The sequence below is a fragment of the Rhinoraja longicauda genome, chromosome 25, assembly GCF_053455715.1.
Source record: "Rhinoraja longicauda isolate Sanriku21f chromosome 25, sRhiLon1.1, whole genome shotgun sequence".
Taxonomy (NCBI): Eukaryota; Metazoa; Chordata; class Chondrichthyes; order Rajiformes; family Arhynchobatidae; genus Rhinoraja; species Rhinoraja longicauda.
Genome location: NC_135977.1, coordinates 11660195 through 11804373, shown reverse-complemented (window position 1 = coordinate 11804373; position 144179 = coordinate 11660195). Strand labels below are relative to the sequence as shown.

Below are 144179 nucleotides of genomic sequence, written 5' to 3'. Positions count from 1 at the left end.
AAAGTACCGTTGAACCAGTGAACGTTTCTCAATCGAATTTGTCTTGAAATATTATCATTATTGCACTTTCACCGAGGTCGCTCATAAAGTGCTCCTCTTCCCAGGTGCGGAGAGTTGAAGCTGTGAATTTCTATCCCAGGGTTTAGACCTGCGGCAGGGAGGCCGAACTAATTCAGTTTAGCTGTTTTTCAGTTTACATATGGTCTTCTGAGTTTATCGACCGGGGATAGTGACGAACCTGCCCTAGTTAGGGTGTTGTGGGGTGGAGTCAACAATGCACCTTGCAGGCAATATTGGCTGGGAGGTTATTTTAAGTTATCTTTCCAGTGGGTGTTGACTGCCGTGTGCATTTTTCTCTCCCTGAAAAGCTAAAGAAAAGTACATTTATATAGCTGCAGTGACCGAGAGTATCTGACAGTTGTCTTTGCACTTCCTTTCGTCTCATTCCTGTCACATGACTGCATACATGTCTTTCTATGTATGTTTCTGTTCGCATTCAGTTCTCGCACTTCTTCACAAGACGTTCTTCCTGGCCCCTTAACCCTTTCCACAATTGTTAATTATTCATTTTCCTAACCCTTGCGTTGACTTACAAAGGGTCAGACCAAACTGGGAGTTCAAAACGTGGGCAATGCAAAGCACCAGGGAGCGAGCAAGATACCTTGATACTTTATCCAGGAGACAGTCGCACCTCTTAGCCTAAATACAGTAGAACTGGTCAGTCGCGGTGGACAGAATAGTGTGAGTACCAGAGAGGCCAGAATAGGGATACAGAACGTAGCGATGGAAGAACCTCAACACGTATGAGGTTGTTGTAGCCTGAGGGATGAGTCGAGGAGGATGAGCAAACGGATTGCACAGAGCGCATTCAATTAGAAGGGAGTAAAAATGGCCGTGATTGTAATAGGGGCATTGACATCGCCATCCATCCCCTCTGGAGCTACCATTCAACGCAGCTGTGAGACCCAAATATTGTGTGAAAGGGGAAAGCTCAATTTTCATGGTCCGTGTGGCACTGATAAAACAGAAAAGCAGATTGATTTATTCACAAAATCCTGGAGTAACTCAGCAGGTCAGGCAGCATCTCGGGAGAGAAGGAATGGGTGACATTTCGGGTTGAGACCCTTCTTGAGAACGATGTTCGGGGAGAGGGAGATACATAGGTAAGGAAGTGTAATGTGTGAAAACAGGACAAACGGAATCGAGATCAAGGAAAATGTAGAATGGGTTGTTGTTAGCTGGGAGATAGTAACAACAAAGCAGAGATAAACTGTAGTCGGAGGCAATAGGACTGGTCGGAGAACTGGGGGGGGGGGGGGTGGAGAGAGAGGGAAAGCAAGGGTTACTTGAAGTTAGAGAAGTTAATGTTCATACCTCTGAGATGTAAGCTGCCCAAGCGAAATATGAGGTGCTCTTCCTCCAACTTACGATGGGCCTCACTCACTCTGACAATGGAGGTGGCCCAGGACAGAAGGATCAGTGTGGGAATGGGAGGGGGAGATATAGTGTTTAGCAACCGGGAGATCGGGTAGGTTTAGGCGGACTGAGCATGGTGTTCAGCGAAACGATCGCCGAGCCTGCGCTTGGTCTCGACAACTCCGTCCAAGCGGCCCCGACACTGGGCGAGGCAGAGGCAGAGATTCACTTGCACCGCAGTAGATGCAACACCGTCTCTATACCTCCCTCAACTCCGTCCAAGGAACCCGACAGTGTTTTCAGGTGAGGCGGAGGTTCACTTGCACCTTCTCCAACCTCATCTACTGTATCCGCTGTTCCAGATGTGGACTCCTATACATCGGCGAGACCCAAGACTTTTTTTCCTTTCAGAAGATGCTGCTTGAGTTGCTGAATGCTTTCAGCATTTTCTATCCAGAATCGCGGAAAGCTTGTTGATGGTTTTTTCAATTAAGGGGCTTTATAGAAAAGTTATTATTGTAAGATTTTTAATAATGTACAAATATTGTTCGCGATTTTATTTCCATTTGAAACCGGTAGTTTATATCTGTAAAAATAAACCACGAAGGCATGCGGTGCAATCGCATTAAAGAAGGATACAGCATGAATACATGTTCCGAAATTTCACGGGGCTGTGGTAGTGTTGCAGTGCAGTGCTGAGCCCCGGGATACCTCCTGCCCGGTGTGGTAAGTGTGGCCATTGCTGAGGAATGCCAGCACATGCTTTGTGTTGACAACCCACCTGGGTCCTCTGGTCTCACTCTCCATTTCCTCTTGGATACGATGGAATCTGCTGCCTGCCCTTTCTTTGTTTGCCTATCCAGCTCTCCATGTAATTAGAGCTTTGGTGTTGGGTTTCTTTGGCCTGGCAGACCAACAATCTTAAAATCGTCCAAATCCGTGGCAGGATGAACAGTCCAGTTTTAATCATTTTTAATATTTTAAGGGAAGATGTTGCCGATATCTCTGTAATACTCAATAGGTCATAGTTCGTTTCTGCCAGGTGGACCACGGGACAATATTGGGGCTTGAGGTTTCGATCTCCAAACCTTGTTTCGTCAGACGGTTAAAAGTCGCAATATTTTAAGCAATGGTAACTTTCATCGTCCATGTGAGGTGACTCCCCAGAAGTGGAGGGTAGTTGGCGTTTTCCAGGGTCTTTCTGCTGCGTTTCATTGTCAGATGTGGGGATGCAGAGATGGCGGGTTGGGTAGGATGGTAGAGGACCTGTTTTGACAACGTTTAATTCGAGGTTCATTTCCTCAAAAAGGGGCCCTAGTGATGGTGTAAGACGTGCCTCTGATGTGCACGTCTGTCTTCCTGGTATTGTCAGAATAAACTAACTCGCTGGGTTAATAAAGATAGACACAGTGGGTCGGACAGCATCTCTGGAGAATAGGAATAGGTGAAGATTCGGGTCGAGACCCTTCTTCGCTGAGTAAATGCATCTGCCGCTGGAGCCATTTCTCCGTGATCTAGTTAATTTTAACTCCACTGAATAACATTCACCCATCGCGTTTATGCCGCGTAGACTGAAATTTAGAATACTCTTTCCTGTTTACAAACCCATGCCTTCCCTCCCTATCCTGCTCTCTCCAATTTCCAGAAGCACCTGAATTATCTACTGGTCTAACCTCTTGATAATCCCGAATCTAATCTCGTCGCCATTGGCAGGACAGCCTTCAATCCCATCTGTTATAAACTCTGGAATTCGTTCCTGAAACCTCTTTGTGCTTTAAATTCAGCCTCTTCCCCCAAACGTTGTCCTTCTGCCCCAACGTCGATCTCCAGCGGCGCGGGAATTTGAATTAGATAGATCACGAAGAAATCAACCCGATCAACGCCCTTCCCAACCCAACCCGTGAGTTTCTATGTGGCTTCCCAGGAGTTCTCAGAGAGTACTGCAGTAGTAGATTGGTCGGTACTGCTTTGAAGTTCTGGGTTACAAACCCCGCGCATGTAGCTTGACCCTACAACTGGCATCTCCCCGAGCAGACATTTTAGGAAGTGGGGACCGAGCACGAATTGGCAATATGAGTGCGTGGGTATAAAATGGAGATTACTCAGCCTGGTAGATAAAACAGGGCAAGATTTCATCGGTGAGGTGGAAAACGCTCGTGGTTTTGTGGTAAGGGAAACGAATTCCTATCGTCTTCTCTCATAGAAACCAAGGGGAAGAAAGGTTATTTGCAGGTTGAACACTTCATGAACAGAAATAACTGAGGTCGAGCAAATTAATTAACAGAGCACATAATCCCTTCGCCGAGCCTCCGTTGGAAGATTAATAAGCAGAGTGGGGGCAGGAAATCTCTCGACGTGCCTGTTTCAAAATCACTTTACATCTCAACCAATCCGCATGCCTTGGCAGCTGCTAGGCGACGGCTCGATTAACAGCGCTCAGCAAATTAAACAGAGAGGCTAAGAAATCGTTTTGTTTTAATATAGATAAATGTGAGATGATACACGGTAGCATCGAAAACATTGAACCTGCACACAATCAGTTTCCATTAGCAAAAATGCAGGGGGGTGTGATTATTAACCGTTTACTACAATTATCCAGTCAGGCTTCTTAACTTTGGGGTTAGTTAAGCGCTGCGATACATCTCACGCGACCTGTACAATGTTGGAGCCCTGCCTTCAACGCGACAACATGGATGAAGGGCATTCTTTGGTTGGGGTGATGGGGTGGGAAAGGTGTTTGCAGCTGGCTCCCCAAACTGGTTACGAAAATGTACAAGCACAGATACTTGTTGAACCTGCTGCCCGGTGCGGCTCGCTGTTATATCTCCCGATTTGGAAAATACACGGTTAGGGATTGGGCCAGGGATCCTGAAAAAGCGACATCTTGTAAATTGAGATGGCAAAGTCTGAAACACGTACTCTAACAGACGCCAATGTCCTGGCCAGGATTACGCCTTTGGAATAATAGCCGGGAGCTTTGCTCGATTGTTATTGCGAACTGTGGGTGATTTTCCTATTGAATTCTTGTTTTTATTTCGCCTACCGTCGCGTACTGCAGCTCCCTCGGGAAATTAAACGAAATGGCGCAAAGAACGCCATGCCCCGAGGGAATTGATTACGCCGATGGTCTTTTGGAGTCTAAACTAGGCTGCGCTACTCAGTGTTCAAATGTCCCTTAAAAGGCAGTTTTGTTTAATTTGACAATGATAGACAATGCAAAACCGTAACACAGCGTAGGAACGTTTATCAGGCCCTATTGCGGCAGTGAACGGTTTAGTTTAAATAATGCCCTGGGGTATATTGTTGCAACGATTATTCCGTGCAGCTAAGGTTATGGTATTTGGACAGATAGCGTTCAGAGATTGTGAAGGAATGAACAGCAGATGCTGGTTTAACCCGAAATAGACACAAAAAGCTGGAGTAACTCAGCGGGACAGGCACCTGGAGAGATGGAATGGGTGACGTTTCGGGCCTGACTTTGAGTGGGAGATGAGGCCTCGGAGCAAATCAGCCATGGTCACATTGAAAGGCAGGGCAGGGCATGTTTGAAGGAGCAAGTGGCCGATCCCTGCTCTTATTTTCTTGCGCTCTGCAAGTTGCAAGGTGGGTTGGAGCGGTAAGCTGGGATAAGTAGCGCCATGGGGAAATCGCGCTGTTGCTGAGATGGGTTATTTTAACGATGAGCGGTAAACGTTGCCGCTGCGGCAAACGTTGCCTGCCTGCGTTCAGTTCCAGCGCGGCAACCGGCTGCTGATTATAAATAATGGGCGGCTAATGCGACCCCCCCCCCCCCCCCCCCCCCCATTGCCACAAGCTGCCACCACCCCACTGTCGAGTGGACATTGGAATTTCTTCTGGCTGCAACATTGCTTTCCTTTCACTGGCAGATGTGTGGTTTAGTCATTGTCAAATCCTTGTGCGCTGCGGGGCTGAGCTGCCGGGGCTGTGCTGCCGGGGTTTCTGACAGGACACGTGAGGCTTGGCTTCTGGGCAACGAAGGGATCAGACTGGAAGGGGGCCAACGGATAATGGCTCTTTTTCCCCCTGGCTACCACCAGCATCTCCGGTAACCAGGGCGACGGGACGTCCTCTCACCAGCAATCCTGCGCAAGCCTCCCCCTCGCAGAGCCACGTGACCGCTCACATTGTACATTTAATACTTTCACATTCAAAGATAAAAGACCAAATGCCGGGGGGGGGGGGGGGGAGGGGGAGCCGCGTCATGGGAACGGTTTCTTGGCGAGAGTTCTCACCATCAACTCACATAATTGATTCCAATGCCTCTCCACCGCTTCGCAGCACAAGTTTAAGAGGCAGCCACACGACTTTGGGAAATCAATGTAGAAAAAAACACATCTGCCTAGATCACGAAGCAGTCGGTACTCAAACCATTGCCAACACTGTCCCAGAATGATACAACACCGTCTCCGCTACATTCATCCACCCCACACATTGAAATCATAAAATACCAGGAAATATCTGCAATTCAGGCAGCATCTGTGGGAAGAGAAGCCGTTAACGTTTCGGGTCTACAGCACTTTTTAATTTCCATGGTCACTAACCCTACTTTCACCGCTCCAGTAACGCACACACTCTACAAATGCAATACTGCGCGCTGAATTGTGCCTCCGCGCCCTCCAAATAATATTGCCTGCATTACTACTTCCTGCGTTAATATTATCTGCACTAATACTGTTTGCTTTAATACTGCCCCGGTCGTTACTAATACTCGCGGCATCACTGTCCTGCCCCGTGCACACCCAGGTATCAATATCCATAATTAATCTCACTATCTCCTGAGAATTGCCTACTGCAGGCGCTAGATTTTTAACGGGACGAGAGGTGTCCGCGTTTCTGAACCATTGTTAGCAAATGGGAGGGAGTGGATCGGCGCTCTGAAAATGGACCGCCCTTCTCTTCGACGCGAGAGAAGCCTATTTAGGAAGAGTGCGATCTCAAATCAGTTTGATGGGTTACGGAAAGTCTTGTCGCCCACTGAATTCGCCCATAAAGCACTTTAATCAGAACGTAGGTGACAATAAACAGCCAAAACAAAGCGAATCCACTCTCTGCCGGGCTCCAAATCTCATGCATAAAGCCAACTGCGCCAAAAGAACTAAGTTTAGTTTCATTAAATTGTGAACACGAGGGCGGAGCTAATGAATAGTTATGCACCATTAACGTCTGTGATAATCTACATTTATAATCAATCTGAAAAGAGTATTGGCTAAAGCGGCGAGTGAGCGTTGTGTTACTTCTGGCTGGTAACATGGAGCAAAAGCACTGACTGTTCTGCCCATCAAATTTTCTAGTGAATCAAAAATTTCTAATTAATTCTACAAGGCTTAGTCTACACTGACCACATAACAATGACCGGCGGGGTACTACAGAGGAAGTCTGGACGTGAGACCTAGATAGGGGAGAGTGCCCCCGCACTTTCACTACGCTCGCAGAAATGCCCATCGCAAACGCCATCGACCAATGTCCGAATGTTTGTTCAAACGTTCCTCAACAATCGCTTGTGAAGTCACTTTCGGAGCGCGCTTCCAGTTCTCGACCGGTCTACTCAAAGCTGTCAAACAGCTTTAGATATACAATGAGCATCTCCTGTTTTCGTTTACAATACAAATCCATTAAATAAAAAAAAGGATTGCTTCGAATAAGCAGAATAGAAAGCTGGTGGGTTCTACGATTTTCTCGCTCCCCCGTGTCCAATTCTGGTCTGTTCCGATAAACGGGGGAAACCCGTTCACACGTAATTCCTCTTGTCGTAGTCCCCGTTGGCCGAAGCTCTCCTCGGGGCCGTGTACTTGACGGCGAAGGACGACTGGTCTTGCTTCGGGGGGCAAGAGCAGCAGAGCAGGGCTCCCCCGATGAAGAGGAGAGCGCTGGCCGTCCAGCCGACGTACAGAGCCGCGCCCATCTCTCGCTTCTTGGAGACCGGAACCATGGGGTTGTAGAAGTCGCGGACGATGCTGTTTGCCGTCCAGCACACGGGGATGAGGGCGAGCAAACCGGCCAGGATGAAGATGACACCTCCGCTGATGACGATCCGGGCTTTGGTGGTCACACCCTCCGTGCAGTTGGTGCACTGGGCTCCCAGGATGGTCACCAGAAGCCCAATGAGTCCCATGATGGAGGCGATGACTGTCAGCGCCCGGGCTGCCTGTTCATCGTGTCCCAGCGATAGCAGGGAATTGTAGACTTTGCATTGCATCTGCCCCGTGCTCTGCACCACGCAGTTCATCCACAGTCCTTCCCAGAGCGTCTGCGCCACCACGATGTTACTCTCGATGAAAGCCGTTACTTTCCACATCGGCAGCCCGCAAGTCAGCATGACTCCAAGCCAGCCGAGGACACACAGCCCCAGTCCCACGATCTCCAGACCCGCCGACGGCATCCCTCAAGAGTTCAGTTTCTGTCTTCGGGCGAGCTTGATCAGCGAAAGCGTCGGACGGCAGCTCGGATGCTCCTCTTGCTAACGTTGTGCATAGCTTCTGCTCTCTCAGCCCGTTCCGTTCAAATTGAGAAACGAAGGCAGCAGACAAGCGGACAATAAAAGCCAGCGACGGGCCGGCTGTCCAATCGCAATTTACCCCGGCCGAAGCTGATTGCACGCAACTGATCTCAGGGCGAGCCAATGAGAACAGAAACATACGGTCCTCACATCAAAGAGTGTGGGTGGAGGGCATTGCACAAGGCTGTTGCCTCCCACTCAGCCGGACAAAGCATCGACTTCTGTGCAGTCCAACTGTGGCAGACAGTTGGAATACCCCCCCCCCCCCCCCCATCTGCCGCGCCTCGTCCAATATATATACTTAGAACGAAATAACTAACTTACTTGCACAATAAGAACTCGAAACATGGGGGAAAACGTACTCCACTATTTTAATGCTCATCCCGACTCATGGGGTGATCGTCAACAGGAATGCAGCTGGAACCTAATTTAAACTATTTTCTCATATATGTCACGATTTTCGAGATATGTCCGATCTGCTGTTATATGGGGCGGCTGGAAAGCCAGCGCCGGCAAACATGAGGATGGTGCAGCAGGCGGCAACGGACAGGTTACATTTGTACAAAGCGCCAGTGGTGGGAACAATCCCGTGGCTCCCTGTGCAATCGCTCACAAATGGAGTTAAAGAGTGTTATTCGGAGAGGGGTAGTTGACAGTTTTTGCTCATCGAATCTGACCCTTCTTTCATCATTATCTCTGATTGCCTATCACCTGGCCAAATAACTACCTGAAGGAAGACCAAACGCTGGGAGAACCGGCCATGCGGCGAGTCGGGGGTCGGAACTCTGACTCCCCCCACTCTCCCTCCCTCCCCCTCCCCGTCCCCCCGTCCACTGCCACCCCCGCCTCACAGACTCTTGCAAAACAACCTATTCAAGCGATTCAATGGTGTTTCTTTGTCACTCGGGCCGGGCCAATGAAAGCCTTAAAGCTGCGGCAACGAAGAATGAAGGACGGGGATCTGAAAATCCAATGTAAAACAAAATGTGCCGCCGCGAGGGCGTGGCATAAGTTCTTTGAAAAATGGTTACGTTTCAGGATTGTACGATCAGAAACAGCGGCGTATGAAAGGACAATTAGTGGCGAGAATGTAGACACAAACAGGCACACGATGAACAAGGGGGCTTGCGTTTAAACAGCAAAACCTCCTAGAATTCTGACCAAAAAAACATTGCTGGAGGAACTCTGTGGGTCAGGCAGCATTGTGAAGGGAATGAACAGGGGATGTTTAAGACCCTTTGAGGGTACTAACCCGAAACGTCGCCCATCCATGCCCTCCACAGATACAGTTCCACCAACCCATTTTATTTTGCTCCCAGATTGTTCTACTTTTTTGGTCCAACAAAGCGATAATAACCAACCTGTCGCACAGATGCAGACCGTGTGATGTGTTTGTTCGTTAGAGCACTGGAAACAGCTCTCCTGTGAACACTCCCCCTCTCAGTTTGAGACTGACGGTCTTTAATGCCCTTCTCAGAAGTGGACCCGGTTTAACGTTTCACCCAAAAAGACGGCGCAGAAATCTCCCAATAAGTCGGTGGAAAATAATCCCAGACCTTTTGAATTCATGTCCCGTTATTGAAAGGGAGAAGCAATTGTAAGAGCTCACACTTGTTGATTTGCACAGCGAGAACGTGCATGAAGCCACAGGGTGGAGAGGGATGGACACGTGTAGCGTTTTGGACGGGAGTTAATGACAATCATATATGTACACACACCGGGGTGGGTGGAAGCGGCGAGGCGGAGGTGCAGTCGCGAATATTATAAGAGAACTATGTTAAAATAGGAATTTTATCCATTTTAAAAGATCTACACGCGGATTATAAATCCCACCTGTGCGCTGTCTTCAGCACTTCAGCGGGGTCGCTTAAATTCCTATCTTAACCCAAATCCTGTGCACCTACATAGAAGAGATAATGTAACGCACAGGGCGACGTGCGGCATCTGTAGCGCCTATTTTTAAGACATCGGCTATCAATGGTTAAAACATGCTGTTGGGAGTCGTTTGCGCCAACCTCTTTCCGTTTAGAAACTGTCTGTTGGTGAGAGAGGAGGGAGGGAGGGGGAGAGAGGGGGATAGAGGGGGTGGGAGAGAGAGAGAGAGAGGGGGAGAGGGAGAGGGGGAGGGGGAGGGGGAGGGGGAGAGGGAGAGGGAGAGGGAGAGGGAGAGGGAGAGGGAGAGGGAGAGGGAGAGAGAGAGGAAACTAACAATCCCTTTTCCTGGGGAACGAAGCCCAGAACAGAAGCTGAAAACGCATCTGAACTTCCGGAGCAATTGAATGCAACTGAAGGAAATCGGGCGGCAGGGAAAATAGAAACAGTCAGGAAACATATAGCGAGAGTGAAGGGAATATCCCCTCTTTGTCTGCCTCTCGGCTGCGGGTCCTTCATTCTGGTTCTGCGGTCACCTGCACCAAGGCCAGGCAGAATGGAGAATGCATCCAGACTCCTATTTATATTTCCTGCAAAAGGTCCAGTGGTTTGAATGCCCTTGAAGGTGTGAGGAGGCCAAATCTCAACCTGTATGAAACTGAATACAAACATACCATCTTGGAACAAACGGCCTCTCGGCCATTGAAGCCTGTTCCACCGTTGCTGATCTGATTGTGTCCTCACCTCGATTTCGCCCACCCCGCTTCACCCCCTTGCTTGTCATGTGTGTACCCAAAACATCCGCGACAACCACTACTTGCGATAGGGAATTCCAAAGACACATCACCTTCTGAGAGAAAACAGAACATTTCACCTCACTCTTAAGTAGACAAGTCTTTTCTTATTTAAAAAAAACCCTCGTTCTAGCTTCTCCCACGTGAGGAAACATTGTCTCCACAAGTAGCTTCTCAAGACACTGAAAGATGTTGAAGGTAGACACAAAGTGGAGGAACAGCGGGCCAGCCAGCATCTCTTGAAAAAAAGGATGGGTGAGCACTGAAGGATGTTCTCCTGTTCCGTCTATGCACCTCCTGACCTGCTGAATGGCGCTTGTTCCACCAGTTCCTGAATTTTAAATTCTTATCTTGCTGTTCAAACTTCCCCACTGCTTTATCTCGCCCCGTTTCCACCCCTCCACTCCGTCCCCCCTGCACCCCTGATCCAGTCCCAGAGCTCCCCAGGATTCCGGGATTTTGTTCCTTAAGCTCTTGTCTCCTGAACTAACCCTGTCCCCGTCCTAAGCATTGGAATTCCTTGAGGAAAACAGTGTCTCATTTACTGCTTTAAAAGGGTATCCTGGTATTTTCTCCGACAAAACATTTATTTCTCTGGGAAAACATTTCTTTATCTGCCCCATTGGCATCCCGTTAATTAACGCCTGTTTGCATTCTTGTGAAGACCTTGAAAAGCTAAATTAGCCATGTTCATTGTGGCTGCTCACTGTGTAGGTTCGTCCTCTTCAAATGGTGGAACATTTCATAATATTAGGAAATGGCATTAAATTTGACATTATCGGTCAATTTTATTGATGCTGTAATCACGAGGCAACAAAATGAAGGATCAATACCTAGTAGTGCTCAGACGTGGTGGTCCTGGCGAGCTCAGACCTGGAATATCTAACATAGAGGTGCTGTTCCCCTACTACCTGCAGCAAGGATTCACCTCAGCTATCTTTATAGCAGCCTATTTCCCTCCCCACACTGATGTCAAGCATGCCCTGAAGGAACTGTGCTCTGCTGCCAATAGCCTTGAGCCAAAACATTCCATAGCCCTGGTCATTCTAACCTGGAACTTCAATCAAGCCAATCTCAATAGCATACTACCAAAATGCTATCAGCATGTCTCTTTTCGCATCAGGGGCCAGAACACCCTCGACCACTGCTGCACATCCATAAAAAGCACCCACCACTCCATTCCACGGCCACATTTTGGGAAATCTAATCATCTAGCTGTGCTTCTACTTCTTGCCTACAAACAAAAACTGAAGTAGGAAGATCCGGTAGAAAGTTGTTCAGTGCTGATCTGCAAAAATGGATGGCATCCTAAGGAACTGCTGTGCGTCAGTGGACTGGTCAGTCTAAACTAAACAATAATTAAAGATGCATCAAATAACCCCAGAAACTGCAAGATATGTTCAGAAGGTCAGTCAGCAACTGCGGAAGAGAAGCAGAGTCAACACTTCAGATTGAAGATTTATTTGTTAGAACTGAGAAAACAAGTTAGTTTAGAGCTGCAGAGAGGGTGACGGAGAGACCCGTAGAACAAAGGGAAAATCTCAGGTAAGGCCAGAGTTGCTGTTGTGATCCTGATATTTATACAGTTATGTGGTTGACAGATTAATGAGAGCAGTTGGAGGGAGAGAAAACAAACAGGAATGTGTAAAAACAGTTTTGAAGTGTTCCAGTGATCTGAAACCAACATGAGAATGGTGGCTAGTGCTTATGCGAGGGAAAGAACAATCTAAAATTGGAAATTGCAGATTGCACCTTGCATAGAATTGGGTGGTGGAGAGAGAGAGGTGTTGATGAGAATGTGTGAGGATAAGAACGATTAGTGTTGATTGGCACATGGTGGCTGGTGTGGACATGTTGGACCGATGGGCTTGTGCCGATGATGTACGACTAATTCAGTTTTGCCCCAATTGTAGAATATACCCAGATCGAAGATGAGGTGCTACTCCTCAAGCTCTCATTGGGGCTCCTTGGAACTGTCTAGGATTCAGATAAATCAGAGTGGGAGTGGGATGGAGAATTAAAATGACATTAATTCAGTCTCTCCATAGCCACTGCATGCTGAGCTAGGGATTTCCAACTTTCTCGTTTGTTTTCAGGTCTTAGCAACATCTGAGCCAGAGACCATGGAAAGATTATATAACCACCAACAAACAAGGAAGATCAGCATGCACAGCACAACAAGGTTGGAATAAGTTAGAAAACACACAGCAGAGACTTGCAAGGTCACCACTTTCTGAAGGAGTTTGGTCTGACAATTCAATTGTCAAAGATATAAACAAATTGCTGGAATAACTCAGCAGGTCAAGCAGCATCTCTAGAGAAAATGGATAGGTGACATTTTGGCTCGGGATCCCTTCTTCAGGCTGATTGTAGTAGGGAGGGTGGGTGAAAAAAACTGGAAATGAAAAAAAGGACAAATCAGCACATGTGAACCTCAGTCTCACCTGGAGGGATTGCAGAGGTCTTTGGACGGAGTTGAGGGAGGAGGTACAAGGACAAGTGTTACATCCCCTGCAGTTGCAGGGAAAAGTACAGGGAGGGGGTGGTTTGGTGGGAAGGGATGAGTGAACCAGGGAGTTGCGGATGGAGCGCTCTCTGTAATATTACTATTACTATACTATTCATCTTGTAAAAGAGCAAATATTTTAAATTTGGTACAATCAGCCTCCAGGACGCGCAAGGGGTATCAAACAGATTATTTTCAATTGCTGAAAACCCCAATCACAGTTCACTTCAGTTTACCTAAGGAACTGTTGCTGGTGTCATTTTGCTGGTTGTCATTTTCTGGTGATACGCTTTTGCAATAAAACTCTTTTCACATAACTGATCTTCAGAAGTGAGTAACATTCCCTACAATAAAAGTACACTTCACTCCCACTGCCCTTGTCATTCCTCAGCTGCCCAATTTTATTTAGACTTTCTTTGCAGTGACATATCTCATTTTAGACGCATGCTAACCAAAACCACTGTATTTTGTTGATAATTCTAATATCCTTTGAATTATGACTTGCACAGATGAATGTGCGGCACTCTAACTGGGATAAATGAATGTCCCAAGGCACGCAGAAACCAGGGAACTGTCCTGGAAGAAGTCACCCTCAAAAATCTGAAGGGCAACCTAAGATGTTTGAGGTTCAGGGTTTCTGTTGCTGTTTGTTTGAAGTAGTTTCAAAGGCTGGCTTGTTCTTTTTCCATGGTTGGCTCCAAATCAGCTGAACTTTAAAAAGTTTGTTTTGTTTTGGTGACAGCAGTACAGCCACTACACCAAGCAATACTTGTATTGCATTTTAAAAAGCATCCAAGATGGCTTCCTTGTTTGATGTTGTTGCCAGCATGCAGAATAGATTATGTGAGAAGGAAAGTAGGCTCCTTTCATTGTGTTAATGTATGTGCCTCATGAAGCCCAGAGAAAGTAGATAGATTCATGAAGTGAAAATTTACCTGCTGAATTTTGGAAGATATAGTAAATGCAGGAAATGGCTCCAGCTCTCCTCCACTTGAAATGCGTGGAGGTTTTATCCAAATGAATTATTGGGGGAGTGGAATGGAGGGAGATATGTTGAGGGATTGAAGGAACCTACCAGGAAATGTGCTTTGAATGTGGGAGCATGACATGCTTGACTCATAGTCACACAGCACAGAAAGAAGCCCGTCAGCCCACAATGCCCATGCAGTCCATGAAGTACCCAGAGCCATTAATTTTGCTGGAGTGTTCGAGGCTGAGGGGAAACCGAACAGATGTATGTACATTTTCAGGAGCCATAGATAGGGTAGGCAGTCAGAATCTTTTCGCAGAGTGGAAATATCAAAAACTAGAGGGCATGGCTTACAGAGAAAAAGGTAAAGTTTAAAGGAGGTGTGTGTGGCAAGTTTTTTATGCTAAGATTGCTGGGCAACTGGCACACGCTGCCAGAGGCGGATATAATGGTAGCCTTTCAGAGGCTTTTGGATAGGCACTTGGATCTGTAGGGAATCAAGGGATAGGCATCTCACGCAGGCAGAGATTAGATTAATTTGGAATCACACTGTTCCTGTGCTATTTTCTATCTACCTATCTGTGTGAATCATATTTTCCAGCACTTGGTCCACAGCTTCAATGCCTTGGTGATTTGTGCTCATCCTGATACTTTTTAAAACATTGTGAGAGTCTCAGCATCCATCACCCACAAAGGCAGAGAATTTCAGATTCTACGCACCTTTTGGGTAAAATATTTAATCCTCAGATCAGCTCTAAATCAAGTACCCTGACTAGATCCACTCCTTCTGAATTTAGACGCTTCTACTATGACGAAAAATGTTCTCCTATTTATCCTATCCAGGCCCCTCATTACAGATTCCACAGTCCAGACACACTGCATGTCTGGCATTGAGAGCTGTATCTTAAAATGGCTGATTAGCAATGTTATCTTGTAAATGTTAAGGAAAAGAAAGGCAATTTAAAAGATCTTTTGATTTAAGAACCAAAGAATTCAGGTTAATGTAAACATATATATGACTTGTTCTCGTAAATACATGATATTGGGAATTTTGAATAAATGTGCTTATTTAAGTATATTTGTTCATTTAAAGAGTTTATAAGACAGTGGTTTGCAAATCAGCAAATGTCATCTGAACCTTCAAAAAGACAGCTACAAAAGAAAACATTGAAAATAAAATAACTGCCAGAAATTATTCATATTCTTATTGTTTTACTGTTCTGTAATAAGTGTGCTTGGGGGGGGAGGGGTCAGGGGAGCTACCTTGAGATGGAGCAGGGGAGGCTCATTCCTTGAACTGCCATAAGTTTCCTACATCTGTGTAGTTTGCTAAACTACCTCAGGTGGGATTGTCACATCAAAGACAGTAAGTTCTCTTCCCCAAAGGATAAGTGTGGAACAAAATGGGCTTTACAACAGTCTCATTTAGTTTTGGATTATTCTGTTTAAATTAAATTCAGACTCCAGAACTGCCAATTTGATGATTACATCTCTGGACTTCTGCTCCAGTAACATAACCATTATGATTACATCTCTGGATTTCTATTTCAATAACATAACCATTATGCAACCTATGAAAATTCTGTTGCTTCTGCAACTTGGGATCATTTGCAATTTTAGATCAAATTAGATCCTTCATGGTCTGTATTTCTACACCGATGCTTGTCTTATATGTTTATTATAAAACTTGCACTTTGCAGACAATGCCATAGTTTATTGCCAGTCCATGATTTCCCCTCAATTGAGGAGACAGTCAAACACATTGGAAGATAGACATAAAATGCAGGACTAACTCAGTGGGACAGGCAGCATCTCTTGAGAGAAGGAATGGGTGACGTTTCGGGTCGAGACCCTTCTTCAGACCGATAATCTGAAGAAGGGTCTCGACCCAAAACATCACCCATTCCTTCTCTCCAGAGATTCCATTTCTTGATGGATATGGATATTAGCAAAAGCAATAGCTAATTGGTTTCATGGTTCCTGTTAGAGATGAGCTTTAAAAAAAACCCAGATTTATTTAATTACTTGAATTTAAATAGGTAGAATTCAAATTCATGCGTTTGATCAGTTGCCTAGTAATGTAACCACTACAGCGTAGATTTATAAATTGAGACATTGAGTATGCTATGCTTTATTCTTTGCCTATTTTTTAAAGAGTCTGTGTTCAATTAACATTTAAACAAACATGTTTGGAAAGAAAATAAAAAATAATAGTTAATAATCATATTCCTGACAATAAAGTAATGTTAGGGTGTGGTACGAATTTAATTCTTTGAATTATATCTCTGTATTAACTGGTCATGTGCTTCCATAAATAAGGTTCATCTAATGTTCTTATCACTATCTTTTGCAAAATACATGGGTGAAAAGTGAAGGTCAGTGCAATAAGGGAGGTGCCTTTTGATGCTTCAGCAAATTCATAGCGTGTATGGGTGGTCCCAGCTTTGTTTCTGTTTGTGATAAGTTAGCTAACAAGATATGAATGTGCCACAGGGAAGACAGCAGAACTAGGCTCAGCATCTGAGGGTGAAAGAGGATAAACTGGGAATAGTTAACTGCCTGAAGGTTCTGCAAAAATGTTCTAGGTTTTCTGTTACAAGCTTGGCAGAAATCCTGGAGATAAACTTTTGTTAAGCTGTATCTCCAGAATTTAGCAATGAACACCAAACAAAATTATAGCAGCAGCTTGGGAGAATTCCTGCAGAATTTCAAGGCCATAGAATCAGTATCTCACAACCAAGACTGAACATTTCTATTGGGATGCTGGTGAGAGCTGGTATAATTTTATTTATGTTATCTCCTAGGTTACATAATCTGGTGTTAACTGAATATTTGTCACTTTAAGAATATCTGGAAGATCCTTACATCTGCTGACCATATCTCAAAAGGGCTCTGGTCAACTGGAAATGGGTATATGGGTTATGAACCAAATGTGTGTAATTATAAATAAGTACAATGATTGTCATGGACATGATACACAACATGACCTGTTTCTGACATTATGATATTTAGGTAGAAACAATTATATAGAAATCACAACAGAATTATGATGGAGATCCAGTGCCCTGTCAAATCAATTTCCTCAACATATAAAGCCTCCATCTCTATCTTCTGTTCCTCTCCAATTCTAGACAGGTTGCCCTGCCCAAATCCATACCCAACTTTCCTCAATTTCCTGTTTGGTCCCATCCAAATGGGGTTCCATTCTGACACAAGACTGAAATGGCCCAGTAACATCCTCTGTGACCGTAAATGTGATGAACTATGCTTCCTTATATTTCTTAAATCTGGCACACTATTAACTTCACAAATCCTGCTGAAACATTTACCTATACCCTTTTTCCATATTTCCTGGTTGGTTTCATCTTCAATCCTCCACAGGTTTGAGCAAAGCATGCTTGTCCATTTCCTCACAAACACCAAACCATACTCACCCTTCTCACTGCACTTGCTTATTTATATTGGCCTGCTCCAATTGTGATTCAGATGTAAGATTCTTATCCCCCAAAAGCCATATTTCCTAATTTACTACCTTCCCCATCCCTCTTATCTTTGAATTGTTTTCTGCTAATCCGGATTTTACTTTTCCAGCCATTCTTGACTGCATCTAGACCCCAAGGTCTGGAATTTCCAATTCTAAATAAATAATACTCCTTAAAACCTAATTATTTGACCATTCAGTTGGTTATATCAAGAATTGTGCACTACAATCCTGCACTCTTCTGCTGTTTTGCCCTCATTGTTGTATTCATTACTATATATCCCTACTGTATGTATACTCTTGACCTTCACGTGAACAAGACATTCATTGCACCCTGGTGTATATAAGTTTATCTAATTTAATAGAAAGCACAGTATATCACAGAAACAAGCCCTTCAGCCCACAATGTCACATGATGGGAACTAGGCTCCCTAACTAGTCTGAAGAAGGGGTTTGACCCGAAACATCACCCATTCCTTCTCTCCTGTCCCGTTGAGTTACTCCAGATATTTGTGTCTATCTTTGGTTTAAATCAGCATCTGCAGTTCCTTCCTACACATGATGGGAACTAATCTCTGTCTGTATGTGATCAATACCTTTTCATTCCCTTCATATCCATATGCCTATCCAAAAGCTTCTGAAAGGCTAATATCATATCTGCATCCACCGCCGCCTCTGACAGTGCATTCTAGGCACCCACTAATGTGCATACCATTGGTTTGGAAGCACCTCTTGCCGAATACGAGGCGCTGCTTGCCTCACTCTGGCAATGGTGGAGGCCCAGGACAGTAAGGATAGTATAGGAATGGGAAGGGGAGTTGAAGTGGTTAGCAAACGGGAGATCCAACAGGCCTTAGTGGACACAAAAGAGAGAAGGAATGGGTGATGTTTCGGGTCGAGACCCTTCTTCAGACCTTAGTGGACCTAGGTGATGTTTCACTTGGGTAGCAAGGTATGAACATTGAATTCTCTAATTTTAAGTAAATAATCTATAAGCACCTTGCTTACATTTTTTGTGCCCCCCCTTCCTTTTCTCCCCCTCTTCCCTGTGCCCCACCTGGATACGCACCCATTTCACCCTTTCCTCCCTGTCCTCTTCCACCCTTATTCCTTCCTCTGGCTTCACATTCCATGCATTTTCCAGCCTTATCTCCTTGCTTCACACTTTTTGTCTTTTCATCTCTGTCCTTTGTCTAACCACCTGCTAATCAACCCCTTTCCCCTTCACCAGTATCCACAAGTCACTTGCCAGGCTTTGTTGCACCCCACCTCTCTCCAGCTTTCTCTCCTCTACTAAAATGTCTGAAGAAGACTCCTGGCCCGAACGTCACCTATTCCTTTTCTCCAGACATGCTGTCTGACCGCTGAGTTACTCCAGCTTTTTGTGTCTATCTTCGGTTTAAACCAGCATCTGTTCCTTCCTACACATTACTAACCAACCCATGTAGATTTACATCCAAGTCATGAAAATATACATATATATCCACTGCCTACCCTCAATAATCACCTGCTCAAAAAAACTTAATTACTTACTTGGTACTTAGAGATACAGCATTGAAACAGGCCCTTTGGCCCACCGAGTCCACGCCATTCACATTAGTTCTACGATTTCCCACTTTTCCCATGTCTGTTTCCACACATCTTTGGGATGTAGGTGGAAACCAGAGCAGGCAGAAGAAACACGCGGTCATAGGAAGAACATGTAAACTCCACACTGACAACACCCAAGGTCAGGATTGAACTCGACTCTCTGACGATGTGAGCCAGCAGCTCTACCAGTGTGGTGTTAGAAAGTCTTAACAGAAATTTATCAGTGAATGTGCAAATTGTTGTTAACAAAGCAAAGCAGAAAGCGATTAAAAATATCATTTAAGTCTTGTACAATCAGTGGATTGCATGGAGAAATGAGCAATGGGGAGGTAAAGAATTCCAATGTTATTGGGAAAAAGTGAGTCAACTATGATGTGATATGACTTGGTTTTATTACAAATGTGATACTAAGTATCCCAGATTTCATGGACATTTCAGTTTCACCATGTGAAATATGATGATCTTCTTTCTGTGCAATGATGAAAATCTCCTCTTCTCCCACTTGTTCTTGTTTGAAATATTTGGTGTTGAAATAATTTTCAAAATAGCTTCAGATTCCAAAATGTCCCCTAGAAGTTAGAGTAATTCACAATGGCTTTAACAAGGGTTGGAAACAAATTCAGCAGGAGGTGGTAGAGAAGGGTTTGAAGCCCTTCAATTTGGAGGGATGGGTTCATGGTAAGTTGTTCAATGTTACTAGAAACGGTACAATTTGAAATTCTAATATTAAGGAGTGAGCAAAGTACACAGTGCAAATTGTAGTTTGAAAATAAGTTGCTCATTACTTTGTTTCCTTTTTCTTAATCTCCTTTACAGCGTGTTACTTTTCATATTCTCCTTATCACTATTTCTTAACATTACTATTTTGCTTCCTGACTAAGACATGGAGTCTCAGTTTGCTACTTACTTTCATTTGATTGTTTTCTTGATTCTTATTTTGCTTCTTGCACAGTCTGGCTTATGGAAATGTTCTATTTATCTCCTCCTTTGGTATCTTGTTGATCCCAAACTCTCCACTTAAGGGTTAAATTTGATGCTGACTGCTACTCACCAAAAAAAGACATTCAATGCACCTTTTCATAACAAAATGGATTCTCATTGTTCGACTTGCAGCACTTCACTTTTTCTCCAATTGCAGGAAGTCTGCCAGGATCTATTTTAAGTGCTAATTTTCATGCACAAGGCTAGGAAGGAAATGTTGCCAGGTTTGAGGGAAGGGAGAGAAGGATCATAACAGCTGAGATCGATCTTACTCAACATGTCAGGCAGCATCTGTGGAAAGAGGAAAAGAGTTATCCATTTCACATCGGAGACATTTTATCTGTACTGGAAAAGAAAAAAACAGGTTAGTTTTAAGATGCAGAGAGTTTGGTGGGAGGATGGAGAGGTGAAAAGGAATATTTGAGGCCACGGTTGCAAAGGCGATAAGCTAACAATGTAAGCAACTTGCTAAGGCCTTGCAGGCGCTTTCTGATGATAGGTCATCGTCTTTAATGCTTGTTCTGGATACCCAAATGGACGGCAACCAGTTTGTGGCCACAACGTAAATGTAAGCCATTTGCCAACTACCAACTGAGCACGGTGGGCTAGGTTTCTGCAGAGTCTGCACCACAAGGGTCATCAGGAGTGCAGGAGAGTTGCTTACATGGCAAGTAATCACATCTCATACACATTCATTATGTGTAATGTCAGTCCTTTCAGGTATTTGTCAGAGAAAACCTTGGAGTTTGTTTTGTCAGTTGTGTCCTATTTTTGGTATGGGGAGGAGCCTCATTTCCAATGACAGATCATCAGGTTCCCCATTTCAATCGCCTGAGAGAAATTATATATAAAAACATATTAAAAAATATATAAATTACTTTGCGGTCAATTTTAGCTGTATTTAAAATGCATCAATATCATACCAAGCTTCTCCTGGACTGCAACCTTGACATGGTGGAGAGGCTTCCGTACTCCAGTGACCCTGTGAGCTATGCCGGATGGGGTTTTATATCCCTGGCAGGTTCAACCAAACCGGACAGGTCAAGGGTGAGGAGGCAGACGAAGCAGTCCCTGGCCCTCCAAGTTGGGGGTTGGGTGTGGGGTTAAATACCCCACCCTGAAAAAAAGTGTGAGTTACAGAAACATTGACGAATGAAAACTAAATTACACACTTGGTTGAAGAAGGTGCCCCAGCGACGGGGAACATGACGATTCCCAGCCAAACCCGCAAGGGCGCTGGGAAGCTGACACCTTCTGACGCCAAGGAAATCCATCCTTGTGGGGACATGGAACATCCAAAGCATGTTCCAGGCTGGCAAGGCTGCCACTGTTGCCAACAAAATGGTGCGCTACAATCTCAGTCCTGGGCTTGGCAGAAACAAGATGGACACAGTCAGGGGAGATCAAATTGGGCAGTCCATTATCTACTCCAGAAAGGAAGATGAGAGAGCGCGAAAGAGAAAATGGGGTTAGATTGGACACACCCTCAGAAAACCTGCCACAAACATCACCCCGGCAAGCCCTGAAATGGAACCCCCAAGAAAAAAGGAAAAGAGGTCGCCCCAGGAACAGCTGGAGAAGAGGTGTCCAGGCAGAAATGTCTGGGAGTGGGCTCAACTGGAGAGATCTCGAAAGAACCGCCAACAACCGAGTGAGGTGGAGGACATTTGTCAATGGCCTATGCTCCCTAGAGGAGCCAAGGGCTTAAGAAGAAGAAGAAGTAAGAAGAAGAAGAATATCGTACCAAGGAATGTGTATTCCTTTCCCAATCCCAACTCACCTTGAACTTCCTACGGACACATTTACCTTTGCAGAGTGCCTTCTATTTCTGCCCCATGCCTCAGAGTAAGCAAGGGACTCACAATACTTTCCAGGATCTCAGTCAGAGGCTTCTCACTGACCAATCATCTAGTGGAAGAAAAAATGTCAACACAGTCTAGGTCACTAATGGGGAAGTTTACTCACTGAAGATCAGGCCAGGAGATTAAGTTCCCAGTGAATGAGGCAAAGGATTCTTTACACTGGCTGGCCAATCTGAAGGTGAACCTAACGTCTGTCCTCAACCGCTCGCTCTAAAACTCATCATGTCAGGCAGCACCTGCGGTGAGAAGTAGTCTCATGCTGCTGACCTGCGGATCATTTCCATGTGAGGAGAATGTTCCAAGGAATCTTTAACCAGATATCAGTCTCCAAATGAGGACCAGGTCTTTCCTTTTTAGTTCTGCTAAATACTGTCATCTCATGAAATTGATCTTACTTTGAATTATAACCTTTACTGCTACTTTACCTGTATCCTTTTCCATATTTTGCGTTGAGAAACTTAATTGCCATAAATATGCTTCCCATTGATACTCCTTGAACGTTCTTGCTTTGTTCTTAATACTGAATCCACAATTGCATCCTGCACTCCACCCTGACACACACTTGTTGGACTTGCTACATTTTGGGCATTAAACATTCCCCCAAATGTACTTTAAGAATTATTTGCCTCAAATATCTTTTACACTGACTATAAAATAGTTAATATTATCATATCATATCATATATATACAGCCGGAAACAGGCCTTTTCGGCCCACCAAGTCCGTGCCGCCCAGCGATCCCCGTACATTAACACTATCCTACACCCACTAGGGACAATTGTTACATTTTTTTTTATTTTTTTACATTTACCCAGCCAATTAACCTACATACCTGTACGTCTTTGGAGTGTGGGAGGAAACCGAAGATCTCGGAGAAAACCCACGCAGGTCACGGGGAGAACGTACAAACTCCTTACAGTGCAGCACCCGTAGTCAGGATCGAACCTGAGTCTCCGGCGCTGCATTCGCTGTAAAGCAGCAACTCTACCGCTGCGCTACCATGCCGCCCTATTAAGGTAATTGGAATCCCTCACTACAATTGTCTATAAGTTTATTATTTTATCTTCTGCAGGCAGTTTGGAAATCTATAATACATTCTCCTGGAAACACAAGGACTGCGGATGCTGGAATCTTGCAAAACACAAATTCCTGGAGCAATTAAGCTGTTCAGGCAGCATCTGTGGAGGAATAGATAGGAGAAAGCTTTTTTCCACTACTCCTCTCAGTCTCAAGAAAGATCCCAACCCAAAATGCGACTGCCTAGTCCCTCCCCAGATGCTGCCTGACAGCTGAGTAGTGTGATTAACTCTTTTCAGACAATCCTTTGAACATATTATCCCTTCTTGCAGCTAAGTTGTTGCTTTAACCCACATTCACAAACCCTACTCAACTACATTGATGCAATAGTCAAGAAAGCTCTCCAATATCTCTACATCCTCAGGAGACTGAGGAAATTCAGCATGTCTCCAATGACTCTTACAAACTGTTACAGATGCACATTAGAAAACATACTGCTGGGTGGCATCACAATTGATTAGGGAACAGCTCTACCCAGGACTCCAAGAAATTGCAGAGTTGTAGATGTAGCCCAGTTCATCACACAGACTGTAAGCCCCACAACTGACTCCATCTACACTTCATATTGCCTTTGGAAAGCAGCCAACATAAGCAAAGACTTGTCACTCTCTGGTCATTCGTTCTTCTCCCTGCTCCTGTCTGGCAGAAGGTACAGAAACTTGAAAGTGTGCACCATCAAACTCAGGAACAGCTTCTTCCCCTTTGTTATCAGGTTTCTGAATGGACCTTCAATAAACTAGGGTCCTGTCCAATTCACCTCTACCCCGCTGTGGACTTTGGACTTAGTCTATGAAAATGATGAGTTACAATACTGAGAACTATATTCTACACTCTGTCTTTCCCTATGCTGTTTATATTGTACTTGAGTTTGACTTGATTGTATTAATGCATAGTATTATTTGATCTGTTTGTAAAACAAAGCGTTTCATTATACTTTGATACACATGACAATAATAAATCTAAACAAAACCTTTTTAATCTCCCTTTCTATCTTGTTAGAAAACCGTTCAATCAGGAAAATTAAGTGGCAAGTCTTGTGCAGCTTTGGTAACATATACCATTTGTCTATCAATGCATTCATCTCACCTGCCCTATTCCTTGTATTTAGAGATTAATCAAGTTCATGTTCTTTAAAAAAAATCTTGTTTGCTCTGTCTTTCACACTTGGTAGTTCTCTGCTTTCCATTTTGGTCTGCTTTTCTTCCTCCTGAATCTGTATTCAACTTTATATTTGCCTGCCATCTGGTTAAAACCCTCCCTGGCTGCATGAGCAAAACTTCCTTTGAGGATATTTATCTTGGCCCTCTGGTGGTGCAACTCATCTAATCTGTGCCAGCATCACTTGCCCCAGAATTATTCCTAATACCCCAGGAGTTTAAAGCCCTGCCTCCTCCTCTCCAGCCACATATTCAAGAGCTTCTCTCTATACTCATGTGAGACACTGTGAGTACTCTTGGAATTCCTTCCCAAAGTCTGCCTGTAGACGTTAACCTATGTTTTCTAATGTTGTTGGTACCATTATGGACCAGAACCTCCAGCCATTCACCCTTACCCTCCAAAAAGCTCCACAAGTAGGTTCTGCAGATGTGTTTAAAAATTCACGTCTGAATTACATTGTCTTGAAGTATGATCTACTCAAAAAGAATGTTCTTCATCTCACAGCCCTCAGTTTATAAGGAATTCCTATCATGTAGGGAAACTTTTGATCCATATCTGAACTATAACCTGGTCACAAAGTTCAGCTTTTCAGCAGTGATCTCCATACCTGAAAATGCAATATCTCTCCAGTGGCTATAGAAAAGAGTCATCTCTCCTCTGCAAAGCAGAGCCATTTGTCCAGATGAACAATTGCATGATGTAAAAATTGTATGTAAACTTTCGGCCATTTTAGCTTGAGGAAGAAAGGATATGTGGCTTTTTTTTCTGTAAAATATTTGTAGAATTTATCTTCAGATCATCTTATCTTGGAGATATTTAACTGTTCAAATTTTTCCCAGTAGCCTTTGCTTGCTTTAAAACAGACCAGTCAAGAATATCCCCCTTTTACTGCATACCTTTTAAAGCTTATCTTTGTGCTTTATTTTAGTACTCATGAAGAGAAAGCAATTACCCAGCTAACCAACAGTTCATAACAGATTTATGATTAGGGTCATACCTTATGATCTTGTAACTGACTCTTACGCAATATTTGGCTTAAATTGTTAATGCCAGAAGAAACCTCTGTGGTAGGGTGAAGTCTCTTATTCAGAGCAAGAGTGTGAACCATCTTGTCTTGTCTTCACTGTGCCAGGTTTCTCTTATAGTGATGCAGAAATCTGTATTCAAAAGGTTGTTTAGTAGTGTGGCTAATATCATGTTTAGACAGAATTTTGACTGTAGGTGACTGGTAGAATTTGTGGGTAGTTGATGAGAAAGTGGAGGGAATACAATGGGATTGGTGTAAATGTGTGCTGATGATTGACATGGACTTGGTGGGACAAAGGGCCTGTTTCTATGCTGCTGACAATCGGACTATACAAAATGTCATGCCAGGTTCTCTGGATGGAGAATCCCAGAATGACATGCTGCATTCTATAGCAAATTCTGTTGACTACTGTACATGATTCTACCCAAGCCATCTTTTTCATTTTCACCATATCATTGCTAAGCTCTGAGTCCTCATTAAAAGAGTGCAATGGTTTTCAAAATTATATACTTTATTTTTAAAGCATTTAGACTTTATTTTAGACATACATTGTGGAAACAGATGCTGTGGTCCATCGAGTCTGGGCCGACCAGCAATCACCCTGTACACTAGCATTATCCTGTACACTAGGGACAATTCACAATTTATACAAGCCAACTAATCTCCAAACCTGTACATCTCGAGTGTGGGAGGAAACTAGAGCACCCAGAGAAAATCCATGCAGTCACCGGGAGAACATACAGACTCCGTACAGGGCTAAGCTGCCTTTGTGATTCCATTGTACCTGCCATAACAAGAGATATGCCTGAAGAATGAGTCCCGATCTGAAATGTCACTTATCCATGCTGCCTGACCTGCTGAGTTACTCCAGTACTTTGTCTTTCTTGCAAATCAGCATCTGCACTTCCTTGTATCTCAAGAGTTAGGATATGTTGTTCATCAACACATATATTGCTACACATAAACACAAAGTGGCAATGGCATCTGCTGCACTCCATCCATTTTTACATTCTTACCCACCTTCATCGAAGAGTTGTGTAAAAAGGAACTGCAGATGCTGGTTTAAACCGAAGATAGAGACTGGGTCTCGACCCTAAATGTCTCTCTCCAGAGATGCTGCTTCTCCTGCTGAGTTACTCCAGTTTTTTGTGTCTATCTTCATCCAAGGATTGTTCTTTGTCACCCAGAGCATGAACACTTTGGGAAATGTGACAAGAGTAGCAGAGCTCATGGTAGGAAATCAAACTCATCCTGTGGGGGCCAAACCAATCACAGTTGGTGGGTAGAGGCATTTGCAGTGGAGGTCAGGTAGCACCCAACCTTCCCACAAAATGTCATTGTAGGCAACACAAGTATTCATCCAGAGCATTAAGGACATGTAAACGCGACAAATTTAAATTGCTGTGCAGGGCTCTAATGATGAGTGGCCAACATGGGTGACATCTGAAGACAAATGCAAATATTGTCAGGGGAAGCCATCTATACACTAAAACTCTCGTTTGTTTGTTTGTTCCTGAACTACAACCAAAACGGTACACGATAGCACAACAATTTTAGGCCCACCTTACTCACCCTTTGGTGCTAATGGAAGAAGTTTCATTGAAATCAGTGTTATATTTTTTAAGTTATTCACAATTTAAAGTTTAAATCTATCTCTTAGGGAGGGAGGGAGGGGGGTGGAGGGAGGGAGGATGTGGGGGGTTGAAGGGGATGGAGTGGGGGGAGGGGGCGGAGGGGGGGGGGGACTTCGGCTCCCCAACGGGTCCACTTGGTCTAGTTTGGGATAATTCCAGCCGAGGGCTGGGTGGGCCGAGAGAGCCTCCAAGCAGAATGTCAGTTTCTGGATGGTTTCTCACCAGAACCAGAAGAAATTGGTTACCTCTTTCTTCAGGAATAAAATGTAATACAGAATGGTTCCCTAAAATTCACAATGTCACTCAGCCAGTCAAAGAACGTGTCACCTTCTCTGTTTTATTAAAGAATAATACAGCGTGCTGAAAACAATATACAGAAACACATTTTAAATATTCTATTCCTCTCACCTTCCTGACAACTCTAAGATATTTGACACACGCTGTAGGGAACCGGTAGCACAGTGATCCTTTGGGAAGGACAGGAACAACTCTTAGATTTCACTCCTGCAGTAGAAACCTTCTTATTGTCAATGAAACTGACGAAGGGCAGCGATTCAGCTCAAATGTCGAACTAATAATGCAACCAATGCGGAAAATACAATCTATAACCTGCAACGTGACGTAAATATACCTCAAGAAGCCACACGGGCTGCCGGGATACTGGATGAATCCTGCCGCGGTGGTTGGCGGGATATCGGAGGAGCTACAGGCGCGCTGCCTTATGGGATAGTGTTAGTTGTCTCCAGGCGAGCGGCAACGATTAATTCGTGTGAGGCCTGAGGGAACGGGTTATGCAGAGGGAGAGAGTTGGAGATACAAGATAGCTTTGGGTAAGTAGTATGGAGTAGCGGCTCCAGAGTAGCTGTTGGAAGCGGGGTTACCGAGTATCTGTCATTCGGGCTGCCGAAGACAGAGATAAAATGAAAATCCGCTTGAGAGGGGGATTGGAGGGGTGTGGGGTGGGGTGGAGAGACACTGGTGGAGTGTCCGATTGAAAGGAGAAATCAAACCAAGGAAAGGAATAAAAACAAACATAACAGGAAAAAAAAAGGAAATTCCATTGAATATTCTTTATCACTGCACGGTTATGTCATTAGCACAACTATCTGGTTACAGGCTTATCTGGTCCAAAGGGTCATTGGATCGTTTCTATCAATTTATTGTATTCTAAAGAATCATCGGTGTGGTGTTCCGTTCCAGTGTTCTCTTCCTGGGTCACCATAATTGCTGTGCTACTGTCTGATGGTTGGACATAACTTCCTGAAGCTCGCAGTCCACCTGAACACATCAGATATCATTAACTGATCTGGTACCAAGCACTCTTCACGTTCAGTACTGATTCAAATATTCCTCAATTAAAATATTCCTCAATTGAAATGAGTTCTGCATGATGAAAATGCCTTTAAACATGAAAAGAGCTTCATACCATTCAATAACTGCATTCAAGCTGGTGCTCATCACACACTTTTAACATCACTGATCTCCAATGTGTTTCATATAAAGTGTAGTAGTTTGAAAGTGCAAGATTTATTTTGTAGGTAGAAAGATTGCCTGGAGGTGAAAGTACACAATCAGATACTCGGGTCCCCCACCTCAAGAATAATCTCATTTCACACTTTTTGTACTTCAAGGAACATTTTCTCCCTTGAAACATTCTCTGGCAACTTTCTAAATTAAGGTTATACAATTTAAACCCTAATTAATGCACAGATTACACATGATCGTGTGGACCTCCATTGTTCTTGATTCTCTATCTAATTTCAGAGTCAATATGCTTTGCTATAAATAAATTCAGTCCTATTTCTTCCATCCCCCATTTCTATACTTAAGAACAAGGAAGATTACAACACAAGAACAGGACGTTCAGACCACAATGACTGTGCTGAGTATGATGCAGTTTAATGTGAATAAGTGTGAGGTTATCCACTTTGGTGGTAAGAATAAGAAGGCAGATTATTATCTGAATGGTGTCAAGTTAGGACAAGGGGACGTACAACGAGATCTGGGTGTCCTAGTGCATCAGTCACTGAAAGGAAGCATGGAGGTACAGCAAGCAGTGAAGAAAGCCAATGGAATGTTGGCCTTCATAACAAGAGGAGATGAGTATAGGAGCAAAGAGGTCGTTCTGCAGTTGTATAGGGCCCTAGTGAGACCGCACCTGGAGTACTGTGTGCAGTTTTGGTCTCCAAATTTGAGGAAGGATATTCTTGCTATTGAGGGCGTGCAGCGTAGGTTTACTAGGTGAATTCCCAGAATGGCGGGACTGTTGTATGTTGAAAGACTGGAGCAGCTAGGCTTGTATACACTGGAATTTAGAAGGATGAGAGGGGATCTTATCGAAACATATAAGATCATTAAGGGGTTGGACGCGTTAGAGGCAGGAAACATGTTCCCAATGTTGGGGGAGTCCAGAACCAGGGACCACAGTTTAAGAATAAGGGGTGGGCCATTTAGAACGGAGATGAGGAAAAACTTTTTCAGCCAGAGTTGTAAATCTGTGGAATTCACTGCCTCAGAAAGCAGTGGAGGCCAATTCTCTGAATACATTCAAAAGAGAGCTAGATAGAGCTCTTAAGGATAGCGGAGTCAGGGGGTATGGGGAGAAGGCAGGAACGGGGTACTGATTGAGAATGATCAGCCATAATCACATTGAATGGTGGTGCTGGCTCGAAGGGCCGAATGGCCTACTCTTGCACCTATTGTCTATTGTTTATTGATGCTTACTAAAACCAACCCCATCTATCTGCATGTACTCCATATCCCTCCATTCCATGTGTATTTATGTGCTTATCTAAAAGCCTTTGAAAGATCAAAAGATGAAATGCACCCCATTGGCAGTGCATTTCAGGCACCCACTACTCTCTGTGTTTAACAATGTTAATCTTGTAGCTGTGCCCTCTGGTATTTGACATTTCCACCCTGCAATAAAAAACTTCTGCTGTCTACCCTCTATGCTTCTCATAATTCTATAAACTTCTATCAGGTCTCCGCTCAGCCTTTCCCAGTGGACACAAGTTTGTCCAATCTCTCATTATTAATCTTTCTGCGCATCCACCCCCTCCCCCTCCCCAATTGGTCTGTAGGAGGATCTGGACCTGAAATGTCACATATCCACGTCCCCCCGGAGATACTGCCTGACCTGATGAGTTACTCCAGCACTTTGTGTCTTTTTCTGACTAATCCAGTCAGCTTCCAAGTTAATCTCTTGTGCACTCTCTCCAAATCCTCCACATCTTTCCTGCAATGGCACATCCTATCATTTTTGGTCAATTATACATTTCCCTTCCAAGGAGAGGTGAAATCGGGGGCCAACCAAGCCTTGCCTTTTGATACTATCTCTGTCAAGTTCAAACACGTTATCTCATCGACCTTTGAGCTGAATGCACCTGACATTCACTCCAGTCCAATAAATTAATTTGAGTTTTGTGAAATGAAATAATCTGTTTGAATGTTATTTGATGATCTACGGAGAGATACAGTAGTAGTATGGAGAAACAATTGCATATAACCTTAAAATATAATAATAGTGTATTTGTTCCTGTCTTTCAGTAGATTAAATTGTGTGATACTAAATGGCTATTAGATATAATCAATCAAATATTAATCATTTTTGCCAAATATTCATTGGGCAAGAAATAAAATATGTTATCATCAGTAGTTTTTACTGGATAGGTAATGTAAACATTTAAATGCCTCAGAATGGTTCAGATGTGACTGGTTTCATGTTTTTATTCTGTGGTTTCTCATATTAGAAATTGAAATATTTTTTTACAAACAGTTCGTAGAAATCAATACCCGTAATTCTCTATTCACTTAATTCTCTTTATTTGCTGGATGAATGACGTGAAACCTTGTTGTTTTCTGATCAAGATAAAGAACTAACAAAAAAGGACTACCATCTCATGAAAGATATGCAATTAATGCAGGACAATAACCATTTGTGTCCTCCTTTTTCTCTAAATTGCATTCTTTATGTGTAATTTAATTTTATTTATATTGCATTATTGTTTTCAAAGCGTTGTCTGGATGGGACAAAAGCGGGATATAGTTGTATTAAGTGGATAATGGTATCTTTTGCAGCAATTTGATCACAGCAGAGTTTTGTTTATTGTCAATTTCTTGTAATGTCGTTGTAGTTTTAGCTCGGTGACTAGCTCTCCAGAACCCTGCCTCGGGTGATTCTAGTTGGTGCATATTGTTCCATGGTGGATGGCAAACATGCACTTGTAGATAATAATTAATATAATTCTTATTTTACCTTTCTCTTGGTCCATCGAGTGAACAGATACCAACATCCAACCTGTCCTGTAATCAATCCTGATGCCAAGTGTACACTCATGAGATGGTGGTTAGTCGAAGCATCCTAGGTTTACTTTTCAATCCAGTGTCAATGGCATTTGAGTTGATGTAAGCATTATTTCTAGCATATTATTTTTGCAGAGGAATGTGTTGTTCTTGTACTTGTTAGATCTCTCCAGAATCTGATCCCATTAGTTTGGTGAATCCAGATTTGTACAATGCATATTCAAGTGATTATTAGTTCATCTTGAATTATTTTTGTACTTTAAAAAAAACGTGCCTTTGTATGATTTGTGTTCACTTGCATTCTGTACAAAGACTAATAGTTTAGGCCTGTTCAAATTGTGAACATGTTGTTGGGAATTTGCTGGAGCAGGAATTTCTGTTGTCTTCCAATCTCATTACTTAGAAGCATTCCATAGAAGGCAAGTAGGATTCACAAATACCAGACTTGTTCAACTCTGGTGTAAGGCTTAAAGTTGTAAATAGGGGACAGAAAACCCAATTAGGAAGCATAATTTTATACTTTGACTAGAATTACCATATATGGACCTGTTAATGGGACTTCCATGTTGAAATGTTTGCTATATATAAACCAATTTGAAATCAAAGCATAGTGCGCAAGGACCCCCAATTGATGGGAGGATTGAGTGAATAAAATGCAACATCAGCTGGATCTTTATGAAGTGCCTGTTCTGTTTCAATTGTAAGGATGGGAAGGGGTGGGGGGTGGTGGGGTGGGGTGGGGTAGTACTGATGTCTGAGAGTTCTTCAGTCTGAAGAAGGGTCTCAACCTGAAACGTCACCCATTCCTTCTCCAAGATGCTGCCTGACCTGCTGAGTTACTCCAGCATTTTGTGATACCTTTGATCTGAGAATATAACTGTCCATTCCCATCATTATGTTTCTTCTATATATGGTATTGTCCAACTTTATTTCCTACTCCATTTTAAGCGTGCCTGTCCCTAACCTTTTTGCATTCTCTGACATGCCATGATAAATCCAGTCTCTCTGATTTGTTACTTCTGCTCCATGCTTAATCTGCATTCCACAGCAGAGCTGAGAATGTGACCTTCCTTTCATTTGTGCAGAACGTTTGAAGTACTGAACCTTTCTTTTTAACAAAGCAAAACCACATTTGTTTAGTTCTTATAACTGCTGTCCCTTTTCAGTTTTAAAGATATCCTGATAGAACAAATGTATCCATACCATTAATTATTTATTTATAAATTATTATTCCATTAAAATGGGAAAATATATCAACAGCACAATATTAAAAAAGAACACTTTTAGAAATAACAACTGTGCTGGAAAATGTTGCTGCTGTGAAAAGAAAAAGGTAACCTTAGAAATAAATATTTAGTCTTACCTCCGAAGTTCTCACCATAGACATAAATTAGGAAACGTGTAAAATATTGTGTAGTAATTGGGTACTAATGATAAGGATTTGTTATGTGCAAGTCAAGAGTGAAATGCGTTTAATAATCATATGCCCTCGGAATGGAGCAATGAAATTCTTATGTTACTGCAGCTTTACTGGCCCACTAACGCAATAACAAAAAATATACAATCAATAACACAATAAATTATCAGTAATACTAGGCAACCAGACCATAATAGAATCAGGGGACACTCCTAGGATCAAAGGTCATAGCCTCAGAATAAAAGGATGTACCTTTACAAAGGAGATAAGGAGGAATATCTTTTGTCAGAAGGTGGTGAATCTGGAATTCATTGCCACAGATGCTTGTGGAGACCAAGTCCTTGGGTATTTTTAAAGTGGGGAATGACAGGTTCTTGATTAGTAAGGGTGTGAAAATTTATGGGAAGAAGGCAGGAGAATGAGGTTCAGAGGGAACGATAGATCAGCCTTGATTGAATGGCAGAGTAGACTTGATGGGCCAAATGGCCTAATTCTGCTCCTATGCCGACCTTATGAATACATGGTCTGACACATACTTATTAGCGGGTGATGTTCATGGAAAGGAAAGTCATAGAGGGATATGTGCAAAACGCGGGAAATTGGGATTAACTGGGCGAGTTTACCTGAAAGACCTATTTCCATGCTGTGAAACTCTGACTGGCTAACTCTGAACCATCGACACCTATCATCAAGCCAATTGTGTTTTCATTGGCTACTCACTCTGGATCCCATATGTCAATGTAGACAACATCTGCAGCATGTCAATCCTCTTGGTCATTTTAAAACACCCGTTCAAATTTGTGAGACATAATTTCTCAAGCACAAAGCGATGCTAACCCCAAACAATCCTTGGATTTGAATATTTAGTAATCATCAGCAAAAGTAATTTCTTCTTATAATGACGGAAGATATTGATGAAGCAATAGAAGGTAGCTGGGCCCATGATCTTCCCTCAGAAACCTTTTGCAGTGATTGACTTCTACCGTTTAAGTTATATATATATATGTCCCAGATGTATGTACGTTTTCCATCAATGCTCATGAATTTCAATTTGATGAGGATTCCTGATGCCACCCCTGGTCACATTCAACGGTAGTCACTTTTATGTCACATCTAGAATTTGGCTCTTGTGTCCATGCTTGGGTTAATATTGTATATGGGTTTGGAGCCTTTATGTCCCATATTACACAGTTCTTGTCCTTTAGCTTGATAATAATTTGTGAAGGACCACAGCCCCTCATAATTGTCATATTTTGGGTTGATGGAGCTTTTCCAAATCTGGCCTATTATGGCACAAAGTGAGAACCATACACTTTCAGCCAACACATTATGACCACCTGCCTAATATGATGTTGGACCTCCGTGTGCCGCCAAAACAGTGCCGACCCGCCGAGGCATGGACTCTATAAGACCCCTGAAGGTGTCCTGTGGTATCTGTCACCAAAACATTAGCAGCAGATCCTTCAAGTCCTGTAAGTTGTGAGGTGGAGCCGCCGTGGATCGGACTTGTCGATCTTCCCACAGATGCTCACTCGGATTGAGATCTGGAAAATTTGGAGGCCAGGGCAACACTGTGAACACTTCATCATGTTCCTCAAACCATTCCCCAACAATGTGTGCAGTGTGGCAGGGCACATTATCCTGCTGAAAGAGGCCACTGCCATCAGGGAATACCATTGCCATGAAGGGGTGTACCTGGTCTGCAACGATGTTTAGGTAGGTAACACGTGTCAAATTGATGTCCACATGAATGGCCGGACCCAGGTTTTCCTAGTAGATCATTGCCCAGAGCATCACACTCCCTCCACCGGCTTGTCATCTTCCCACAGTTGGTTCAGTCTGGACGGGATAGCCTTCGTTGTCCTTGCGCATCGATGAGCCTTGGGCACCAAAACACCCTGTCGCTGGTTGTGGTTTGTCCCTCCTCGGACCACTGTCAGTAGGTACCACTGCTGACCGGGAGCACCCCACAAGCCTTGCCATTTCAGAGATGCTCTGACCCAGTCGTCTGGCCATAACAATTTGGCCCTTGTCAAAGCCGCTCAGGTCTTTCCTCCTGCCCATTTCTCCTGCATCCAACACATCAACTTCAAGAACTGACTGTTCACTTGCTGCCTAATATATTCCACCCCTTAACAGGTGCCATTGTAACAAGATAACCAATGTTATTCACTTCACCTGTCAGTGGTCATAATGTTTTGGCTGATCGGTGTATAACAGAATGTACACAATCCTCAAAGTGAAGGTAGTCACCCTTAAGATTGTGGACATTCTTACCACTATTGTCACTGACATTCTCACTAATAACAGGTGGAAAGTTTGGATATATCAGGTAGGTTAATTATGCTGTTAAGTATTTTCATGATGGTGATCAATCGATTTTTGGGTGTTAAAGTGATTGAGCCAAACGGAATTAATGTAGGAAAGTGGGATGGAAGTAAAAGATCAACTGTGATCTTATTGAATGGCAGAATGGGTACGAGGGGCTGAATAGCCTACTCCTAATTCATGTGTTCTATTTATGTTAGGTTTGCGAGGCAGACTTTGAAAGGGTGATTGAGGTGGAAGCAACGTTGCCATATTAGGATATGGTGTTTTGTTGTGGAGGAACTTGAAATCTTGTCTCCAGATAATCAGTTCAGGCTTTGAGTGATTAAGCCAACGGCTGGGTGAGGTTCAATGGGCCGCAACATCTGTTGGTAAAGATATTAAGCACTGGCAACGTTTGTTTTGCTAAGCCAAATTAAGTGATCCAAATTACTATTTGAATGAGAATATGTGAATTTTGTCAGTGTCTTGACCAACCTTTGTCTCTTAATTAATGACACCAATTCCCATTATCTGGTTATTAACACAGCGAGGAAAATCAGTTGGATTAAATCGTATTTGTTTAGTGCTAGAGGTCTGACAGGTAAGACCGTCAAACTCAGAGTGTGGATAGGTTGTGCGACTGGGACATTATTCTCATTATGGAAACCTGGCTAAGGGTGAGGCAGGACTGGTAACATTGTTTCAGGTTTGAGATGATCCAGGTAGGGGAGCATAGGTGGGTGGGGTGGAGGAGGAATTACTGAAGAAGGGAATAGTCTGAAGAAGGGTCTCGACCCGAAACGTCACCTATTCCTTATCTCCAGAGATGCTGTCTGACCCGCTGAGTTACTCCAGCACTTTGTGTCTATCTTTCGGAGGAATCGCTTTATTGATTAAGCAGAACCTTTTGGCAGTAGTCCAAGATGACATTAATGAACTATCATTCAGTAATGCTCTTTCGGTGGAACTGAGAAATAATTTGTTGGGATTGTACTATAAGCCTCCAAATCATTAACAGGAATTTGAAGAACAGATATGCCAGGATATTGCAGACAGCTGAAAAACCAATAGGGTTGTCATAGTAGGAGATTTTAAATTTCTCAATGTAGACTGGGACAGTCATAGTGCCAAGAGTTTAGAGCGGGGTAGAATTTGTCAAATGTGTTTAGGAAAGATTCCTTGGGCAACGTGTAAAGCTCCCTACAAAGTTTGGGCTACCTTTAAGGAAAAATACAAAGTGATGGAGTAACTCAGTGGGGCAGAATCTCTGGAGGGAATGGATAGGTGATTTTTCCAGTTGGAACTCTTCAGACTGATTGTAGTAGCGGAGAGAAAGCTGAAAAAAGAGCAGAGGACAGGACAAGGTCTGACAAGTAATTAGAGACAATTATGGGAGGTTTTCGATTTGCAGACAGGTGGACGAGAGATGAAAAGGGTGTCAACAGGAAGAAGATGAGTGAAATGTAAAAGCAGAGGGAGGGAGGTGTGGAGGGAGAGTAGGAGAAATGGGTGTGCACCAGGTGGGGTGAGGGTGCACAGAAAACAGTGGGGAGGGAGAAAAAGAGGGTGTGATACTCAAAATTGATAGTTCAATGTTCATTCAGTTGGATGGTAAGCTTCCCAAGCAGAATATGAGGTGCTGTTCCTCCAGTATGCGTGTGGCCTCATTCTGATAATGGAGGAGGTCCAGGACAGAAAGGTTGGTATGGCATTGGAAAGGGGAGATAAAATGGTTGGCAACCGGGAGATCCAGCAGGCCTTGGTGGACCGAGAGCAAGTGTTTTGTGAAACGGTCGCATAGTCTAGGCTTGGTTTCGCTGATGTAACGGTGGCTATTCTGAGTGTGGTGGACTAATCAGGAGGTGCACATGAATCTCTTTCTGACCTGGAAGGGTGCCTAGGGTCCCTGGAAGACCATAGAGGTTTAGCGAGACAATCCAGTTTTCATTAGCCATGGTAGTGCAGTGATGTTACTCAAGTGATGTGACTCAAGTTTAGGAGGATTACATGTGGTAACGTGGAAGAGCTTACAACTGAATGAAGGCTGTGTGAGTAATCATGCTCTCCCTCCATTTGGCAGTGGAGTGCCACCAATTAATGTTCTGCTATAAAAGTTCTGCCTTTGAAATCTCTACAGTCAAAGAGTTACATAGAAAAATAATTTGTCAATTAAATATGGTTATGCTATAAGTACATATTTTTGGGGATAATTTCGCTGTTGTAATGATATACTGGTCAAGTCCTGTAACTGTTATTATCTTCATTCATAAGGAAATTGAACTGAGTAGGTAGGTACTGCCAGAGTAAGGTACTTTGATATATTTTATTTTGATCTCATGCATACATTTATAAGGATCGTGGAATCTTACCCCCTAGAAACCTTTTTTTTGTGCAGCTACCATCTAATTTCATCAAACTGCTTTTTTTAGGCTTAGAGCTGTGATAGTATTTTCTTTCTGATAAGTTTCATTAGTCTGGCAAGAAATTCAGAATCCAGATACTGTAGAGTTTTATCTTTTTGCACTGATTATATGAGTGAGCCAGCGGGATTCAGATCAACTGAGCAGCTGTGTCAGGAATGAAGGAATCTTTAAGTGTCTGAAACATGGGAATACTTGGATGTTTGTATCATTGAGCCAGTCTTGAAATAGCTTTGTACAGGTCAGTAGTTCTGAAAACTCCAGAATCCTCTGTGCATTATTAATCTTGGATATGCCACAGGTGTCTCCTGATGCAGCCGATTGCTCAGTGTAATAAAGAATATCTGAAAACTTTCTGGTGCACCAGAAGATATATTCACTAAATTTAAAGTTAAATTAATCAATTTCAGTATCTTGAGTTTGTGTTAATTTTCCCCATAATTCAGCTTAAAGTGGGCCTGGCTGCAAAGAATGGAAGGAAACACTACCTTATTATCTCACTAAAATGCTAAATGATCTAGAATGAATAAATCGGCAAAAATTTGGTAATTTAGGTACATGATAAATGTAGAACATTAGTGTCTTACGAACGAAAGGTATAGGAGCAAGTACAGACTTGTAGTAAAAGAAGGGAGGGCAATGAGCAAAAAGACAAGGTGACTGACTTGTATTGTACAGAGGCACGCATGATGTTAACTGAAATGACGTTTTGATTAAGATTAATTAATAAAAGATGGTAAACCTTTAGAAAAAGAGTTGCTAAAGACTTTCTAGTTATGAAAAAAAAATCTGATTGTTTCTGGCATTGAAGAACGAACCTTATTGTCATCACTTGTTGTGTTCCTGAATTTCTTGAATGTGAGAACTGATTTTTCAACCTCTCTTGATAGAAGTGCTTATTACCTTTTACAAAGGGTGTGTACTTGGGAATTCAGGGTCAGGATAATCTCTTGTTCTGATTCTGATCACTCAATTTGGGTAGGAGAGAATGTTCTATTTTCCTCACGCTTTTGATCTTTTATATCCATCATATCATTGTTTCAGAGATGATGAGAATGAATGTGAAGTGTTACATAAAATATTGCATTTGAGTGGTCAGACTGAATTTTATTATCAGTAGTCTTTGATCTGTTTGAAGATTTAACAGTTAAATACCTGAACTACCAACAAGTTGTCTGGAAGCATTTGTGCAATGTGTATTTAGTGAATGTAGTTAAGTCACAAAGCCAAGTTTGAACTCTGCTGCTAAATCTTTAGTGAGGAAAATGGCTTTCTTATTACCTATTCTGGTACAGCGATGATATAACTTCTCCCAGATTTTGCACCATAATTTTGTTCTTGCTCCCAGAATATATACTAATACTTTTTGAGGAAAGTTTATTTATCTTTTCCAAAATTAACATGTGATGACAATGTGGTTCTATTTGTGACTCTAATTAGTTTTGCCTTGGGAATGCATTTGCCTGAAGAACAACAGCTTCTGGTGAATTGGATGGCTTACATGACCATTTCTTTGAGTGTTCTGTGCTAATAATGTTGAGGTTGCTGAGCTGTATTGTTAATGGCATGGATGTATTTTTTTTCTTTAGGTTGTGAGCTGTGAAGTCAAACATCAGTATGTCAACAGAAAAGGCAAAGGTGAGTAACTTAATTGGGTGGCCATATGATAGCATTCGATTACTGGAATAGTCTAGTAGTGGCGTCTAACATTACTTGAAATTATTCTGTTTATTTAAAATAACTTTTGATATGGACATTCCTGAAAGATATTGCTGTATGATGGTTGCAGATTTATACTGTGTGTGTGTGTGTGTGTGTGTGTGTGTGTGTGTTTTGTGTGTGTGTTTATTGCAAGTTCTGAGCTTTATGTGTTCATAATTATTCATAGGTGTTAGCTTGTATGAATGGTGAGGCATTAAATAACCATTGTTCAGACTCAGTAATCATTGCACATAAACAGAAGAAAGGATGTGCACTTTTTCTCATGGTTGAGGAATATATTTGTTGGAGATGAGTGAGGAAGGGGAGATGGGTGATCCGATCATTGAACATTTGCTTTGAGGAGATAGGAATTTGTGTACCAATTCTAACTTACATGGAAAGTTACTGGTAGTTAGAGTAATTAATTCAATAGCAATTAACTTGGCAGGATCTGATGAATATTGAACTCTCAATTTCAGATCTGTATGTATTTTCCATTTGATTTACCTTCCAGTCAACTGGTACATATAAATGATGTGAATAACTTGGATCACCTCATAATTCCAGATGTAAATGAAATTCCTTACCAGGGAAGGGATTGTTACAACTATTAAGTATTTGAGTTAGCTCGCTGGAACTGATCTAGTATTTGCAACTAGTTATTTAGTAGTATGAGACCAGTTCATTGAGTGCAGTGATTGCTCAAACTTGAATCCAGATTTCCTGTATATTTTCAATTTTATATATATTCTTTGTTATCTATGCCCTACTTGGCAAAAAAATAGTTGTAAAACAGTGGTGAATTTGGGCTTACCAAACTATTAAAAGTAAAATATGTGAAGATAACAATGAGATAAGGTTTGCCAAAACCAAAAATTGAAGCAGTACTTGGAGGAAGGGGGGGGGGGGGGGGTGGGGGGCGGTGGGGCATGGTTCAAAAAATCTGGTATTTAGTGATGTACATTTGGTATGTTGTGGCAACTTTTGTTCCTTGTATTGTGCATGCAAGCATTACAATGGACTGTGCCTTTTCTTTCACCAGAATGCTGATGCAAACTTTTTCTAACTCCCTGGAGATACAAATACATTTGTATGGAATTTGTGTGGAAGTTGGGTTCAGCTTTAACAGTGCAATGTGAGACTAGAGAAGCAATTTAGCGGGTAAAACTTTCTGTGCAGTGGTAGCATTCTGCTTGAAGAGCAGATCATACCAGCACATGAAGTATGCACTGTAATGAAAATTGAAAGTGTATGGTTTCGTGTATTGCATAGGGTAATGAAAAAAATTCCTGCTGTTGCCAAAAGTGTGTTATGACTCAATTACACAGGAGGATATAGTTGTAAGTCATGTTTTCCATTTTTCTCGCAAGGAGGAGGCCACTATTAGAGCATTCGCATCAATCGCATTCCTCCATTTATTTCCAATAAATTAATCCCTCCCACATGGTCAACAACTTCCTTCCTGATTCCCATTGTTTGCCCAATTAACAGCAGTGAACGAGCCTACCTTCCAGCACTTTTCTGGAATGGGGAAACTGGATACAGAATCGGTTTACTGATAGGAAAGGGTGGTGGTAAAAGTTTGCTTTTCGAGGTGTGTGACTTCTGGTGTACCTTGGGTTTTTGCTGGGCCTATTGCTGTTTGTTATCTATACCAAAAATTTGCATGGGAACATACAAGGCATAATTAGTAAGTTTGCAGATTACACTAAAATAGGTAGTATTGTAAACAGTGAGGATGGTTATGAAGAATTACAGCGGCATCTTGATCAGCTGGGCAAGTGGGCTGAGGAATGCCAAATGGAGTTTAAATCGGGTAAATGGGAGGTATTGCATGTTGGGAATGCAAACCAGGACAGGGCATTCACAGTGAATGGTAGGGCCTTGGGGAATGTGGTAGAGCAGAAGGATCTTAGAGTACAAATACATTGTTGCCTGAAAATGGCATCTCGGGTAGTAAGGTGGTGAAGAAGGCTTTTGGCACACTTGTCATCATCAGTCAAGGGATTGGTATAGAAGTTGGGATGTTATGTTACAGTTGCCCAAACCTTTGGTGAAATCAAAATTGTGTTCAATTTTGATCACCTTGCCATACGAAAGATGGCATTAAAACGTAAACAATACAGTGAAGGTTTGCAAGGTACCAGGTAGGATGAATGCACAGTCTTTTTCCAAGGGTAGGGGAATCAGTCAGGGAATTGGTATAGAAGTTGGGATGTTATGTTGCAGTTGTACAAACCTTTGGTGAAGTCACACAGGGTATTGTGTTCAATTTTGATTACCTTGCTATACGAACAAAGGCATTAAGATGGAAACAAGACAGAGAAAGTTTACAAGGTAACAGGTAGGATGAATGAACAATCTTTTTCCCAGGATAGGGGAATCAAGAACTAGGTTTAAAGGGGGAAAGGATTTAATGGGAACCTGAGGGGCAACTTATTCACAGAGAGTGTGGTGGACATGTGGAATGAGCTGCCAAAGGAAGTAGTTGAGGCAGTAACACTAATGGTGGCATTTAAAAATCATTTGCATATGAGACTTTAGAATGATATGGCCCAAACAAAGGGGACTAGCTTAGACGGGACATCTTGGTCAGCATAAGCAATTGGGCTGAAGTGTCTAATTATTGCTTTGACACTATAATTGGATACAGTAGTCCAGCTGGGTCCAAATTGACTTTTTTCTGCATAAATTTAATTTGATTTGTGTTCTTTCATAAGTGGCAAGAAACCTTGAATTCCATGAATTCTTTGTTGGTGGCAGGATGATTTAAGACAGATTTTTACAAAAACATTCTGTGTCTTTCTTGCACTCCTTGAAGTATATGACTGGTGTCTTCATTGTTTTAACGCACTTCCAGGTTTTGTGTTATCGTGTTAATATATTGTGCAGAGGACACCCGTGTAAGTCATAAACATCAACGAATCCTGGGAACAGGACTGTTTGCCATCCTTCAGACTGAAAAGCACCATTCTTTCACAATGTATTTCCTATCCATGGCAATATTTGTCCATCTTTATCCCTGGGTTTTAGTTTTAACAAATTTAATATATGATAATTTCATTTCAAAACATCAATAAACACATTCAAATCCATGCTGCTTCTTTAATAGATTGTGCTGGTTAAAATGTTTGTCAGTTTATTCTCCGGGAACCTTTCCAATTACCAACGATGATTTATCTATAATTACTAGGTTTTTTCTTTTCTCCTTTTTATAGACAAAAGGGTATTATGTTTCCAATCCTTCAGTTATCCTGTGTCTCACTCAGTCATACCCTTAACAATGGCAATTCTGTAAACAAGTTCTGAATCATTTTGAATCTGTCAATAATGGTAAAAGTGAAGGATTATGAATAATATTTTAATTTAAAAAACTCAAGCAAATCCCAGCATACAACATCTTAGCTGGTGACACTATTTCATATGACTTGGCCAATAACCTGTAAAAATTATTGGAAAAAGATTTACAGATTAAAGGCATTAATTCCTCAATACAAAATAACAAAAAAATCTTTAGTGGTGACACAAGAAACTGTAGATGCTGAAATCTTGAGCAAAAAACCGAAGTGCAGGAGGCACTCAGTGGGTCAGGCAGTGACTGCGAAGAAATTGGACCATCTACATACTAAAACTCGTTTGTTTGTTTGTTCCTGAACTACAGCCAAAACGGTACACAATAGCATGACAATTTTAGGCCCACCTTACTCACCGTCATCCCTTTGGTGCTAATGGAAGAAGTTTCATTGAAATTGGTGTTATATTTTTTGTTATTCACATCTAAAATTTTAAATCTATCTCCGAGGGAGGGAGGTGGGAGGAGGGAGGACAAGGGGGGTTGAGGGGGATGGAGTGGGTGGGGAGGGGAAGTGGGGGAGGGGGCAGGGGGAGGGGAGGAGTAGAGGAGGGGGAGGGGTAGAGGCGTGGAGGGAGAGGGGGTGGAGGGAGAGGGGGTGGAGGGGGAGGGGGAGAGGAGAGGAGGAGGAGGAGGGAGGAGGAGGGGGGAGGAGAGGGTGCTGCACCAATGCAGGAGAGGTTTGGGCCCAACGGGTCCACTTGGTCTAGTAGGGGAATAAAAATTATTTGAATAGATTTGTATAGCAAGGAAATAACTTTGGCTCTTTGGCCCACTGCATTTCAGCTGGCTATTGTGCCTACCTATACTGATCCAATTTGCCTGCATAATTCCTTGCTTATTCAAATACCTGTCCAGTTAAAATAACTATGTGTAAGAAGGAACTGCAGATGCTGGTTTAAACCGAAGATAAACACAAAAAGCTGGAGTAACTCAGCGGGACGGGTGGCATCTCTGGAGAGAAAGAATGGGCGACGTTTTGGGTCGAGACCCACTTTTTGTGTCTATCTTAAAATAACTATTAATTTGAGAACACATAATTTAGTAATACTGTGTATAGTGGTTGACAAATTTGTACAGCAGTAAAACTTTAATCTTCTAAATGCTCTGAAGTACAAATGGCTTGGCATCTAGATCAATGGGTCCCCATTTCCCGCGCATGCCTTGAACTCATGAAGTTTTGTTTCTTGTATTATCTTTAAATCAATTCTGAAATACTGTAAAACTACTGTTCAGATACAATATCCAATAGTGTGGAATCACCAAAGTCCTGAAGTTGTGATGGCAGACTTTTACTGGCATACGGTGAACAGGAAACCAGCCTGACCAAACCAGATGGATTTCTGCAAGAGGTTGTGGCACTCTGTTTGTTTGTACCTCATACCTTAACAATCTAAAGTTGTTAAAGTAAAAAAATGTGTCATATAAATGGCAGCAGTGTTTAAATGTTGCAGTTTCATGGTAAACTATTATAAACGTAGGTACTATGCATGTTTACTGTAGTTTATAGTGGCTTGAGTGGAGGAATTTGGGTCATGACCTAAACTGATGATTATCTCCTGTGTCCAGAAAGAATTATTCAAAGGTTGTGGGGATGGTGGTTTGGTGGAGTGGGAAGAATGGGTCCAGTGAATTTATGATACTGGGACTACTTTTCTTCATGTACAGCCCTTCTATAGTTTCCTATAGTATGCCTTCACCACCTAGATTTGTATTTTCTTTATATTTATGACTTAGCAAAATGATTAAATGAAGATCATTATTTCACTGATGGTTATGCCACCTTCTCTTTCCCATTGACTGCCCTGGTTGAGTTGATGAATATGTTGCTTTGTTATCTAGCGTGTTATTTTAATCTAGGTGTGAGATTTATGATTTGACAAATTAGTCTGGTTAGTTTCAAACTACAGGGTTTACCAATTAGACTTCGATGCATCAGTATAGCTTATTTACAAATGGTCAAATTATCAATGGTCAAATTGTTCGATATGGGATTCATACTTGCCAGGCATTGTGAAGTTATTTATGGAGCTGCCTGCTTATTTTACATTTTTTTCTGGGGGAAATGGAATAAAGTGAAATATAGTCATTTTGGTTTTTTTGCCAAACATTTCTTACAAGCTATTTGACACAATTTTCATCATATATTTGTTCAGTATCTAAGATCTTTATCTGTGGAATATTTGAGTACAGGCACTCCCCAACATACATAATGGATGCCTTGCGTACACTCGCACTTATATAAACAGTTTTTTTTAGCCCACAGACGCCCACGTGATCTCTGCATTGCAGCTCCCCCGCGGCGTTGACAGACGGCGTTTCGGGTTGGTACTGTCCCTAAGACTGATGTAGCGGGATGGGAATTCTGTGTGGATTAGGAAAGCCTAGCAAGTGAGAGCGAATACTTGGTAAGGGGGTGTGATTAGCAGAATTATTTAGTTGGTGACAGGCTAGAGGTAAAAAGAAGATAAAATGGTGTCAGATAAGGAAAGAAGGGGAGGTGTGAAATATAAAGCCGGATGGAGGGATATGGATGGAAGGGGACAAGGTGGAGAGCAACGAGATGAGAATAAAAAGCAAATATGGGATTTGGACATGGGAAATGAGTATACAGAGGAGAGGGAAGAAGCAGGATCACTGGGTGGGAAATGGTGAGAGCGTGTGCACCAAGGGGGCAGGAAAAAGTGAAGTGAGGTTGGGGATGGTCGTATAACTTGAAATTGGAAAATTTATTGTTCATACTTTTGGGTTGTAAGCTACCCTAGCTGAAGGCTTGGGAAACTTTCAACATAACCCAATGGTTCAGTTTGAAGAAGGGTCTTGACCCGAAACGTCACCCATTCCTTCTCTCCAGAGATGCTGCCTGACCTGCTGAGTTGCTCCAACATTTTGTGCCTACCTTCGATTTAAACCAGCATCTGCAGTTCTTTCCTACACATAACCCAATGGTGGGTTGAAATTCTTAAATGTCAAGGAAAAAAGCTTTTCACTCACCATCTTGCACCAACCTAGTCACCCTGCTCTTTTCCCCTTCTCCGTGTGCTCATCTCCCATCCCCATATTAAGATAATGCACTAGCACCATAGAGAAGGCAGCTGAATTATTGCAATTTCTTTACCCCTCCTACAAACTGACATTGAATAAGTGCTACCATCGAGCAGTTTGATATTTCTTATTGGGATTATGATTAGCTGATAATGAAATATATATTTGTTTGTTTCAAATGCCACGAATGGAAATCTTTTGCAGTTTTGTGCAGTTGATGGTGTCCAATATGATGAGTGGAAAATGGCTCATTCGCCAACACAATCGGTTGCAATGGCAGTAGGTCGGCATTGGTCATCTTAAAAACAGTGAAGGCACAAGGAACACCAGATACTGGAATCTTGAGCAAAATACAAAGTGCTGGAGTATCTTGGTGGGTCAGGCAGTATCTGTGGAGAGAATATCAATCACCTCTCCCATTCCTTCCACAGATGCTGCCTGACCTGCTGAGTTACTCCCCCATTTTATTTTAAAAACAATAATGGGTAATCTAATTCGGGGAGAATGAATGTTTTTGGTGGCTTGCCAGTGGTATACATGTGTCTATGTGTGTGAGTGAGAAATGAAGGAGGGTGCATGGATGGAGAAATGCTTGCGATGTAGTCCATCTTTCACAGATTTCCATTAAATTTTCTTCAGTAATCGCATGCCCTGGAATCCTTTCCTCTCTTGACAGTTTCCAGATGTTGCTGGTTATGTGGGATTTGCAAATCTGCCCAACCAGGTCCATAGGAAGTCCGTGAAGAAAGGATTTGAATTCACGTTGATGGTAGTTGGTAGGTTTTCTTGCCTTTTAGGTTACATATATGGATGTGAGCTATTATAAAGCCTGTTAACTAAATTTCATTCTGTGATACTCAGTTCAACAAATTTTAAGGTAGACATTGGAAATTAAATCTATAAATGATCATTTATTAGGAGAGGAGACTTGTTATGTCTTTCAAATTGTTTATAACTATCATTCCAGTCATTCTTAATCCTCTTCATGTTCACACCATAAGAAACTAGGTCCTCTATTAGTGGGCTCCTGAATGGATGCCATCTACATGCTATTAAACCAATTTCACTTCTCCAGCTCTCTTCAGATTTTGTAATTTGTGCAGTCACCGTTTTTTCCCCCGGAATGAATTTTATTCATATCTTCCATGACACAATTGCATTGCAATAGAATGTCAGTTCATATCATTAGGAGACTGAGTGAATTTGTGAATAATCTTCCAAATTATGTCACACTCTTACATGTATAATTGAACAACAATCTGATCATGAGTAGCACACTGTTTATCAATTCTTATAAAACTTTATTTAAAATTGATTTTTGCATCTAATGCTAGTTAGCTTAAAAGACTAAATTAATGATTGTTTTAGTAGCTGTTGGGCTGCTCTCTTCCAACTGTCTAGCAATTTTTGCTTGTAGCTTGTTCTGAGTACAAATTGAAAATCACTCGTAGACCTTTGAATAAATGGCATAGTGTAATTTGACAATTTTTCAAAACGTTTGTCAGGGTGATGTCATTTATTCCTGGCAGTGTTGTACATTCAGGGTTAAATAAAACATATCTATCACGATAACATTTCCTGTTAATTGAAATTTCACAAAACAAAACAAGTGAATCATGAAGATTGGTTTTTTAGTTGTTTCCATGTACATCCATTTATTTTTAGTTTGTGCACACTTCTTTAGCCACACATCGCATTACTCTTATGATTTTATTTTCCTCCATTCCTCATTCCACAGGTGAGTCTGGCCTTGGAAAGTCTACATTGATCAACAGCCTGTTCCTGACTGACCTCTACCCTGAACGCTATGTACCTGGGGCTGCAGGTGAATGAAATATGGGACATTTCTGAAAATATGAACTATCAGTAATGTACACATGACATCACAACCGCAATAACGGTTATAGTATTTACAAATGTGCAATGCTTAATTGCTGACCTGCTGAATTTGTTTATCTATGCTGGGGTAAAGGTTTAGATAACTTAATTGGCCTTGTGGAATAGCAAAGAAAGAAACATATAAATATGCATTTTGAAATGTGTTTGCTACAGATATAAGGCAGGCAGCATGGTGGCGTAGCAGTAGAGTTGCTGCCTTACAGCGCTTGCAGTGCCGGAGACCCGGGTTCGATCCTGACTACGGGTGGTTGTCTGTACGGAGTTTGTTCGTTCTCCCCTTGACCGCGTGGTTTTCTCTGAGATCTTTGGTTTCCTCCCACACTCCAAAGACGTACAGGTTTGGAGGTTAATTGGCTTGGTACGTGTAAATTGTCCCGAGTGTGTGTAGGATAGTGTTAATGCATGAGGATCGCTGGTTAGTGCAGACTTTGTGGGCCGAAGGGCCTGTTTTCACGCTGTATCTCTAAACTAAAAGGCTTAGTGTGTGGGTCAAAAGTGGCTGAATAATCAATGGAACTCCCAATTTATGTTCAAATGAAAAAAAAGTTTTTAAGTGACTTTGAGCCCTAACAAAATTGCATCCAGTAATAGTTAACTGCTTTAGGGAAAGGAAAGTAGCAAAGTGTACATTGAGGGGGACTAAAAATTAAAAACTGCAGCTGCAGCTACAGTACATTCAAAGCTGGTGTTTATAGTTGTTCTGAAAATGTCGTCCTCTGTTTGTGTTTTGAGGTCAAGGCTCATGAGCTGTCTATCATACTGAAATCCTTTTGTTGAGTGTAATGTGATAGCTATAGTACTGGTTATCAAAACTACTCCATGTGTTTGGCGTTAATGTGCTTTTTCCAAAATATCATTGTTTTTCTCAGATAATTTGATAACATCCCACAGCTGAGGCATAGCAAGGTCCTATCAAGTTTAACTAAATATTTATGTTTGACTCCTTTTCTTTGCATCTCTTTTAAAATCTAACTCCCTTCTCCAAAAAGGAACACAAATCTCTAATAGATAATAAATCGTTGGAGTTAGATGAGAATAATATGTGATGATTCATGGAAAAATGATTGCTATGTGTATCGAATTGTATAAAAATTCTGCCTCAATTCTGATAAATTATGGCTCTAAGCTCATTTTCTAATGACCTCCATTTATTTCGATGTTGTCCAGTTGCAGTTCCTTAAACAGTCAAACAAAGGTACTTTCAGGTCATAAAGTTTTATATTTTGCAAGCATTGTACTGGAAGTGGCATGTCCAGTGATCAATACGCCTATCACAAGAGAGTAAAGGGCTTCTCTCATTCATCTCATATAAAATTAACCATAAGATTGAGGAGGGAGTGACTTTTCAGGATGGAGCGACTAATCTTGTTCAACCAATTCTTTGTTGAACAGTAAACTGATCGCTTGTCCACATAGGTAGATTTGTGAAAATGGTCCGAGTTCATGATTGGAGGCCATATGTCTGTGCAGATTGTAATAGAAAAGAATCAATTCAAGACAGTGGACTTCAAGTGTTAATAGTTCTGTTTATTTACAAAAAAAATCAGTATCTGAAAGCTAGTTGCGAGTGAGAATAAATGTCTTCCTCTAGAATATGAGGAAACATGAGAAAAAAACAGAAGACCAAGAATCGATACATAGGTCAAAAATGTTGCTGGTTACAAAGAGAAAATGGGTTGGATTAATAACTCTTTATGAATATGGATGTAGTCAAAATGTGGGTTTAAAAATTTGACCGTTTTATAGGGATTATCTCGCAGTTCCTGGGAACTTGGCTGACACAGTGATCACCAACTGATATAACTGTATACAACTGTTTGCAACTTGTGCACCTCAAATATCAATGTATATTTTTCTATTAAAATCGTAAGTTTCAACCCGAATCCGAAATAAACCATTGGCTGTTTTGAAGATTGTCCAATAATATATTTGGAATTGGAAGAGGTTGTAAACAAATTGGTAAACTTAGTGTGAACTATTCTTTTCACAGAAAAGATTGAAAGAACTGTCCAAATTGAAGCCTCAACGGTTGAAATTGAGGAGCGGGGAATCAAGCTACGCTTAACAGTTGTGGACACCCCAGGATATGGTGATGCTATTAACAGTCAGGATTGGTAGGTTTCTAATTTCTTACGTAAAGCAGTGTCTGTGAACTATTTTCTTGCAGTTGCTCAAATGTGGAGGCTTCACTCAATTGATTTTAATTAGTGCTGGAGTTGGTGCCAGCTGCTGTGCACAGGAATTACATTATGGAATTCTTAGCCAACGGCTACATTGTGGTTTAATTAAATTGTGTTGTGAATTAACTAGATAAGGATGTTGTTATTTCAGTTTGTGTGTGTTTTTGTTTGTTTTGAAACTGGGCATCGTGAGAATTAGACGGCGAACAGTTTAAGATTGAATGTTTAATTTGCTAATAAAAATCTTACTGGAGAGTAATTTGAAATCAATGTTATGATGGTGTAAAATGTTATTTTTTCACATTTTATTGTAGAACTTTCTAAAACTAGAATAGTGCCATTGCAGAGATGAAATCTAACAAAGGAAATTGGTGAAGGTCCAGATAAATGTAAATTTAATCTTTGTACAGTTTCCTCTGGAAAAATTAGCCAATAAGAAAGTGTTGTTGCAATCCAATGCTTACAATCAATGCATTTCTTCTCAAGGAGTTGCCTGTTTTTCTTTCATTGGGTTGAGTCGAGATTTTCTGCCTTTAGTGTATTAATCGGTGGCTCTTTGGTTGCTCAGGAAATCCTAAGCTCATTACGGAAAAGTTAAAGATGAGGGCATTTTAAATCTCCTTGTTCTAATTTTGTTTCCTTGTGATTTTTTCCCCCAATCTTCCTTCGAAAAGAAAATTACATTTGTTGTGTTTTCATTTGTATTTTGTTTTCTCCCCCTATTGCATCACATAATCAAATGGAATGATTTGGCAAAACTTTGAATGCATCGTATCTGTCTACTGACTTGAATACTTGAATGCTGCATCAGGAAATCCACTGCAATTTTGAAAAAGAAGGGGACTTGTCATTTATGAACTGTGATGTTGGCCAATTTTGTAGGTGGAGATTTGTTCAGACAAAAAGTTGATTGCTGGACATAAACTGGGGGGGATGGGGGGATGGGGGGAGAGATGAAGAGGTATGTTTTAATAGCACCATTACCTAACATTATTGATTTTTTAGTTGTTTTTTCCAGTATTGGCTTTGTAACTGGGTGTAAATATGTTGAACCATTAGAATTATCAAATTCATATTTCGGTACATTGCAAATAGAACAAGCTTATAATTGGTTTCTGCAGGCTAAACATGTCTCCGAAACGTCACTGGAAGTCCTTGCAAGCTGACAGTTTATCTATTGAGTACACTAAGTCACTTTGAACCCCTGCTGCATTAAGTGCTTTTGCCCCTTGCCAAGCAGATTTCCATCCTGGCCGACTGAGGGTGTTGGCCCCTGTCACTCACACAGTTAACCTGCTCTATGGAGGATCCTACATCCTTGATAGTCATAGAACCTGAGTGGACACAAAGTGCTGGAGTAACCCAGCAGGTGAGGCAACATCTTCCTGAGCTGTAGAGATAGGTTGAGCAGGCTAGCACTTTTAACCTTGGAGCTCAGGAGGATGTTGGGGGTGGGGGGGGGGGAGGAGGGGGTGATCGTATAGAGCAGTATAAGATCATGAGTGGGGTAGGGTAAATGCACAGTATGTTACCCAGTTACCCAAAATAAGGGAATCAAGAACCAGGGGACATAAGCTTAAGGTGAGAGGGGAAAGATTTAATAGGAACTTGAGGGACAACTTTTTCCTCACAGAGGGTGGTGGGTATAAGGAACAAGCTCCCAGTCGAGGTATTTGAGGCAGGTACTATTACAGCAGTTACAATGCATTTGGACATATACATGGGAATGAAAGGTTTAGAGGGATATGGGCAAAACGCAGGCAAGTAGGACTAGTGTGGATGGAGCATCTTGGTCTGCATGGAAAGGTTGGGTCAAAGGGCCTGTTTCCATACTGTATGACTATGACTCTAATCCAAATATTTCAATAATTCAGGATAACAGAAAATGACTTCAGTGACTTTTACCAGTGAATTCAGTTTAATATGACTTAAATGATCACTTCATGAATTTTCACTGAAGGCAAGGCATATTTCCAGCAAAGTATGTTTCAGTCATTGGCCTGAAACATAAACTCTTTCTGTCTCCATAGATGCTGTCTGACCTACAGAGGCTAGAATTTTCTGAATTATATCAGAAAGGCAGCACTTTAAGTCTTTTCCTTTGGAATGAAAATTAATTATTGATTTAAATGTATTAAAAAATGCAAGTCCTTTACTTATCAATACCTGCGATGACTGATACATTCCATGGATAAAAGTCGATAGCAACTTTCACACAACAAAGATTTGTGAATTGTAAATTATATTACTTTCCAGTTAATCTTACTTTGGTGGTTTTTGTTGGGGTACTTTGATATTGGGTTGAGTACCTTGCTTGATGTCTCAACACCAACATCTTGAAACTCCCTTAAGATTGCACTTGGCTGTCAGTGTGGATTATTTATTTTAAAATAAATGTGCAGTTTTGCACTTTGGTCACACAGTTGATTTAATAGCAGTGAGTTGAGGAAAAAATGTAAAAATAATGATAGCCTTGTCGGTTTCACTGCTGAACAATACAGTTGATCTGTTGAAGAGGCAAACTAATGCAGAGATAGTGACAGATAATAAAGTGCGTGTGGCCAGCAGTAGTGTCATTAATTCAAACAATTCCAGTTTCGCTTTTAGAGACCGTGCGGATTTAATTGCTGAACATCTGCAGAAACATTATATTAATTGGCCTTTGAATAATGAATCTGTATTACCTGCTTGTGCAAAATAATTGTTCAAAGTAAATTACAGTCTTGTTTTCACTCTTTTATAATTAAGGATTAGTACAGGTGTCAGAGGTTATCGGGAGAAGGCAGGAAAATGGGGTTGGGAGGGAGAGATAGACCAACTATGATTGAATGGCGGAGTAGACTTGATGGGCCGTAAGGCCTAATTCTACTATTCCTTATGATACAGTGCAATAGGTGTTTGTTCAGAACATTTACTCTGTGAAATTTGATGAGTATTTATAACATTCAAAGTCTGAACAAAGGTCCCGTTTGGGTCCATTCCCACCACAGATGCTGCCTGGCATGCTGACTTCCTCTACTACTGTTTTTTAAACTCTAAAAGTTAGTGTGTAAAAGGTTAGATATTGCCCTTCAAGCTTGAACTTCTCTGGGAATACCATTTTGAGCTGGGGAACACCTGCAGGAAATAGTGGTTAGAGAACAATTATTATTCAGTTATTATGGGAGCATTTTGAGGAAATGAATTGAGGGATTTTACAAATACATTCCTTTGTCCACCTGCTGTCACTGCATCAAAATCATGCAACCCCCTACCACATAGCATCGTTGGAAAACCTACAATGTAGCAGCTCAAGAAGGCAGTTTACCAATACCTTCTCAAGAGACGTAACGATGTAGTGGTTCCTCTTATCAATGGACAATTAAGGACTGCAGAGTTCTGTATAAATAAGGTGTAGATTGGATTTATTTGTCAATTGTATTCAATTCATTCATTTATAACATGTAAGATATGCTGACTTTGAGATTAATTGTAAAACAGTCTGCCTTGTAATTGGGAAGAATGCATGTTGAAGTGACTGGTATTACAGAATCCAGTGCACAAGGACTTTAATTGTCGTGACACTTGGCTTACATTCACACGTGTCGGTATTGGACAGTGGAGGATTATTAAAAATATTGTGACTTTAGTAAGAGAGGTGGAGACAAAGAATTCAGTGTATATAAGGGAATTGGAATGTACACCTGCCACATAATTATTTCCAATTTAAAAAATGCTGCCACTTTCAAATAATAACGTATCACCTATATCTCTGTACATTTTTTCAGTGCTGTCTTTATTTATATATATTTTTTCTGCAGTTGTTTTCTTGCTGGTTGTTATTCCCTAGATATGTTTTATTTTCTCTACACATTAATTTCCTAGTGTCTTTCTTTTCTTTTCCCAGTTGTCATGAAAAGTTGGAGGGAACAAAGTGCAGAGTAGTGATGTATTTTCCTTTCCGCTGTATTCATATTAATAAAACACTGATTTGCTAGAAATAAGTTTTTGAAATTTGCTCTTCCATCAGAGATCAGTGAATTGGATCTTAATCCAGAGCAGCTGCAGTGACATTGCTTCTTCCACCCAGTTCACAGAGGAGGTTTAATCTAGGATCATCCAAAGCATCAGTCTCGAGCTGTCTGTCTTGCAATTCTCCTAACACTGAAGCTGCACAGCTAGTAATGTGTTTTGGGATTGGGTGTGTTTGAATTGGCTCCCAGAATGTTTTAAAAATGTGACCTCCCTCCCACAAAAATGATCAAAGGTGCCTCAGGATGCAGGTGGCTCCTCCCCTTGGTGTTTTTAGTGGCATTAGTCCAGTGCAGCTCAAAGTGGTGGGTCAGTTAGCTCAGCAAATTTAATTTTAATTTTTAAATAGATTGTCCCTCTAGTCCATTCTTTCCTTAAAGCATTGATTCTTGTTGAGATGTACTTTCACAAATGCTGGAAATTCTCCAGAACATTCCCTCAGAGGCCAACATTTACGGGTGAACCTTGGCAGAACATGTGATCTGGTTGATAGATGGAAGAAGGTTCACAGTTGAACTTAATCAAGCTGTTGTGCAAAATGCACTTACGTTACACTCCAAGTATGGGTCATGGAATGGTGAGATTATTTGATGTCATCCACATTTCATGATACATAGTACATGTTTCTCAATGAATATAAAAAAACTAACACACCACGCGAGAAATGATCCATCCATTTGATTGAAAAAGTATAAAAATATTGGGTTGGAAGAACAAGCTTATAAATGAATAGTGGTAAGCATGAGGATTGGTAGAGAAACCAGCAAAGATTGACTTGAAAAGATAGGAGAAAATAGAACGAGAAAGCTAAGATCTATAAATATATAATAAGAAAGAGAGTGGCACAAGTAAAAGTCCCTTAAAAGCTGTGATGGTAGAATTAGTAATAGGGAATCAAGAAAAGGAGAAATGTTGGAAAATATTTTGTATAGTACAATATATGAGAAACATTCTAAATAACCAAGGAATGAATGAGTGAGGATGAAGACAATTAATGACACCAGAGAAAAAAGTACCATCATCTGGGACTAACAACTGACATTTCCTTTGGAGCTGAAAGTCTTTCTGCACCGTTTCTAAAAAAAAGTGGATGCAGGAATAGCAGGTGGTTGTCATCTTCCAAAATTTCCTTGAGTCTGGAAAGATCTCAGCAAATTGGAAAACAGCAAATGTAACAAATTCATTAAAGAAATGAGGAAAACAAAAAGGAGGGAGCTGCAGGCGACGAGCCGAGCAGCAATAATGCAAAAAGATAGAATCCATTATTAAACATGTATTAACAGTGGTTAGAGCACATTGTAAGTAGGCAGCATAACTTTATGAAAGGAAATTTTTATTTTACCAATTTGTAAGGATCTTTGAGGACTTAACTAGTGAAACAGATAAAAGGCAACCAACGGAGACAAGGAACTGTAGATGCTGGATCTATATAGAATACAAAATACTGACGTAACTCAGAGGGTCAGGCGGCATATCTGGAGAACATGGGTAGGCGATGTTTCTGGTCAGGGACCCTTCTTCGGACTAGGGGCAACTAACAACTGTTGTCTACTTTGGATTTCCAAAAAGTCATTTGAAATAAATGCTACACAAAAGGTTCCACACAAGGTTTTGGGAGTTAAATGAATTATATTAGTATGGATAGAGGACTGTTTAGCGGTCAGAATACAGGGCAAGGATAAAAGGATCATATTAAAGTTGGCAAATTCTAACTAGTGGAACGCATTAGATCAATACTGTCTTAGCTATTTACAGTCTCTTTAGATGAAAGGATAGAGTGATATGTACAAGTTTGCTAATGAAACAAAGGTACATTTTAAGATAGTTTGTGAAGAGGCTACTTAGTTTGCAAACGGATGCAGAACAATCGAGTGAGAGTGCAAAAAGTTGGTCTGTGGAGTATAATGTTGGGAAATACTTTGCTCAGAGTAGAACATATTTTAATTATGTGAGCTTATTACATTTTGGCGTTTGGAGAAATCTGGAGGTTCTTGTATGAGAAAAATAAAGTTAGAATGCATGTGCTATGAATAATTAGAAAGGGCAATTAAATGTTCATATTTTAGGAATGGAGATCAAGGATAGGGAGGTCTTGTGATGATTGTACAAGGTTTTCATGAGACCACTCATGGAATACTGCATATATCATTGGCCTTGTTTAAGGAAATATATATTTAGCTTTTGGGGTAGTACAGTGAATGATTGCCAGTTTGATTTCAGGGATAAGAATGCGATACGATAGAACTTTATTTATCCCAGGAGGGAAATGAATTTGTTAACAAACTTTATTTTCATGTTTCATGTATTTTGTGTTTTTGACGTCCCTGGCCAGGACCTGCCCCGAAAGCAGTGGATAACCCTCAATCGCTTGAGGAGAAGTGTCGGACGCTACGGAGTAGCGATGAAGAGGTGGGGTATCGTGGACAGTGCCTCCTGCTAGTGTGGGGACCCAACACAGACAGTGGAGCACATAGTCACCAGTTGCCCCAAATACCGACCACCGAATGGTGAACGAGGTCTGATTGACCTGGACGATGACACGTTGGCCTGGCTCGCCTCAACGGAGCTGCAGGTCTAAAAGACGTACGACAGAAGAAGAAGGGGATGTGCAAAGATTGAGGAGGGGGGGGTGGGGGTCAGTCTCAGTCTACCCCACGACAGAAGGGGGAGGAGTTGTAAATTTGATAGCCACAGGGAAGAAGGATCTCCTGTGGTACACACCCAGGTATTTGAGGCTCCCAGAACATTGAAGCTTATACTGCCTGGAGTTTTTAGGGGAAGGAAGAGTGATCTCATTGAAACAAAAGATTTTGACAGGGCTTTATGGTGGATATTTTTTGTTTTCCCACCAGGGGAAATATTTTTTTTGGAATTGACCACCGTGTACAGCATATGAGTCATTAAGCATGTTTGAGGCTGAGCTGAATAGATGTTTGGATTGCAGGGTTAAGTGGATTGCACAGGAAAATGGTGCTACGGCTAAAGGTAAGATTGGCAATGATTATTATTGGCAGAGCAGGAGTCATAAGGCTTACTCCTACTCAATACAGACTGGGGATTCTTTGTTGTTGTGGAATTGAAAAAGTTGAGTGATGACCAAATAGCTGTCCAAAATGTACAATTATGAAGAGATTTGTTTGGATAGACACAAGGAATTTGTGAGGAATGCAGAGCCAAATGTTGTGAATGCAAGTCATTAACAGGTATAGTAAGGAGTTCATGAGAACCTTTATTACCCACAGCATGGTTAGAATGGGGAATTTGCTAACATCATATCATATCATATCATATCATATATATACAGCCGGAAACAGGCCTTTTCGGCCCACCAAGTCCATGCCGCCCAGCGATCCCCGTACATTAACACTATCCTACACCCACTAGGGACAATTTTTACATTTACCCAGCCAATTAACCTACATACCTGTACGTCTTTGGATTGTATGGTTTTTGAGGCAATTGATACATAGACACTTCAGGATAAGCTGGCTAAGAACAAGGGATAAAGCGACGAGTTTTGCTGAAATGCGGTTTGTGAAAATTCATGATGAACATAAATGTAGGACCAGTAACACTGAATAAATCTGTGCACAATAAAATCTCTTTAATTATTTCAGCTTATTTTCCCCTTGTTTGTTTTTTGATGAATTTTCTGTGAATAAATTAATTGCAATACTTGCAAACACAAGTTTTTAGTGATCAATCAAACTACTTGCCCGTAGTCCATTAGCATCTGTGGAAGAAGTGTTTAGTTTAGTGATGCAGCATGGAAACCGGTCCTTCGGCCCACTGAGTCCGCCTGCTCTGGTTTCCCTCCATACCCCAAAAACGTTTTAATTGGTCTCAATCGGTAAAGAGTGGATGAAAAAGTGGGATAACATAGAACTAGTGATCGATGGTTGGTGTGGACGGTGGCCGGAAGGGCCTGTTTTCATGCTGTATCTCTAAACTAAACTAATTTTAGTGACATGGATATTTATTTTTACACAGAAATACTCAATAGATTTTCTGTAAATGTAACTGCATTAAAATTGTAAAAATGTAACGCAGACGTGTGAAACAGAAATCAGTGGTTAGAAACATTGTTGTCCCCATGTTCTAACAATGGAGAATGAGGCCGGAGGGAGCCACCTTCCATTGTATTTCTGCTGCACTGTTTCTTTTCTGTTGAAGCTTCCTTTCATTGGCAAAAGACAGGCACGTTTTGTCTAGCTACATTTTTTTTAGCTTATGTGAAACTCAGTCTGAGAAAACTGTTGCTTGCTGCTATATCTTGTTTTATAGAGTACATTTACGTATTGATTTCCAAGTAGCTGTCATATCTGGTGTAAAGAACATTTTTGCGTGGGAAGGATTTTTAAGTACATTTTGTTTCAAGAAAATATAAAAGAATTGCTCGCTTAAAGCATGAAACACATTGACATATCAGTTAGAAATTAACACTGGAATTCCCACATAATTGTGTTTTATCCAGTAAAAGGCAGAAGTGTTTTCTGCAGTTTTATCGGTAAATATTTACATTTCATGCTCTCTCATATTGAGAGGAGCAAATTGTTACTTCCTGCTATCATGAGACGGTCTTGGTGGTGAGTGAAGTAATGCAGATTTATATATATGAACATTAGTACTTATAATAGGGAACATGCTTCATGATTGGAATCTATCTTTCCGAAATAACATATGTATATTGTGAGGGGAATCGTAATCAACACCCATGAAGAATAAAAGGCTGATCCTTGACTTGTATCATTTTGTATCTGGGTATATTTCAGTGGGTTAGTAATTATTGCTGTGCAATGTTCCAATGTCCAGGCTATATAGACACTGATAAAGTTAAATTTTGCCATGCGTTTCCTCCCAGGGGAGCAGTGAGCTCAGCAGGTTGAGAAAGGCATTACAATGGCCGTTTTTCCTTTCATTTATGCATTGATGGAAGTTTCCACCAAGGGGTGTACGTCATTTCACTTAGTACATAAAGCACAAGCTTGAGACTTGAAGAAGTCATTGTGGCTTTATCGCTTACTCTGTTGGACTTTATCGCACATATTTGTACTGTGAATGTGTGTTGGTAGTCATGAGGTTGGAATGTTTTTTGTCCCATGTTGCTGAGTAGTATTTCCCATTAATTAACAAAAGTGATTGAAAAGCACATTTTTTACATGAGAATATTGAGTGGCTGTTCTTAAATATGGGATTCAATTTACACCATAGCGAGTTTCTTAACTGTCATCATTACATGAAACATTAAAGAAAGGTTGAGAGACTCTTGGAGGCCATGTAGGTTCTGAGAGCAGTGATCATTTTGGCCCACTGTTCTTTCCCATAACTCTGCAATTTTCTTATTCAAGATTCTACAAATTTAAAGTTGTGGGCATCCAAGCCTTCTGATAACTGTTGTTGTCTCACGCTGTGTCCTTTTGGTGTGCGTAACTCCTTAATATTTCTGTTCCAACTGGACAGATCCTGGCTCATAAGGAGGTGAATGTGATACAGTGTTCTTGGGCAGGCATAGCAAGTCAGGCATAATTACAACTTTTTAATCTATTTTGGTATGGCTCGTTGGTCTATCTGGTTGATCAGATCATGAACTATTGTTGAAGGGCAGAGCATGAAAAGACTGGAAGTCTTTCCAGTGAGCTTAACTGCCAACCGAATGATGCTCCAGAATGGATTGCTCCCTGAACTGGAAAGGATTGAAAGAGAAACTGAGCTGTTGTGTGAGAATGCAGGGATGTTTTCATACAAGGTCATCCCTCTCCTATATAGGAAAAATAACCAAAATATGCATCTGCGGTTTGCTTGTTCTCATTGAAATGGCTTCAACATAAACCGGCCTTGATTTTCTTAAAAGTTCCTTTGGCAGAAGACATGATTTGGTCTTGTAAATATGGGATTAATGTTCCAAAGGGATTTTCGTGAATTTGGTGAGAGGCCATCAGAAGTGAGAGATGGCAGAAACAGTCAGTTTCGCCCAAGATAGACAAGAAGTTATGCTGTGGATTTCCGAGAAATATGAAATTATTTGAATATTTCTGTCAGAACATAGGGTGTTCAATACCCCCCAAAAAAGGTATTTTACTGCCTAAGTAGCAGCATGTGATCTGTGGATATGATAATTGCTTTTAACTGATTATTTTTCTCTCGCATTTCATAACCTTATCCTCTTGTCATATCCATCACACTGCCATTATCTTCAAACCTGAGGACCAATACTAGCTCAATGTGGAGTATGGAAGGTCTGGCCAGGAGTAGGATCTGGTAATAAATGAACTGCCTGTGTGGTGAAGCCATATCGCAGCTAATGCATGCAGACCATTGAATCAGCTTATTAATAAGTGCTAATGGGAGATGGCTTCATGACCATCTTCATCAATTAAAGCAGAGATAAGAAATTTAAAACAGAACATACTGGAAATAATCAGGCAGGCCTGGCAGAGGTCAGTGCATGAGAGTGAAAGAAAAAGCCAAAGCATTGATAGTCAGGGGTGCTAAGTAGATGCTTCACTTTGGTTTCCATGGAAGCCAATCTTCAGCTTTTCTCATTCATTCCATGTGATATTTTTTTTTTAAACAGCCAAATGCAAGAGGTCCAGATAAGGCATGATACAAGAAACCAGCTGCAGAGTTGTAAAATGGTCCGGACACAAAACATCACCTATCCATGGTACCAGATGCTGCCTGACCCACTGAATTACTCCAGCACTTTGTCTTTTTTTTCTTTTATTTCCTCCTCGGAAACAAAACAAGCAAATCAAATGTAGACAATTACTGCCATGTTCACTGACTCATAATTATTAGCAAAACGATTAAAGAAAGCATTGTAATTTGACACTTAACATTTCAGTGATTTCAACTTGTGTAATAGTAAGTAAGTTAGGACCCTTCATATACCAAACGTACACTATTGGGAGTTCAATTGTAACACAACATTTGCTGCTTTGGTTTTGACTGACTAGTTGTGCACAAGATTTGTATTTGGGATGCTTCTAGTTTGTTCATTGAATTGGTAACTGATGGGAAGCTGAATCATTCTGTAAGATCATATTTCATTGTTAGTGCAGGGTTGATTTGAAGTCTATTGTGGACTAGCGTTAACATAATATTGGCAGGAAGGAGATCACAGGTCAAACTGTATGGTTGCATTGTGAATGAACATGGATTTTCATTGCTATTGTGTGAAGGCTATTGTGTATAGGACAATAAGTAGCCGACAATTAAATTGAACAAGTTCGTTTATTCAATTCTCATGACTTTAAAAACAATCTGTACGAATCTGCAGAACCACAATTTTGCATTCCTCTTAATGAATTAACTCACTACTCAGACTTCTAACAATTAATCAAAAAGTGTTAGTAATTTCAAATTCTGATCAATTATTCAAAAATATTTTACTTTAAATGGTGACTTCATTAATAAGCCAATATGATAAATCACCAGCAATAAAAAGCAGTTACCTTTGGTAGTCCTGTAGTTTCAGTTTTGTGTTTGAGTTTGACCAGTTTATTCTTCTCAAGCTGACCCTCTTGTCGAGGATGATTTGTTTCCACATCATTTCAGTGGGTTCTGAGGTAACTAATAAATTCTATGTGGTAACCTTGAACTCCCCCCAATAGATGGTGCAAGTGAAGCATGATGGGTCAGGTGGATTGATTAACATGTTTTATACTCTGTTCGCACATTGCCATCTCAATACCTTCCTGTCTGCTTTTTTGCCTGTTTTTCTCATGAATCAGTGTGGATGTTAATTTTTTTTAAGGTGACCATGAGAACTGTCAGTTTGGGAATTAATTACTACTTAGAAGTAGAAGTCATGTACTTGTATGAGGAATCTAGTGACCGACATTCTAGCAATTGGAGATGATTGCATGTGATCAGAGCCTTGCAGCTGGGAATGTTGGCCATGGAAGAGTCCCCTGAGTATTTGTTTTCCTGTCATGCCAATTGATTGAATATTCTGCAAAGGCACTGTAGGTGATAGTGTTTTGAGGTGCTGACTGTCAGTTGATCTTGTGTCCAAAACATACGGAAGGAAACATTCACAGGACTTAAGATCTTGGTCTTTGAGCACTTTTCTTTTCTTGAGCTAGTTGAAGACAATGCTTTCTTTTGGTCTTCAAGCAGTTTTCTTTCCTTGAGGTAACTGAAGACAATGCTTTCTCTTTGGATGAGGTGGGGGATTTTCTCATTCTGCTTTCAATGAGAGGTGGCTGCTGAGAAAGGAAGGGTATTCTATGTTAAAGGAAGTCACATCTGGATTTTGATCATCAAGCACTCTGTTGTGCGATGGAAACTTTGTATTTCTGAGATTCATCCTTTGAAAGGCTGAAGTAAGGTTTAGAACCCAACCTCTGAGAGTGCACGTATGCAATCATTAACTGTGTTTTGTTGCTCTGACTGAGGTTAAAGTGATTTTGGTTCTGGAGTGGAGGTGACGAAGGTTGGATAGCTTCCATTCAGAGACTAACTCCACTTAGAGATGAGGAGAATAATGGGAGACTAATATTGAGAAGAGGATGTGATAACTCCAGTGGCACAATGAATGGCGGGGCTGGCTCGAAGGGCCAAGTGGCCTCCTCCTGCACCTATTTTCTATGTTTCTATGTATAGAGTTTGTGGTGGATTTGTTAGTAAGGATCATGGTTTGCATGTCTTTGTAGAGTACATCCTCATCCTCCAGATAAACTTTCTCATTTGATGGTGTCAAAGGCTTTTATAAAATCAAAATTGGCCATGTACATAGGTTGATGCTGTAGCTATGTTTTTCATGAATTTGATGCAAGGTGATATCATTTCCATTGTGGCTCTTGGGCAAAATATGTATTGCGGCTCTAAGGAGCTCATCAATGACTTTCTCTGTAGCAGATAGCAGGACAACTCTGTTGTAAAGTAATTACAGCATTTGGATTGCCCCTTGAAAACATTATATATTAAATTAGCCAGCAAGTTAAACTTAAAATTAGCCAGCAAGTCATAACTTACAGTAAATATGATTTACTTGCTGTGAAATAAACTGATTGTCTGGTTATAATTCTGTTTAAGCTGTGCATTTCAGAAAACAATTAAAATGTCTTTTAAAATAAATTCCACAAACAGCACTTATGCCTGATGCTGTGATAAGGCATCACTATAAAATCAGGTAGAATCCTTTAATTGCAATGAGAGAAGAATAGTCTTTGCATTGACATGATTCTGTCAATTATAGCCATTTGGACTCCAAATGCGATTGATGGAGATTTAATAATTATTCACTGGGAATTGCAGTGTTACTGTGTGTAATTGTAGTCACTTGTAGACCATTGCCAATGATCTGTCGAAATCTTAATACTTTGTACAATTTTGCTAATTAATTTGTTCTCGAGTTCTTTACGGACATACTGCCAAAATGTAAGACTCTTGCTATTTGTAAAATTAGGCTGTAAATTGTAGGGAACCACATTGACAAGGCAAGATCTGTAGGAGTATGCAATCACTTAATTAGTCCTGTAATATCCAGAAGATTATTTCCAAAGCCTTCTCAGGTTTGTAATAAAATTGGCGGTGAAATGCATTTTCTGCAAACTCTCACAAATTACCATGTTCAATGGGGATTTAGCACCTTTGTACTATGGTACTAAGGGTTGAATTTTATAGTAGAATAACAAGTACTTATCATTCTTAAGACCATACCTTTTTTCTCTTTACAGCTTCAAACCTATTATTCAGTATATTGACAATCAGTTTGAACGATATCTTCACGATGAGAGTGGCTTGAACAGACGGCATATCATAGACAACAGAGTGCATTGCTGTTTCTACTTCATCTCTCCTTTTGGCCATGGGTAAGGAAGTAAGCTGATTTTGAATCTGTATGCTAGTTTTAGTCTTTGCTGCAACCAAGCTTAATGGAAGGATGTGTAGTGATAGCAACCCTAAGTGAGGAAGCTGATTTGCATTTTGATAATTTTACCATGGTTTCTGAGTAAGAGTAGTCACTGAGTAAAGTCTGCCATGCTTTAAAGCATGAGTTCGTGTTAGAGGTAAGGGCCACCACCTGTTGTACCTCTTTTCAAAATATTCTACAGCAAATAGGCCACATAAAGACCCTATTTCCAAATAAAACATAACCTTAATCTGCTGTCATCACCTTAGATGTCTGAGATTTTTGTTTGGCTATCTTTGTATACCATGAAAACAGTGCTGCATTCCACCATGTGAATTTTGTTTAGTTTGTAGTCATATAGCAGTAACAGGCCCTTTGTTACAACAAATGCTCACCAACCATCAAATACCCATCTGCACAAACCCCATTGATGAGCACTTGGTCTGTAGTCTTCTGTCCCATGGCAATCAAATGTTCACCCAGATTCTTGTGAGGAAACCCACTTTTGCCACCCATGCAGGCAATGCCTCCAAATTCCAAACACTCCCAGCCCTGCCACCAATAAACTCTTCAGCAACCATACTCAGAAACAGAAAGCGGAACATATCCCTCTAACTGTTGTATTTTATTTCTTACTTTTGACGAGAATGATCTACATTCTGTCTGAAGAAGGGTCTCGACCCGAAACGTCACCCATTCCTTCTCTCCTGAGATGCTGCCTGACCTGCTGAGTTACTCCAGCATTTTGTGAATAAATACCTTCGATTTGTACCAGCATCTGCAGTTATTTTCTTACACTACCTGTTGCTCCACTGTGATTTCTCCTCAAGGTATGTCCACTTTGAAGAAGTTCTCCTCTCTTCGACGAGAGTTTAGCAACATGCTCTCTCGCTGATCCCCCTCTGTGACATCAGTCTGAAGAAGGGTCTCGACCCGAAACGTCACCCAATCCTTCTCTCCTGAGATGCTGCCTGAACTGCTGAGTTACTTCAGCATTTTGTGAATAAATACCTTCGATTTGTATCAGCATCTGCAGTTATTTTCTTACATTACCCCATTGCTGTGTTCAGATTGCAACAGTCTGTGCTCACCCATACAATCAGCAGTTCCTTGTCAGAGATTAGTTATTATTGTGGATTTGGGTCGTGAATGTAATAACTAGCAGATAAAATAGAACACAAATGCATTCAGACTTGATTAAAGGATGATTAAAGGCTTTTATAAACAAAACCGATAGAGAAGCTGGATGTTTTGGAATATGCCAGCAATTAAGCTGGTTTAAAATCTGATGAGGACTGGAATTTGTTGAGATTTCTTGCATGTACTGACTGCTTTGTTGACTTGCCTCCCTCCCTCTATCTCCTCTTCCCCAGAGGGTATTGTTACCTTTCTGGATCAGGGTTTAAAAGTTTCATAGGTCTTTGGCCCTTTGTTCTTATGGAACCTGCTCCAAGAGATTGTGCGATTCACTCTGTTTTGGGAGAAGTTAGAGCCAATTTGAATCATGTTGCATAAGTGAACTTATTGTGGACACGGGTGGGAGAGAATGAGGGGGTGAAAAAGGCCGTTGCCAATTTTTTTTCATCTCTCTTGGTACAAATCATGACTCTAATTGAACACTTTCTGGAACATGGTTCAGTGCAGCACCTTGTGGTGAACTCTTGCCTCCGCTGTAGCACTGTTTATCTTTTTTAAAATGTATTTTATTTTAACGTGGCCATTGGTCTCAGTACAAGATAATGTTCACTACTAGTGGTGTTTTTGGAATTATGCAAGTTATCCTAGTACTAGGACACATGTTATGCAGCAAGCTGTAGCCAAGATTATGAAATTAAGACATTACGATTAAAAGATCCAAAAAACATGATTTCTGGAATTTTAAAATATACTCGACCAAGTAATCTGATGAGGAGGACTGCAATTTGTTGAGATTTCTTGCTTGTACTTTGTTGACTTGCCTCCCTCCCTCTCCATTCCTCGTAGAGGGGAAGAGGGAAGGGGAGAGGGTGTGACTGAGTGAGCTCTGGACCCAAATCCTCTCCTGTATTGGTGTAGCGCCCTCAATTCCCCCCCCCACTCAATCCCCCTTATCCCCCCTCCTCCCCCCACTGACCCACTCCATCCCCCCTACCCCACCCCACTTGCTCCCCCAGCCCTGCCTCCACCCCCATTCCACCCCTCCCCACCCCTATTCCCCCCCTCCCCTCACCCCTACTCTCCACTCCTCCCCACCCCCACTCTCCCCCTTCCCCCCCCACTCCCACTCTCTCCTCCCCCACCCTGACTCTCTCCTGCCCCCCACTCCCTCTTCCCCCCCCACCCCCACTCTCTCTTACCCCCACCCCCACTCTCTCTTACCCCCACCCCCACTCTCTCTTACCCCCACTCCCACTCTCTCTTACCCCCACTGTTCCCCTCCCCCACCCCCATTCTCCCCCTCCTCCCCCACCACCACTCTCTCCACCCCCCACCCCCACTCTCTCCCATCCCCACTCCCACCCTACCCCCACCTTCCCCTCACCCACTCGGCCGCCACGCCCACTCCCCTCCGTGGAGCCGTTGGCGGCGAAAGCCACTTACCAGTGCCCGTGCGTTCAACGCTGACTGCCGATGTGCGAGTCTCCCCTGGGGCTGGGGCTGGGGGAGAGGGGAGAGGGAACCACTGAGCCCAGGCGGGCGGCCCCGCTGGCGGCGGCCATCTTGTTTTGGCGAGTGAGGAACAAATGAAGTCGAACGTGGCCCATTGTGACATAATACACTGAGGACTTTCAAGAAATGGGTTGGAAAGGAAAATGTTAAACTTTAAAATCTCTCTAGCTTTAAAAATGTAGCTTCAATTTGAATGAGAGTTGTTACACATTATGCCCAGGATAATGGTGAGTAACGTGCGCCAAAAATTGTGGCGCTCTGGTGTGCCGTTTTGGCTGTGTGAACCACAAGTTATGGTGCACACATACACACGGACGCAGTGTATATTTATGGATGGATGGATGGATATGCTTTTAATGGCGTATCTAACTATTTGCCATTTTGTACAGGTTGAAACCTCTGGATGTGGAATTTATGAAGGCTATTCACAGCAAAGTAAATATTGTACCTGTGATTGCTAAGGCAGACACACTGACATTGAAGGAACGGGAACGACTGAAGCGAAGAGTAAGTAGTTATTGTTTATTATCTACATCAAGTTCAAGGAGGAGGAAATTTTTCCTCATCAATTTTTCCCATTTTACAATACATTTCAATTATTTGTTGTTTTTGTTGGAAATTGACTGTGAATATGAAAAGGTTTTCAGTCTTTAGAAATATATATATTTTAATTGGATATTTGAATATTGTCCGCCATAGAATCAGCCGCAATGCATATCTTAACAATTTGTTGCAACTGAAGCCCCACACCTCTGATTAATGATATTCTACCTGTTAAAGTTCGATTCTAATAGACAGACAACAATACCATAAAGTGGTAAAACATTAGAGTCTTTATTACGCCAGCGGGAGTGGGAGAGCTGCAACTAGTATGCTCGCATACTAGCAGCCACTCGAAGACCCCACTCCCTTACAGAGTGTTTCAGCAACCTTTTTATGCACCAAATACAATGGGTTTTTAGTAGTGATAACAGAACCAGACACCCCAGACAGGTGGTCTTGCAAGAGGATGGGAGTTCAATGAATCATCACCCACTATCATTGGCCATTGTCCGAGGTTAACAATTGAGTATATTAACATAAACACATCTTCCTAGTGCTCAACTTTAGAGTGATTGTAACGAGGCTCAGTCTATAAACATAAACAAATCTTCATGGGGCTCAACCTTGTGGTAATTGTTTAAGAGGCTCAAGTCTACTGGTGCTCTTCTGTATCCATAATCCTGTCCTTTGTAAGATTACAACACCCCTTCTGCAATCTCAAGCCAGCATCTACACAGAGGTAGACTTGTCGGATTCTGAGGTATGCATTTTAATTTAGTGACAGTTCATCTTCATGTAGCATTTGGTCACATACACCTTAACCCTTAAATCCCCTTTTCTCCTTTACATTCCCTCCTTTTATCATAACATGATAACTTATATTCTCCGTGAGGCACAGAATAATCGGATATATTTAACCATGTACAATGATGCACAATCAAGCCATAGTGTACGACAGTTCCCCAGAGGTTTCCGAAAATGCTGAATGGCCATACGGCCCAGGGGCCAGTCTCGTCATGGTAATGGTTCATTTCTTCCCCAACCTGCTTGATCTTAGTTACTTCTTGCGATATGTGAGCAGCCAGGTTGGTGATGTTGGAGGATTCGTCGGGAATGTAAATGCAACATTCTCTTCCCACTAAAGCACAGGTCCCACCTTTTTCAGCCAGAATAAAATCTAATGCCATACGGTTCTGCAGTGCCACGGTACGGAGGGCCACCACCTCGGCTGTCAGAGAGGTGAGGGCTTCCCGAGTGTCTGCGAACGCCTCAGCCGTGGCATTTGCCAATCTTTCCATGACCGAGGCCATGTTAATCAGTTCGCGTGAAAGACGGGCTGTACCGTACAAGGGGAAAGCTATCATCCAGAATCGTTCGGATTCCGAGATACCCCGTTTGGACCTCGGGGGAGTATATATGTCTGCCAGATGTTGCATGGTTCTTATGTGCGGGACTATATACGCCAGATAGCAGCACCCCCTCCAATGAGTGGGGCCCTTCAACCTTTCCCATCTCTGATCATCCCTAGGTGGCATCCCAGGTAACCAAGGGTATGCCCACGATCCACATACGTAATAAGTACCATTCAATGGCCGAAATGGCCCTGTGGTGGTGGGTCGTGGTGCAAGTGCTGTTTCCCAGAAACACTCCGCTACCCTCTGTGCGACAATGGCAAGTGGCATTGACAGTTTAGTTGGGGTGAATGGCCAATTTGAGCCGTGGTATTTTCCATACTCTAGTTTCATTCACCATCCAGCCTGGACCAAATGGGGGTATATACCATCCGGCAAAGATAGAGTTATTCCCCTCTATTGGTCCAGGGACGTATACTCTTGTATTATTGGGACCTTTATGGTATTGGCTTGTCCTTAAGCAGCCGCTGCCTCGGATGTCATTATGAAAGCAGTATGCAGCCAGGACCTCCGTTATATTAAAGGGTATGGGTAAGAGCGGTATCCCTCCTCCACTGGTATGGGGGACTTGAGTACACACCCAGCATGCACTTGTATTGCTGTGGAGGGCAAAATCATAACTCATGGACAGAAAAACATTATTTCCTCTGGTCCAGCCAGTCCAGGCCAGCCCCAGGACGCCAAGAAGGATTACCAGTCCCATTTTTATCTTTAAAGTGTCCAATGCGTTTGCAATCAGTCAGGTGTATCCAGCATGGATGATCCTCAACCTTGACCGCAGTGGGGGTGGTCAGAAGTACTTGGTGTGGCCCCTTCCACCGTGGTCCGAGTTTTTTCCGGTCCCAGTTTCTTATGAGCACGTAATCCCCTGGCTGTATGGACTCGTTTTCACACTCCGTCGGCAATGGTTTCTGTGCTTCTCGTACCTGTGTATGCAACACTGACAAGGCATTGGTTAGTTGCTGTGTGTATGTAATCAGTTCATCACTGAGAGCATGTAGATCAAAATTAACCTCCACGCTTTTGTCCGCCCCCCATGGGGTGCGTAGGGGACATCCGTATACTACTTCAGCAGGGGTCAATTTGGTAGCCTCGTGTGGGGTGACCCTCATTTCAAAGAGGGCCAGGGGTAAAACCTTGATCCAGCTTTGCCCAGTTCTGCTTCTGCAAGTTTGGCTAGCTTTGTTTTAAGGGTCCCGTTTGCTCTTTCAACCACTCCCGCGGCCTGCGGATGGTGGTCACAGTGGAATTGCTGCCTAATGTTAAAATGTCGACACAATTCTTTGTTAATTTTAGCAATAAAATGGGGCCCATTGTCCGAACTAATAACGGTGGGCAATCCAAAGCGAGGTACAATTTCTTTCAACAAAAGCATTACCGTGGTTTCAGCCGTGGCATTAGTAGTTGGCAAGGCTTCAATCCACCGACTGAACAAATCTATAACTGTTGAGTACGATACAGTCATGCGTAGGGGCTGAGCGATGTTTTGGTGGATCGGCCATGAACTCAGAAGGATTTATCGTTGTACAATGATGAAAGGTGAGGTACGGGTTGGCCAGAAGGGTAACCTCATAGCGACCTAGACGAGCTTGGGTCAAATACCGGGTCTGTCCAGTGTTGAGAAGCGTAGCAACACAATGGGTAGTATATATGGCGACTGGTTGATGGAGCGTAATATTAGCAGCTGCTCCTACTGCCGCATGTAACCCGGGTAAGATCTAAGTACATGTCGGATATCCCAATGCCACAGGGTCCAGACGGACAGAGTAGTAAGCAACCGGTCGGCGAACGTCTCCGTGGTACTGAGTGAGCACTGCAGAGGCACAATCTTGAATAATCGTAACATAAAGCTGGAAGGGGCGATCATACAGTGGTCTACCAATGGCAGGAGCAGAGGCGAGTGCTGTTTTCAAATCACAAAACGACTTTTCCTGTTGCGGTGTGAGAACAAAATGTTGTGGTGCCTTGGCGGCGGCGAGGGGTGACAATAACTTAGTGTATATTGCAACGTTAGGTATCCATTGATGACAAAAGTTCACTAGCCCCAAGAAAGCTCGCATTTGTTTTGGGGTTGAAGGGCATGGGTGATCTACAATGGGATCCACACGGGAGGGTATTAGTGCTCGTTCAGTGGCACTGAGCATTATGCCCAGAAACTTTATAAGGGATCTGCTCCTAATCACCTTCCGTTTAGACAAGACGTAACCCCAACTGTGGATAGCCTGCAGTAATGCATCAGTGTCCCTGTCATTTTCTGAGGGACCTGTACTAGCGAGGAGGAGATCATCAACATACTGTATAACCGTAGAGCCATGCGGTAACGTCATGGTCTGGAGCTGCTCCCGCAGGACACGAGAGAATATAGTGGGCGAGTGAATGTAGCCCTGGGGTAATCGTGTCCAGGTATATTGTCGGCCCTCGTAAGTAAATGCAAATAGGTACTGACTATCTCTGTGTAGAGGAACAGCAAAGAATGCGTGTTGTAGGTCGACCACAGTGAAGATAGTGGCATTTGCTGGTACCTCACTTAAAATGGTAGCGGGATTGGGTACGAGCGCATGCATAGGGGCCACAATGGCATTGATGGCCCTTAGATCTTGAACCAGGCGCCACTCGTTGCGACCTGGTTTTGGCACTGGGAATATGGGTGTATTACATGGGGACTGACAGGAGGCACGCAACCAATTGCTGAATGCCCCGTTTGGCCTCTGGCTTCAATGGATACTGGGGAATTGAGGGGAGTACCGCGTTCGGTTGAAGTGTGATCTTGACTGGAGGACAACAAGTGCGTCCTACCTCATAGGGCGAAGCTGACCAAACTCGTTCCGACACCGGCGCCGTAGGCTCCTGTCGATGATGCTGTACACATCCTTCATCATAACGTGGCCTGCTCCAGTATTCTAATTGTCCTTGCGGGTAGCGCTGGACTCTCCTTCCATCCCGGACGGCGACTGACCAGCTGGTAGGCAAGAAACCCAAGTTCTTTGGCACTGTGACCCGGATTTACCAAGGTAGTTATGTGTGGTGACGTGAGTCCCTTCATATGTCGGAGAGCGGAGGGTATCTCGGCGAGCAGAGCCATTCCCGGAGGTCCCACTATGGTTCCCATAATTTTAACGTTTGCAGAGGTGCCCAACAAATGTCTGTAAAAGTCTTCGGCAGCGCCATCACAGCCCGTAGAGTCGTAGAAGAGAGTTAGATGCGGGTTGTATACTTCCGGATAGAGAGCCGAGGGGAGGAGATCTATGGCCCACCATTGTGGGGTGGGATAATGAGCCGTCATTATTTTGTGGGGAGCAGTTACATATAAATATATCCCCTGGTCTGAACATGTAATGTCGGTTCCCAGTCCCATTAGAAGGTCACGGCCAGCTATATTAAACCCAAGGTTTGGGGTGACAGAGAAAGGGAGCGTGTGGCAAACCTCCCCATACTCTGCCTTGAGCGGTTCGGTTGTCGGATATTGTCTTGTTTTTCCGTCCAGTCCGGACAGGCGGACTGTGCCCTTAGATAGGGGGAACTGACAGGATTCCACCAGCTCCTGATCCAGAGTTGAAAGAGTTGCACCGGTATCAATCAAAAATGGAATCTGTGTCATCCTTATCCTCAGATGAACTACAGGCTCCTCTCCTGGACCTGCCACCAGGGGAAACATGCGTTCCACCGTCAACTCCTTGGGTCATTGGCGGAAAGGGTTATTCGTAGTATAAGGAGTGCGTTGTGAGTGTCTCCCTTAATCATAACCTTCCCTATCTCTGTTTGGGCAGTCCCGGACCCAGTGTCCATAGGCTCCACACTGGTGGCACTTTCCCCTTTGGTCCCGACGGTGATTTGCCGTAGTATCCCCGGCGGGTTGCCCCCGTCGATACTCGGGTGGTGGTCGAAAGGACTGGTGATCCTCCCACTCTCTCTGAGGTTTGGCGTTTCCCTGTCTCCTACATCTGCCGGTTCTCACGGGCGTCATGGTGCGGGGGGTACTATAGAATAGGTCACTTTCGTCTTCATCCCCAGGCCTTAAGGGGAACTCGTACTTGATTTTAGCGGGGTTAGAGGAATCCATCTCCTTCCCACTATTCCAGAATGCGAAAACTGCCCTTCGTTGCTGGGTTACCCCACTATCTGCCCAATCTAAGTTGGTCTTGATCTGTGATGCCACCCTTGGGGGTAAACAATTCATGAGGATTGCGTTAAACTGAGGTGACAGCTCACCCTGGTTATACGTCTCATCTCCAGCATTTATACGGTAGGTTGTTGTAAACTTCTCCCAGAAGTCATGGGCCGTCTCCTTGGGCAGGGGCTTGCATTCTAAAACTTTACCCATATCTATTGGTCTTTTTAGGCATAGGTTCAGGTTATTGAGCATGTGAGTCAGTCTTGCTGGTTCTGTTGCCTGTGCGGTTTCCAGGGCTTCCCAGGTTTCTGCTTGCATGAGGGTTTTCCACCGCGACGCCTCCGTTGGGCTTAGTATGGCTGCAGTTAAAGAGTACACGTCTCGTGCTGAAGCACCGTAGAATTGGACCGTGGACCTAATGTAGTCCACAAACCCCGGGGGGTCTTTAATCCTATCTGGGGCATTTTGCCTAATTAGTAACATCTCTTGGGGTTTCCATGGGGTATAAACATGCATCAAAGGTTCCTGGTTAGCTTGTCCAGCCTGTGGGTTAGGCATAGCCCTTATAGGGGCCAATCTATTTACCTTATCTCTTGGGTATAATTTAACCCTTTCACCCACAGTCTCACTCACGGCTCCTCCTGCCGCCCCTAACGGGATCCTCTCGTGCTCCCTATCGTCCTCTATTTCAGTTGCAGAATCATCCCTTTCGGTGCTGAATGAGGGCGCAGTAGCTCCCTCAGAGGGTCCTGGTCCACTGACAGAGGGGGAGGGATCTACTGCTTGGACCATTGCCACCGGGTGTTGATGCCCAGGGACGTAAGGAGGAGGAGGTCTACACCACTCCTGGGTTTGTTCTTCATCCCCGTCCTCTATCAACAGGGTCGCCATGCCAGACAAGGAGTCCCCGGGGTCTCGTTTTAACTTCTGTTTCTGCATAATCAATTGTTTATTGGCCGGCCCGCTAGGTCCCTTTTCCCTAGCTAATTGTTTCTTTTGTTCATCTAGCCAATCACATTCTACCTGTAACATTTCCCATCCCTTTAGCACACCCCCATCTGTACTTACCTCTATCCCTCTGCGACTTGCATTAGCTATCCAACTTTTATGGCATGATTCATCCCACCTCTTTTGTGCCTCTTCCTTCCATTCCTTAATTCTCTTTTTCCATTTCTTCGACGCTTCTCTTTCCCATATCAATTGCTCTGCCTCTTTAATTGTTTCTACATTCCACGTTCCCCCAATGGGCCAGGCTTCGTTTCCCAGCCTCTTTGTCAATGATGCCGACAATTGTCTATAATCTCTCCGTTTACGCGGATCTATATAACACATATGTTGCACTGGTGCACCACCATCACTTTTATCCAGGGCTTGCCCCATCGTTAGCCCTCCGAATATATATATATATATACACAATAGTGACAGACTCTGGCCTTCGTGGAGCCTTTCCCAAAGCCAGTTAGGTAGTCTGTCGTATCCAATTTAATAACTCTTGTTCTTAACGTACCAGACCTGTAGTCTGCTGTACTCAATGGTGACCCAGACCCATAGTCTGCTGGTCAATACTTCTTAACATACCAGACCCGTAGTCTGCTGTTCAATTCTTCTTACATACCAGACCCATAGTCTGCTGTACTATTCTTCTTAACATGCCAGACCCGTAGTCTGCTGTACTATTCTTCTTAACATGCCAGACCCGTAGTCTGCTGTACTATTCTTTTTAACATACCAGACCCGTAGTCTGCTGTACTATTCTTCTTAACATGCCAGACCCGTAGTCTGCTGTACTCAATTTACATGAAATCAACAATCCAATTAATATAGTAATCTCTCCTCCTGTAAGTTGTCTTCTATATAAATCTCGGAGGGAACCAGATCGATCTCAGACGAGGGACCACGGTGTTCCCGGGAACTTTACTCGGAAGTTCAGACTCAATGGATCCGATAGTGCACTTTACTCCCTTCAAGGTCCCGGTCAAACCACAGCCACTTACTCAGTCTTTGGTGATGGTTCCGTCGAGATCCTGCCGACTACGCGCAGCAGCAATGCATATCTTAACAATTTGTTGCAACTGAAGCCCCACACCTCTGATTAATGATATTCTACCCAGTCATTTATGGGTGTTGAATTTCATTCCATCACCCACACACTCGGTGCTACTTTGTGCAGCCTGATACATATCAATGTGAAGTTCATGACGGCAATTAATAGCAAAGAATGTATTATTATCCTGTGGATACAAGGAACTGCAGATGCTGGTTTACAAAAAAAGACACAAAGTACTCGAGTACTGGTCAGGCAGCATCTCTGTAGAATATAGATAGCTGAAGATTCATCTCCATAGATAGCTGACGTTTTGGGTCGGGCGCCGGAGATGCTGCCTGACCCACTCCAGCACTTTGTGTCGTATTGTTATCCTGTGACTGCTAAGGTGGAAATAGTTATCTTCAGAACAACATAGGCAGAGAAACTGATTGTTGCTTTTGGCCTTTGTTAAGTCTGAGTGCTGTAACAAGCACAAAATTCCTGCACAGCACATTGCAACCTTTTTCAGATTGTTTAACTAATTTCACGATTATTGACATAATTCTTAAATACAGGATGTCGATTTCTTTAAATAATAAGGAAGTCTGTGGCAAGCTTTCCTGCCACTCTTGATTTACAGTACAGAACTGCTCGAATGTGTTCTTTTTAATTTGCTTGCCATTACTTCGACTTTTGAGGCTGGAATGGGTTAACAGTAATATTTGGTGGAAACATTTATTCTACGTATTCTTTGTTTTTAGCAGCAGGCCACTTTGTGCATAAATTGTAACTGTCTATTGTAATAGGGAAAGGAAACATAAAAGTTTTTTATCAGTAAACTAAGTTATTGCAGCAATTGTGGACCAAGCCATTTAAATGTCTTGGTTATTGTTCTCGCGAATGCAGAAATCAACACTTAGGTCGTTGCTGCAAAAAAACACCAGCTAGTAAGAAATTACCATTCCAACATGACTTTAGGGAAAACAACATTTAAAAAAACCTGGTATCCCATATCGTTTCCTGGAAGGTTGATTTTGATTTTCTTTGCAAGCTGCTCTTTTAAATTCTGGGAAATGTGAATCCAATTTTATTAGGTCATGTTCTTTGAAAATTTTACCAAGTGACTTATCCTACATTGAAATAGAAAATAAAATAATCTCTACTAAAAAAAGAGAATTATTAGCAGAATTTTTTTGCATAGCTTGAGAACATTGAGCCCATTGTACTATGTTTAGTAAGTACGAGGCACTTAATAACTGTCTCCAAATTTGAGATATAACCTGGCTACATTCTGTACTGGATTAGTCCAGAACGTATTGCACTCAAGAAAAGATAGTATTTGTTAACCATCGAGCTTAAAACCTAACCTTTTAAAGGGAAAAAAAAATATTCCATTCTCAATCACAAAAAGATTGCAGGAGGAAAGAAGGCCATTCATCCCTTTGGGGACCTTTTCCTATTTTCATTAGCTTAATTGCACTTCCCAACTTCTCTGCCAAAAATGTTACTGGAAAGAGCACAATTTGTATTGGTTGGGGAAGAGAGGAAAATCTTGGTCTCAGTTTTAAATTCCGATCAGATAATCAGACACCTGGCTCCCTTTTAAAAAGACATTTTAAGAAAGAGTTTTGATTTATATGGATCTGACACATGCACAATCAGACTTTACTGGACTGTATCTTGCAATCATGTTATTCCCTTTATCCTGTATCTGTACACTGTGAACATCTCGATTGTAATCATGTATATTCTTTCTGCTGACTGGACAATAAACTAACCTAAATCAAACTAAGTTATTGAATGCACATTTATGGTTGTGCAGTATATTCAGTATCAACAATTTTCTGAGAGCAGAATTTCACAAAATGACATGCATTAGCATTTTATATTTTTTTAAATGGTGGTATACAGGAAAATATACTGGCTGGGAAACAGTGAAAATCTTCTATTCTTTTATATTATTTAGGTAGTTAGCGGCTCCTGTTTAATATCTCACTTCCGAAATACAGAGTCCACAACACATTTATCTCAGTACTGCACTTAAGCTGTCAACATAGATTGACAGTTGTGACCTGCTGTGGACCTTAACTTACAAACGTCTGACTTGGAGTAAGAATATTGTCAAAAGAATCTTTAGGTGTCAGTGAATAGGTTTGTGCTATATATATAGTAGATGTTGCCCATGTCCAGAAAGGAAAAGCCAAACATCCTTCCCAAACCTCAGTAGTAATATTGCTGAGTCAACGCCAATTGTAATCTTAACTGACCAGCATTTTAGATGTTAGAGATACAATGTAGAAACACTGAGGCCGCGCCGACTAGTGATCCCTGTACACTAAAGCCATCCTACACACTAGGGACAATTTGCAATTTTACCAAAGCCAATTAACCTACAAACCCATATGTCTTTGGGGTGTGGGAGGAAACCAGAGAAAATCTATGCGGTCACAGGAAGGACATACAAACTCCGTACAGGCAGCACCCATAGTCAGGATTGAACCAGGGTCTCTGGCGTTGTAGGCAACTGTGGCCACTGTGCTGCCCTGTACCTGCAACTGATGAATATTTTGGCTCCAAGAACTGAGCAGAGACTGGGTATCTTGAAGCCAATGAACTCATCTAGTGCCTCCAAGTTTCTTCATCATTGATAAGATCATGGGTATGTAAGCAAAGAATTTCACTATGCCTAGTCACATGTGACAATAAAGTATTCCATTCCATTCCATCTAAGTTGCAATATGCTTTTATGGTAGTAGTTGCAATTCAAAAGTTTAGCACCTTGCAATGCATTCAATCAGTCGATTGAAGTTCCAATCCATTCCAATGCAATTCCATCAAAATTGATACTCCCTTTCATCATACTACTAGCAACACATTTCATTTACAGGATGGTGCAAATTTATAGCGGAGCCACTCTTGGGTAAATAGTTCTACCCAGGTATGCGAACTGTACCGCGAAGGGCTGTTCGCATTGGTTTGTTATCATGTGTGCTGACACAGTGAAAAACTTTGTTTTGCATGCTAGTCAGCAAATCGCACTATATGTGAGTACAATCGAACGATACAGATATACAATGGGCACTGCAAAAGAGAAAGGAAACAGGGTGCAGAATATAATGTTACAGTTGCAGAGAAAGTGCAGGGGTCGCAATGACGGAACTATTTTGTAATTGTGGATAATTCTGTCTCCTATTTACATCTCGGAGTCCTGCCTGTTGCTACTTACTTATTTCTTTACCACCCTCTTAGATCCTGTGCTGTCCTCTTTGATATTTATACTCAGCTTTTCCCCAATCACAGGCCTTCCTTTTTCCTCCATTGTTCCTCCTTCCAAGTTTTCCCATATCTGACAAAAGTTCATTGAGCTGAAACATTGACTCTTTCCACTATCTCTGATCTACTCAGTTTTCCAACACTTTTTCTTATTAACTTTTCTTATTCCCTTTATTTAGTTCTTTCGGCATTATCTTCTCTCAAGTAGCCCAAGTGGTAATCACAAAAGAAGCATGAGCCAAATTAAAAATTTCATTGGCTGTTTGTGTGCTGTTTGAAAAATATAATTATAAACCAAGCAATTTACTGTTTTGCTCCAGGAAAGGATGTCATATTAAAATGAGTTTAAAATTAATTTTTACATAGGTAGTTTAATCCTATTAGAAAGAAGAGTGATTGACTTCACAAAGTAAGCGGAAATGTATAGCACAGATCAACATGGTAATGCTGCTTACCTCCCAAGAATATAACAACTTTCCCATAGATCCAGTGGGAGGCTGTTAAATTGATGTTGGTGCAAATTCATAATGGGTTTGTTAACCCATCCTCTTCTATTTACCCAATGTATTTTGCAAAATTGTTACTTACTCTTTGATGGGTCCGTGTGAGGGAGGGGATTGAAATGGGGAGAATAATGCTGTGGATAATCCCAGACTGATATCATAAGGCAGGGGTGGCCAAACCGCGGCTCGCGAGCCACATGCGGCTCTTTGACCTTTAATATGCGGCTCGTGGAAATATGTTGGCTGAGCTTTTTTCATCACAGTTAATATAAAAGGTAAATAAGAAAAAATTTCAAGCTTTATAATTATTTACTGGGTATGAATTGGGACCCCATTGAAATAAAACATAAGTTTAATGTTCATGGTTAGTAAAAATATTTAAGAATTTAAATTACAGCACTAGTAACTTGAAACGCCACTATGAAACAAATCACAAAAACTTTTCGTATGATTATCCACCTAAATCAGAATTAAGGAAAAACAAGTTAACTGTGTTAAAATCATCACTAAATAGCCAGCGGACACTGTTGACAACGTTCAGTAAGGAAGCCGATACAACGACTGAAGCCAGTTTTGTTATGTCATGGAATATTGCTCGTGCTAAACGCCCATATTCAGATTTTGTTCATGTCTTGCGGCTCTCAAACATCTGAACTTTATCGTATGTGGCTCTTACATTAAGCAAGTTTGGCCACCCCTGTCATAAGGCATTACTCAATATACCTGTTAGGGATGGGGCTGCTGAAAATGACTAACGGTTGGTTGTGATGAAAATATTGAGTTTTGAATAAAGACTTGAAATCAATTTCTGAGAAGGCTCGTTATCATTTCCCTTCTTGACATACTTTCTGGAAGAGATCTTCCATCCCAGTCGTCTTCTTCGGATCTTCCCAATTTATTTCTGATGTCAGTAAATTTATGTTAAACCATTGCCAAACTCATCGACAATCCTCATTGATCCTCATTATTGGTGGTTTTATAGTCTATAGGCTTGACATAAGTTCATAATTCCATTCCTAATCCCTCAATTTCCAAGAACCTTAAACTTGCATCACTGGCCTTTTGGTCACCTAACATCTTGTGACTTGGTGCTATGATTTCTTTGAAAGAGTTTCAGAGAATTCCTTTTGGACTTTATATTGTGTTAAAAGCACAAGAAAACTTGATTTCATCATCTTCCGCTCTTCAGTTCTTCTGTGCTGTAACTCCTGCATTCTCTATCCGTTCAGTCTATCAACGACCTTTAGCATTAAAAATCCTGAGTTTACCTCGTACTGCTTTCTTTAATTAATGTCTTCTCATACCCCAGACTATTTACGTGCTCAAAATTTCTCAGACAAAAAGAAAGGCTTTTAGATTTGTGCCTTCTTTTGTTCGATGATATGCTGCTGAAGGCATGTGTGAAAGGACTATAACGGAACTTTCATGATGTCAGAAAGTGGTGGCAGAATGTGTTTGTTGTGTGTTGATGATTTAGAACCCTTTGTTGAATAAACATAGAACAGAATGAACATTTTCAATTGAGTTGTCAACATTTTGTTTTACAGCTTTTCTGCAAATATTGCTTTGAGCTGGAAACCAATACTTGGGCAATTTGCTTCTCATGAGAAAGTTAATTGTTAGAAGCCCAACCTCTGGAAAAAAACGGGCCTGAATTAAATAGACTGTTTCGGAAACAGAATGACAGGTTTTTTTGTGTTATAAATGCACATTTCCACAGGAAAGCTGAAAGGCAGATAGGGTATAATAAATATTTCAGCAGTGCGAGCTGGGGCTTTCCCTTCATTGTTTTACTTGGTGTTATCTGAAGAATCACTGCCACAGCAATGATTCAATTACTTTTCTTGGGCAGAGTTATCAGATGCCTGCTGAACTGGGATAACGTGGTCTGAATGCCACAACTACTCAATACCTGGTGGGTGATATTTTTAAGGAGAAAAACATAATTAGTATATCCCCTTTGCTGCATATTGCTGATGACCATGCAGTAATAGAAAGGGGGTTCTGCACTCTAGCAGGCCAACTTCTTTTCACAAACTCTGCAGTAATAGTTTGAGACTTCACTATTCAATTGAGCCATCCATTACCAATGATTTGGTCAACTTTCAGTGCAATTACTGCAAATGGAGAAATTTAATTTTGCGGTGGAATGTATGAGTTTTTGGCCAGTTATAATGTGGCTTCTATTTTGGACCTCTGCCATATTTGCTTATCTCTTGCTATTAAACAGGAAAATTGCATTTATGCTAAAATGTGTATCTCCTGAAAGTGAGCAAAACAATTGTAATAATGTTGTTCGCCTGATTTTCACACAGAACACTGGTATGAGATTGCAATCTTGAATGCAGAAATTTTTCCTGTGTGGTTTTCAAATGGAATTTATTTCACTTTGGCTGAGAATGCTGATATGGATAATAATTGTTGAATTAATTATTTTTATTACTTGCTATAACTGTCTGGATTTAGATAAATGTCATGAGCCACGTATTTTGCACATCCAGTTGGAACCATATTTATGGTTTTTAGCTTTAAAACATGTCACATCAGTGGTCAAACCTAAGACATTTTTTTACCTCTTACAGTCCCTTGTGAGAAGTGTTATTAAATTAATTTATCAGTTTTCAACTGTTTTATTACCTCTTGAACACATTGGGTAGTGCTTGATAAATGGATGCTTCATATCTCCTGTTATTGATTAGTTGGCTTGCTGTTTTCCTTTTATTTTATACTCCCAAATGCTTTCCTGCAGAGTTCAGAACATACATAAATATTTCAGCTTCTGTAAGTTTCTATTTATTTTTACAGAAATCTAGAGACATGGTTTCAAGATGTGATTTGGAACTTAACTATCATCAGCAGTGCTCATACAAATTATCTTATACCTTCAGGATACATACTGCTAAAGTTATTAACATTTTTAAATTGAGTATTTCAGAGCTATGTTCTTCTGCTGAACATGTTTCCATTGTAAATAGGGTCCATGTTCGATATGATCAGAATATTTTTTTGGGCACTGAGTTTATTTTGACTGATCTTAAAATTAGAACTTTGTTAGTCTCAGATTAATTGTATTCACAACCATCTTGTTTAAGAAAGTATTGGATCAAATATCCTTGATAAATTAAGGAAATAACTAACTAAGGCTAGCAATTTGGCAGCATGGTGGAGGTTTTTGAATAATAGGTTCACCACTTATGTTTATTATTGTCACATGTACTGAGTTACAGTGAAAACATTGTTTTGCATTCTATCCAAACAGATCAGATACCGTTAGTTCAAACTCGAGTGCAATAGATAGAGCAAAGGGGAAGAGACAGAGAACAGCATATAGTCCTCGGGAATGCAGTAGGTTATGGCGCATTAGTTCCATAGACAAAGTCCAATGTCCTCAATGGGGTTGAATTGAACTGTACCCCAGCTTGTGGAAATTCCTTGAGTGGCCACTGATGGCATTGCGAGTGGCGAGCGCTCTTTCCGGGTGTGTCCCTCCATCGTGAAAAATGTATTTGTTTACATCTAAACATGAAATCCCTTCTCAGCCATGTCTAGTTCTACCTCTGCTGGCTCAATGTTTCAGCCTTTTGTGTTTCAACTTTGCCTGGCCCCCACTCACCATCTCACAAGCCCATCTTCCACCATTCTGATCAATTTTGCTCTTACCCTCTGCAACTGAATTCCCTGTCAAGCCTTAATTTACTGGGCATCTTTAAAAGGCTGCTTCCCAAAATCAACTATGCTCTTAATCTTATCTCCTAACTGCTTCACAAAACCAATACAGTAAATCCTCGTTTTAATGACCCCCTTATAACGGATATAGCTGATGTACATGACGATGCCTCCCACGGCTCGCACCGTCTCCCCGGCTGTTTAGAGCCTTGTCTGCTGACCCCTCTCCCGACTCGCAAGATGCACCAGCGAGCCCTTCTGCAGACATAGATAGATTTTTGATTAAGACAGGTGTCAGAGGTTATGGGGAGAAGGCAGGAGAATGGGGTTAGGAGGGAGAGATAGATTGGCCATGTTGGAATGGCGGAGTAGACATGATGGGCCAAATGGCTGAATTCAACTCCTATCATTAATGACTGGTGACACGACTGTTGTTGTGGCTCACTGTTGTGACTGTTGTTGTGGCTTACACTGTAGCCCCAGGGGACAGCTCTTCGGGCCGCCACCACTGACAGAACATGCTCTGTCACCATGGGGCTCCTTCCCCTCTCACCTGCTGCTGTTTCTTGCTGTCCGCAGTGGCTTTGTCCGCTCCGCACTTGACTGCTGCCTCCTGCTTCTCCGGTCGCTTTTGTCTATTAACCATCATCATCAGTTTACACGACGGTTGTTGCGGCTCACCTTCTAGCCCCCAACAGGATGCACTTTCTTCAGGCATCTGCCAACTAAAGGACGCGTTGGTCACCGTAGGTTTCCCTCCCCTCTCACTTGCTGTCGCTTCTAAGGTGGAGTATGTCGGCGACTCCAGGGGAGAAGAAGGTGGTGGCGTTAGGTTGGGGCAGGGAGGGAAGTTGGGGGGGGGGGGGGGGGGGGGGGAGAAGGAGGGAGATAGAGGCTGACTGGACAGAGAGACAGGAGAAGTAGGTGTCGAGCCCGTAGTGGACAAAGCCACCACCGACAGCAAAAGACAGCAACAGATGAGAGGGAAGTGAGTCCCATGGTGACCGAGCATGTTCTGTCGGTGGCGGCGGCATGAAGAAAGTACTATCCCCAGGGGCTACAACGTGAGCTGCAACAGCAACCGTGCGGTGGGTGAAGACGGGCTCGCTGATGCATGTCGGGTGTGAGGTCGGAATCCAGGGGTCTAAATTACCAGGGAGACGGTGGGTTGGCAGGTCATTCCACTCATATTCAGTTTACGTCTTATATATTTTTTAAGTTTCAGGCACTCCAGTGGGCAGATGTGCAGCACTTTGGTCAACGTGGGTTGTTTTTAAATGTGCTATACAAATAAAATTGACTTGACTTGACTTGACTTTAGAGAAATGGGAGGGGTGGGCCAGAAGTGTATTGTAATTTCATTATCACGTGACATCTGTTGGTTTGGAAGAATGGGTAATCCAGAAAGGCTCTGGAACTGAGGATGCTGGAAAATCAGTGTTCAACCTTTAGTTAAAATGGAATTTGAGCTGGACAAAAGCAAATTAAAAATATTTTCAAATAAAATTAAAATTGAGTGTAAAAGAAATAGAACAAGACAAATTTTGGGTTAATGTGGGAAATTAATTTACACCATTTGACAAACATAGGCTTTTAGTTTGAATATTCTTGGAGCCTTTTTTAAAAAAAAATTAGGTGTTGCAGTCGGACAATCATTGGTTTTTCTGAATGGTTGAAGTAAGTTGAACCAAGTCACTGCACTTGTTTCTTTTGACTGATTTGAATCGCAGGTGAGCCTACAAGCACCCAGTAACATCACAAATTAAATCTTTGTATTAAATTGTATGCTGAAGTACAGTAACAATTTGAATATTTAATCACAGTGAATTCATTTAACTGAACTGCACTGTTGCTCATGGTATTCAGATCCCAAAAACACTTTCATTTAAAGGGGGAAACCTCCATTACAATCTTTCCAAAAAAGTTACAGTAGTGGTTCTGAAAGTATTCTTGTGTACGAGAAGCTGTGTGTTCTATTGTGTTTTTCTGTAATTTGTGTTACAAATGTTCCACTATGTCTCTTGGCGGCAGTGAATTTCTTTTGTTCCTGCTTTTCAGAAGAAGCTGAATGCCATATTTTGCTCACAAGTGCACGTATTTAAGATGGGAGGTAAATGAAATTGATTTGTGCCCATTCCTATCTCCACTGCCGCCTTGTCCATGCAGCTTGAAATGAGTATATAAATGTAGCACTTCAACAGAAAATTGTTTTTGAGCACCAGGAAGAAATAAGGGGATAGGTGGCTGATTGGAAAGTTGTAATTCAGAAGCAAATTGTCGAGCTAACAATTGTCATATCATCATATCATATATATACAGCCGGAAACAGGCCTTTTCGGCCCTCCAAGTCCGCGCCGCCCAGTGATCCCCGTACATTAACACTATCCTATACCCACTAGGGACAATTTTTACATTTACCCAGCCAATAATTGTATTGTTGATTATGGAATTTTTTGGCTTTCTGCTTCTTAAAGTCAAACTTCTTTGTCAAATTTTTACTTTGAAGATGATTTTGGAGTAGAGATCTTGCAGACATACGATCAAAAGAATATTTAGTTTTGTAATAAATGGGACGACTTTGACATTTAAAATGAAGGACTGCGCACTGCATTTTTAGTAAAATTGGTCAGCAGTGAACTATGAAAGATGAAAGAAAGCGGTTTATTCTAAACTGGAACTCAATTGTCAAAATGAACTGCTACAAGTCCAATAGTTTCAAGGCTATGAGGTGGAATGGCAACAGTCTGTGTGCACAGTGTCGAAAAAGCAATATAGCAGGCAGTACTAAAGCTAGCAAGGAAAAGAGAAAAAATGGCCTGTTTTCAGGCTAATTACCAACAATGAATATACGGACATCTGGCCTTGTTAGGCCTCGGTGCCCTGAGTGTCCCCAGGTGGTATCTTCAACATGCATGTTAATTGCAAAATTAAATGATTAGTAGACCTTGCTGTGTAGCTAATGCAAATTGTGCAAGAGTGTCATCTGGAACGATGCAGGAGTCCGGTGTCCCAATGTGTGCTTTACAGCATGTCTAAATGATGCAGAGTGGAAGGTTGGCATGATCCATAATTAGTAGAGGGAAAGATAAAAGGGCAACAGAGAGTTCTGATGCATCTATAATTCAAGCACGTCACACTGAAGCGGTGGGAATATCTTTGTTGCTGACTCGTGTCTTGATACGACCATTGGTGAAGTCTGGCTGCTTATTTTTGTTTGACTTCATTTAATTTGAATTTGGGCTTGAAATATGAATTTACCAGACACAAGGAACTGTAGATGCTTTTTTTAAAAACATGCTAGCACAACTCAGCGGTTCATGCAGCATTTCTGGAGGACATCGATAGGCAATGTTTCGGATCAGGACCCTTCTTCGGACTGAATTCTACTGCATTCAGTGCTCCCGATGTGGATTCCTTTACATCGACGAGACAAAGCGCAGACTTGGCAACCTTCGCGGAACACTTGCACTTGGTCAGCCTCGGCCTACTGGATCTCCAAGTTGCTAACTATTTTTCCATTCCCATACTGACCTATCTGTCCTGGGTATGTTCCATTTCCATTGTGAAGCCGCACACAAACTGGATGAACACCATCTCACATTTCGCTTGGGCATCAGTATCCAGATCTGCATGATCTGGATAATGGAATTGATGGCTTCATGGCCAAGATGAAGGATTATACAAATATGGGTGGAGAGCAGGTAGTGTTGAGGAAGCAAGGAGTCTGTAGAAGGATTTGGACAGGTTGGAAGAGTGGGCAAAAAAAGCAGCAAATGGAATAGAGTGCAGCAAAGTATACGATCATGCACCTTGGTAGAAGGAATCAAGTTGTAGGCTATTTTCGAAATGGGAAGATGATTCAGAAATCGGAGGTGCAACGGGACTTGGGAGTGCTGGTGCAGGATTCCCAAAACGTTAATTTGCAGCTTGAATTGGTAGTAAGGAAAGCAAAAGCAATGTTAACATTCATTTGGGGAGGATTAGAATATAAAAGCAAAAACCACATATGGAATATTGTAAACAGTTTTGGGCCCCATGACTGAGATGTTTAATTATAGTAATACGTTGTAGCTCTTATGGTCCTTGTGTACCTCAAAGAATTTTCAAACAAGAGTTTACCCTGTGCCAAACCACCCAAAAAGATTGGGTCGTTCTGTGTACACAAGAACCCACAGGTGCTGGAGTCTTGAACAAAAAACAAACTGCAAGAGCAACTCATTGAGTCAGGCAGTATCTGAGAAGAAAATGGACAGATGATGTTTCAGTTCGGGACCCTTCGTCAGACTGATGAGCCCCTTGTTGTTTGAGGAATCTTGCTGCTTGCACCTTGGCTGCTGTGTATGTGGTTATTACATCAAGCAAGTTGGTTGCTTTTGTCCAGTAATTTCCATGTAAGTCAGATATGCAAATATCATTCATCTTTGCTTTTGTATTACAAAAATACCGGCACTCCAAACGTTATGGAAACATATTAATCAATCTTTTATGACCACATACTGACAGCTTGAAGTTTTCTCAGTTTTCATTTTTAGTTTATTGTCAAGTGTACCGAGGTACAGTGAAAAGCTTTTGTGTTGTTATTTGCTTGTTACTTTGAAATTGAGAGTATGGTGGCCTAGCAACTAGCATTGAGGAGTTTGCTGCCGAGACACTCAATCTCAATCTGCAGAAGAGAAGTGAATCCAACTTGCAGCACTGTAGAATTGAGTAACTCCATGCTGCAAGCTTTCTGATCATGTGTTATAGTATTTACATTTGGAAAATACCAAATATTTTGCTTTTTAGGTGACAAGGGTAGGATACACATTTAAACATACTTTTTAAAAGGTTATTTTTAGCGCTTTATATTTTCCATCTACCGTACACCATACCTGTTCCTGGGATAAGATTAACTGATTTGATACCTTACTTAATGTGTTTTCCAGCCAGCCACTGCAAAGTGTTGCTATGCCTTCCATCAGATGCGTTGATCATGGATATACGAGGCCATGGTTAGATAGCTCATTTAAAGTTATAGATAACAAGGAATGATAAACGCTAAACTACTTAAGTTACTGCTTTGATCTCGTGTCCCTTATCTGATCACGAGACCATGTAGTTGAAGGTTGGGGTGAAGATGGACTCAAGCCCAGAAGTCTACAATTTTTTCTACATGTTATCCCCAACAGGTTACATTAAGTAAACAATGACTTTGTCAGTTGACAGATGCACCAAAAATAAAATCAGTCAATCTTATTGACAAAATGGGCTAGCAATTGGAGTGAAAATATTGAAGCAGTTGTTTTGTAGTTGAGTTAAGAGCAGACGTGTCCAGCAGAGGTTTGGAAAGGATCAGGTGGATGGCAGGTGTGGAAAGAGTCAGGGAGGCTGAGGATGTGTCTGGTAAATGGGGTCTGGGAAATTTTTCATAGTGCAGGAAATAAAGAGACACGCCTGTTGGCTATGGAGACAATGTTTTGCTTTTGGCACACAAATATCAAAGGCCTTAAAAATTTCAGCCTTTCTCTCTTGTTTCCTTTTATCTGGCAAGTTTTTCAAGGGCACAAGAACCCAGTTAGATGTGGCCAAAAGTAAGACAGTTTATTAAAGTTAAATCTCACAGCCTTACTAATTTTTTTAATGACCAAACCATTCGAGTTTAGGTTTTAGACAATAGACAATAGACAATAGGTGCAGGAGTAGGCCATTCAGCCCTTCGAGCCAGCACCGCCATTCAATGCGATCATGGCTGATCACTATCAATCAGTACCCCGTTCCTGCCTTCTCCCCATGTCATGTATACTGACGAACAGTGAAAAGCTTTGGAGTGCATGCTATCCAAACGGATCAGATATACCATATATAAATACAATTAAGTCAAACGGGTACAATAGATAAAGGGGAAGATACAGTGCAGAATATAGCATCAGTTCCATAGACGTCCACAATGAGGTAGAGGAGAATCAGACAGTACCCTAGCATGTAGAAGAACTGTCGGAGGCCTAGTAACAGAGGGGAAGAAGCTATTCCTCAGTCTGGTGTTGCACGCTTCCAAGCTTCTGTATCTTCTGCTGAACAGAAGCAGGAAGAAGGAATGACTGGGATGGGATAAATCTTTGATTATGTTGGCTGCTTATCTGAGGCAGCATGAAGTGTAGATGGAGTCAATGGTGGGAAGTGTGGTCTGTGTAGTGGACTGGGTTACATCTACAACTTTCTGCAATTTATTGCGGTCTTGGCCAGAGCTATATGCAAACCAAACCAATGGTTGTTCCAAGATTGATCTTGGTAATATTAACGCCAAGGAATTTGAACCCAAGGAACTGTAACGGGTGTATAGGAGGAGACTGAGAATATACCCACTCCTCATGCTGCCTCTGTTAAAATTGGCAGTGGATGCCACCAAATATTTCTTGTTTATATTAACTTACTCACTTTTTATTCCCCTGAGCCTTTGGTGGGGTTAAAATTACACCTGTTTCAGTTTGCCATACTTTGAGAAAGTGATGGATGTGAGTTTGCTTTCAGAGTTGAGAGATTTTAGCATGGTGTAGAAATGAGAGAAAATGCCTTCTCAAGGCAAACAATATAAAAGAAAGAAGTGATAGATCAGTTTTTAAATTGTGCAACTTAGCAGATATTGTTTCCACTGGGACGCAGGCTGAGAAAGAGGTAATTTAAATTAAAAAGGCAAAATAACTAGGTGGGAATGCGATGGGATGGGGTTGGAGCATGTTTTCTTTCTATCATTCTATTATTTTAAGTGTACTATTTGAAAGTATGGGAAAATTGGTGGTAGTAATGTTTAAAATAAATGTGTAGGAGGAACTGCAGATACTGGTTTACACCGCAGATAGACACAAAATGCTGCAGTAACTCAGCGGGACAGGCAGCATCTCTGGATAGAAGGAATGGGTAACTTTTCAGGTAGAGTCTGAAGAAGGGTCTCGGCCTGAAACGTCACCCATTCCTTCTATCCAGAGATGCTGCCTGTCCCGCTGAGTTACTCCAGCATTTTGTGTCTATCTTCAATGTTTGAAAGAAACACCTCCTTTGAAGAGGCGACAAAGTGCTAAGATCCACTTGGAATGAGCTGCAATTTAGATCTAATTGGACACCACTTTCATAGGTTGGCCGAAGGACACCATCCTGTTGCAGTTTGTGTTTGGATTTATGATATTTTGCCACCCTCACCCATGCCTGCCCTTTTCCAGCTCGACAAAAATATAATTCTCAAGTTACAAACAGATCTATAAAATCTACACTAAGTTTGGAATCTTGCATCTTACTCGATAGGATTCCTAATTGTGGCTTCTTCCTTAGATCCTCGATGAGATCACTGAGCATGGTATTAGAATCTACCAACTACCAGATGCTGACTCTGATGAGGACGAGGAGTTCAAGGAGCAAACCATGATTCTGAAGGTAAGACATTAATTGTCCACAAATGATCAACATCTTTCCAAAATGGTTAGGTTTCAGTAAGTGGCTATGAAAAGAAGCTACCAAAGTGGGTAGGTGGAGTCTCCAACTGGATGTGGAGAATACTATGATTGGATAATTTACTCATTTGCACAGGTTACAGATACATGCAGACTCCATGTAGGTAAATGATTCAAAGGGGGAACTAAACTGTGTCACTGAGCGTCATTGAATGTCAATTGAAAACCATGTTACCGATACACAAGCTCAGAATAGACCAATTTGAGTAGTGTGTTCTGTTTGGGACACAATGTAGAGGGAATTAGATGTTTTATGAATAGGATATCAAATCAGTAAATATGATTACATTGCGTGGAAACTTTGTGTAGATGAGGCATATATTCTAACTGAAATATTCAGGATGATTAAAGGAATTGAAAGGACAGACAGAAAGAACCAGTTTACTCTGGTGATGGAATCCATAACTGGAGGTGAAGTGTTATCACAAGGCATTTAGTGCTATATTTTGTGAAAATCCACAGCTATTACTGATCAAAACTGAAAATGATAGATTTTGCTGGACATGGGTAATGGTGGTTGTGAAATAAAGACTGTTTGGTGGAATTAAGATGCAGGATCTATTTAAATGGTGGGACAAACTTGGCAGTTAAACTTCTTATTCCTGTCCTTGTGTCGATCTGATTCACATTTCCTTTTGGTCCCAGGCCAGTGTTCCCTTTGCTGTGATTGGCTCCAACCAACTGATTGAGGTGAAAGGCAAAAAGATCAGAGGTCGCCTCTACCCATGGGGAGTGGTTGAAGTGGAGAACCCAGAACATAATGACTTTCTCAAACTACGCACAATGCTGGTGTAAGTATCCTTCAATGATGCAATGAAGCACCATAACTGACATAAGAAACTATGCAAAACAGCTGCTGATTATAGAGCTCATATGTATGTATATGAACCACAATTACATACCTAAATTAATGTAAGATACTGGGAGAGCCAGTAGGCCTTGCTGCATTGCGATGTAACATTATGGGATCCTGGTTATTACACAGTGATTACCAATGGCTTGACCATAGGAAGATTCCTCTCGGTGATTCATAGACTTTCTGCTTTGTCTGTTGAACAGCAACACGTACATCTTCTAAAATGGATATTTAAAGACAATTTGCAATAATTTCTTCAAGTCGTCTTAAATAAAGTATTATAATGAAGAGAGAAGGAGAGAGGAATAGTAAGAATGTAAGAAATCAGATATCTTGGCAACAAATTGCACTCCACTGGCTGCTGAATGCTCTGTGGATGCTGTTTAGTCTAGTTACAGAATTAAGCCAAGCTTCATTTCAGTTTAACTAGCTCTCTGCTACCTATACTCGCTCATATTCCAAATACCATTCGCCTACTGTTTTGACATTGCAGTCATACAATAGAGACTGGTAGTCAATCTATCAGGAGTAAAGTTCTCATCCAGTTTACATTATACCAATCTTCTAGTCCCCTCCCTAGAGGCACTGTGGTGATACGGGCAGAGCTGTTGCCTCAAACCTCCAGTGATCCGAGTTCAATCCTCACTCAGAAGCTGTCTGTGTGGAGTTTGCACGTTCACCCTGTGACTGTGGTAGAATCTGGAAGGTGGAGGTGCGCAGTGTGGAAATTGTTTATTCTCCTGCATTCCCATCAATGGGATTGATCGAGCAATAATGTAAATGGGTGCTGATGCTCAGCTTGTACTCATTGGGCTATAGGGCAGTATAGTATCTGTTTCTTTGGTTTTGGCCTCTTCTAAATCATGTCTTTATATTAGTGAGATGTATGCTCAGTAATTCTCTCCCTATTAACTCAGCCAGAGCACCTCGATCTCTCTTTTTTAAAGCTAATTCTTTTGACAAAGTTTTATTCACTGTTCAAACTGACATGCAAAGCATCTTAAACAAAATCAGTTAAAAGAAAGCAAGTGTTCAAAATTGGGAGAAAATAAATTATACAATGGAGGCAGAGGGCATGAGTAGCTTCTAAGATCATTTAAGAATGGCAGTTAAGTCACATTGTTAAATGTTTTTCCGTACTTGCTGTTCTCTATTTACTTTTTGTTGTCTGAGTGAAGTTCTACATCTATGTGGTTCAGTTAAAGGGTTGTTTTGTAAGGCTCCCTTGACTACTTGCATTCATCACTTTAGTCACTATGCCAAACCTTTTCAAGTATCTCACTCCCACGTGTTTTCTCACATCTTCAGATGTTCCTGTATTACACGCATTAGGTTATTGATCTTGAGCCAAAATGTTTTGACCTTCTCGATGTTTGTTAAACAATTCAATATGTTTAAAAAGAGAGGTGATATTCTCATTTGTCTCACTCATATTCTATTTTTCACGCACATGATCAAAACATAACACAGTTTATCTTTTTTAAAAGTATCCAACTAAAAGTCCTTTACATTAATTCCAAACCTTTGGATGAAATTCTTCTTTAATGATTTTCTTCATATAATTTCTTTTGCGAAAGCTGCATACTTTGCATCTTTCTGCCATATTTTAAAACCATTGTACCATGCCAAATTCGTAATGTAGGTCTTGTTTTCTTTCCAGCATGACTGCTGGCTGTGTTCTCAATAATGCTTATGAGAATCATGATGTATTGATCTTATTCTGTCCCTTAATTCTAGATTGTGTATAGACATTGAATTTCTGAACTATAGATGATAATGTACTGTAAAAGTTGCATCGATATGCAATGCTCTCTTTGAATTGCATTCCTTGTATGGCTGACAATTTAATTGCCAAACCTGGCATGACTACTTCCACGTACCACCTGATTGTTCTTTGCCAAAATTCCTCGTTGCTCCAGAACATCAAAATGCAAAGAAAATCCTGTTAATTTTTTTCTCTGCCAACAATAATCTTGAGTATATCTGCCCTTCCTTCTATCTTTACCTCAAACTGTTCATCAGCCACATCGATGTCGTGGGTCAGCAACCAGACAACCCATGGTCCACAAATTATCCTATTCCCCAATCACATCCTTTCTTCATGCTAATTTTGTCCGAGAGGTTTACACCATGTTCTCAAAGCTGTTTTTCCACCAACCTTTTGGCAATCCATCTTCCCATCTTGTGAAATATATTGGCACTTACTGTAAACTTACCCTATCTCTGCCTGTTGATCTCAACTATTTTATTTTCATCATTGCCTTAAACAATCTATCAATAATCCTCCTTTCATTGCATGACCATTAGAAGCTTATGGGCTGCTTCCCTGGGTGAGAGATGGAGGTTTGGGGAGTGGGATGAGTAGATAACCAAGCAGACTCCCAGGTACAAATCAGTCAGTTAATTCAAAGCCTGAGTTAAGTGGTGTGCAGGCTAGGATAAAAAAATTTTAAAAGGAAAGGCATTGGTGAAAGCATCGTAGAACATTATAGCATAACATGATAGCATTTTACAGCATAAATGAAAAAGCTAATTGGTTCTACTCTTCTCAAAGCCATTTCTTCACTACAAATAATAGTTAAATTTACAATGCGAATATAGTTATTCAATTTGCTTCTCCATTATATTCTAGATCATCATAACTCAGATTTTCTTCATATGGATGCTGATTCTTTTACCATTTACATTATATTTATGTTCTCTGCTTTCTGAGCTATTTCACCCATCAAAATCATTCAAAATTTTGAACACGCATTAAACTTCCCTTAAATGTTTCTGTTCTGCGAAGAACAAGTCCAGTTCTTTTAATCCCTCCATATCACTGAAGTTTATACTGATCCAGTAAATCTCTTTCTTTATCCTTGTTATTCCCTTGATTTCTTTCCTATGTTGTAGAGCTTGGAATTAGGCACAATGCTCCTGTATTTTACGTGTTTATAACTACTTTGTTTTTGTACTCAATAGGACATCCCTTGAGAATTCTCTTGTTAATCCTTGCTTCTGTGCCACCTATCCGCTTAAAACCTCAGTCGTAAATCAAACTTGGTTACTTCCAATATTTCTTACAATGCCTGGGAGTCGATTATCATCTGATTATTCTCAAAGTTAAAAACATGAGTGCAAGTTCTTTTCTCCCTATTTGCCTCGGTCTTTCTGTGAGAACATAAGTTGACCCTGCATCTTTAAACATTGGGTACAATATTACAAATGTTTAACATATTCCAGCTGGTCATTTTGCAATTGGAAAGTTTATATAGTTGTGCTTTGAGAATGATATTCAAGACATTGAACAGGTATGATGTTCAGCAAAATGATAGTCAAGATAAGATCAACAAAATAAATTGGAGAAGAAGAAATGGGTTAGGATGCATAAATTTGCTCAGGCATGGAAGAGTGTGCCTGAAATAATAGTACAAGCAGAATAAACGTTGATCTGGATTTTGCTGATTGGGTCCTGTTGTCTGCCTTGTGACAGAATTATGACCGTGGCAACATTTGGGAAGCTAATCCTATGGGCTGAAATATTCTAGAGCTGTATGATGTCAGTGTCGGATACAATTTATATGGACCTCGTGGATCGGCCAGAAAGGCCCCATCAATAGAATATTTCTGGAAAAAGTCTTGACCTGAGAGCAAAACCACCACAATCCCTGTCTTACTGTCCTCCTTAGCTGATGACCTGAACTCTTTTTACGCACGGTTCGAGACGGGTAACACCACCAGCTCGCCGTCTAAAAACAGCACCGAAGGGGCGCTGGCTAGCGAGGCTGGAGGGGGATCCACCGCCGGGGATGTGCACACATTCTCGGTGTCCGAGCACGAGGTGAGGTGGGCTCTGACGCGTGTGAACACGAGAAAAGCTGGAGGCCCAGATGGTATATCTGGGCGAGTACTAAAGTCTTGTGCTACTCAGCTTGCTCCAGTGCTCACCACAATATTCAACCTCTCCTTGGCAAAGTCCGTGGTCCCTGCATGCTTCAAAAGATCCATCATTGTACCGGTGCCAAAGAATGCCTCTCCAGCGTGTTTAAATGACTACCGACCGGTGGCCCTCACCTCGGTTGTCATGAAATGCTTGGAGAGGCTAGTCAAGAAGCACATCTGCGCCCTCCTTCCTCGCAACATGGACCCACTACAGTTCGCATACCGTCCGAACAGGTCCACGGATGATGCGGTCTCCCAGGTTCTACACACCACTCTCTCTCATCTGGACAGCCAGGGGGGCTATGTGAGGATGCTGTTCATTGACTTTAGTTCAGCATTCAACACAATAGTCCCCAGCAGACTGGTTGAAAAGCTGCTGGAACTGGGGCTTAGCACCCCTCTGTGTGCCTGGGTCCTGGACTTTCTCACTGCCAGGCCCCAAGTGGTCAGGATGGGGGAACACACATCTAGCTCCCTCACCCTGAACATAGGATCCCCCCAGGGCTGCGTCCTTAGCCCCCTACTATACTCCCTGTACACACATGACTGTAGGGCCAGGTTCAGCTCAAACTCCATCATCAAGTTTGCTGATGACACTGTGGTGGTGGGCCGGATCTCCAACAACGATGAGAAGGCCTACCGGGAGGAGGTGGCTGATCTGGCACTCTGGTGTCAGGACAATAGCCTCCTCTAGAATGTCACTAAAACAAAGGAGCTGATTGTGGACTTCAGAAGGGCTAAACATCCAAGGACGTACACGCCACTGGAGATAAATGGGTCTATTGTGGATAGGGTGAGCAGTTTCAAATACTTGGGAGTCCGCATCGCAGAGGATCTGACGTGGGCAACGCACATTGCCGCACTGGTGGGTAAGGCTAAGCAGCGCCTTTACCACCTTAGACAACTGAGGAAATTCAGAGTGTCGCTGAAGATTCTTCATTGCTTCTACTCTGGGGCTGTAGAGAGCATCCTGTCCGGCAACATTACAGTCTGGTTTGGGAACAGCTCTGCCCAGGACAGGATGGCCCTGCAGAGAGTAGTGCGTTCGGCAGAACGCACCATGGGAACTACACTCATCCCCCTGCAGGACCTATACATCAGGAGGTGCAGATCCAGAGCAAGCAAGATCATGAGGGACCCCTGCCACCCCAGTAACGGACTGTTCCAGATGCTACGGTCAGGCAAACGCCTCCGCTGTCACGCTGTGAAAACGGAGAGGATGAGACGGAGCTTCTTCCCACAGGCCATCAGGACTGTCAACTTTGATAACCCCAGAGACTAAATTTTTGTCGACACTTTTTGTGCTATGTTTAGTAACTTATTAACTTTATTTATATGCTGTAACTGTAATTCTTTTTGTGCACAACCCGCAGGCATTGCCACTTTCATTTCACTGCACATCGAGTATGTGTATGTGACAAATAAATTTGACTTGACTTGACTTGGCCAAAGCTATTGGGGTTACTTGAAGGTTATGAATGTCTCCTCTAATTTATTTAATTATTGAGAAATTACAAAAGTACTTATAAAACCAAATAATACAACAACATTAAAATAAAGTTTTGCCTTATTTTTACCTCTCGTTTTGCAGTTGTAAAATCTCATTTAAATGAATGACTTCACTGCTGTTGCAATTATGTTTTGTGCAACTAAAGCTTCAGATACAAAATTGACCCAGCCACAATTCATCAGCACAATGTTATATTTAAGCTTTGGTTGTTCACAGTTAAGCTCTGCTGTTAACAAGTCAAAGCTAAACTATAATCTTCATGAACAATGAGAAAAATGGGGAAGATCATATCAGATATGATTGCCTTGGTTAGCTAAACCAGTGGCCCAGATATATGGCAACCAAAAAGGAGCTACAAATTAGTAAATCTATAATTATTTGTCCTATATTTGTGTATTAAAAAAAATTGATTTCAGTAAAAGATGAATCTTCAGTTTGTCTCCTGTTAACACTTTATCAAAGTAGAATTATCTTAGTTATTATATACTAACGGCAACATTAATAATTAAAGATTGTTTCTTTGTATGATTTCATATTACATAAGAAACATTGTTAATTAATATTAATAGTTTTTCCACCAGACCGTTGCAAAATCACTGAAACAAATGCACCCGCAAGGGTGGTGGAAGCTATAAATATTTAAAACAGTAGAAAATTACCATATAACCATATAACCATATAACAACTACAGCACGGAAACAGGCCCGTTCGGCCCTTCCAGTCCACGCCGACCACTCTCCCTGACCTAGTCTCATCTACCTGCACACAGACCATAACCCTCTAATCCCCTCTTATCCATATACCTATCCAATTTACTCTTAAATAATAAAATCGAGCCAGCCTCCACCACTTCCACCGGAAGCCTATTCCATACAGCCACCACCCTCTGAGTAAAGAAGTTACCCCTCATGTTACCCCTAAACTTTTGTCCCTCAATTCTGAAGCTATGTCCCCTTGTTCGAATCTTCCCCACTCTCAAAGGGAAAAGCCTACCCACGTCAACTCTGTCCGTCCCTCTCAAAATTTTAAAAACCTCTATCAAGTCCCCCCTCAACCTTCTACGCTCCAAAGAATAAAGACCCAACCTGTTCAACCTCTCTCTGTAGCTTAAGTGCTGAAACCCAGGCAACATTCTAGTAAATCTCCTCTGTACCCTCTCCATTTTGTCGACATCTTTCCTATAATTTGGCGACCAGAACTGCACACCATACTCCAGATTCGGCCTCACCAATGCCCTGTACAATTTTAACATTACATCCCAACTTCTATACTCGATGCTCTGATTTATAAAGGCAAGCATACCAAATGCCTTCTTCACCACCCTATCCACATGAGATTCCACCTTCAGGGAACAATGCACAGTTATTCCCAGATCCCTCTGTTCCACTGCATTCCTCAATTCCCTACCATTTACCCTGTACGTCCTATTTTGATTTGTCCTACCAAAATGCAGCACCTCACACTTATCAGCATTAAACTCCATCTGCCATCTTTCAGCCCACCCTTCCAAAAGGCCCAAGTCTCTCTGTAGACTTTGAAACTCTACTTCATTACTAACTACACCACCTATCTTAGTATCATCTGCATATTTACTAATCCAATTTGCCACACCATCATCCAGATCATTAATGTCAATGACAAACAACAGTGGACCCAACACAGATCCCTGGGGCACTCCACTAGACACTGGCCTCCAACCTGACATACAATTGTCAACCATTACCCTCTGGTATCTCCCATTCAGCCATTGTTGAATCCATCTTGCAACCTCACTATTAATACCCAACGATTTAACCTTCTTAATCAACCTTCCATGTGGAACCTTGTCAAATGCCTTACTGAAGTCCATATAGACAACATCCACAGCCTTGCCCTTATCAATTTCCCTGGTAACCTCTTCAAAAAATTCAAGAAGATTAGTCAAACATGACCTTCCAGGCACAAATCCATGTTGATTGTTTCTAATCAGGCCTTGTTTGTCCAAATAATTATATATATTGTCCCTAAGTATCTTTTCCATTAATTTTCCCACCACAGACGTCAAACTAATAGGTCTATAATTGCTAGGTTTACTTTTAGAACCTTTTTTAAACAAAGGCACAACATGCGCAATGCGCCAATCTTCCGGCACCATCCCCGTTTCTAATGACGTTTGAAATATTTCCGTCATAGCCCCTACTATTTCTGCACTAACTTCCCTCAATGTCTTAGGGAATATCCTATCAGGACCTGGAGACTTATCCACTTTTATATTTTTTAAAAGTGTCCGTACCTCCTCTTCTTTAATCCTCATAATTTCCATCACTACTCTACTTGTTTCGCTTACCTCACATAATTCAATATCCTTCTCCTCGGTGAATACCGAAGAAAAGAAATTGTTTAATATCTCCCCCATTTCTTCCGGCTCAGCACATAGCTGTCCACTCTGACTCTCTAATGGACCAATTTTATCCCTCACTATCCTTTTTCTATTGACATATCTGTAGAACCCCTTGGGGTTTACTTTTACATTACTTGCCAAAGCAGCCTCATATCTTTTTTTCGCTTTTCTAATTTCCTTCTTAAGATTCCTTTTACATTCTTTATATTCCTCAAGAACCTTATTTACTCCCTGCCGCTTATATTTATTGTATATCTCCCTCTTTTTCCGAACCAAGTGTCCAATTTCCCTGGAAAACCACGGCTCTTTCAAATTATTATTCTTTCCTTTCCACCGAACAGGGACATAAAGACTCTGTACTCTCAAAATTTCACCTTTAAATATCCTCCATTTCTCTATTATATCCTTTTCATAAAACAAAAAGTTCCGTTTCACTCCTTTTAAATCCTTTCTCATCTCCTCAAAATTAGCCTTTCTCCAATCCAAAATCTCAACCCTTGGTCCAGATTTGACCTTCTCCATAATGATATTGAAACTAATGGCATTGTGATCACTAGACCCAAAGTGCTCCTCAACACATACCTCCGTCACCTGACCCGTCTCATTTCCTAACAGGAGGTCCAACACTGCCCCTTCTCTGGTAGGCACCTCTACGTATTGCTGCAAAAAACTATCCTGCACACATTTTACAAACTCCAAACCACCCAGCCCTTTAACAGAATGTGATTCCCAGTCTATATACGGAAAATTGAAATCACCCACAATCACTACTCTGTGTTTACTACTAATATCTGCTATCTCCTTACATATTTGCTCTTCCAATTCTCGTTCCCTATTTGGCGGTCTATAATACACCCCTATAAGTGTTGCTAAACCTTTCTCATTTCTGAGTTCCACCCAAACAGCCTCCCTAATCAAGCCTTCTAGTCTGTCCTGCCAAAGCACTGCTGTGATATCCTCCCTGACAAGCAATGCCACACCCCCACCTCTTGCCCCTCCGATTCTATCACATCTGAAACAATGAAATCCTGGAATATTTAATTGCCAATCGCAACCCTCCTGCAACCATGTTTCACTGATCGCCACAACATCATACTTCCAGATGTCAATCCAGGCTCTAAGCTCATCCACCTTTCTTACAATGCTCCTAGCATTAAAATATACACATTTAAGGGACCCATCATTTCTTATTCTCAGTTTATTTCTTTTCCCTTCTTTCTCTCCTACATATTGGGTCTGAGTGTTTCCCTTTTCTGCCTTCTGCCTCACACACTGCCTATTAGCTATCTGTGTTTGAGTCCCTCCCCCCAACCGTACTAGTTTAAAGTCTCCGCAATTACCTTAGCAAATCTCCCCGCCAGGATATTGGTTCCCCTCAGGTTCAGATGCAACACGTCCTTTTTGTACAGGTCATACTTCCCCCAGAAGAGGTCCCAATGATCCAGAAACTTGAATCCCTGCTCCTTGCACCAGTTCCTCAGCCACGTATTTATCCTCCACCTCACTCCATTCCTATTCTCACTATCGCGTGGTACAGGCAGTAAGCCTGAGATTATTGCTTTGGAAGTCCTTTTTTTTAACTCTCTTCCTAGCCCCCAAAATTCTCCTTTCAGGACCTCTTCCCTTATCCTACCTATATTGTTGGTACCTATATGTACCACGACCTCTGGCTCATCTCCCTCCCCTTTCAGGATATCCTGGACACGCTGAGACACATCCCGGACACCGGCACCAGGGAGGCAAACCACCATCCGGGTCTCCCGACTGCGTCCACAGAATCGCCTATCTGACCCCCTCACTATAGAGTCCCCTATTACTATCGCTCTCCTCTTCCTTTCCCTACCCTTCTGAGCAACAGGGCCGGACTCCTTGCCAGAGGCCCGGGCACCGTCGCTGCCCCCAGGTAGGCTGTTCCCCCCCAACAGCACTTAAACAAGAGTACTTATTTCCAAGGGGTACAGCCACTGGGGTACTCCCTAGTCCCTGCTCCTTGCCCCCCCTAACCGTGACCCACTTGTCTACTTCCCGTGGTCTTGGAGTGACCACCTCTCTGTAACTCCTATCTATAACCTCCTCACTCTCCCTGACCAGACGAAGGTCATCAATCTGCCGCTCCAGGTTCCTAATACGGTCCCTTAGGAGCCCCATCTCGTCGCACCTGGCGCAGATGTGGATGTCTGGAAGACTATCAGACTCCCAGATTCCCCACATCCGACACCCAGAACAATAAACTGCCCTGGCACTCATACTCCCCAAACAAAGCCCCGTGCTCGGTTACTAAACCTACCGCCCGGCCGCTGCTCCAACCGCTCCAACTGCCCACCCAAAAGAACTGAGTGATCTCCTGGGAGAGGCGAAAAAAACGGATTAAAAACCCAGGCCAATTTGGGGAAAAAAAATCCGGGAAATTCCTCTCCGACCCCAAGCTAGGCGATCGAAACTTGTCCGGGAGATCACACAGGTCTTACTCCTTACTATCCCCACACAATACTTCCCAAGCAACACAGCTTGGTGCTGCTGCTGCTGCTGCTGATTGCTGCTGGCTGTGCTTTTCAAGGTTGCAGATCAATGGCATGAGCTTTACGCTTGTATTCTGGGATAAACTGACGTTCATTGTAACCTTGTACACTATACCCGTTTTCTATCAAGGGAAACTAAGTATCAAGTTATGGTTATGGCACAACAGTATAAATGCAAAAAACTAGAATGTTGCATCTAGATTTTTTATCAGGAATTGTAGTCTTCTATCATTTGAGGTATATTTGTATTGTTTTCCATGGACTTTTCTGATTGTGCAATATCAGCTAAGCTACTCCAGTGAATAGCAGACTCATCAGACCAGTAGATCCCTGTTCTATTGAGGCATTGAGTGATACACTACCAATACAAACTCTTCAACCCATCGAACACCATTAGTCATCCACTTACACCAATCATATGTTAATCCCTTTTTTTGTAATTCTCCCAATGTTCAGTGCATTTTCCACACTGGAGACAATTCAGTGGCCACTGGCCATCTGTGTATTTGGGAAGAGGGAGGAAATCAGAGCACCCAGAGAAAATCCATGTAGTCACTAGGAGAATGTGTAAACGCCACACAGGCAGGAATAAAATCTGGTTCTCTGACGCTGCGAAGTAATGACCCTACTAGCTATGTTACTGTGCCAAACATCATTTGCCAGGTCAGTGATTGAGCACGTTAATTGACCACTGCCTCCTTTGTGCAGATATAGGAAAACACATGATCCTGGCTGCTGTCCAGTGTCCTACTGCAAAGATATGTGTGGATATTACATGAAAATAATATTGAATTTGACTTTGATGTCACCTATGGTAAAATAGTTTAGAAAAACTTTCTGCCAAAATAGAAAAATGCAACCATCGGATACTGAGTAGGAGCCAGAAAGGAAAGAGGCAAAGGGACAATGGACAAGGAAAATGAAGGCAATGCTTCCAACTTCCTTCACCATTGCTGATAAAGACATGTGTATTGAGAACTTATTTTAATTGTAAATAGTTGAAATATGTTTGGTATTTTGTATTAAAGATTAATGTTGTATGTTTTCCACTTGGGTGATTTGAAAATTAACTCAGTTTTCAAATGCATGATTAATTGGTGGACTGATGCACTGTGTTACTAGTGGATGCACTGGAGTAGTGTTTGTTTCACTATCACACCCCACTTGTCTAGTGGGTTCCAGTTTCAGGGATGAACTGTACAGTCGTTTGGAGCCAATCACACCAACACATTTTGCTTTGAAATAATTTCTTCAGAGTGGACAACAAGGCATGCATGGATAATTTGACAGTTCCGTCAATAAGAAGGCTGGCACTAAAATCAATGGCTGCCTTTGAATCTGTGTAGAGGTACTTGGCTCCAAGAATCCTATTTTACTCTTAGAGGCTAAGAGCTGCACAGCACAGAAACGAGTCCTTCAGCACATTTTTCCATGCTGATTAAGTTGACATACTGGGCTAGATGCATTTGCCTGCATTTGGCCCATAGCCTTCTAAGCCCTTCTCTTCCGTATATCTGTCCAAATGTCTTAAAATGTGTAATTGCATCCGCTTCCATAACTTCCTCTGGCAGGTCATTCAAGATACAAGCTACCCTCAGTGAAAAAGTTAGTTTCAAAGTCCCTCTAAAATATCTCCCCTTTGATCTTAATCCTATGCCCTCTAGTTTTACTATCCACTACCCTGGATAGAGATTGTGAAGTTTTGCTTTATACGTGTTGCTCTTGATCTTATACACTCAGCCTCCTATGCTCTAAAGAAAAAAGTTCCAGTCCATCCAACCTCACCCTATGACTCAAACCAACAAGCCCAGGTAACATTCTGGTGAATCTCTTCTGCACTCTTTCCAATTATACCCTTACACACTGTACTCCAAATGTGGTCCCACCAACGACCTGTACAGCTGTATCATGATGTGCCAACTTTTGTACTCGATACCCTTCTCAATGAAGGGAAACGTGTACTTGGTCAGACCCTGGGGATTTATCCCCCTTAATGTGCTTTAAAACTGACAATACCTCCTATTTTGGTAATTTGTATATGATCTATTCCATCACAATTCCTATTCCTTGGCTTTACGATCTACTCATCAGTAAAAAAAAACCATACAGGTTTGTAGGTTAATTGGCTTGGTATAAAAATGTTAAATTATCCCTAGTGTGTATAGGATAGTGTTAGTGTGCGAGGACCGTTGGTTGGTACGGACTCGGTGGGCTGAAGGGCCTGTTTCCGTGCTGTATCTCTAAAACTAAAAACTAAAACTAAAAATGGATAAGACAATGCTGATCTTTAATTGTTTCCCGAGCCAGCCTTTTAATATATCTGTAGCGTCTAATGTGATTTTACGTTACATTTCCTGCCAGCTCCATTTCATGTGCTCTCTTTGCCTAAATGTAGATGCCACTCTTTTGGTCGAAGTTCACCATTCTTCTAAAGGCCTCCTACGTCCAATTAAAACAGTAAACCAAAGCTTGGCTTCCCTCAGGAAACTGAAGTTCTGTTTGCTAGCAAACTTCTGAAATTGCTACAAGAGTCAGTATTCAATCTCCAGGTTTTCATTAAATTGTTGGAATAGTAGGTCCTCTAGTGGTCAACAAGATGATAGTCATCAGTCATATCATGACTGAAGGTCAGTGGTGCATAATATACTTTCATGAAGGACCAGATTAACAATCTGAAACATTTAGGAGGGCGATTCATGTAAGTGCAGTAGTTTTGGTTGTTGTGAGCTGTGTTTGTAGTTTTCCTTCTGATCATGCTTGCATGGAATCCTGTGGTTCTTGTACTTTCTCAGCAGCTGTGCTTGCACTACTTTGTACTTTCCACTAGTGGGAGAGTTTTGGATAAGAAGACACGGTTCCAAGTTATGGGAGTAGGCGTTTAAAACGGAGGTGTGCAGCAATTTCTTCTGACAGTGTGGTGAATCTCTGCAACTCTCCACCCCAGAGGCTTGCAAAGGCTAGATCACTGGAGGTACTTGAAAAGGAGGTAGACAAATTTTTGAAAGATCTGGAATTTAAGGCTAGGGGGAAGCTAGTACAGAAGAGGTGATAAAGACTGGGCAGACATCCATGAGGTGGCACAGTGGCGCAAGGGGATGGTGGGGTACTACCATCGGACAGATCCAGTAACCTTGATTCAGTTTTGTCTTCTGGTGTCTGTTGGTAAGTTAATTAGCCACTGCAAATTATTCCAGGTGTGCATGTGAGTGGTAGAATCTGAGAGGAATTAACAAAAATGCAAGGAATATAAAGTAGGATTTTAATGGGGGTGCAATGGTTGGAGAGGACTCTTGGTAGGCTGAAAGGCTCATTTCCCTGGTTTCAAGAAACCCTCTTGGATGCAACTCTCAAATTCTGCCCCTTCTAAGTCTTTGGCACTGAGTTAGTCCCAGTCAATATTGGGTAAGGTAAAGTCACCCACAAAGACAACCCGATTGCTTTGGCATCTTTTGGTAATCTGTATACAAATCTGTTGCTCTATCTCCTGGAGTAGTATTTTAACTTTGAATAAACAATGCATATCTAGCTTCAATTGATCCAGTGATGCTGGTGCAAGAAATTCAAGAGTCATGAGTGGTTTATTGTCATATGTCCCAGATAGAACAATGAAATCATTCATCATTTATGTGGCAATTATTTATGTGGCCAGTTTCCACTGATTTGTTTGTTCTAATAAAAAAGCCAAAACTGCAGATACCAGAGATCTGTAACAAGACTGCAAGAAATAGTCGGCTTTCTTTGTGAAAGGTCATCAACCTGAAATGTTGACTCAATTTATCTACCGACAGATTTCCAGCATTTTCGGTTTTTATCATTGTGTCTAAGCTGGGGAAGAGAAGAATTGGCCAGTGTTATTTTTGACTGGTATTGACTCATTCTTGGAAAAACTGAAAGTGTGGCCGTTGGACTCTCCTCAGTTGAATAACCTTAAGATGCCTGGGAAAGGTGGTTGAAAATCGCTAAGAAGCATAGAAGCAGGAAAAGACACTGGCTAACTGAAATTTCATGTTAAAATCCTTTCTGTTTTCTAGAACACACATGCAGGATCTGCAGGAAGTCACTCAAGATCTACACTACGAAAATTTCCGTTCAGAGCGGCTGAAGCGTGTTGGCAGGTTGGTTAATGTTTTCTTCTCTGGGCCTTACTTGTATACTTTTGGGTTCTGCAGGAAAGCTATTACTAAATGCTCACTTTTAGATAATCTGGTGTGAATTTAAAATTGTTAATGTGTTAGCAATTTAAATTCAAAGATCGCAGTCTTTAAGGTTTATTAGGCTGCTTGAGAGGAAGTATGCTGAGTCATTGAAATCACAGCTTTTATCCTACATCTGTGTTGAATTAATTAATCTCAACTAGAACAATGGATTGTGCTGCACTGGCTTCTGCAGCTTTTGGCATAAGAAGTAACAAAAAATACTTGTTTCCTCGACTTGACCAATGTTTAAATTTCCTAACTGTGCTGGTTGCAAATGTTAAATATGACTTCTTGGGTGAGGCAGTGCAGAACAGCTGCCTCCTGTAGGAATTTCTTGCAACATGTCGTTCGTAAAAGACTGGCCAAAACTGTTTTGGGTATCTGAGGCGCAAAGGCATGAGTGGAAAAAATTAAGGACTCCTCCAAATGTTTTTTGTTTCTTAATGGCAAGAATCTGTATTTACGGGAGAACAAAAGTATTTTGGTTTCCACTTGCAAAAATCACAAAATATTCAGCCACCAGCTGAAAAGTAGTTTCAGGAAACTCAAATTTAATGGCATGTTGTTATTCTGTTGAAGGTAGCTGCAATACAAAGAGCAGGTAATGACACCTAGGCTGTACAAGGCCTTGTTCATATTTTGAATTCCCTGATATTATAAATGTATGGAATCTAATTGAAAGTGAAAGGACAAAATTAATCGACAGGATAGGGACAAGGAAATAATATTCTCTGTTGGTAGGTATGTGGGAGTGGGGATGGAGTACAGAATTTTCCTGTTATCCAAGAGCCTCCCATCAGGGTTTCAAGTCAACGGTGTGAAATGCCCAAAAGAATCACTGTATGCGTTGTGTCAACGTAACGTTTTGGTTGTGGTAGGGGATGGTGGTAAATTTAAGAGGCTATTGCGGAAGGCTCAGACGGTTCAATTAAATCTATAATTGAAGCAATGATTCATATAGTACATTTTGGATAATCTGTGGAACTGGCCCTCATAGCAATTGTATAATTATATAATTATAAGCAATTATATAATTTTCAATTGGGTATTTGCCACTTGTTCCGTGTGCCACAATTTTTAGGAAGTATGTTGTATGTTTTACAAAATATGTTGTCTTGCTCTTGAATGCAAATGCACATTGAAAATGCCTTTGTCATTGTAGGAAACCTGAAATTCACTTTCTATTTAGGTTGAGGATGTTACATTTGATTGAAGAGAGCCCAGAAGAAATGTGTTTGCAATCTGTAGCTGCACAAACAGCAGTTACTATTGTATATCAAAAGATTTTTCATTATATATTATGCGTAAGATACTTACACAAGAATGGTATGTGTACATGTACATGTGTAGTTTCTTTATCATGTTTTTAATGTACAGAAGTTGATTTCCGAGGATGTTGATTTACAAGGATGTTGCCAGGACTCGAGGGACTGAGCTATAGGGAGAGGTTGAGCACTCTGTGACACTATTCCTTGGAGCAAAGGAGGATGAGGGGTGATCTTATAGAGGTGTATAAAATCATGAGAGGAATCGATCGGGTAGATGCACAGAGTCTCTTGCCCATAGTAGAGGAATCGAGAACCAGAGGACATAGGTTTATGGTGAAGGGGAAAGATTTAATGGGAATCTGAGGAGTAACTTTTTCACACAGAGGGTGGTGGGTATATGGAACGAGCTGCCAGAGGAGGTGGTTGAGGCAGGGACAAATGCAACGTTTAAGAAACAATTAGACAGGTACATGGATAGGACGGAATTGGAGGGATATGGGGCAAACACTGGCAGGTGGGACTACTGTAGATGGGACATGTTGGTCAGTGTGGACAAGTTGGGCCGAAGGGCTTATTTCCACATACTTTGACTCTCTAAGTTTTAGGAATGAAATAAATTATTGATTACAATGTTTCAAGAATTTGCCGTATATATTAAATTGAAGTTTATAGATAATTAGGCTATATGTGACTTTGATTTGTTGTACATGTATGCAACTGTGAGTTCTTGTGCATTGCTGTTAAAATAAAATATTACATGAGATGTATATGTGAAATTAAAGCACAAAATGCTAAAATACAGACAGCTGGTTAGGCAGCATCTTTGGAGCAAGATACAGCAAGATTCAGCTCAATGACCTTGCATTAGAAATGTTCAGATCGAAGGTCCTCAGTTTGATGTATTCTCCATAATGATCCATGATCTGATTCTGAGCAATTTTCTGTTCTTAATGCATATTATCATTTGATTAATATTATTTGAACTGTATTGGGGTAGTAGCAGTTTTGCTTTTGAAAGATGAGCACTGGGGAAATGTACTCCATAAAGTGTTGTTGCTTAATAGTTCTCCATTAGTTGTGCGGAATCTAAAAATGTTGCTACACAGAAAAAAAAGCTGCTAAACACATTAATGTTTCTTCTCACATCCTCCAATTATTTAGACCTTTTCAAAAGATTTCTGGGCTTATTTTCACATTCCAATCACTCTACATTTTTTTGATCTCCCTTTAATTCTTCCTGTGATTGTTTCATGTTATGTCCTAAAGCCAACAGGTGCAAGTAACTTGTTTGTATTTCATAAAGTCCAGAGTTTTCATACATATATCAGTCTTCCAATTTATGACATAGTTGTCTTAGAAATGGTAAGTTTTCATGTTGACAAAAAATGATCTGATATGTTTGCTTATAGTTTTTTTAATTTGTCGTACTCCATTATGGTTCTGTCTGCATGTTCTGAAGTGGCTTACCTTGTTCAAAGTACTTGTGTATGGAAGTATAAGAAAATAACTGCAGATGCTGGTACAAATCGAAGGTATTTATTCACAAAATGCTGGAGTAACTCAGCAGGTTAGGCAGCATCTCAGGAGAGAAGGAATGAGTGACGTTTCGGGTCGAGACCCTTCTTCAGACTGAAGTATATCAAAGGACCAGGCAAAATCTTCTGTTGAATGTCACTCACCATAGTTTCCCACTCTAAACAGTTTTCTTTAAGCTATGGTTGTATCAATGTTGTTTAATTTACTTTGTCTTCACGTTAAAATACATCAGTTCTCCTTCTTTTCCAATTTTTGATTGTAAACATTTTCTATTAATACTGACAAAATTATTTTCTTGAACCACATAGTTGGATGTATAAATATGACTAATAGAATTAGCAATGTACTTATCTAGAATATGATGCCTGCAGAAATTTTTGCAGTGCAGATGATTGTGAGTAATTCATGTAAATGGGTTGTTACCTTACTCCAGAACTTTGAGCAAATCTCACAAAGTGGTGTTCCTTTGTTACAATATTGGAACATTAAGCCTTGGCGAATAATTGTGCAGTAAGACATTGAAGGGAAGAGCAGCTCACTGGGTGTATTGAGAGAGTACAAGCAAGAGTGAGGATATAACATCCACCCAAGGAGAGAATGTGTTGAGTCACCTTTTGGCATTACTGAATAAGGTATTGCGTAAGAAGCTCTTCAGTAGTCCTGCAGCTGTCAGTGTCTGCCCTGAACCACATTATTGTTCTACTTAGCAAGCTGAAATGTCAAAACATCCTTTGGGACAAATTGTAACACATAATTTATGACAATAAATTGCTTCAAATAGACGGAGACAAGTTGAAAAATGTTGAGATAGAAAAGTGTTTTGAATTGATTTCCAGGATGGTCATAATTACTTGGACTTGGTGTATAGAAGTCATTAATTATTGCACTTGATCTCTCATTCATATCATTTAAGTAAAATCCATCTCCTGTTGCAGTTATAAAAACTATTAACTATTTATTATTTCTGCACTCATTCAATTCACCATTTCTGCACAGCCACACCCTCAACTCCATTTTTCATGCCATGAAATTTGCTAAAATTATTTTCCTGGAGCCAAACTAAGCTAGAATGTAGCAATAATTCCTGCTGCTGTTATGTTGTGCAAATTGTCATCTTGACTCTCCTATTTCCCGCACTCTGTAAGCTAGTCAATCTTGTATCTATGTTAACTGCTTGACTCCTACACTACAAGCTTTTATTTTCTGCAATAATCTTTGATGCAGCATCTTATCAAACATTTTCTGAAAATCCAAGTACAATACATCCATGGGTCTCCTTTAAAAAACTCCACTGAATTGATCAAATGTGATTTCACTTTCATTAAACTGCCTACATTATCTGTTGGACATTCAACCCTCAATTTTTGACTGCTGAACTACATTGACTTACTATGAAGTAACACCTTAGTTTTGAACTTATTATTGTTTTCAAATTTTTCCTGCCTCTTCATCTCTATAATTCAGATGTTATTTATGAAGAGCACGGTGATATTTCACGTGGAAAACTTGAGTTTAATTTTGTTAACTATTATTGGTAGTATCATGGTATCTATTCTAGGCAATTTCACTTGGTTCTATTTAATTATTTGAATTTAAATTCCCCAGCTGCAGTTTTGAGATTCCTAGTTGTGTCTGCAGAGGTCAGTTTAGTTTAGTTTAGAGATGCAGCATGGAAATGGGCCCTTCGGCCCACCGCGTCTGAGCCAACCAACAATTTTAGTCCTGACCTTTGCATACTAGTCCCATAATTTTACCATGACACAAAGTATAATTGACTTTGCTGAAGATTTGCATGTTACTTAAGAGCTTGACTAAACTTTCCCAACCACTCAACTTTTCTGGTTTACTTTAGTTTAGGAGACAGCATGGAAACTGGCACTTTGGCCCGCCATGTCTGCACCAACCATTGATCAGCCATTCAATCTAGTTCAAAGTCATCCCATATTCCCGATCACTACACACCAGGAACAATTTATAGAGGCCAATTAACCTACAAACCCGTGTGTATTTAGGATGTGGGAGGAAACTGGAGCACCCTGAGGAAACTCACATGGCCTCAGCGAGACCGTGCAAACTGCGCACAGACAGCACTCGAGGTCAGGAACCGGAGTTGTCTTGTCACACACCTTGTGTGTGTTCATCTCTGCTCTCTACTCCTTTTGTCTCACACCTTGTGTGTTCATCTCTGGCCTTTGTCCAATCATCTGCATATCAAAAGTCTCCCTCACCTGATTTCACCTATGACCTGCCATGCTTTGACTTGCCTCTCCACTCTTCGAGCTTTCTTTACCCCACTCCTGCAATCAATCAGTTTCCCGACACGAAACATCACCAATCCATGTTCTCCAGGGATCCTGCCTGACCCGCTGAGTTACTCCAGCATTTTGTATCTGCCTGAGGTCAGGATTGAACCCGGGTTTCTGGTGCTGTGGGGCAGCATCTTGCAATGCTTTGTCGAGGCGATGCTTTGATAACTTGCATTGAAAAGCAGAGGGCAGCATGTTCCCTTTTTCACATTCAGGAAGCTGTATAATTGTAATCCATGTTCAATTTTTTGATTCAGAGGCTGATCGTGTTAACCCTTGGAGCGTTCTCACATGCCAGTTCTCTTGAAAGACCGGAAATTATTGAGTGCAGAACAATCACAGGATATCAAGTCTGAAGAAAAATCTCGACCCGAAACGTCGTCCATTCCTTCTCTCCAGAGATGCTGCCTGACCCGCTGAGTTACTCCAGCATTTTGTGATACCCTCGATTTGTACCAGCATCTGCAGTTATTTTCCTACACAGGATATCAATTAATTCAGAGACAGATTTTCAAATATGAGCCAGCAGTTACCCATAACTCTCTGCTTAGATGATCAACAGTCCTGTTTAGGCATGTGAGCTCACTGTAAAGTTCAGCATATCAGATGAGCCTAGTGCCTCTGCACTCTCCCTGACCTCCACCAGAGTGTGTTTCTGACTGCACTAGCCTGAGTTAGCATGACTGGAGGACAGGCCGATAGATAAGTTGTTTGGTCTCCCAGCTATCTGTGCTGGGGATTAGCTTCTGGAGATCAGTCAAATTTAATTCTCCACCCGTGTAATGTTTGCATCTACCCACTCAGTTCCCAAACAGCATTATTGAGATTTCCTCTTTCTTCAATAAATGTGGTTTGCTCCATGCTATTGTGGATGGAGCCCTCATCTTTGTCTCCTGATATTTCCAGATCTGTTCTTGCCTCCCCTTCCCCCTAGATGGAACAAGGATAGAGTTCCCCTGGTCCTCGCCTTTCACACTACCAGCCTCTGCATACCACGTCATTCTCCAACACTTCCGCCACCTTCATCCTGATCCCACCACCAGTCGCATCTTTCCATCCCACACCTTTCCGCGTTCCATGGAGACCACTCCTTCCGTAAATAATTAGTTCACTCAACCTGCCCCCTCTTGCTATGGAGAGATGACAGCTGTGCAATTTGAGAAGAGATTGGAGACTAGGCCCCTGTTATCTGCAGTTTAGGATGGGAGGAAATCTCTTTAAAAATTCGGAATAATCTTAACAGACTGGATGAAGGGAGAAGGATTCTCCTGGCAGAGGGTCTGAAACCAGGGGTCACAGTCTCAGAATGTGAGCAATCTACTTAGGATTGGGATGAGGAAAATATTCTTAATTCAGAGGCTGATAAACGTTTGGACTTCTATATACTAGAGAGCTTTGAAGGTTCGGTCATTATGTTAATTCAAAATGGAGATTGATTGATTTCTGGATCCTAAGGGAATAAAGGATATGATGAAAATGGCACCAAGGTAATGATGAGCCATGATTTTGATAAAGGTGCAGAGCTAGCCTGCTGCTGCTCTAATTTCTGATGTTCTTGTATGCTCTTATTAATTATATCTTCTGCTTGTTAAATCTAATATTACACTTAGCTTCTCCTAGTGCCATTATCATTAATTCTCTTTCTCCTTAAGAATTCATTAATTTTTTTTGTCACTCCACATCTTATCTGTTACACATTCTTTCATCGTTTGTCTCCATCTTGGTTGTGGAATGGTATATTTAAAAATACAAATCTAAACTAAGATGTATTGTATATTGACGCATAACAGGTAAAAATCATAAAAATAATCGATGGCAATGCATAAACCGTCACTAAAGTGAATTAAAATTTGGAGTTTACTATTGCTTGCTCTAAACCCTTTGGATATGGGTAATGAAAAAGTAAGGAGTGGTCCTCTTAGTCCCAGTGGAGATATTTGTGTTTAAGGTGGGGCCCAAGGATTGTGTAATAGCCAAGGTCCGATCATATTGTTGGAATGTACTTTAATTCACCATGCAGTGAAAGGCGGACTGAGCAGGAAACATGCACATTTAAAGAAGCAGTTGTAACAAAAGAGTTGTAATTGTAGAATATTTTAATTATTAGGAGGACTAGATTGAGGAAAATGTGGCAAAAAGCATTGTTGGTCATATTTTTGTTAATATTTTGTGCGCCTAATGTGGAAAGGTGATGTATGTAGAGTAGTCACAGGTATTTAAGCAAAACAATTTAAAGAACGAGTCAAGAGTGTTTTATTGTCATATGCACCAACAACAGAACAATGAAGTTCTTTCTTGCAGCAATATATTAAGCCTATAAACACAATATACAGATGCTCCTCGACTTACGATGGGGTTACGTTCCGATAAACCCATCGTAAATCGAAAATATCGTAAATCGGAAATGCATTTAATACACCTAACCTACTAAACATCAAAGCCACCTAACCTACCGAGCAACATAACCACCTAACCTACAACCTAACCTAGACACGATGGGATGCAAAAACCCAAACACAATACACTGTATCCAAAAAACGCTGGCAACACAGTACAGTGTAGAGTATCGATTGTTTACACTCGTGATCGCGTGGCTGACTGGAAGCCGCGGCTCGCTGCCGTTGCCCACCATCATGAGAGTATCATACCACATATCGCTAGCCCGGCAAAAGATCGAAATTCGAAGTACGGTTTCTACTGAATGTGTATCGCTTTTGCACCATCATAAAATCGAAATATCGTAAGTTGAAGCATCGTAAGTCAAGGAGCATCTGTACACAGTTTGTATATAATAAACAAAAAAAGACTAATTGACCCCAATGGAGATATTATGGGGGGGGGGCCACCGAGAACTGAGGGACCATTATGAACTGCATTGAACATTTTGTAACTCTATACCGGACTCCTTACTTACTTTGTGTAGAGTTGCAAAACAGAATATCACAGTGACATGTCACATGTGACAATAAAGGATCAATCAAATGTATCTCCATTATCTGATCAGATTCACTTTAATAAATAGAAAATGGAACGAAGAATGTCAAAAATTGATGATAGGCATAAATTAGCAGAGCAAAAATATAAAGCATACGTTATCTCCCAGCATGTTCATGGAGGATTGTTGAACCGAAATTCAGTTGCTGAGAGGTGGGATTGGCTACAATTCAGTACTTTCTATATGATTCAAATTGTCAATGCTCTCCAGAAAGGTTGCTGGCACAATATACATTGACAAATCATACGTGGAAAAAATCCTGGATGTAGAATTGGAGATAGTATTTATGTGCAGAGAATTTAACAATACAATACATTATAATTGGGTAACTAAGTTTGGTTTAAGATTAGCTTTGTGTGTCATTATGTTTTCATATGTCTCTGATCATACTGGCAAAGTGGGGGGTGGGGGGGAAGGGGGGGGGGGAAAGAGGTAGTTGCAGTCACACTTCTGTAAGCTTTATGTACAGGTAATTTCCAGGTGCTGAAATACTACACAATTTACATACCATCCTGTGGAGAAGGTTTGTATAGGAGTGTACGGTCTAGCTCTATTTGGATGGTGATGCCATTTGAGTTTTCCAAGTTAATATCATTATCTCTTTTTGCTCACAGGAATGTAGAAGATGAAACAGTTGACAAAGACAAGATGTTGCTGCAGAAGGAAGCTGAGGTGAGTGGATTAATTTCTACAGATAAATGTGCAGAAATCAAGAGAAGAAAGATAAACCATTACCTTTATTCTTAACAAAATATTGACTATTACATAGTTTTGTGTCTTCTGTCTGTGAATAATCAATTAAATAACATATCCAGCTCTTTGGAATTCATTGGTTCATTATTTACAGCTGCTTTGCTGGCTCTCTTTGTTCTCAATTACGTTTTATTTCTCTTCTACCAGGACATGCATTTTATTGAATTAAACCAGCTAAACATCAGTAGTCAAGTATGAAATGCTGAGGTGCTTTGTTAGGGGGTGGGAAAGGAGTTTGGGACGTAGCATTATTACACCAAGTACTTGACCTCCACTTGGTTAACTCTGTCTTAAACTGAATTATGCTATTTACATGGAATTTGGGACAAGTGTGGTTATGATGGGCCTGAAGGCTGTTTAACTATATCCATCATCAGTATACAGCGACTGGAAAAGCTGCTGCACCCAATAAGAATTATTTACATATGTGCTGGTTAAAAGCAATGGCAAATTTCTGCTTTGAATACATGCCATTTGATTTTTTTTTTAAACTTGGCTCATATCCAAGTTTCTTTATAAAGTTCAAATTGGAAAAGTCTGTCCGACTCCTTTTAGAAAACAGGTAGATTATTCTTCAGGCCAATCAATTCTTTTTATGTAAATCTGCTGTAGTATAAACTTTGCAGATTCAAAGAACATGGTTACTCTTTCAATTTTTCTGGATACGTTGCTTGCAACACATTATTTTTGTATTCATTGCTCGCCACACCACCAAAGTATTGTGTCCAATTTCAAAAGAGCGGTTTTCCCCTACGTCATATTCCCAGATAACAACCCTAATTTGAGACAAACTACAGATGTTAATGCAGAATTCATGATAGAATTTCAAAATTTTCAGTCACTTCTCACAAACACCATGAAAGGAATTCACGGGTAAACTATATAGGTAATAGTAGCTAAAACAAAACTGAGTTATTAATCGTCTAGCATAGATGGAGTGGGTTGACCTGGTCTACAATTTTGTGTATGAAAGAGAGAAGCTTAACCTAGATGTTGGCAAGGCCACATGCGAAGATTTTGTCAATGATGGAATGGTCAAGGGGAAAATTACAGATACGACTGAGCAAACATTTTCAGGGAGCAAATTATATGAAAGTTCTCTCTGATGATGATCATGATGGCCAGAAGAAAACTCAATCAAAGCTGAGGGATTTAGAGCAGAGGAAGTCAGATGTAAGAAGCATAACATTCATTTGCAAAAGAAAATACACAAGTACGAGAAAGGGACCAAGAATGTTCTTGCTCAGAATGGTGCAGAATTGTGCATCTGTCAGCAGACCATGTGGTGTCTGTAGTGATAAAGACAGACGCGGAGAAGCAGATCACATCAAAGAATATAGAGATTAAGAGTGATGCAAAAAATTGTTTGTGATTTTGACCAAAGCTGTAGTATTCATTGACATCCAACATACCACCATCATTGCCTCTCTTGACCTTTCCACTATCTCTATTCCGTCTGGGAGTAAAAACATGGAAATCAACCTAATTTAAATTATACTACTTTGAGGAGTACTTAAGTGAGAACTGGGGTTGGTAGTTTACAAATTAGTGAAATTGTCAGGGCAAACTTGAGAAACAAAATGGATGGTTAAATGGAGACACTGATGCTGATTTACAAAAAGTACAATGTTTTGGACTAATTTAGTGGGTCAAGCAGCATCTCTGGAGAACATGGAAAGTCAATGTTTTAGGTAGGGAATCTTCTTTCGGCTAATTGTAGATGTAGTGCCATGCGCACAGGAAAAGACTTGTAGGCCAATGATTGTCCATGCCGACCATTGAACATTTTATTACGCCACCTTCCCATCAACCTCTCCCAAATTTTACCATTTAACTTCCCACTAGGGACACTTTACATTGACCTCACAACCCGCATATCTTTTGGATATGGGAGAAAACCACCGTACCTGGAGGAAACCTGCTGGGTTACAAAGAGAACTTGCAAACTCAATAGAGACAGCATCAGAGTTGTTGATGCTGTCAGCCAGCGACTGAATGACAGTCTTTTGTGGTATAATATTCTGTGTTTTTATTTTAGAAATGCCTGCAGAATGTGTTTGCAGTGAAACTCCTGCATTTATCAAACACATCGGAAATTGCAGTCTAAAATCTGTTCTGAATATACAGCCTTTTGAACCCTGATTTTTTTTTTCATTCTTAACTCTGTCTTGTGACCTTGGTATACCAATCCACCTTTTATATTTGTGTCCAGTGCTGCTCTCCACATGCAGGCCTCTTTGCAACTACAAAAACGCCTCATTTTGAGACGAAACCCATCAATCGAAATCAACCTTATTATTGAAACCATTCTTTGGGATTTTTTAATAAGATAAGTGGTCCAAGAGCTGAGTTTCCCCAAGGATTCTAATTATTCCAACTGCAGTATCTTAAATGTAACTTGAACTCTAAAATTGCGAGCACTTCCTTACTTTGCTCATATATGAGACTCCCATCATTGATACTGTGCACTAAACCAGTACATGTTGTATATGGGCATCATATGGTTCGTAGCAGCAGTTAAACAAATTCATCATTTGTTTCCATGCTTCTGCTATAAAGCAGATGCTGCTCAGAAAAAAAATACCAAGCAGTAGACTTCCAACGAGCCACTCGAGTGTAAGATACCTTAGATAAACCATCCATTAACAAAACCTATTATATTCAAATTCTAATTAATTGAACCTGAAGGTGCAGCCAGCATTCAGGTGTACTCAAGCTGTTCAAGCAATGTTGGGTGGCAATCGTTTTCTCTGCCAGCATTGTTTGACAGGGCATTTCATCAAAGAAACCCAGAAGGCTAAAGAAAGCAAACTCATGTTTATTTATGTAAAATTCCTTGAAGCCACAAATGGTCATCTGATTTCCTCACGAACCACCCAGCAAGTGTTCTAGCGATAAAAGCAAATTTCACAACAGCTAGAAGGTGGAACGTGGAAACCCTTACAACATAAAGATGATTAGGCAAGAGTGCCTCAGTTTATCTTAAATTGAGTCATATTATGCTTAATAAAAAAAAAAGATTTCTACTCCAATCTATGACATTTTTTTAAGCCTGATTAAAAACAATGTAATCTTCTTATCGTGTCCACACATGCTAGATATTGTGTTTCTGCCAAAACTGAACACAACTCTTAGCAATATCATTGTTCTCTGCAAGGTCCTCAGCTTTGCATTCGTGCTCCAATAGAGGACATCTCAATAGATGCTCCATCGTTTGTGGTTCAGTGCCACATATGCAGTTGATGTCTTCAGTGTCCATATAACCCCACTTCTTGAGAGTTGCTTTACAAAGACCTGTATCAGCTCTCAGTCTGTTGAGGCATTTCCATTCAGCCCAGCTTGATTCCGCCCCAGGAGGAAGTTCTCCTTTGGCACTTACGTAATAAAATGAAAAATTGAAATGATTGATTCCCATAAGCAACAGATCTTTCAGTTGTAAAGCACTGTTTATGTTGTGTGTTCATTGAAATCTGGGTCCACAGAATATGTGATCATTAGAGTTTGTTCATTTAGGGGGTAATTGAACACCAAAAAATTCAAGACATGCTTGCCTTTGTATCTAGCATCATTCAAACTTCTCAAGGTGGGTGTAGTACGTGTAAAACCTTGTTTTATGGGCTGCCAAAGAATCTTCTGCATATCGGCAAACCAAGCAGTTTCGGGTACCATTTCGCTGAACACCAAGGCCTACTGGATATTCTGGTTGAGAACCATTTTAACTTCGCTTCCTGTTTCCATTGTGAGTTTTCCGTCCTGAGCCGCCTCCATTGCCAGAGTGAGGCCACAGGCAAATTGGAGGAACAGCACCTCATATTTTGCTTGAATAGCTTAACAACCCAGCGGTGTAAATGTTGAATTCTCTAATTTTAGGCTACTTTGACAACGCTCCCCTCCCCCCACCCCTTCCTTCCTCGTTGCCACCATTACCACAGTACACCAATTCACAATGATGTATCCCTCTTGGGATCAAACTATTCCCGGCTTACAATCAGCCATTGGGGGAACCTCCCTGCCTGAGGTCATCTGTTGCCGTCCCTGATTTGCCCTGGTTCTTGCTTCCAGATCTCCCCCCCTCCCCCCACCTGCAATCAATCAGAAGAAGAATCCCGACCTGAAAAGTCACCTATCTGTTTTCTCCAGAGATGCTACCTGAACCGCTGAGATACTCCAGCATTTTGTGTCTATCTTTCTGCGAGAGAATCATCGTGGTCACCAATTGTAGCAAATTGTGAATAGATACTTTAACATGTTAACAGCATTGTTCCATGCAGCATCCAGCATCAGGATATTTAAACTCGAAAGTTCAACAGATCCCTACAGTGCACTTCGATTTGGTGCATTAATTTTCAAACTCTTCTCCACATAAGATGACAATTTATTTAATTTTTTCGTGTTTTTTTTGTCATGTAGAATAGCTCAGTATGGTAAGGAGACAGTTAACTACAGCAAGGCACACATTGAAATGCACCTATTGAAAGGCAGTCTCCTGCTCCTTGAAGACATAAGCTGTTTGGCCATTTGCAATTAGGTTAATATGAGTATTCCTTAGAGCCCCACAGACACGCACACAGACTCACACACACATACACATGACACGCAATTGCCTTGCAGCTAACGTCTAACTATCACGTGGCAACTGGCCAAGTTATGCAAGCAGCAAGTAAATCTCAGGGCAGGAAGCACAGTAATTAGATTAAAACAGATTCATGCACAAAACAATACACTAATTCCAGCCACAACAATCTGGCTGAATAACAGTGAGGAACTCAACAGAGTGGAGACCTTTCTTCCTTGTTTGGCAGAACTGATTAACTGAATTATCACAATATTCCAATTAAATGCCATCTGCCTAATCTATTTGCAATTCTCAGAAATAGTCACATAAGAAATTCATGAAAAGGAACTGGCCATTCATTTTGCTAATCTTGTGTTACTTAGGCCTGCCAGCTTCAGCCACCAAAAATATAATGACTAATGAAAATTAACCTGTAAAAACAGACGCTGTTCAGGGGAATTGCAGTGCAAAATTCACACCCACCCTTCCCGAGCAACATCACAAGCTAATGTAAAGCGCATCCATGCATAATCTATCTGGAATGGGGTGATATTCTCTGGATAAGTTTACCTGAAGATAATGCAGAATGTCGATTCATGATTTTTACTCTTTCCAGATTAAATTTTCAACAAACGAGCACTGGTTAAAATTTTCACTGATGAACTTTCAATTTTTAATGAAATAGTGCTTTGTACTTGAGATAACTGACCAACTTTGGTTCTTCACTGTTCAAAGCTATTAAGCTAAACCCATATTTGGATTGTATGAATAAATATTTAAGTTAAGTACTTGCCCATGGTGAAACCTTACTAGTTTTATAAATACTTTTGAAAAGGAAAATAACTTGCCTTGAGATTCTGTAAAATGGCCACCATTTTCAATGGTTCTTTATCACATTTGCCAAGTTACAGTGAAATTCTTTTTTTTTTGCATGCAGTTTAGCAAGATTATTGCCAGAGATAAGTACAATCCCCAGTTAAGTACAGAATGTATAGAAACAGCCCACTGAATCCATATGCAAGAATCATAAATAAGGTTTCAAAGTCCCAGCTGCAGCTGGCCATACAGGTCTGATGCAGCCACCGCCTCCATCCGTATTGTCCAGTGAACCATCGTCCTTCTCCTCGCACCTTCAGCCTTCATGCCCTGGGTGCACCTCCTGCAGCCGACCTTGAGGGCTCGGAAGGTAAGACCCCTGTGGTAGGAACGAACCGCAGATGCTGGTTTAAACCGAAGATGGACACAAAATGATGGAGTAACTCAGCGGAACAGGCAGCATCTCGGGAAAGATTGAAAGGGTGATGTTTGGGGTCGAGACCCTTCTTATTGCCGGCCCTTTGGTCTAGCGTCCGCTGCCATTGCCTACTCCCTTCACCTTCCTCTCTGGTTCCCAGTCCTCGGGGACAAGCAAGGTCGGGTTCGGCGGCTTCCCACTCCAGGCAGGATTCCCGGTTCCACGGCCAGCATTTCTGAGGCTGCAGTGAACAAATGTAACTTAGTTTTTTCACTGTTAATTTAACATCACAGTGTTGGAGAAAGGTTTAGTCCCCCCCCCTCCTCTCCCCCCCCTCTCTCCCCCCCTCTCTCCCCCTCCCTCTCTCCCCCCCCCTCTCTCCCCCCCCTCTCTCCCCCCACTCTCTCCCCCCACACTCTCTCCCCCCCTCTCTCTCCCCCCCCCTCTCTCCCCCCCCCCCCTCTCTCTCTCCCCCCTAAACCCTTTACATTCCATTGTGCAAACTATTTATGTGGATTGTTTGCTCTTTGGACTGATTTTACGCAGAAAGCTTTCAAATGTGTAATGGTTAGCACTGACTTTCTTTGGTTGCATGCACGTTTGTGAATGCACCCAGCAGTCCACATGCATTTGTCCACCCAAGTACTTGGAAATGACAGCACCCCCTATTTGGGATATATTGTTTTACTTTGTAGAAAGTCTAGATTTTTATAAATGTTTCCATTGACAGAGCTGCTTTGTGAGGCTCAATGTGCCACACTGTTTCCTTTAACAAGTAATGGACCAGATGTAAAAGGGATGTGAAGTAAGGAATTCCCTTTGAGATTATTACCTCTGTAGGAAATTATTTGAGGCCAGTTTCAACATTAAAATGTAAGTTGTTATATGTAAGGAAGACTTGCATTATTTGTTCAGTGTTTCTCCACTACCTTTTTACAGCCAAAGCCGGTTTGTACAATGTAAGTTGTTATAAGTAGCAATTAAATAAGTGTGCAAATATTTTTAACTTTATTTTGGGAGAAGATCAATATTGCAGGATTCTGGGGGGAACTTGCTCTATCTTCGGATAGTTTGTAATATGGAATTTTTACATGTACTGAAAGGACAAATGGGTTATAATCTTGCTTGAATCATAGCTCCTCTGTTGCGGCAATTCCTCAGTACTCCATTAGAATGTCAGCCTAGATATCAGGACTTGTACAGTGCATTCAGAAAGTATTCAGACCCCTTCACTTTTCCCACATTTTGTTACGATACAGCCTTATTTTAAAATTCATTTTTTTATCATCAATCTACACACAATACCCCATAATAAAAAAGCAAAATCAGGTGTTTAGAAATTTTTGCAAAGTAATTAAAAAGAAATAACTGAAATATCACATTTACATAAGTATTCAGACCCTTTACTCAGTACTTTAAGGCACCTTTGGCAGCGATTACAGCCTCAAGTCTTCTTGGGTATAACGCTACAAGCGTGGCACACATGTATTTGGGTAATTTCTGCCATTCTTCTCTGCAGATCCTCTCAAGCTCTGTCAGGTTGGACGGGGAGCGTCTATGCACAGCTATTTTCAGGTCCCTCCAGAGATGTTTGATTGGGTTCAAGTCTAGGCTCTGGCTGGGCCACTCAAGGACATTCATAGACTTATCACAAAGCCACTCCTGCGTTGTCTTGGCTGTGTGCTTAGGGTCGTTGTCCTGTTGGAAGGTGAATCTTCGCCCCTGTCTGAGGTCCTGAACGATCTGGAGCAGGTTTTCATCAAGGATATCTCTGTATTTTGCTCTGTTCATCTTTCCCTTGATCCTGACTAGTCTCTCAGTTTCTGCCTCTGAAAAACACCCCCACAGCATGATGCTGCCACAACCATGCTTCACCGGAGGTAAGGTATTGGCCAGGTGATGAGTGGTGCCGCTTGGCATTCAGGCCAAAGCGTTCAATCTTGGTTTAATCAGACCAGAGAATCTTGTTTCTCATCGTCTGAGAGTTCTTTAGATACCTTTTGGCAAACTCCAAGCGGGCTGTCATTGTGCCTTTTACTGAGGCTTCCGTCTGGTCCCTACCATAAAGGCCTGATTGGTGGAGTACTGCAGATACAGTTGTCCTTCTGGAAGGTTCACCCATCTTCGCAGAGGAACTTTGGAGCTCTGTCAGAGTGACCAAGGCCCTTCTCCCCCGATTGCTCAATTTGGCCGGGCGGCCAGCTCTACGAAGAGTCGTGGTCGTTCCAAAGTTTTTCCATTTGCAAATGATGGAGGTCACTATGCTCTTCGGGACCTGCAATGCTGCAGAAATTGTTTTATACCCTTCCCCAGATCTGTGTCTCGACACAATCCTGTCTTGGAGGTCTACGGACAATTCCTTCGTCTTCATGACTTGGTTTTTGCTCTGACGTGCACTGTCAACTGTGGGACCTTGTATAGACAGGTGTGTGCTTTTCCAAATCATGTCGAATCAATTTAATTTACCACTGGTGGACTCCAATCAGGTTGTAGAAACATCTCAAGGATAATAAATGGAAATAGGATAAACCTAAGCTCAAATTTGAGTGTCATAGCAAAGGGTCTGATTACTTATGTATATGTGATATTTCAGTTATTTCTTTTTAATTACTTTGCAAAAAAATTTAAACACCTGTTTTCACTTCTTCATTCTGGGATTGATGATTTAAAAAATGAATTTAATCCATTTTAAAATAAGGCTGTAACGTAACAAAATGTGGAAAAAGTGAAGGGGTCTGAATACTTTCTAAATGCACTGTATACTCAACCGAGTGACTTAGACAGAAGCTTTGTAAACCATCCTCACATTGAGGATCAATGTAAAAGTTCAGTTGTTGGAGATCTTTTTAAAAAGAAGTAAAAACAGGGAAATGCATTGCAGATCAGTCATTGAACAAGGAAGGCAAGTGAAGAATTTATATCCAAATTGTTATCTTTGTTTCACTTATTAACTGTCAAGTTCATAAGTGATAGGAATGGAATTGGGACATTCAGCCCATCTCCTACCCTGCTATTCAATCATGGCTGACCTATCTCTCCCTCTCAATGCCATTTTCCTGCCTTCTCCCCATAACACCTGACACCCGTACTAAACAAGAATTTATCTCTGCCTTAAAAATATCTATTGACCTGGCCTCCACAGCCTTCTGAGGCAATGAATTCCACAGATTCACCACCCTCTGACTAAAGAAATTTGCTCCTCATTTCCTTCCCAAAGGAAAGTCCTTTTATTCTGAGACTATGACCTCTGGTCCTAGATTACCCCACTAGTGGAAACATACTCTCCATATCCACTCTATCCAGTACTGGTGTTATTTGTATTTAAAGTAGAACAAGAAAAATATGCATACATAATGTAATGAGTGAAGAGTCGAGTGTGTTTATTAATGTATAAAGAGCTAATGGTGTTTAGGAATTGAGTTAAATGTTTTTTATTGATTCTTCTCTACTCCTTAGACAAACCATTGATTATTAGTACGGCTTTAGCTGTGACTAGTTGCGGGTATGGCAATGGTTTGGTGTTCTTATTGGCCTCTCCTGCTGATCTAAGGCCATTCAAAATAATTGCACTACTTCATGTAAGAAGAGTGACATTTTTAATGCTTTTTTGGATAAGTTTATATAATGCATTACAGCATGAAAATTGATGTGGCACCTGAGTGCTCTAAAATATTGAAGTGCAGAACATGAAATGAATGGTTTAATTATTCACTAGATCAAACCCAGACATTTGCCTAATGCCTCATGTGCACATGTTCTCCTTATGAAACCAGGTTTGTTTTTAGTGAAGGGGTCCTATTGGCTTTGATGTGGCTTTCTTGCAAACACATTGAATTTCACCTGTTTAAAACATTACCAGTTGATGAAAACCTTTCGATTCATGCATTTGAAGTGAAGCCAAAAAGCTGGAAATGTTTGCAGAAAATAGCAATTTTTGAGGACTGGTGTATTTATGCTCGGTTGCCCACAACCATTTGAACACTGTTGCTCATGAGAGGTCCTTTGTGTTGTTTGTAATTTAGTAATTGGATGGGTAGTTGCTGGAGGTCATCAAATGTATTATCTTTCCGTTTTGTGTTTCATGCCAGCTTTGTCTTTGGAACTGTAAAACCATAACCTGATCAGCACTTAGCAAGCTATCAGGACAGGGTACATAAGAACTGGAAGCAGTGAAGTGATAGACACAAAATGTTGGAGTAACTCAGCGGCCTAAGCAGCATCTCGGGGGAGAAGGAACAGATGACGTTTTGGGTTGAGACCCTTCTTCAGACCCGTCTCGACCTACACAGCAGTGAGACGATGCTTTGTTAATGACGGCCAGACTGCTTCCCCACCACCTTATTTAGCAAAGTGTGTTTTCTCTGTCACATGCCTTTCCAGTGCCCAAGCAGAACTGATTTCATAATTTGAACATATGCTGAATATACATGTTCATTGCTAAAACCTATCCATGTATCATTCATTATCTGCAGCAGTGACCTCTTCAATGCTTTTCATACAGCAGTGCCCACCACTTCTCATGCTTCAGCTCATGAAGAATCCCCTTCCTCTTCAAATCTTCTTATGCCTTCCTAGTCTTGTCAGTTAACTTTGCTTCTGATTTCATTTCTTTAATTCTCTTCTGCACTTTCTGCAGCCGATTTGAAGTCATCTCCAGCCATAAATCCTAACCCGTTATTTTCACTTAATGTTGCAACTATTACTTTTTCAATAATCCCCTGTTCCTTTTGTTGAATTACCTCATTCTGAATGGATTCCATTGTTGCAAATTGTTCACATTCTTGTTGACTGATATGAAATTGAGTGCACAGGTAGTCATCAGGGAAAACTCTGTTGTTGACCTGTCTGGAATGCTGATGTGTTGTAATGAAATGAGCTAAACATGCTGAACAGTTGCCCTATACCTTTACAGTGCTGGGAATTTCTAGGAAAGGCTCTCATTTATTTTTAGAAGTGTCTATTAGAATGAGGTTCCTGTACTAAGAGCAGCAGAAATGGATGAATCAGACTTCCAGAAGACATTCGACAAGGTCCCACATAAGAGATTAGTATGCAAACTTAAAGCACACGGTATTGTGGGTTCAGTATTGATGTGGATAGAGAACTGGCTGGCAGACAGGAAGCAAAGAGTAGGAATAAACGGGTCCTTTTCAGAATGGCAGGCAGTGACTAGTGGGGTACCGCAAGGCTCAGTGCTGGGACCCCAGCTATTTACAATATATATTAATGATTTGGACGAGGAAATTGAATGCAACATCTCCAAGTTTGCGGATGACACGAAGCTGGGGGGCAGTGTTAGCTGTGAGGAGGATGCTAGGAGGTTGCAACGTGACTTGGATAGGTTAGGTGAGTGGGCAAATGCATGGCAGATGCAGTGTAATGTGGATAAATGTGAGGTTATCCACTTTGGTGGCAAGAACAGGAAAGCAGTCTATTATCTGAATGGTGGCCGATTAGGAGAAGGGGAGATGCAACGAGACCTGGTTTTTTTTCACACAGAGAGTGGTGAATCTGTGGAATTCTCTGCCACAGAAGGTAGTTGAGGCCAGTTCATTGGCTATATTTAAGAGGGGGTTAGATGTGGCCCTTGTGGCTAAAGGGATCAGGGGGTATGAGAGAAGGCAAGTACGGGATACTGAGTTGGATGATCAGCCATGATCATATTGAATGGCCAAATGGCCTACTCCTGCACCTATTTTCTGTGTTTCTATGTTTCTACAACACGGTTGCCATTGGTGCTCTTCCATATTGTAGCAAGCAGAAGTAAAATCAGGCATTTATTGCGTCAAGGCCGTTAGAATTGTATGTATATGTCAGTGGTAGTGGCACAGTCATTAAATTACCATAATCTAGAAGTCTTGACCAATGTTCCAGAGTTAACGGAATTAGAAAGGATGACCACAAAATTACTGGATTGATGCATCAACAAGGTACATGTATTGCTTCAATAGCAGTGATGAGTTTGACACAATTCCCCTCCCATACTCATGATGAAAACTTGCTTCTGGCACTGTAAAACCGATGCGTTTAAAACAATTCAATCCTGAACAAAGGCTGCGAACCTGTTCCACATAAAAACTGACATAGCTTTTGTATTATGTCCATGGTTCAAATAATATTGTGGACTATTTATCTTGTTGAAGAATAGCACGAAACAGGTGTTTAGAAATTTTTGCAAAGTAATTAAAAGAAATAACTGAAATATCACATTTACATAAGTATTCAGACCCTTTGCTATGACACTCAAAATTGAGCTTGTGTTCATCCTGTTTCCACTGATTATCCTTGAGATGTTTCTACAACTTGATTGGAGTCCACCAGTGGTAAATTAAATTGGACATGATTTGGAAGGGCACACACCCGTCTATATAAGGTCCCACAGTTGACAGTGCATGTCAGAGCAAAAACCAAGCCATGAAGACGAAGGAATTGTCCGTAGACCTCCGAGACAGGATTGTGTCCAGACACAGATCTGGGGAAGGGTATAAAACAATTTCTGCAGCATTGCAGGTCCTGAAGAGCACAGTGGCCTCTGTCATTCTTAAATGGAAGAACTTTGGAACCACCAGGACTCTTCATAGAGCTGGCCGCCCGGCCAAACTGAGCAATTAGGAGAAGGGCCTTGGTCAGGGAGGTGACCAAGAACCCGATGGTCACTCTGACTGAGCTCCAGAGTTCTTCTGTGAAGATGGGAGAACCTTCCAGAAGGCAACTTTATCTGCAGCACTCCACCAATCAGGCCTTTATGGTAGAGTGGCCAGACGGAAGCCACTCCTCAGTAAATTGCACATAACAGCCCGCTTGGAGTTTGCCAAAAGGCACCTAAAGTACTCTCAGACCATGAGAAGCAAGATTCTCTGGTCTGATGAAACCAAGATTGAACTCTTTGGCCTGAAGGCCAAGCGGCACTGCTCATCACCTATACCATACCTACGGTGAAGCATGGTGGTGGCAGCATCATGCTGTGGGGATGTCTTTCAGCGGCAGGAACTGGGAAACTAGTCAGGATCGAGGGAAAGATGAACGGAGAAAAGTACAGAGAGATCCTTGATGAAAACCTGCTGGACCTCAGATTGGGGCAGAGGTTCACCTTCCAACAGGACAATGACCCTAAGCACATAGCCAAGACAATGCAGGAGTGGCTTAATGACAAGTCTGGGAATGTCCTTGAATGGCCCAGCCAGAGCCCGGACTTGGACCCGATCGAACTTCTCTGGAGGGACCTGAAAATAGCTGTGCATTGACTCTCCCCATCCAACCTGACAGAGTTTGAGGGGATTTGCAGAGAAGAATGGGAGAAATTACCCAAATACAGGTGTGCCAAGCTTGTAGCGTCATACCCAAGAAGACTGGAGGCTGTAATTGTTGCCAAAGGTGCCTCAACAAAGTACTGTGTAAAGGGTCTGAATATTTACGTAAATGTGATATTTCATTTATTTCTTTTTAATTACTTTGCAAAAATTTCTAAACACCTGTTTTTGCTTTTTTATTATGGGGTATTGTGTGTTGATTGATGATTTAAAAAAAAAAGAATTTAATCCATTTTAAAATAAGGCTGTAACGTAGCAAAATGTGGGAAAAGTGAAGGGGTCTGAATACTTTCTGAGTGCACTGTAGAAGGATGGCAGTTCAGCCCATCAACTATACACTGTCTCACATAACATTTCTCTGTAAGCTACTTCCTCCGCATTCTTATCAACGCCCCCTAGTTTCTACCCCTCACTTAAACATAGGGGCAATTTATAATGGGCAATTAATCCACCGACGAGCTTTCCTTTGGGAAGTGGGAGTGAACACAAAGACCCACGCTGTCTCAGGGCGAACATGCAAAGTCCATACAGAGAGCACTGGAGGTCAGGATTGAACCTTGGTCACTGGAGTTGTGAGGCATCAGTTACGGGGCTCTGCTGCCAGTGCTGAAGGTCTCTTGGTCACTAAAGGCGGCAGTGATGTTTCTTCTACTATATTTCACCATTACACCCATTAGTTGGGCTGTAGGGAACTAGCATTTAATCTCCTGGAGCACTGACAGGGTTTTACTAACTATAGACGCTGCCTGTGTCTGGAATTTGTCTTGTAAACTGCCATCGTATTTAGGATATATTTGTGCCACATGTGCAATGCAGATGTATGCTTCTGTTTTACTGAACTACAACCTTTCCTTATTCCAACAGCCACAAGTATTGGCATTCAAAGCTGACTGAGAAGAAAAATCTACAAAATTAAAGTTATGGTTCTTGTTATGCGCAGCATGGCCTTTGATCTGTTGCACACTTTCACTAAAGTTGTTTTAATTGCATTGATGGTACCAAAGCAATCCTCTGTGTTAGTAAAGACTCTCACTTTGCAATTGTTCATGTGCAAGTATTTTCTTGCTTTTTTCCTATGTTGTGAAAGGATACAATGCTAAGGCGATTTGTTTGTCAAAGGTTTGTAGTAAATTGTGTGTTCTGGCGCATGGTATGCAGAATGATGACAGCGTTCAATGCTGACTAACTTGAGAAAGATGATCTTCCACCATGTTTACTTCTCCTTTCCTGTGGGTTATTCTAGGACTTTGAACCTTTGGCAATGAGGGAACAGTGATATGTGTATAAATTAATGTTGCATAGATTGGAGTTGTGTACCCAGTAGTCACAACTTTAGGCTGAGGTTCAAGAAGTTTCAGTAACAAAAATGGAGTCACCAAGTTTTTTAAAAAAATACCAGACTGTGGGTGTGAAGTGGCTGCAAATGAACTTTAATTTGTAGGCTTGAAGCTGACAAGGTGTTAAGTTACTGGACTAATGTCCAGAGGCCTAGACACTGATCCTTTATTTGAATCTTATCATGGCAGCTGGGCAATTTAAATTCCAATGATAAAATAAATCTGGAATTAAAATCTGGCCTCTATATTAGTAACCATTACGATACCAGATTGCTATTTAAAACACCATCTCATTCACCAGTATCCTCTCGATAAGGAAAACTGCCTGGTAGGTGCCCCCAGACCCATTAATGTGGTTAACTATTTATTATCATTGTAGTTTAAGGGGATTTAAGAGTGGACACTGCATGCTAGCTTTGGCAGTGATATCCACATTGTGCGAAGGAACAACTTGAAACAAAAACTTTACCAAGTATAATAATTGTAGGCTTCTAATAGTATCTTGGATTTCACGGTTTCTCTGTCCAGTCAATCAAAAGGATCGTTTACAGCAGCAAAACATTGAACCTTAAGGAACAAGTCATGTTGAGGAAATGGAATATGCTTGCTTTAGGTTTGACTTTTATTGTCCAGGAACTTTACACCACAGTGCTTGCTCTTTTGGGGACTAACTGTGTGCAGATGCTCATCATCTGGTGCTAAGATGTAATTTTTGTCAGTCATTCTGCCTACCTTTTTATTTCATCATTTTGTGCCTCTTAAATCTATCATCGTAGTTGTAGAAAATTAATCTAATCTCCTAGCGAGCCTGATAAACCCTTCCGCTTTGTTCTGGCCCATTGCAATGTGCAAAGCAAAGCTTTCTCTGAGAATTCACAATATTTCACTCCTCGCTTGTTACATAGACTTGCCTGCTGAGGATAGAATTAAATATTCTCAGCCAGTGGTCTGGAATTTAATTTCTTTGTGATTGTTCAGCAGCTCTACAGAAATGGGCGGGTGTGGGGGAGGGAATGAGAGAAAGTGGCGTGAGTGATTAGTGGTGCTTGCCACTGGATGGCACAGTACTGTAGGGTGTGAATGCTCATGGAAACTGGAGATTGACCAGTACAGGGTACATCCTCCACCAAATTCAGTTTACATATGTATCGTATGTGGAGAATAGTGAAAGTCTGTTCATCTAAAAACCATTGAACAGCACTGTGTGGGTCTGGCGTTCACTCACGGTTTGGTTTTATCAATGTAGAGTAATCTATGATCATATCGCCATGCATGTTAAGAGAATGTTAATAAATAACCCCTGGTGCAAATCTGCTGGTGGACCCAGCTTCACTGAATCCATTAGGGGTTTATAAATTTAATTGGCAATTGCTTGGGATTTGACATGATTTATCTTTAAATTGTGCCTTAACTGTTTAGAATTGTCAGTTTAGTTTCTTAATGTATGAAATCTTTCACTTTGAGCTCCCAAATAAACAATCACTCATTAAATGATCTTGCCATCAAAGAAATGCCATTAGGCACAAGAAATGGAGTATCATGTTTTATATACAGTGCCACATGAACTGCTTGAGAGATGCCTGAATTCAGACTGAAAATAATGTTTATAGCCTATAAACCTCTGCAATTTAAATGCTCTGGGTTTGCGGCCAGAACTGGCATTGATCTTCAAACTTTTGATGGTGACTCAAGTTGCTTATCAAAATCCATTTGGTGCTATAAATTTATTGTGCTTTACAAGTTTATGCCTTTAAAATCAGAGTATGAAATAGGATCCAAAGTGCTGATCTTTTGGTATAGAAAAGCTCTTTGAAACAGCACACTTCCATATCTTCCATCCCTCTCTTGTCAAGTTCAAACGTAGCATTGTCATTATAATGTGGCCTTTTAAAGCTAATTGTTATATTATAATGAGTATTCAACTCAAGTGGAATGTAAATTATAATCTGTAGAAGTCAGGAGATGCTTTTGTGTCTCAATTGAGGGTCTTTTTTTTAATAAATCAAATAAATAAATAAATTAGCTATGAGAAGCACTTTTCTGCCTCCAATATTAATCAAACAACTCCTTGGTTAATAATGTACAGTATGTTTGTGTACAAGGAGTACACACTTCCTCAGATTTTGTTGCTTCTTTAAATGAGTGCTGTGGATTGATGTGCAGTGTGCAGGCGTTTGCAGTGTGCTGTGCAGTAAAGTCATATCATAATTGAACAATTATTTTCTCCTCAGTTGCGTCGAATGCAAGAGATGATTGCTCAGATGCAAGCACAGATGAGAATGAAGCCTGCGGATAATAGAGATGGACATTGAGTAGTGAACCAGTTCTGCTTTTATTTTACTGGTAAGAGCCTTAATGATCTTAACTTGCCCCTAAATTTTGCTATTTGTGAGCTATTTGGAAACTGGCTGTCAAACAAATCCCATCGAAGCAGCTATCCCCCACCTAACCCTCAACCTTTGAACAGAGAATCAGAATTATTATGGTCTAAAAGCAAGCCATCCAGCCCATTGAGTCAATGTTGGCGCTCTGTAGATCAATTCAGTCGGTCTTTGGCACGATTACTTTCCTGAAGTACATTCCACATTTGAAATCAGCAACTTGTTCCTGCTTTCACCATCTTCATGTCATTGAGTTCCTGCTTATTATCACTTGCTCTGCGTTATTTAAAAAAAAGTTCTTCCTCACATCCTCTCTTCAGGTCTTGACCAAATCTGTGTTTCCTAGCCTTTGCACTATCAATCTTTAGCAATGGAAATTTGTGTCTATTTTTTATCCAATCCTACCAATCTCTATTAAACCTTCTTAGTTCCAAGGGAAATAACCCCAAATTCTCCAACTTAATTTTGTCGTCAATATCTTCTTTCAGGGCAGATAGACACAAAGTGCTGGAGTAACTCAGCGGGACAGGCAGCACCTCTGGAGAGAGGGAATGGATCGATGACTTTTCAGGTCGAGATGTCTTGACCTGAAACATCATCCATTCCTTCTCTCCAGAGATTTTGTCTGTCCCGCTGAGTTACTCCAGCATTTTGTGTCTATCTTTGGTGTAAACCAGCATCTGCAGTTCCTTCCCACACATCAGCTTCTTTCAGGTGCAGAATCATTATATATGAGCACTCTTGCAAAAGTCTGTTGCTGTTAGAGCTTGGAGTTTCTTGACATAAATGCAGACCGTTTCACATTCTGAAATGCTCATCATGGTCCCTCACTAATTTGGACAGAAGATAGCAGGCTACCAAACCATTTCCCGTAAGAAAAAGGTGTAAATCTTTAAATATGGATGGGATTTCTCTCTGGAGGAAGCCAAGATTGAAAGCCAGGTGGTTCTTGCAGGAAAGAGCTGACTTAATTTCATGACAACATTGTGAAAGTGGCTTCACAGCAAAGGGTTAAAATGTGGGAGCTTTCTTGACTAGTTCAGAAAGCACAGCTAGGTCTTTGCTGTGGAACGTTCTGTCCCGTTGGCTGAATGGAGCCCAGTTGCATAACAAAATCAAAGCAACAGCTGGAAGATGACTGCAATTTATTTTTTCATAAATGTTTAGGATTGTACAGTTCTACCGCAGAGTTTCTAATTTGGGAGAGGAATGTATGTGAAAATATGAAACTTAGGAGTAAATAGGGAATCTGTCGGCTATATTTTAAACAATGCCGCAAAGAATCCTCCCACTGCTTCTGCTTAATTGCTTCCATCTCGGCATGTTTCTCAAGCTGTCCAATCAAGCCGTTGTGCAGTTCTGTGGAATTCGAACTGTAAGGCTGGCCAGAGGTCAAATGGACTCCAAGATACGCCTCTTTTTTCCCAATTTTTCTTAATTTTTCTATGCAAGGTGAAGGGGGGGGGGGGGGGGGGAAGGGATGTTTATGTTTCAGAATGCTTCGAATTACAAGCTCTTGAGAGTTGTATCTCTGAATAGCTTCCTGTTAGTGTGGGCGGTTTGGGTTATTTTGTCTGTAGAAGATAATTGTAAGTTTGACTGACAGAGCTAGCTGACATTGGGAAACCAGAATGTTCAAAGTGCTAATTCTGCTGCTGTTTTCCTTCAGATTAAAGCTGCAGCATCATTTTCCATGTTATCAGTCCCTGAAGTTGAAATTCCCGTAATGTTAGTCTTTCTTGGAAGTAGTAGGGCCAATACAATGTTGTTCAATAATATGACACGAGGCCATTCAGTCATTTTAACAATGCTTGCTCATTGAAACCAGAGTACAAATTTGTTTCTCTTCTTTGCTCTTAACCCATAGCTCGACAAATAGTTAATTTTCAAATTCTGGTTAGGTACATTAAAATTATGATTCTATCTAGTTTCATCACTTCGGACATTGCATTCTGTATTGCTATAATTCCCTGCATAAAATAATTTCTTATCTCATCTCTAGTGCATTTGCCAAGAATGTTGGAGCATATAGAAACTTTAAATCCATTCTATTTGCATTTTAAACCAACGTTCCTGGAGTATGAATCACATCTAAAAATCTCCCTGACTGGTGGGATCTCCTATTAGCAGAAAGCAGTGTTTCATTCCTTAGTTTCCGCTGAATTAGCAGATCACACTTGTGGTTGTGGAGCGGTTTACAGGAACAAAATAAGACATTTTACTCTCTTACGCCTGTTTGCCAAGATCCTGTGAGTAACTCTAAGTAGGCCATGCTCCCATATTTTATTAAATCGTTCGATTTTGTAATTAAAATTAACAATTGACGTAACATCAATTGGTGTTCCAAACTTTGATCAACTTTTTAATGTACAATCACAACAAATACATCACAGTTGTTACCAACTACACAAGGAACTGTGTGGAGGATGATTTTGACTGCCATCAAAATCATCCGGGTGTTCCCCAATCAGAAGCCTTAGATGAACCAGGAGGTCCGCAATCTTCTGAGGATCAAATCTCAGGCATTCAAGTTTGGCAATGCAGGTTCATTCAGCAAGTCCAGGCACCACTTCAATAAGGCCATCAATAAGGCAAAGCAACACTTTTGCTCTTAATTGGAGGATGAGACGGATGTTCAGCAGCTGTGGCTGGATTTGCATGCCATCACCTATTCAAAAGCAAAACCGAGTGGCATCTCAAGCGCCAACGAGACAACACTTCTGGACAAGAACAATGCATTCAATGCACACTTCAAAAAGAAGAACATTGATGTGCCTTCCCCAACCACCATAGCCCCCGATGGCATTGTAATCTCAGTCACTGAGGCCGACATCAGAAGATCTTTCACAACGTGAACCCTCGGAAAGTATCTGGACCTGATGGAGTACCTGGCCGCTTTCCCAAAACCGGCACGGAAACAACTGGCTGGAGTTTTTGTGGACATCTTCATCTTATTACTAAGGCCAGAGGTTCACACCTGCTTTAAAAGGGCATCAACAAGACTGGTGCCCAAGAAGAATAAGGTAACATGCGTCAATGATTACCAACTGGTGACACTAATGCCTGTGGTAATGAAGTGCTTTGAGAGATTTGTAATGGCTCATATCAACTCCTAACGTAGCAAGAACATGGACCCACTACAGGTTGCCTATCACCACAATAAATGTATTGGGGATGTGATCTTGTTGGCTCTCCACTTTGCACTGAACCACTTGGACAGTAAGAACACATGGGTCAAACTGTTGATCATTGCTTATAGCTCATCATTCAACACTATGATCCCGTCCAAGCATGTAATCAAGCCCAGGAAACTGCGTCTCTAAACAACCCTACGCTACTGGATCCTCGACTTCCTCATCAACAGACTACAACTGGCAACAAAACCTCTTTCTCAAAAACCATCAGCACAGGAACACCTCAGTCTCCCACTGTACTCACTCTATGCCCTTGACTTTTAGCCAGACTCAGTTCCAACGCCACCTTTAAATTCGCTGGCAACGCCACTGTTGGCGGATGAATTACAGGTGACGATAAATCCGAGTAAAAGAGGGAGTCGATCATCTGAATGAATGGTGCCATAACAACAACCCTGCTCTCAATCTCAGCGAGACCAAGGAGCTGATTGTTGACCTTAGAAGAGGGAGACCGAGGATCCATGAATGTGTCATCATGGACGGGTTGGCAGTGGAGAGAGTCATCAACTTCAACTTTCCGTGCGTACTTATCTCTGAAAATCTGTCTTGGGCCCAGCATATCGACGCAATCATAAAGAAAGCCAATCAACACCGCTACTTCCGTTGAAAATTGAGGAGATTCGAGATGTCGACAATTATTCTCTTGTCTGAAAACTATGAACTCCAAGTTCAAGAACAGCTTCTCCCAGCAAACATCAGGCTCTTGAACGCTAGAAACACTAACTAAACTATGATCTGCAATCTGTCTTGGTGCACTAAGGACATCAGGCTTTTTGTAATAATATTGTTTTTTTTATTTATTGATTTTTGTTTTGTTTATTATGGTATCTGTGAGTACTGTGTTTACAGACCTGTAATGAACAGCTGAGAACGCACCTTTGCGAGACGTTTTGGCACCTCTCCTTCCTGATTGTGGACTATGGGTCAGGAAATTGAGGATCCAGAGGCAGAGGGGGTACTGAGTCCTATGTCCAGGAGTTTGGAGATGAATTTGGTGGGCAACATGGCGCTGAAGACAAAGCTACAGTCAATACATAAAAGTCTCACATAGATGTCCTTGTTATCCAGATGTTCCAGAGATGAGTATAGGGCCAGGGAGATGGTGTTCACCATGGATCTGGCGCAATTGCTGTTTGGGAGGTATAACTTACCAGTTCCATGGTCATCCTCTCAAAACACTTCATGAATATCAGAGCCATTAGACAGCAGTCATTAGCCCAAGCTTCCTTGGTTTTCTTTGCGACCGGGGTGCTGGTGATCCTCTTAAAGCAGTACAAACCTCAGAATAGAGTGTTGAGTGGTTAAAGATGACCACGGATATTCCTATCTGCTGGACTGCAAAGGTTCCGAGGTTCTGGTCAGGTTCTCCATCCAGGCCAGTCACTTTCAGGAAGGTCGATATGTCATCAATAACAGTGGGTACAGGTGCTCCTGGGGCTGTTGAAGTTAGTTGATGTCATTCCACTGACGCTCTTTTCAAAAGCGAGCATGGAATGCATTGAGCTCTTCGGGGAGAGTTGCCAACGATTCTGCCCAACTTCATTTTGTATGCTTTATTGCCTGCAAGCCTTGCCACAATTGACAGGTGTCTGCGTCGTTAGCCTTTGACTCAAGCTTGATCTGGAATTTTCCCTTGATATTCTTGACTGCTTTTTGAAGATTGTACATAGATTTCTGGTACCGCTCGATATTGTTAGGCGGAGAAATAGAATCAGATGTTTTTAAGAACAAATGGTTGCCTAAAAATTTGAACTGGAACTGAATACATCATAGACACATTGGACAACTATGCAAAGGCACTACAGTTCAGATATTAGCAGTAATCAATATACAAGATTTTGCATTGTCCGAATCAGAGAATGATGTAGCACTGAAGGCCATCAGCCTATTGTATCTGTAATAGTTCTTCAAAAATTATCTAATTAGTGTCACATAGCTTATTTTTCATCATGCTCTATTTGTTTTATCATATTCCTATTTTAAAGTTATTTGCAAATTTGTTTCCACCTGCCTTTTGTGCTGCGCTTCAAATTTCAACAAATCTCTATAAAAAAAAAATTTGATCCTCATATTGCTTCTGGTTCTCTTGCCTCTCCCCTTAAAATCATGCTGCCTGAGTAATGACCCTTTGCCTGTGGAACCAGTTTCCCCTTGCTTGCTATTATTGAAAATCTGTTTTTTAGGATACCTCTAACTTATTTTCTTGGCCTTCTCTATTGTATGGAGAATGATCCCATCTCATCCAGCCCCTGCACCCATGATGCAACTTTTATATGTCCCCTCTACACCGTCTGTGTGATCTTGTCATCCTTTTCAATGCGTGGTGCAACAAATAAGTGCACAGGTTCGAGGATACGATGTTCATGGATACTCGCATCTGAAGCACAACTCTGTGTCAAAAACTTTTGCAAAACTTATCCTTTTGGATGGGACAACTGAAATCAATTGTATATTTTTAACAAGACTCTGATACCTTTTTTAGTTTAGTTTAGAGATACAGTTGATTAGTTTAGAAATCAATTGTATATTTTTAACAAGACTCTGATACCTTTTTTAGTTTAGTTTAGAGATACAGTGTGGAAAAGGGCCCTTTAGCTCACTGAGTCTGCGCCACCGATCACACATACACTAGTTCTAACCTACATACTAGGGACAATTTACAGAAGCCAATTAACCCACAAACCTGTACATCTTTGGAATGTGGGAGAAAACGGGAGCACCCAGAGAAAACCCACGCGGTCACGGGGAGAATGTACAAACTATGCACAGACAGCACCACGGGTCAGGATCGACCACTGGTCTCAGGCGCTGTAAGTCTCAGCTGCACCACTGTGCCACTAATATTATAACTAGTGACATCACATTATTACTGTGTCGGATCTGTGGGGCGGTACAGTGGCATAGCGGTAGAGTTGCTGCCTTGCACTACCAGAGACCCAGGTTTGATCCTGAGTACAGGTGCTGTTGTACGGAGTTGGCATGTTTTCCCTCTAACCACGTGGGTTTTCACCGGGTGCTTCAGTTTCCTCCCACATTTCAAAGACGTGCAGCTTTGTAGGTTGATTAGCTTCTGAAAATTGTCCCTAGTGTGTAGGATAGAACTAATGTATGGGCGATCGTGGTCGGCCTGGCTCGGACGGCCCAAAAACCTGTTTTTAATCTATCGCTATTAAAAAAATCTCTATAAAAATATGATTACATATCTATATAATGGATGACATTAAAAGATGTGTTAGCTGTGTTGTATCTTGAATCTACAGTGGTTTCTGTAAGGTGTATTAATTATATCGGTCCCTAGAGGAGCAATAAAAACCTGATTTTAGGATTATGTGATGTTTTTCGTATTGTGGGATAAATTCAAAGCACAATTAAAAGGCAGTGGTCAATTCATAACACCATTCTGTTTTTCTCCAGGGATGGAATGAGCTGTGTCCCGTGGTTGCAAACACTCTTGATCTCGCAGATGCAATACTCGACTGTGAGTTTATGGCGAATCAGAAGACGAAACGGTCTCTACACACCTTGTATGGAATTTTGGTATCACTTTACTGTGATCACAGATATATTTTCTATCTTGCCTGTTATACTGATATTACTTGATTACAACGGGAATCTTTATACGGTTTTTATATAGTTTGTAAACCTTCATGTATTATTGCTGCACACTCTCAAGCTTTCACAGCATCTAATCTTTTCCTCCAAGTGGCAGATTTTGGTGCCTGTCACAGCCCTTGTTATTGTCAAAGATATGATTGAGGTGAATAGTCAACCAACAGTGTTGTTCAATGGAATCCCAAAAATAATCTCGCCATTTCATTGATAACAAAGTTGGTACTCAAAATCCTTCTTTATTTTGCCATCTATGCAAAAATAGGCTGCTGACAGGTCCCAAATGCTAAGTGAATCAAACATTATGATTGTTATTCAATCCTGTGAATTAGCACAACACTTTGTGTCACATGGCATTACTGTTGACAAGCTCCCTGATAAGTGAGCTCAGTTTATGGTGATAATTACCTTCCCTGTCATATTTTAAATCTTGATGAAGGGCCAAAGTAAACTAATAGTTACCTGTTTACTTGCTAGTCTGTGGCAGATGCTGCCAAAATGCTGACTTGCTAATCTACGGCAGACTCTGTTAATCCTTGAGGGTTTTCAACAAAAGCAAGTTAGGTTTCATGCCAGCAAGTGTACACCGTTCAAAATTCTTTTGATTGAAACTCTGAGACTAGTCCTTGTAATTCAGGGTTTTGAAAAAATGAGTCTCAGACATGACAGAGATTCTCCAAAACACCGAGCAAAGTAATATCTTGCAGGATAATTGTGATGGCTGATAAGTAGAATTTCATGTGTTTATTATATATGTATTTTTAATTGTTTATTTCTGCATTTTTGCTGTCTTTATATTGTCCTGAAGTTGTGAAAGGCACTATATAAATACAAGTACTTCATAATTCAATTAATGAGAATTTTGCACATTAAGCCAGGAGCTTGTAGTTTCAAGTTCAACTTCAGAACGAAGCACACAGTCTATTGCTGACCAATCAGTGCTTGACTGAAAGTCTACTATGTTCTTTGAGTTAATGTTATTTGGACTGGATTTTGATCTTTGGTAGAACAACTAGACCTTCTCATTCTCTCTTTTCTCTTTCTAAGGACCAAATGTTCCTCACTGTTCCAATCAAAGTCAATTAACACTAACAACAACAAATTATCTCTAAATTGATCTTGCTTACAGTATCCCATGCAATATTGAAAGGATTTACCATTTTGTTTGCCTAACTCCGATATAATGAATTGTATGAGAAACCCTGAGGTATTTGAGAGTCATGTATGTTGCCTTTTTGCTTGCATGCTAAACTGGACCACTGATATTACTAATTAGAATTGGTACAGATCATTCCAAACAGTTTTCTTGTTTGCAAATCACATGCCTCATATTGGCATAACTTGTCAGCTGTAATACTGACTTCTTCAATCTATAAAACTGTATGAATTGTGAATAAAGGCAGGTTTAAATCAGGTAGTTGGGAGCAGTTTAAGTTTGATTAACGGCAAATATAAAGATCCCTGATTTTCAAAACAATGCATAAATCTAAAATTTTCTGCACTTTAGAGAAACTGAAATATTCCATTTGTAACTCCTGTCTTTCGACTTTAATCTCAATTATTATTATTTAAACTGTTAAGCAATTTTATTAGTGCTGCACAATTTTTCCACAGTACATTGTTATCAGTTCATAGGCGTCAGCTATCAATTCTGTTCAATGAGTTTAGAAATTGCAACAAAGACAGAAGACTTTCTAATTTCAAATTTTTATGAAAGCAAATATTTTATTGCTACATTGCAACAACAACATGCAGTTTATTTAAAACAACTGACTTTAATTATATGATCTGATCAGAGGCTTGACTGGAGCCTGTGGAAGGGACACATGCTTTCCTCAAGGACCCTACATGCTAAGCCATCTGTATACACCACAATTTTGGGAATTAAGACATTTCAAAAGCACCAAATGATTGATTTGATTTTCAGGAACGAATTGACTAAGTAGGATCGCTGTCACATCTGTTTCCTACTTTCAGAAAGCTCACCGCCTGAGTATGATCAAAATACTTTACAGCACTGATTCTGGGAGTGCAATGTCACTGTTTTTATTATGCATAATATCACTGTGTTCTTGTGTGTAACATGTGCATGTTATTAATAAAGTTGAAGATTGCTAATACTTAGCTCAGTGTTTCTCATAAGCAAAGCTAGCCATTGTTATGTCGACCAAATTGCCTTCAGATTGACTTTCTATTTTATGGGGAGGTGGAGTTGGGTTTTTTGGTTAAATTCCAACAATCTGCCACTTGGAGCTTTTGTTAGTTATTCCAGACATAATCTTAAAATGCTTTTATCTTTGTACACTGCATTTGTTTTTACATCAAGTAGTCAGCAATAAACTGTACAGAAATAAATTAACTGTCTGTGCTCATTTAAATATAATTAATCTGATTTTCCCACAAGACATTCGTTAACCAAAAGAACATTCATTAACCACAAGTACCAGTCACAACTCTGCAGCAGTTGCCAGTTTGGTAGAAGCAAAAATAAAATGAGAACAAAATATCAATAAATCTGATTTACTATACATGTGTGTGAAAGTGCAAGTATTGTTCGTATGATTGGTGAGCTGCAGGCATAGAGAAATGTGGGAATATGATGTGAAGGCGATAAGAATTTTGGGTTAAAGAAGGACCAGAACTGGGCATTAAATTTTCTTGGAAACATGTTTATAAAAAAATTAAAGAAAATATTGGTACTGGAGAGAGGATTTCATAGAAGGGTCAGAGATAAAATCTATTTAGTTACAGCTGTTAAACAGTAGAAGAAGCATCACACTGCTGGGTGTATTTCATAAGTTCGTAAGTTATAGGAGCAGAATTAGGCCATTTTAGCCCATGAAGTCTACTCCGCCATTTAATCATGACTGATCTATCTAATTTTCCCTCTCAACCCCATTCTCCTGCCTTCTCCCCATAACCCCTGACACCGATCAATCTCTGCCTTAAAAAATATCCATTCACTTGGCTTCCACAGCCTTCTGTAGATCATCAACAATTAGATGAGATGTGCAAAAGCCACAGTGTATTTACAAATGTGGGACTAGTTTTCTTTGAAGGGAGGCAGAGAGGAGATCTGAATGAAGTGTGTAAAATATAAAGGGTGAGGACAGAGTAGATTGTGGGAGCCTGCTGCAGACGGTGAATGGATTGAGGACTAGAGGGCACAATTGTGTAATAAAGGGAAGAGAATTAAGAGCGACATGATGAAAAATGTTTACATCAAGTGTTACTGATATCACAAATGCACCGTCTGCTGGTGTGGCGACGCTGGTGCCATTGTGGCTTTTAGGAGGGAACAGGATAAGTACATGGTGGAGGACATTTTAGAGGACTGTGAAGAAAAGTTCAATGGGTGAAACTGGAGAGTTGCTCTGGTGAAGACCTAATGCAGATGCGGTAGGCTAAATGGTCTACTGCTATCAATCATTTTGTTTTTCCTCTGTATTCCTGTACCAGGCTACAATGATAGCCACAATTTCTTAATGCCTTGCATGTATCGTTGACTTGCTATGGGAAATCATGGTGCAGGACTTTGGATTTCATAGGTAATAAATGAGTAGCTGTGAAGAATGTTTTGTATCCAATTATTCATACATGTTGGTTGCAGAAGTAGTCATTAAGAATACTGATACAAACTTTGTGAGATGTCTGAGTTACAGTGTGACATGGTTTTATATAATGGTTGAAGTATGGCCCTTTATCTGCAGACTCTGCCCATGTAATTACTCAGTGATTTATTAAAGGAAGTTGTGTTGATATTTCCTCAGTGGTCTTTGTGAGGTTAGCCAAAATGAAGCTGAGGAAATAGCTTTCACTTAGTCCTCAGAAACAGTAAGTTGGCTGTGCAGTGGATATGTAAACAATCATCTAGTGACAAGAAAGTTTTAAACCATCAAAGAATTTCATTGTTAGTACTGTGGCTTAACAGTTTAAGGAAGAGAAATATTTTGTCTGGTTGTTTGGGTGTAATAATTTTAGTTTTCTGTGTTTATCTACACAGCTGCTTAGTTCCAAAGGACTTTGCCTCTGACGTTAAAATTCAGCAATGAAAGTCTCATCTTAGATGCTTCACTAAACAAAATAAAATGATACAAGGAAGCTGCAATGCATTTACTGGGTATATGCACAGTGGGAGGGGAGATTGCTCTAAGCATCTGCTATGCACCTGATGAAGACATTAAAGGAATCCTGATGGCAAGTGTATTTTGTTTCAGGAAGCACGGAAAATGAGAGAGAACTAACATTTTAAATGGCAAGAGTGGAGTGCTATCAGGAAAACAAGAATAGAAATGTTAAGTAGTTGTTAAGTCTGTGTTTATTTTATGTCTACTGTAAAAATGTTCCCTTCAACCTCCAAACAAGTCTAAACAAGCAAAGGTAATCATTTGCACAGACAAATCACGGCGCAGACAAAACTTTGCAACAGTCGTGCTTGGAGCCACGTCGACAGCTGTCTTAACTGATTTGTGTACAAACTCACGCTTGTTTAAATACCAATTGGGATTAGTAGTCTTAAAGTGGAATCAGTTAACTCGTGGAAGTAAAAATGCATTCTATTTTACATAATATTATATTTTTCTATATTGTAATGATTTCTAGGATTCTTGTGATATGGTGGCTGACCCCAGTTGTCCTTGAAAAGGTACAGATGCCTTGCCTGGAACTGCTACAATCCATCAGTACAAAATATTACCAGGGAATTCCATAATTATAACTCATTAATCAGGCAGGAATGCTGACATTCCTGTAAAATATCTCTGGATGAAGATCACAGAATTAGAAAGCTCATTTGTAGATATTTTGTGTTGCTGTCACATATCCTGCTAATAGTACATAGAACAGGCAAAGAAATATGAAGTACAAGTGTTGGATGGAGCAAACTTTTGTTTCGAAGATGGATTTGCGCTGGGCTCAAACAACTGGGACCATCATAGATGTCGAAAATCATTCATCCCACTACTGATGTACCCTGCAATTGATGGAAAGACTTTGAGGAATCTGGATTAGTTGTTCAATACAGAATACCACATTTATAAGCTGTTCTAATATTTTTATCTCTGGTCAGGTCAGTGGTGATGCTGAAGATGTGGGATTCAATGATGATGATAATGCTTTGGCAAAATGGTTAGAGTTTGAGAGCCACGGCAGGAGATTCTTAACATTCAGATTTGCAATGTTTTGCAGAGCTATACACAAAGTTCTGTATAATTTATTTATTTTGTAAAATGTTGTATAAAACTACGGGAATCATTGCTGTGCTTGCATCACCATAGTAGAGCCATAATATGTGCAGTATTTTGTTTTGAATGCTGGAATCATATATTGAATAAATGAATATTTAGGAATAGTAATTTAGGTGGGTGGTTGAAGAGAAGTGGGATTTGGAAACACAATGGACAGTGTACGCAGGCAAATTAAACATCAACATGGACCAGTGGGATTGAAAGGCCATAATTATAATTTTCCTTTGGTTGCCATTCGCACAAACAGCCTGCATTTTGGTCTCAATAACAGTTTGTTCTTAAATGAATTCTTCTCAAATTTACATTTACAATTGTCTTGGAAGTCTCAAAGTTGTTAAAATTTACACTATAGCTGTAGATTCTGTTTAAATTGTATATTTGTGTCCTTATTAACTACAATCATCACCTTATAAAGCATCACATAATGTGTACAAAATAAATAAAGAATTTTGGTTGAATTACAACACTGGAGATAGGATACTTTACAAATGCCAAGTTTTGTATTGATTCCTCAATGATCATATTGTCACATGTATTTAATGAAAAACTTTGTTTGCAAGCTATCCAGTCAAATATATGATATGATATGATATGATAAATCAAATCATGCGATATACAAGTACACACACAAGCAATGCACAAGTACAACAGGTAGTCGAAAGAAAAAAATACTAGAAAACACCAGAGTGCATCATTACAACATTATTGTTTTATAGTTACAGAGAAAGTGCACTTTTTTTTTTAAAGTATGAGGTCCGCAATGAGGTGGGTGGAAGATTAGAGTACACCCTAGCTTATGGGAGGACCATTCTGTAGAGTGATAACAGTGGTTTTGTTTGGTTTCAACTTTGGTTTTGTTGAAAACATTCCATTTAATGAAGTGTTAACTGGGTGGAGGCTGTGGGTGGATCAGATGAAATGGGACATCTTGTGAGTTAAAGCTTAACACTATCCAATCATGTTTTAATGTTTTTTCAATTTCTGTGAAACAAAATAAAGCACATTTCTATGAGCTGCAAAAATCCTAATAAAATCAACAATTTTTAAGGGTCTATTCTCGGTGGTAATTGCTATTTTATACTGCTTTTTAATGGAATTAATAACATTATATGAATTGCATCGTTCTTAACAAGTAGGATATATCTTGCACAAGAAAGCATTATTAAAATGCATTTTCCTGTACTGCCAACTCTTGTCTGTTTAGAAGATAGGTAAGGAATTATTTTAAAGAAAAACATTATGTCGCATCTGGCATTCCAGTAGCTTACTCACAAATAAAGGCCTCTGGCAAATGTCCTGATTATCTAGAGAAATCCAGTCTCTGACTTTGCATACTTTTGTTACCAAGGGAATTGCTATTGCCTCTCTGAAGTGCCTTTTTGTGAAGGATGGCGGAGTTGAAGCCAATTTTTGCTCTAAATCCTTCAAGTGAAATCTGTGCCATAATCTTCTAATTATGTTCATCAGCCAAAGTTCTGTGGGAAGTTTTATTTTTACCTAACTTATCTAAAGAGCTGCTCACATCAATCACTTCCTACTCAGAATGTAGTGCATACCAGTGCAATAACCCTCCTGGTGGTAACCAAATGGCATTTACTCCAAGATTAATTCTTCTGACTTCTGTACGTGAAAAATCAACGTAGATAATTCAACTTGTGAAATTCAACTTGTGAAATTCAAGAGAAACTGCAAACCTTTTTTTTGCTTTCCCAATGTTTTTCCTCTACTCTCTAATGCTTACCTTATTATCTCGTCCAACCGGCTGTTCTTCCCGAAATACTAGGTTATAGTGAGTTGGATGATTGTTTCATCATGCAACACAACAATAATATCAGGGTTGGCTAGTTTGATCACCCTCCTTTGCCCCAGAGGATGCATCATGTACAGTGCCCTCCATAATGTTTAGGACAAAGATCCATCATTTATTTATTTATTTGCCTCTGTACTCCACAATTTGAGATTTGTAATAGAAAAGAATCACATGTGGTTAAAGTGCACATTGTCAGATTTTAATAAAGGCCAT

General features: G+C 41.2%; 2 protein-coding genes across 2 annotated transcripts; one reads left to right on the top strand and one right to left on the bottom strand.

The window, feature by feature from the left end:
* Positions 1–3874: 3874 nt before the first annotated feature.
* cldn5a (claudin 5a) lies at positions 3875–8002 on the bottom strand. The gene has a single exon (XM_078421200.1). It carries the CDS (start codon positions 7814–7816, stop codon positions 7166–7168), a length of 651 nt encoding a protein of 216 aa, XP_078277326.1. The 5' UTR covers positions 7817–8002; the 3' UTR covers positions 3875–7165.
* A 19582-nt stretch (positions 8003–27584) lies between these two features.
* LOC144605695 (septin-2) lies at positions 27585–139529 on the top strand. The gene is made up of 13 exons (XM_078421192.1): positions 27585–27714; positions 38926–38974; positions 46111–46210; positions 47173–47259; positions 49324–49447; positions 63208–63342; positions 66422–66539; positions 88869–88970; positions 89693–89838; positions 104268–104351; positions 113152–113209; positions 129958–130069; positions 136716–139529. Exons 2-12 carry the CDS (start codon positions 38954–38956, stop codon positions 130036–130038), a joined length of 1056 nt encoding a protein of 351 aa, XP_078277318.1. The 5' UTR covers positions 27585–27714; positions 38926–38953; the 3' UTR covers positions 130039–130069; positions 136716–139529.
* The last annotated feature ends 4650 nt before the right edge of the window (positions 139530–144179 follow it).

Bases quoted from the DNA above. Each gene is read 5' to 3' on its own strand.
- cldn5a (XM_078421200.1), bottom strand. From the start codon at position 7,816: ATGCCGTCGGCGGGTCTGGAGATCGTGGGACTGGGGCTGTGTGTCCTC.
- LOC144605695 (XM_078421192.1), top strand. From the start codon at position 38,954: ATGTCAACAGAAAAGGCAAAG. The intron at 38,975-46,110 runs GTGAGTAACTTA...CTCTCTTGACAG, and splicing joins TGTCAACAGAAAAGGCAAAG to TTTCCAGATGTTGCTGGTTA. The intron at 46,211-47,172 runs GTAGGTTTTCTT...CTCATTCCACAG, and splicing joins ATTCACGTTGATGGTAGTTG to GTGAGTCTGGCCTTGGAAAG.